At 39.2% G+C, this 140,507-nt stretch overlaps 17 protein-coding genes and 5 non-coding genes across 34 annotated transcripts in view; 19 read left to right on the forward strand and 3 right to left on the reverse strand.

The window, feature by feature from the left end:
• Positions 1–2,043: 2,043 nt before the first annotated feature.
• Positions 2,044–7,081, forward strand: LOC102701403 (importin subunit beta-1). The gene is made up of 3 exons (XM_040529284.1): positions 2,044–2,106; positions 3,369–5,795; positions 5,909–7,081. The coding sequence occupies exons 2-3, from the start codon at positions 3,376–3,378 to the stop codon at positions 6,105–6,107; spliced, it is 2,619 nt and encodes an 872-aa protein (XP_040385218.1). The 5' UTR covers positions 2,044–2,106; positions 3,369–3,375; the 3' UTR covers positions 6,108–7,081.
• Positions 7,082–8,259: 1,178 nt separating this feature from the next.
• LOC121056021 (osmotin-like protein) lies at positions 8,260–9,216 on the forward strand. Its single transcript, XM_040529689.1, has one exon. The coding sequence runs from the start codon at positions 8,281–8,283 to the stop codon at positions 8,944–8,946; it is 666 nt and encodes a 221-aa protein (XP_040385623.1). The 5' UTR covers positions 8,260–8,280; the 3' UTR covers positions 8,947–9,216.
• A 9,049-nt stretch (positions 9,217–18,265) lies between these two features.
• LOC102710838 lies at positions 18,266–19,083 on the forward strand. The gene has a single exon (XM_040529616.1). It carries the CDS (start codon positions 18,310–18,312, stop codon positions 18,799–18,801), a length of 492 nt encoding a protein of 163 aa, XP_040385550.1. The 5' UTR covers positions 18,266–18,309; the 3' UTR covers positions 18,802–19,083.
• A 10,503-nt stretch (positions 19,084–29,586) lies between these two features.
• On the forward strand, positions 29,587–30,642 carry LOC102711121 (osmotin-like protein). The gene has a single exon (XM_040529500.1). It carries the CDS (start codon positions 29,677–29,679, stop codon positions 30,379–30,381), a length of 705 nt encoding a protein of 234 aa, XP_040385434.1. The 5' UTR covers positions 29,587–29,676; the 3' UTR covers positions 30,382–30,642.
• A 5,240-nt stretch (positions 30,643–35,882) lies between these two features.
• On the forward strand, positions 35,883–40,220 carry LOC102701680 (heat shock cognate 70 kDa protein 2). Its single transcript, XM_006664054.3, has 2 exons — positions 35,883–36,188; positions 38,323–40,220. Exons 1-2 carry the CDS (start codon positions 35,975–35,977, stop codon positions 40,056–40,058), a joined length of 1,950 nt encoding a protein of 649 aa, XP_006664117.1. The 5' UTR covers positions 35,883–35,974; the 3' UTR covers positions 40,059–40,220.
• On the forward strand, positions 37,279–37,384 carry LOC121056078. The gene has a single exon (XR_005812981.1). It is a non-coding gene; the product is annotated as a small nucleolar RNA Z194 (small nucleolar RNA).
• On the forward strand, positions 37,561–37,646 carry LOC121056074. Its single transcript, XR_005812977.1, has one exon. It is a non-coding gene; the product is annotated as a small nucleolar RNA Z195/SNORD33/SNORD32 family (small nucleolar RNA).
• LOC121056082 lies at positions 37,737–37,820 on the forward strand. The gene has a single exon (XR_005812985.1). It is a non-coding gene; the product is annotated as a small nucleolar RNA Z196/R39/R59 family (small nucleolar RNA).
• LOC121056080 lies at positions 37,865–38,003 on the forward strand. Its single transcript, XR_005812983.1, has one exon. It is a non-coding gene; the product is annotated as a small nucleolar RNA F1/F2/snoR5a (small nucleolar RNA).
• A 5,868-nt stretch (positions 40,221–46,088) lies between the features above and the next one.
• Positions 46,089–48,483, forward strand: LOC102711400 (dof zinc finger protein DOF5.1-like). The gene is made up of 2 exons (XM_040529648.1): positions 46,089–46,776; positions 47,196–48,483. The coding sequence occupies exons 1-2, from the start codon at positions 46,726–46,728 to the stop codon at positions 48,192–48,194; spliced, it is 1,050 nt and encodes a 349-aa protein (XP_040385582.1). The 5' UTR covers positions 46,089–46,725; the 3' UTR covers positions 48,195–48,483.
• Positions 48,484–56,265: 7,782 nt separating this feature from the next.
• Positions 56,266–70,893, reverse strand: LOC102701961 (protein spotted leaf 11). Its single transcript, XM_040529880.1, has 5 exons — positions 70,523–70,893; positions 60,916–61,252; positions 58,504–58,620; positions 57,978–58,412; positions 56,266–57,883 (listed from the first exon to the last, which is right to left on the reverse strand). The coding sequence occupies exons 1-5, from the start codon at positions 70,891–70,893 to the stop codon at positions 56,711–56,713; spliced, it is 2,433 nt and encodes an 810-aa protein (XP_040385814.1). The 3' UTR covers positions 56,266–56,710.
• Positions 70,894–80,121: 9,228 nt separating this feature from the next.
• Positions 80,122–81,280, forward strand: LOC107305378. The gene is made up of 2 exons (XM_040529691.1): positions 80,122–80,431; positions 80,560–81,280. The coding sequence occupies exons 1-2, from the start codon at positions 80,169–80,171 to the stop codon at positions 81,038–81,040; spliced, it is 744 nt and encodes a 247-aa protein (XP_040385625.1). The 5' UTR covers positions 80,122–80,168; the 3' UTR covers positions 81,041–81,280.
• A 1,076-nt stretch (positions 81,281–82,356) lies between these two features.
• On the forward strand, positions 82,357–87,578 carry LOC102702236. Of its 3 annotated transcripts, none has more exons than XM_006664056.2 (6): positions 82,357–82,600; positions 83,507–83,662; positions 83,904–83,956; positions 84,272–85,625; positions 85,718–85,888; positions 86,393–87,578. In XM_006664056.2, the coding sequence occupies exons 2-6, from the start codon at positions 83,521–83,523 to the stop codon at positions 87,250–87,252; spliced, it is 2,580 nt and encodes an 859-aa protein (XP_006664119.1). In that variant the 5' UTR covers positions 82,357–82,600; positions 83,507–83,520; the 3' UTR covers positions 87,253–87,578. The 3 variants fall into 3 exon arrangements, with proteins under 3 accessions (XP_006664119.1, XP_015698424.1, XP_040385160.1); XM_015842938.1 differs by lacking the exon at positions 82,357–82,600 and adding an exon at positions 82,652–82,734; XM_040529226.1 differs by lacking the exon at positions 82,357–82,600 and having other exon boundaries at positions 83,617–83,667.
• An 893-nt stretch (positions 87,579–88,471) lies between these two features.
• On the forward strand, positions 88,472–88,544 carry TRNAK-CUU. The gene has a single exon. It is a non-coding gene; the product is annotated as a tRNA-Lys (tRNA).
• A 2,558-nt stretch (positions 88,545–91,102) lies between these two features.
• On the forward strand, positions 91,103–99,476 carry LOC102702802 (metallothionein-like protein 4A). Of its 3 annotated transcripts, none has more exons than XM_040529439.1 (3): positions 91,103–91,257; positions 95,321–95,398; positions 99,187–99,476. In XM_040529439.1, the coding sequence occupies exons 1-3, from the start codon at positions 91,199–91,201 to the stop codon at positions 99,284–99,286; spliced, it is 237 nt and encodes a 78-aa protein (XP_040385373.1). In that variant the 5' UTR covers positions 91,103–91,198; the 3' UTR covers positions 99,287–99,476. The 3 variants fall into 3 exon arrangements, with proteins under 3 accessions (XP_040385373.1, XP_006664120.1, XP_006664121.1); XM_006664057.1 differs by lacking the exons at positions 95,321–95,398; positions 99,187–99,476 and adding exons at positions 91,560–91,637; positions 91,732–92,123 and having other exon boundaries at positions 91,104–91,257; XM_006664058.2 differs by lacking the exons at positions 91,103–91,257; positions 95,321–95,398 and adding exons at positions 98,503–98,690; positions 98,952–99,041.
• A 2,379-nt stretch (positions 99,477–101,855) lies between these two features.
• LOC102703080 (metallothionein-like protein 4C) lies at positions 101,856–102,929 on the forward strand. The gene is made up of 3 exons (XM_006664059.3): positions 101,856–102,043; positions 102,323–102,403; positions 102,563–102,929. The coding sequence occupies exons 1-3, from the start codon at positions 101,988–101,990 to the stop codon at positions 102,657–102,659; spliced, it is 234 nt and encodes a 77-aa protein (XP_006664122.1). The 5' UTR covers positions 101,856–101,987; the 3' UTR covers positions 102,660–102,929.
• Positions 102,930–103,372: 443 nt separating this feature from the next.
• LOC102703354 (mitochondrial import inner membrane translocase subunit Tim9) lies at positions 103,373–105,025 on the forward strand. The gene is made up of 2 exons (XM_006664060.2): positions 103,373–103,549; positions 104,551–105,025. The coding sequence occupies exons 1-2, from the start codon at positions 103,455–103,457 to the stop codon at positions 104,735–104,737; spliced, it is 282 nt and encodes a 93-aa protein (XP_006664123.1). The 5' UTR covers positions 103,373–103,454; the 3' UTR covers positions 104,738–105,025.
• Positions 105,026–106,363: 1,338 nt separating this feature from the next.
• Positions 106,364–107,442, reverse strand: LOC102711666. The gene has a single exon (XM_006664592.3). It carries the CDS (start codon positions 107,364–107,366, stop codon positions 106,578–106,580), a length of 789 nt encoding a protein of 262 aa, XP_006664655.3. The 5' UTR covers positions 107,367–107,442; the 3' UTR covers positions 106,364–106,577.
• Positions 107,443–111,686: 4,244 nt separating this feature from the next.
• LOC121055984 lies at positions 111,687–112,340 on the forward strand. Its single transcript, XM_040529479.1, has one exon. The coding sequence runs from the start codon at positions 111,722–111,724 to the stop codon at positions 112,157–112,159; it is 438 nt and encodes a 145-aa protein (XP_040385413.1). The 5' UTR covers positions 111,687–111,721; the 3' UTR covers positions 112,160–112,340.
• Positions 112,341–117,510: 5,170 nt separating this feature from the next.
• On the forward strand, positions 117,511–120,147 carry LOC102711939. Of its 3 annotated transcripts, none has more exons than XR_001551555.1 (2): positions 117,511–117,632; positions 118,102–118,258. XR_001551555.1 is itself a non-coding variant. In XM_040529524.1 (2 exons), the coding sequence occupies exons 1-2, from the start codon at positions 117,603–117,605 to the stop codon at positions 120,094–120,096; spliced, it is 534 nt and encodes a 177-aa protein (XP_040385458.1). In that variant the 5' UTR covers positions 117,513–117,602; the 3' UTR covers positions 120,097–120,147. The 3 variants fall into 3 exon arrangements, 2 of the variants coding, with proteins under 2 accessions (XP_040385458.1, XP_040385459.1); XM_040529524.1 differs by lacking the exon at positions 118,102–118,258 and adding an exon at positions 119,593–120,147 and having other exon boundaries at positions 117,513–117,632; XM_040529525.1 differs by lacking the exon at positions 118,102–118,258 and adding an exon at positions 119,593–120,147 and having other exon boundaries at positions 117,516–117,611.
• A 7,480-nt stretch (positions 120,148–127,627) lies between these two features.
• Positions 127,628–136,706, forward strand: LOC102712220 (cleavage stimulation factor subunit 77). 4 transcript variants are annotated; one of them, XM_015843300.2, is made up of 23 exons: positions 127,628–127,821; positions 127,897–127,995; positions 128,148–128,210; positions 128,320–128,429; positions 128,894–128,994; positions 129,094–129,155; positions 129,249–129,389; positions 129,659–129,787; positions 130,658–130,704; positions 131,127–131,190; positions 131,347–131,467; positions 131,968–132,026; positions 132,113–132,181; positions 132,274–132,414; positions 132,540–132,604; positions 132,790–132,886; positions 133,099–133,158; positions 133,832–133,984; positions 134,448–134,514; positions 134,607–134,711; positions 135,156–135,278; positions 135,903–136,109; positions 136,201–136,706. In XM_015843300.2, the coding sequence occupies exons 2-23, from the start codon at positions 127,945–127,947 to the stop codon at positions 136,380–136,382; spliced, it is 2,217 nt and encodes a 738-aa protein (XP_015698786.1). In that variant the 5' UTR covers positions 127,628–127,821; positions 127,897–127,944; the 3' UTR covers positions 136,383–136,706. The 4 variants fall into 4 exon arrangements, with proteins under 4 accessions (XP_015698786.1, XP_015698785.1, XP_015698787.1 ...); XM_015843299.2 differs by having other exon boundaries at positions 127,629–127,821; positions 134,601–134,711; XM_015843301.2 differs by having other exon boundaries at positions 127,631–127,821; positions 135,156–135,260.
• An 867-nt stretch (positions 136,707–137,573) lies between these two features.
• The window catches only part of LOC102712493 (protein rough sheath 2 homolog), a 4,505-nt gene continuing 1,571 nt past the window's right edge, over positions 137,574–140,507 (reverse strand). For 2 of the 4 annotated variants that reach the window (XM_040529638.1, XM_040529636.1), the window contains one exon: positions 137,574–138,969. In XM_040529638.1, coding sequence (XP_040385572.1) covers positions 137,830–138,903 — 1,074 coding nt within the window. In that variant the 5' untranslated portion in view covers positions 138,904–138,969 and the 3' untranslated portion in view covers positions 137,574–137,829. Of the gene's footprint in view, positions 138,970–139,411; positions 140,493–140,507 lie in introns of those variants that run through there. The other 2 variants (XM_040529640.1, XM_040529639.1) reach the window with 2 other exon arrangements.

The following is a 140,507-nucleotide window of genomic DNA, read 5'->3' on the forward strand; positions in this document are numbered from 1 at the left end:
GTTTCAAATTATCAATGATATCATGTGAGTCTTCCTTTAGGATTGACACCATCTTTATATCCATTTAATGTATCGGATTCCGGAGTCTAATCAGTAGATACACTATCTTACAAGAGTACCATAAAAAGAGATATAAATTATATCCCTAATTTATTATATAGTAGAAAAAAAATAAAAAGTACGGACATTGTATCTATTTCCAAGTTAAAAAAAAGCCAAACAACGTATTTCCAAATAAAAATAATTTATAAATAAAATTTTTATACATGTGTTATTAGCGATCTAAAATAAATGCTGAAAAATAGACTATGATTAAATAACCCAAAATTAAATCCAAAGGTTAAAACTTAAAATATTGACTTATAAGCATAAGCAAAAGTGAGAAGATGATACCTATAGAATTTATATACATACCTATTTATTATGAATAATATGAGGTGATTTTGATGGTTCCATAAGCCACATATTGGCACTTAAAAAATCCATCTTAATTCCCCGAACTTATTTCGCTGGAGCACTTAGCTCCCTAAATTAAAAAAGGTTTACTTTACTCTTAAACGCTACATCTATTTCTTTTCTCTATATTAGTCATAATTTACACTCAAATTTTATTAGCATAACAGATGAATTTCAACTTATGTCTCGCCATTTTTTGAATTGTTAGGTTGGAAGCACCTTGGGTTGCTTTAAAAACCAGCATTTTAAAGTTCAAACAAATAATCACCAAAAAAATGAAATTATTTTGACACTTTGATGATGATGTCATCTGTGGCTTAAAGAACCAGCTTAAAATACAACTTGTATTGACATAAAGAGAAAAAGAGAAATGTTATTTAAGTAACATAGTGAACTATTTTCAATAGTTTAGGTAGTAAAATTAGCCAAAAATATACTTAAAGGGGTTAATGGTCCGATTAATTAGTTAGGGTAAAATAGACTTTTTTTATATTGCATTGTGTAACACGGCTAAAAGAGCTCTAACACAACCATTATTAATTTTTCGAAGCTACAAATCCTAAATACTAGTATCTGTTATAAGGTCTGTAATGTTAATATCATTTAACATCACTAAACTACGATGATTAGTATCACATATACCAAATTATGGGTGGTCGACTCCTGTTTGCCTCCCTTAGCTTTACCACCGAATATGCTACGTCATTTATACATTTTGTGTTATTTTTCTTTAAGGCACTTGAGATATAAACAATTTTTGTTTGTACTTTTTACTAAAGCAAGGTTTTGTTTACATGGCAACCCAAAAATATATAAAACAAAATCACTAAAGGCATGGAAAGACCATATATTAGAACAGAACTGATTTTTATAGAAACAATAAAACAAAAATCTATAATCCTCCTTGCATGTGATATATTTAAACCTTAAAACAAAATTATATAGTGTAAATAATAGAAGTGTTGTCTCTAATAGCTACAGAAAAACAATAACCAACTGTAAAGTTGTGTTCTTTTACATAGCTTATTCTCGATTTTTTTTATTTTTTTCACGTGAGTTTCCCAAACTATAGTTAAGTGATAAGTTTGTAAAAAAAATCACGTAGAAATTTATCATCAAATAGACTTTTTAACTTTGTAATATTTAATTTATTATTTATTATTAAAATATCAGATGATCTTTCCTCTTCAAGTAGAAAAAAATGCAGTTCAAATCGACCGATCAAAAAGCAAAAACTCACTCGGTGGCGTCCAAATCCAAACAAAAACCAACGGGAGAAGAAAAAACAACCGCCCACCCAATCGAAAACCCCCTCCTCCCCTCCTCCCCCGCCGTCCGATCCCCATCCGACGGCCGAAACCCCCCCCCCCCACCCCGACGTGTCCCCACCGCACCACACCAAGAGATGCCACCCTCCTTTTCCACCCTTTTCTTTTCTAATTTCCCCCTCATTATTTGATTTCCTCTCACCCCTCTCCCCCTCTCCTCTCCGCTGCTGCCGCCGCCGCCTCCCCTCCCCTCCCCTCCCCTCCCGCCGATCGGCCCCGCGCGGCCGGCCCGTCGCCGCGCGCCCCACGCCGGGAAGCGCCTGCGCCCCGCGGAACCCCCCCCACCCCCGGCGCCGGCGGAGTCGCTGTTCTCCCCGCGGACGTAAGTGAGGTCAAAACCCTAGGCGGCTGCTGCTGCTTCCTCTCTCTCTCCCTCTCCCTCTCCGTGGCTGGATCTGGGGCCCCGCCTCGATCCGATCGGGATCTCGGCGCCGATCGTGGTTACGGCCTCCCGGTTCGTTCGGCGGATGTCTGCGTGCGCGTGCGTGCGTGCGTGTGGACTGTGCGATCGGTTTCGGGGGAGTGGGGTGCTTAGATCTGGGTGGGGCTCGGGGGTGGGTTGCTCGTGTGGGTGGCGATTCCTCCGCGTAGGGAGGGGGGCTAGATTCGTGTGTGGGTGGATGGTGTCGCAGATTCGGACGCCTCCGATGAATTCGTGTTTCGGATGGTTCGGTCGTAGGGATGAAATTGATGGAATTTTTCTTCTGGATATGAACTGCTGGTGCCTAAGTTCCTGCTTTTGTTTAGCCGTACTTTGAACCGTGCGTACCTCTAGCCCCTACTAGGAGTCATTCATTCATGATATTGCCTTTTTGAGTATGAGCTAAAGCTATTTCGTAGCTTGGTCCAACCTAGTCATGCTAGTCCTGTTTTTATGTAGCTGGTTCTATTTTGGTAGGTTTGAGTTGATCTCTGGCACTATAGTTTTTAACATGAATATCACATTTTTTGTGCCCATAAGTAGTGTGTCAGACTGCATACCTTTGCTCTGTTGATTTCATTGTTCTGTGCTATATTGTGGTGTAGTAAGCTAACACTGCATACCGGCATGTAAAATGGAATCTTGTGTACAGGGATGAGCTCATATTGATGCATCTTAGACTAACTTGTGTTTTTATGATGCTATATGCGATACTTCATATGCGGTCTTGTAAAGCACTGTGGGAGTTGTGCCAATACAAGTCTTTGAAGTCGTATAGTATCGTCCTTTTTCCTATAGCATAACGTTTGGTAATTGATGTAATTTTCATTTCTTGGAAGAGTGAACTATTGGTGTATGCCTATTGTTCTGTCTAGTTATGGTTTATTGCATTCATGTTTATTGTTTTATCTGATAAATGAACTAACAACTTGCGATTGTTTTTTTTTGTGCTACCTGCTGTACCAAATGAAAATGTTTTCTTGTGCATATCAATTAAGTTATCTGCTTGCCTTGTTTACTCTACATTTTAAAGGAGCTTAGTGTCTTTTCCTTATGTACTCTTGTGTTGTTTAATTTGCATTATTGTGAAGCTACATATGTTAGATGTGCGTAATGCTTTCATGCCATGATTGTGTATCTGATGCCCAGCTATTTTTTCTTAGATTCAATATGTCACTGGATATTACTCAAGTTCTGTTGAGTGCTCAATCTCCTGATGGCACAACTAGGAAGCTTGCTGAAGAAAGCCTTAAGCAATTCCAGGAGCAAAACCTACCAGGTTTCCTGTTCTCTCTCTCAAATGAGTTAGCCAATGAGGAGAAACCTGAGGAGAGCCGCAGGTTGGCTGGCTTGATTCTCAAGAATGCACTAGATGCAAAGGAGCAGCACAGGAAGAATGAGCTTTTCCAGAGATGGCTGGCACTGGATGCTGGTGTCAAGGCACAGATTAAAGGTTTGCTGTTGCAAACTCTCTCATCCCCTGTTGCAAGCGCCAGATCTACCTCTTCTCAAGTTATTGCAAAGGTTGCTGGTATTGAGATTCCTCAAAAGCAATGGCCTGAGCTTATCGCATCGTTGCTCTCAAACATACATCAGGTCCAGCCAAATGCCAAGCAGGCAACACTTGATACACTTGGCTACTTATGTGAAGAAGTCTCTCCAGAAGCTGTTGACCAAGACCAAGTGAATAAAATTCTTACTGCTGTTGTTCAGGGTATGAATGCTTCTGAAGGGAACTCTGACGTTAGACTTGCAGCAACACGGGCACTGTATAATGCATTGGGTTTTGCTCAGGTTAACTTCTCCAACGACATGGAACGTGATTATATCATGAGAGTTGTTTGTGAAGCAACACAGTCTCCTGAGGTGAAGATAAGGCAGGCTGCCTTTGAGTGTTTAGTGGCTATCTCATCCACTTATTACGACAAACTGACAACGTACATGCAGGACATATTTAGTATTACTGCAAAGGCTGTGAGGGGAGATGAGGAGTCAGTTGCACTCCAGGCCGTTGAATTCTGGAGCTCGATATGTGATGAGGAAATTGACATTTTGGATGAGTACAGTAGTGAGTTTACCGCTGACTCTGATGTTCCTTGCTACTATTTTATCAAGCAGGCTCTTCCTGCCTTAGTGCCAATGCTGCTAGAAACCCTCCTCAAGCAGGAGGAAGACCAAGACTTGGATGAAGGTGCTTGGAATCTTGCAATGGCTGGGGGTACTTGTTTGGGCCTTGTGGCAAGAACTGTTGGGGATGATATTGTTCCTCTTGTGATGCCTTTTGTTGAGGAGAACATAACGAAGCCTGACTGGAGACATCGGGAGGCTGCAACATATGCTTTTGGTTCCATTTTGGAGGGCCCATCAGCTGATAAACTTGCCTCCCTTGTTAATGTTGCATTGAATTTTATGTTGTCTGCACTGGTGAAGGACCCAAGTAACCATGTGAAAGACACAACTGCTTGGACCCTTGGAAGAATATTTGAGTTTCTTCATGGTTCTGCACTTGAAACAGCTCCTATCATCACGGCTGAGAACTGTCAGCAAATACTCACTGTGCTTCTTCAAAGCATGAAGGATGTCCCAAATGTGGCGGAAAAGGCATGTGGAGCACTATATTTCCTTGCTCAAGGCTACGTGGATGCAGGATCTGCTTCGCCTTTAGCACCTTTCTTTCAAGATATTGTTCAGAGCCTTATCTTCGTTACTCGTAGGGAAGATGCTGGGGAATCCAGGTTGCGTACTGCGGCTTATGAGACTCTAAATGAAGTTGTCAGGTGCTCCGTTGAAGAATCAGGCACTATTGTTATGCAGTTGGTACCTGTGATCATGATGGAGCTCCATCAGACACTTGAGGCTGGAAAGTTATCAACTGATGAAAGGGAGAAGCAGAGTGAATTGCAGGGCCTTCTCTGTGGTTGTTTGCAGGTCATTATCCAGAAGTTGGGAGGGATGGAAGCAACAAAATATTCCTTCTTGCAATATGCCGATCAAATGATGGAACTGTTTTTGAGAGTTTTTGCCTGTCGAAACGCCACTGTGCATGAGGAGGCTATGCTTGCTATTGGTGCATTGGCATATGCAGCAGGTCCAAATTTTTCGAAGTACATGCCTCAATTTTATCAGTATTTGGAAATGGGACTACAGAACTTTGAGGAGTATCAGGTATGTGCCATTACCGTGGGTGTTGTGGGTGACTTGTGTAGGGCACTGGAGGACAAAATTTTGCCTTATTGTGATGGCATCATGACCCAACTCCTGAAGGATTTGTCGAGTAATCAGTTGCATAGATCTGTAAAGCCACCTATATTCTCATGCTTTGGTGACATTGCACTGGCAATTGGGGAGAACTTTGAGAAGTATTTGATATATGCCATGCCCATGCTACAAAGTGCAGCAGATTTGTCAGCGCATACTACTGCAGCTGATGATGAAATGCTTGATTACACCAATCAATTAAGGAACGGGATACTGGAAGCCTACTCTGGTATTCTTCAAGGATTTAAGAGCTCCCCTAAGACGCAATTGCTGATGCAATATGCTCCAAATATTCTTAATTTCCTTGATTCTCTTTACAATGGAAAGGACATGTAAGTTCTTAAACCTTAAATTTTGCTTCATTGCACTTCTCAATATTGACAATGAATTTTTTTAGTTTACTGCCAAAATTTAAATTGATTTCTTATGCTTTCAACTTTTTCAGGGATGATGCTGTGATGAAGACTGCGATAGGTGTATTGGGAGATCTTGCAGACACATTGGGTGTCCATGCTGGTCCTTTGATCAATCAATCTCTCTCAAGCCAGAAGTTTTTGGAGGAGTGCTTAGCATCTGATGATCCACTGGTCAAAGAGTCAGCTGATTGGGCAAGGATTGCAATCAGCCGTGCGGTTTCAGGTTGAGGTCACATCGGTCTCGAGTCTGCACATGCATCATTCCACATGTCATGTCTGGGTCTTGGTTGCATCATGTCTAGACCTTGCTCTTTGGAGAAGTCAACCCATCCTTACAGCAGAGTCAGAGGTCCTCACTAACTCATGCATCAATACATGTGTCAGCCTGTCCTTATCACTTCTGCAGAAGAGAGGGTTAAGTTGGCTGTCTGCTAACTTTGCTTAAGGCATCTAGAACCTTCATTTCTTATTGGAGGTGAGATGAGCTTCTATGGTCGCCTGGCATGCCGACGGTCCCTTGGCATAGCTTGGCATGCTTAGGGTCTGGGTGCTATCATTTTCCACTGCATTCATTGCATGCATCGAACTTTGGTAAGATGGTCACTCAATACATGGTCCAATTGCTTATGTTTCCGTTAAGCAAAAAAGAGGGATCGGATTCACAGGATTATTTTGTATAGCTCAGGGCGACAAAGTTTATTTGTCGGACTTGAGCATTTCGTCAGCCCCTTAGATGTTAGCCTTTTTTTTATTTTGATTTCCTAGCATTTTCTTCACATGCATTGTCTTGCATTCATTCTTGGTCCTTTAAGAGCTTACTTTTTATCAGAACTTCGGTCCAGTCTGGTCCGGTACAGCACGCCGTTGTACAAGTCCTCGCGTGCTTTGGTTTATTTCCTGGTGCTACTGCCTTATTGGAGCAGCAGGCATTTGTACTTTTGTTTTTTTTTTCTTGGGTTATCTATCCTGCTCCATCCGTTTCGGTTTCCTTGAAGAAGCTGGGCTACTGAAAAACAAAAACAATTATAGGTCTTGGAGTGTTTTTTTTGGGGGGAAGCAGTTGGCCGAGGTTAAATTTGTTTAAAAGAAATTGTATCATTCTATGGAGCGCTGTCTCCCTCCCCATGTGTCATATCATTTGTTTGGCATATTATGAGAATATGGTGAAATGCATTAAAATGATATGGTGTCCATTTTGCTTCCATGGATGGTAAAGTTTGATTTGGTATGAGTGTACAGTTATTACTACCTAGTGTAAAGTTTGATTTTGCAATGGTGGATTTGATTCATTTGTTCACTTGCTGTTTATTGCCCCGAGTGCTCACGGTGAGCTCACAGACGCGTTGGCTGATCTGTTGGAGTTGCATAAATGGATATGCTGCATGCGTCGTATTATTGGCTGCCACGTGCAAGTGCAGACCGGATGATTCCACTGAGATCAAATTCTGGTGGCTGGGTTTCCTATGGCAACAAATACCGGCAGGAGAAATTTGCAAGATGCCTGAAAGTGGGAATTATTTTTCTTCGGTAGCTGCTGAACTGGGTTAAACATCAACAGATGGCAAGTATACGATGCCATCTGTATTTGCGGTAAATGTTACAGTAACAAACTAGCTAAAAAGAACTTGCGGACCCAAGTATTCTTTCCTCTCTCTTTCGGTTGGTTATTATGCCTCCCGGTGCTTGCTATTTAGGACGTGGGATGTGGACGTTTTTTTTGAAATGAGTAGGATAGAGCGTCTTCGTCAGTTCGTCTATTCCATCCTTTATTATGAAAATAGAGTACGAGGGAAAAAAAATGAGCTCCAACAGTCATATATGAATAATCTGTTAGAGTGTAAAGAGATATGAATGATAAAATTGTTTTAGATATCATTTAAATAAAGATATAAATGTAAAATTGTTTTAGATGTCATTTAAATAAAGATATAAATGATAGACATACATGACCAAATTTAGATGAGCTATTGGAGTACTCTTAGTTGCCGATGCACCATACTATATAGTATATAAGCTTAATTTTAGGGGTATTTGCAACCATGTCATTATGATTTTGCAATTTTCAATGTAATTTAATTTTAACTTTTAACATGGTTCATAAATAAAACTGCCTCTAATTTGTATATCTGAGAAGAAAATTTTCAAGGGATCCTTCAAAACGCGGGAATTTTATATGATTTCCACATGAAACTGTTAGTTTCCTTCAAAACTTCCACGAAATTTATCCAAAACGAATAGGCCATAAATTAAGGGTTAAAGTTCCAATCTTCTCAAAGACGATTCAATCCTAGGATTAACCTAACTAATTTTTTTGAGCCCCCAAACTCGCCTATAAAAGCAGCCACAAGGCTCATCGCTCAGCTCACACTGCAGTCACTGCTTCACTACACAAAACCAAGCAATGGCCACCGCCCTCGCCTTCGTCGCCGTCGTCCTCGCCGCCGCCGCCGCGCCGGCGGCCGTGACGGCCGCCACGCTGACCATCCACAACCTGTGCCCGCACCCGGTGTGGCCGCTCGTCACCCCCAACGCCGGCTCCGCCTCCATCTCCGACAACCGCGCGCGGCTCGACCCCAACGGGCTCATGTCCGTCTCCTTCCCGGCCGCGCCGTGGGCCGGCCGCGTCGCCGCGCGCACCGGGTGCGACCCCGCCACGGCGTCGAGCTGCGAGACCGGCGAGTCCCCGCCGGCCACCGTGGCGCAGCTGAGCGTCCACGGCGGCGGCGACCTCGCCGCCTACAGCGTCAGCCTCGTCGACGGCTTCAACGTGCCGATGGTCGTCAGCCCGCAGGCAGTCGGCGGCGGCCAGTGCCCCGTCCTCGGCTGCACCGTCGACCTCAACTGCGACTGCCCGCCCGGCCAGCGCGTCTCCGACGGCGCCGCCTGCCGCGGCCCGCCGGAGTACTTCAAGAACCGGTGCCAGCTCACCAGGACGACGCCGACCGACGTCGAGCCCGTGCCGCAGAGCTGCCGCGCCCCCGGCGAGCTGAAGGTCGTCTTCTGCCAGGCCACCATGGCCGCCGCCGACATGCTCATCCGCACCGTCGTCGCCGCCGCCGACAGCTAGAAATCTCAATATCGTTAAAACATAATCTCAATTGCCTCTTGATTAATCTTAGTTTCTAAGCATGAATGTTATCAATTTGTAGCTGTGTAATGATCGTGTTCGTCCAGTATTGTTGATGTGCTACGCCATTAGCCGGCGAGAAGAATAATCAGTCGATCAGACGATCAGCATGCAATTCCTCGTTCAGTTTCGATTAACATGGTTGTCTTTGAGTGATTGTTATCGTATATTCGTATATTACCACAAATTATTGCCTGCAATAAACTAATGTGCTACAACTTATGTGAAATTTCTGGGTTAGTTACACCACCATGCTACCTCCGAGTAATATTACAAATTTACAAGTGTTTTCTTCACAAAACATAGGGGGCTAGTACCCGTTTCCATTCGAGAGAAACAAACGGTAATCAATTAGTACCCCCTCCGTGTTTCATAATAATTATTTTAGATAAGTACATAGTCTTCAAAATACAACTTTGACCATTATATCCTATTATAATATATAAAAAAATACATGTAAATTACACTTTGGGCTATATGTTATTATCCAGATTTTACTTTGATCCATCTTAAATCTATCTTTTCGCTTTGGACCATGCAACTGTCATTGGGCCTGTTTAGGGAGCTTTAGATTCTAAGAAGTAGCTACTTGATAGCCAGCTTCTGAAAATCTAGAAAAGCTCCTAAACCCAGCTTCTCCAGATTCTGGATTCTTAGTTCATTTTCCAGAATCTGTAACTATAGATTTTCAGAAGCTGTGGACCGTTTGGGGCAGCTTCTGGGATAAACTACAGCTGGGAGAAGCTCCCCAAACAGGCCCATTGTTGGATTTGGACCATTGTGAATATTTTTTTCATTAGGCATAAATGACCTCAAACACATCAGCTTTGGTATAGCAGCGAACTCTTATCCATGTAGCCCATATATTTGTCGAAAGGGCCATTAGATATGATGAGAAGAGTTATTTAGGGGGTTCAAACCACGACAATGCCAATTTTACTCGATCCAAAGTGAAAAGAAATATTTTGGGTGATCCAAAACGAAACATGGATAACAGGAGGTGGCCCAAACTGCAATTAGCTCTAAAAATATTAATAAATATATGATTTTATTAAAGTATCTTTCAAGATTAATCAAACATATAGTCTTCATACTTCTAAAGTAAATATATAAATAATTATTTGGAGCCAAAGTTTTAAAGTTTTGACTTTAGTCTTGTCCTAAACAATAAATACTTCCTTTTCTTTCAATTGGATAATTTTAGACAACGACATGGTCTTCAAAACATATTTTTTAACTTAGTAATATATACAATAAATAAATAAAATTTTTTGTATTAAAATATTTTTAAGTCTTATGTATACATGTTGTTTAAGTATATTTAAACTAAGTGGCCGACTCCGGTGCATATTACTTGTAGTATAATTTAATCCAGACCGTTGATCTAATTTTGTTGGACGGTTGTGATTAAATTATACTACCAATAATTTTAGGTGTAGTTGAATTCTGAGAGGGCAAATATCGTCTTTTTTACTATGATAATAAGTAGGTCTTGCTGGACTTTTTTTGATCCGTGCATAATGTGATAAAAAACAATAAATACAAATTAAATATTAATCAAAGTAAAAAATAACCTTTTAAATCAATGGATGAGATTAGTTCTACTGGCGGTATTGTACTACAAGTAATATGCACCGAAGCGTTGCCCTTAAACTAAATATTTTTAAAGTAATTAATAGTTAAATTTTAAAAGTTAGATTTTAATATTGTCCAAAACGATAAAGAACTGCCAAACTTGAGGCAGTATTACGGATCGGGGGAGTACACGAATACAAATTATGTTCGAAACTGTGAAGAGTTAAAGGATCACAAACACAAATCAAGTTCAAGGACGAGCCTCAAATTACTCCAAATTAAAGTTCATGCTCCACTCCCAAATCGAAAGCAACAAGTTCATAAATATGTGCGAATATAATCGATCAATATGCATGTATTCTTTTTGCCGATTAACATGAACATGACTTTATTCACTTTTTTACATGCATATATACCTTGCTTCCTTGCAGAGAAAAGTGCTTTTGCTAACTAAAGAAAAAGTTGAAATATGGAGGATTAGCTCGATATGTCATCATCATTAGCTGAATAATTAGCACGATATTGTCTAGGAAATCGGGCAAAGCAGGTAAAGTAAAAGCAACTCATCAAGTTGAGCATACCCGTCAAATTGAGTGTGCTTGAAATTCGAATTTGTTTCAGGAATCATGAACATTCTATAAACCACAGCTGGGCTTTCGTTTCTGTGAGTTAATTAGTTTATATTTCCTCCAAAACAATTTCTTTCACATGACAATTTTTAATAAAGTTTACTAACATTTTTTTCTAGATGCTAATAAACCATCGGATATTCTTGGTAGGCTCTGCCTTTGATTTTTTTTCTTTCAAAAATCTCTCTTGGATGGCAGCAACTTTATAGGTTTGGGGTAAAATAGCATGCATGATCACTGCACTAATCATTATTCCAGTGGTTAAAGCCGAGGAATCTGTACTACAAAGAACTCTGCAAAATAAAAAAGGTGAAAGATAATGACCAATTCCTCTGCCTTATTCTCTGCTCTTTTTTTTTTGCAGCAAGAATAAAAACGGTTTAATTTATCTTTTTCCCCCTCTTGAATAGCACCAAAGTTTCTTTATTACTACCACCAATTTTAAATATATGAATTTTTTTCTTTTGTACATGATGTTTGTTCATTTGTATTATTTATTTATTTTATGAATAACTCCAAAGTTTGTTTATTACTACTTCCAATTTTAAATATGTGACAATATTTACTTTTGGACATCATATTTGATCATTAATGGTACTTTAAACATAACATATTTTTGCTTGCTTACACTAGAAGTCTCAATAACACGATTTATATTTACATATTTGCACAAAATTTCTGAATAAGACGAATGGTAAAAAATTATGTTCAATAAATCAATCACGTTATATATTTAAAAACGGAGGGAGTATTTTTGGTAGCATAAGAATCTTGAATGCAAGCATTTTCATTAAGAGGAAAAAAAACACCTGATAGAACTGTATTGCATCAAAACTCTGTCAGCTGCTTCTATAAGACAATGAACAATAGCAACAGAAGAAGCTGTAGAAGAGGTGAAAACTTCACTGGTTAATTTTGTTGATAAAGTGGCAAAGAGAAGCTCCGGCCGGGCCATATGAGGGCCCCCAAAACTTGTTGGGCCAAATAGGGCCTCATCTGTATAGCCTTATCCAATCCTATTCATGTGCATGGGCCGAAATTATGACACACATTGATGGGCCAGTATTAAGGCCCATCCAAATGAGTCCTGATAATGTGACAAGATATTGATGATCAAAAGCCCAAAGTACAGTTGGCTTGGCCTAGAGACAGAACAGACCCAGACCCAGGGATAAATTGCCTTTTTGTAGAAATGATGTTTTGATACAATATGAGTCGATTCAATGACCAAGTAGTGCATTCATGTATGAATTAAGATAGAACAAAAGGTGCCGTATATCTCAAATCTTGATGGCAAAGTGGCCAAAATATATACTATGGTTAAACACATATTAATTTGGTGGCATTGTATCGTTGGTCGATTTGGTGTTGCTGTAATGATACAGTTTTTAACAATAGAGCGTCTATAAGCGATGTTTAAAATTGATCCCTAAACTGAATTTTAGAAACTGGACTAAGAAATATATCTCCACTGATTACCAAATACATTTCTAATATTTATACATGCCTAAAATTAACTCTCTTATATTCTAAATTTGGATGAAAATACGTGTTACTAATACAACTTATTCAGTTTTAGATTTTTGTTGGAGAAGTGTGTAATTTTTATGCCTAACATTTTTTTGGATGAACTCAATATAAATTTTTCAAAAGTAAAAGTTGTCTAATATAATTCAACCTATCTTTATGTGTTCTAGTTGTATTCACTCTTAACTTTGGATGCTACAATGGGAATAACAACATACAATACGCACAATTGTGTCATATATACTCTTAATCGGTAGCTGGTGATCTTTATTTCACATTGAATGGCGTAGTAATTACTGGATGGCGTACTAAGATATGATTTTAAAAACTTCGGAGGTGTTCTTTTCCGGATAAAAGATGAAAGTTTTTTTCTTGATTTGATGACATCGATTTAATAACATAAATGATGAAATTAACTAGACCACACTTGTTTTAGCTTATGATTATTATAATCTAGATTACAGAAATAATCTGAATCAAACAATTAGATTACTATGACATCTTATTATAATCAACAGTATAAATTACTATAATATGACAAGCTCCTCCAAGTACGCTCGTTCCGGATTATTAAGTGGCTAAAGACTCACAACACATAGTTACTTTAAATAATTACACATCTTACCCTGCATTATCTTAAAAACCCACTATACCTAGTTACTTTAAATTAATTACATATCTTACCATACATTACCTACTCCAGATTATAATAATCCAACTAATCTATCTTAACAATCTAAATTATAATAATCCTAAGTAAAAACAAGCAGAGCCTAATATAAAAACTTCATCAAGGTGAGATGATATATAGAAATCTTTTTACAAATAATACATCGTTTAGCAATTTGGGAAGTGCGCATGCAAAAGTCGAGAAATAACCCGGTTAAAAGACTACAACATTCATTTCATCTTTATTCACTCCGCTTCTACTTAAGCTTATAAGTTAAAATTTGAATTTTCAACCTTAAATTTGGTATTGATTTTTAGGTTTTTTCATCGAAATTTATTGTTCAGCATTAACTGTTAGATCACTATGAATACATATATAAAAATATTTTTTATAAATTATTGTTCGTGTGTGAACATGCAATCAAACAATCACCCCATTATTTCTAGAGGAAATTGGGGAGTTTGTCACATAACCTCATGTCTCTATTTCTTATTATCAAAACCTTGATAATAATGTGTTCAACATCGGAGAGCAGAGATGTAAACCATTTTCAGATAATGTTAATTAGAGTATATACCTGATGTCTCTAATGGGCATTGATATCCAAATTTCATCATCCGTATCATCCGTGTTGTCATTTGATAACCATTCAAAATATATTCTCTGTTTATATTATGCATCACTCCAACAGAACATCCACATTACATTATTCAAATATATTATATTAATATTTTACAACCACCTACTCTTATATTGATATTGTTATTTCTTCTTGTAATTGGATATTGAAATATGGTGGAGTTGAGAGAACATCTATATTTAGAGTTTTTTTTTATAATACGAATAATGTTTTATTTTTGGATGATGGGGTAGATGACTTGTACAAACCTTTTTTTTGTGTAATCCATTTTCAGAATGGATAATATGATAGATTATCATTTAGGTTTGTTATTAGCTCCTCCCCGAGATGAAACCGTGCTTGGAGGCTACTACCTAAGCCTTCACAAGGTACGATTTTTTTTCTCAGTAAATATAATTACCCTAGATTAGCTAAGCCGAAAGCACGCCAAAGTAGGATTATCTCAGTGCAGACATGAGCTAGGACAAGTAGAGTGCCACCAACCAAGATACAAGCAATATATATAAATATTTATACGCGTAGTTTATAGTAGTAGCATGTCCCAAACATCTCGTAGATACACACGTAGTAGATGTGTAAATTAAGGTGCATGCAGAGGAACATTCCCAAGCACGAAATGGTGGCAAGATTAGATTAAGATTAGACTAAAGCTGGAGCTGGACCCATCCAGTGATGGGTTATCCACAGTTTCCTATGCCACCCCGTGCTGCTCTGATTTGGCAGCCGGTGCTCAGATCTCCATGCATGTTTGCTAGTTCAATACTATAGCCACTACTAGCTACAATTCATCTATAATCAATCTAATAGTCAATTCATACAATAGTTACCCCAAAACATCAATATATGGTCCCATATGTCAAGCGCGTGTGCAGCTGGCTAAAAAAAGTAGCTCACCTCTCTTCTCTCTTCTCTCTTATCTCTTTAAAATATGCTTATAGCTGGTTTATAGCCTGCTATTGTATCTGCTCTTAGAGCAAGTTCAATAGTATAGCCAACTACTAGCTCCAATTCATCTATAGTCAATCTAACAGTCAATTCATACAATAGTTACCCCCAAAACATCAATATATGGTCCCACATGTCACACACATATTTTGTCTTGGAACGCGTGTGCAGCTGGCTACAAATTAGTAGCTCACCTCTCTTCTCACACCTCTCTTATCTCTTTAAAATATGCTTATAGCTGGCTTATAGCCTACTATTGTACCTGCTCTTAGAGCAAGTTCAATAGTATAGCCAACTACTAGCTCCAATTCATTTATAGTCAATCTAATAGTCAATTCATACAATAGTTACCCCAAAACATCAATATATGGTCCCACATGTCATACACATATTTTATCTTGAAGCGTGTGTGCAGCTGGCTACAAATTAGTAGCTCACCTCGTTTCTCTCTCCTCTCTTATCTTTAAAATATACTTATAGCTGGCTTATAGCCTGCTATTGTACTTGCTCTTAGAGCAAGTTCAATAGTATAGCCAACTACTAGCTCCAATTTATCTATAGTCAATCTTATAGTCAATTCATACAATAGTTACCCCAAAACATCAATATATGGTCCCACATATCATACACATATTTTGTCTTGGTGCGCGTGTGCAGCTAGCTACAAATTAGTAGCCCACCCCTTTTCTCTCTCCTCTCTTATCTCTTTAAAATATACTTATAGCTGGCTTATAGCCTGCTATTGTACCTGCTCTTAGAGCAAGTTCAATAGTATAACTAATTACTGGCTCCAATTCATCTATAGTCAATTTATACAATAGCTATCTACAAAAACATATATTATCATATCCCACCTGTCGTACACACATTGCGTCTTGAGTCTGTGCTGCAACTGACTACAAATCTATAGCTCACTGTTGTTCTCTCGCATCTCTTATCTCCTTAAAATATATTTGTAGTCGGCTATAGTCTGCTATTGCACATGTCCTTAGAGCATCTAAGCAGTACATCTATCTCATTATCCATACTAAACAAAAGAGGATGAAAGCTAAAAATTGAGTTTCAGTAGAACATCCATTCTATCATCTATTTTTAAGATGTCATCTATATTAGAAGAGAGAAACTTGATATTTAGATTTTCTCTTACCATTCTCCAAAGAGATACGAAAGATGTCGTATATGGATGATTTGCTAGAGTATAAAGAGATACGTACGATGAAACTGTTTTAGATGATAATCTATAGATGATCAAAGTTAGATAAGCTGTCGAGAAGCTCTTGCTCCTCCGAGTCATAGAACATCATCATTTCCTTGTTTAACATGATTAAAGTTGAAAAAAAGTTATGACAATAATACACATCTACGTCATAGCTAGTGCCATCCTTCTCGTGCCTCCTCCGCTCCAATGAATCAAAATAACGAAGGGTACACATTTTTGTTGGGTTTGTTTGGCCTGATTATTTTTTAAAATTTTCGTGCACGCTTTGTTGCTTCCGAAACGTATACTTTTTTTTAGAAAGTTACAATACAAAAGTTTATCATTCAGCTTTTTAAAGTAGTTTTTTTAATTTAATAATAGTTAATTTTATTATTTACACTAATAAATAGCTATAAAAGGTTATAATCTATTATTTTTATCGACTAAGAGAACCTGGCTGGCCTTATCGTGTATTATATTTGGAGTCAAATATTCTAAAAATGATGAAATTGTCCTCGGTGGCCAACCCGTTATGTCGACTGGGTCCAGTCGAACCAGACCCAGTTGATCTCGGTGCCGCACCACACCCGAACCCTAGCCTTCCAGGCAAGTGAGCAGGCGGAGATGGCGGCGACCCAGCAGCGACGAGGACGCATAACAGGTTGACCACCGGGAGTAATCTTGTCATTTTTAGAATTTTTGACTCCAAAAATAATAAAAAAGTAACCGAAGTGCCCGGTAGCTAATTACTGTACTTTTGTGGTGTCTCGTAGCAAATTCGTGATCTTACGGTATCCATCGGCTAATTACGCTTTTTTTATGCCCTGTAGCAAAATTTACCTTAATATTTAGCAAAGCTCAATAGAACTTTAGTTATCTAAAAATAGTTAAAGCCACTTTTTTTTTCTCGGACTAGTACTTAGGCTCAGGCTCTCAGCCTGCTCCTCTCAATACTTTTGTTGCAGGATTTGGTGATGTTGCAGTGGGTAAGAATGCTGTCAATGTTGGGAATAGTCCACAGTGGAAGTTAGCCTAGGAGAGCTGTATCAACGTAAAAGTGGAGTCTTTTTATCTTATGGGTTAGTTTTTCGGGTGTAGAACTTTTCTGCTGATTAGATCAACGTCTCTCGGTATTAGGCCAACGGTGAAAAGAGGAGAGGAGTGGCTGATGTATTTGTTCCACTAGCACGTACAGAGAGTTTAAATGGATAATTTGTTGAGAAGTATGAAAAGATAATTTTATGAAGAGCTAAACTTATGGAGCAGAGATGATCCAACGGCTATCCGAAAAACATTGCAAGTTGCCTCAGCTAAAAGCCACTGTGGACACTGTGAAGTAAAGTACCCCAAATAAAGTGTAGTGTAGGGACAGATTAATGTACTGTACCACTCTGTTTTTACCGCCACCAACCCAGTGGTAAAAAAAGAAAGGTGCAAATTTACACGGGATACACCCTTGTAAAACTGTTGCTGACTCATGACATCTCGAAGCTTCATTACATTTCATGCAGCTAGCTGCTCCCATTCCGAGTAGCGTTTTAAAATTTATGTTAATATGTATAATTACTTCTAATATTTAAAATATCTTATTAGTTACTTAGTATTTATCTTTTGTTTTAGCGCGCATCATAATATTTAGGACTTATTTATTTCCTTAAAAAATACACTGAGATACAGACATTTCATATAAAATTCTGGTATCTTATAATATTTTTACACCGAGAAATATAATAATGTAATATATTAGTAGAAAAATCTAATATTCATATTTTGGAAAGAGGCAAGACATGACCTCACATCTGCATCGATCCACTTCTGACATTATGCTCTTTCGATCTCATCCATCTCTCAACCTCTGAAGCATCACACTCACACTGACCAGACGGCCCCACCTGAGCACGATCGATCTATCCTGCAAGATCCAGTATGCTCCTCACATAATATTAATTAATTAACTAATCCTATCCGGTTAATTGCAGCACTGGTTCACCTAAACCCTAGTTAAGCCCTAACACGGTCAGCTCCGCTATAAATACCACCACACACCACCTCTCCATCCTCCATTCCAAACCAGCAAAACCCCAAAGCAAACTAAGACTAGAAATCCAAGGTCCAATCCATGGCGATGATCTCCAGGGCGAGGCTGGCGCTGCTGGCGGTGGCTGTGGCGGCGGCGGCGATGTCGGCGTCGGCGGCGTACACGGGGTGCGCGAAGCCGAGGAAGGTGACGGTGCAGAACCTGAGCGGGCGCGACCTGGCGCTGTCGGAGCAGCCGCTGGCGAACAGCGGGCCGCTGTTCGGCGCCGGCTTCGTGCTCCGCCACGGCACGCACGCAGAGTTCCCGACGTGCCTCTGGACGGGGCGCGTGTCGGCGCCGGGGGCGGCGCTGGTGGAGTTCCACGTCGGGCCCGACGGCGGCGCGTGGTACCAGGTGGACAACAAGCAGGCCGGCGCGCCGGTGAAGGTCACCGTGACGCCGCACGGCGCGCCGCTGCAGGGCCACTGCCCCGCCGCCGGCTGCCGCGGCGGCGGCCAGTGCTTCGCCGACGCCGTCCCCGGCGGCAACTGCCACGCCGTCGACGAGCTCAAGATCATCTACTACAGCCCCTAGATCTCGCTCGCGTCGCCATTAATTAGCTTGCTGGATTAGCCATGGATTAGGCCGTCGTCTAGTTTGATTACATTTCGTCGTTGCAAGAGTGTCAGTGTGACATACAGTGTGTGTCCACGTGACGCTTTTTGGGCTCTCGCATGCATGCGTCCGTTCGTGTCAGTGCATGCGTCCTCGTAATCTGTGCCGTGTTTTGTCCTGTTTGTCTTGTGTCCTTGTTGATTATAATTATCGCTAAATTAATATCAGGTGCCTGCATGCGCTGCAGTTGCTTTTATATTATGCTCTGGAAGACTCCGGGGCTAAACAGCGACACTAATTTAAAGTATTAACATAATTTAAAGTATTAATTATAGACTTAAAAAACTAATTTTATAAATGAGTACCCTGATCTGCGAGACGAATTTTTTAAGCTTAATTAATTCATAATTATTTTTAAACCTAATTAATCTATAATTAGAGTATGATTACGGTAGATCATATAAGCTAATTATAAATTAATTAGACTCAATGGATTTGTCTCGTGAATTAGTCTAAAATTATGGATAGGTTTTGTTAATAGTGTATGTTTACTATTTGTAATTGTAATAAGCGTCAAACATTCCGATGGAAAAAGGACTAAAACGGATGCGACGAAGGACTAAAAATAAAAGGACTAAAATTAAGTTCCTCGTCCTAAACAACGTCTCAGTCTCAGGCTGCGTTTAGTTGCTAAAAAGTTTTGGGTGAATGTCACATCGATACCATCTCAGGCTGCGTTTAGTTGCTAAAAAAGTTTGGATGAATGTCACAACGACGCATACAGGTTGCATACAGATTATATATTTGAAGTATTAAACATAATCTAATAACAAAACAAATTTCACATACTGCTTGAAAACTACAGGATGAATTTTTAAGTCTAATTAATCCGTCATTAATAAATATTGGTTACTGTAGCACGTATGGCTAATTATGTACTAATTAGGCTCAAAACATCCATCTCATGATTTCATTCATAACTGTGTAATTAGTTTTAATATTCATGTATATTTAATAATTTATTTAGATGTGCAAAAATTCGATGGGATGTTTTTAACTAAACAGGCCTCAACCGAAAAATAAAATAGACGCCCGTATAGACTCGAAAGAAGAAATATTATACTCGGATACCTCCATTTAAAAAAAATATATATTTTTTATCCATTCTAAGCATTCTAGCTAGTCCACTGTATAAAAAATCATTGCGGTGGAATTTATGAATTTAAGAATATATGAATACATTAAAAATTAATAAAATAATAAGGTAGGCGATAATTGTATTATAATTTGATAAATGAAGGATATTCTTTTTCTCTTAATCTTTATGTAGTGAGTGAAAATAAAGTTTTTGTGTGTGATTAGGGAAAAATAAAGTTATGATTGAATGGTACGATTGGTTGAGATAAAGAATATGTAAAAAGCTAAACGAGATATGATTGAGATGAGTATATAATGTTGCTAACTCGCTATAGTTTGGTATAGGTTTTCAACTGTACAAGCTGGTATTCCCACTATAATAAAAAAACTGAAATTGAATAAGATATATTGTAATTTTGGTATAGGTTTTCAACTGTACAAGCTGGTATTCCCACTATAAAAAAAACCTGAAATTGAATAAGATATATTGTAATGAATACAAACGTGGCATAGGTATGACTATATTTCACAGTATTCCTAATACTATTACTAGGATATACTGTGTCAAGAGTTTGATCATCTGTCTTATTTAAAAATATTAAAAAGTTATAAAATTAGTTGCATGTAAAATAATATTTATGTTTTATAATAAAAAAATTAATCAATAATTTTTTTAAAAAAAAGACGAAGAGTTAAAAAATTTATCAAAAAACTCAAAAAGGTTGTATCTATTTTGAGATTGAGCCAGCATAATGTGTTATACTAGCGTAGTACGTTATTAAAAAGGACAAATACGGGCAAAAATTAACACACAAACTATTGAGAAAATGGGAAGGGACCTGCTATTTTTATGGCAGAGAGACAAAACAATTTCTAGTAAAATCAGTGGTTGTTTGCATGCAGGGACTTTTTCGGAGTCTCTCGTCATATCGGATGTTTTGATGTTAATTAAGAGTATTAAATATAGACCGATAACAAAACTAATCGTATAAATAAAGACTATTTCATTAGATAAATTTTTTAAACCTAAGTAATCTATGATTAGCAAATGTTTACTGTAGCATCCTATTCGCTAATTATGGACTAATTAGGCTCAATAGATTCGTCTTGCAAAATATAAGGTGGGTTATTAATAGTGCATGGGACACCCCTCGTTAAAACGTTGTGCACTCTGTACTATCGGAATCTGATTCCAAGCTTTATACTGCTACGCGTGCGTGCTCGTCAGAAAGCCGTCAGAGCTCAGATCATCCGGCCCACGCACATCGAAAAGCTACACAAGATAAGCCACCCATTCATGTCGATCACTCATTATTTATCCTGTCCAAATACATATTTAAGTCAAATCTTTTTTTTGCGCTGTTAATAATTATATCCGTCTAAAATATAATTATTTTGCAAAAATAATCATGAAAAATCGAAGGATACAACCAATCCCTTCGCAGTGACAAAGTGTTTGATATTTCTTTTCTTACCGTTGCTTCCTTTTCTTCTAAGCGCATGCCTAATTTGAAAAGTCCAAACCAGCGGTCTCAGCCTAAAAAAGCACTAGTAGGTTACACATGAGACCACGCTCCTACGATGAGCGAAGCTATGGGAACACACATTGGCCGCGTTCGACGAAGTTAACTTAACTCTCTCGTTTTCCACGTGCATGCTTCCCAAACTACTAAACGGTGTATTTCTTGTAAAAAAATTTTATAGAAAAGTTATTTTAAAAACCATATTAATCTATTTCATTTTTTTAATAATTAATTAATTATATACTAATCTATTACTCCGTTTTCTGTGCGGGGTAAGTTAACTTACCCCATTTCCTACCAAAAGCGGCCTTGTAAGCTCCTTCATTGACTGGTCTTAAAAGAAAAAAAAATATTACTTAGGATGAAGACACACACCTAGGTGCTTCAGGTGGATTCCATCGAAAACTATTTTTTTCCCTTCTCTCTGTTCACACTCCACCCTCCTCTCTCCCCATTCTTCTCTCTAAAACTCTCCTTTCTCTCTCCCGGCAGAGCTCTCGTCTCGGCAAGCTGGCGGTCCATGGCAGCCGCATCACTGTGGTGGCGCTTCGGGGGCGCTGGAGCTCGGCGGAGCAGGATCTCGGCGGCGGCTTCCCTGTGGAGACGTAGCTCTCGGGCGGGGCGTAGCGGAGCTCGGCAGTGTGGGATCTCGGCGGTCGGGGGCACGGGATCTCGGCGCGCGGCCGCATCCCAGCGAGGGCTGATCTCAGCGGTGGAGCTCTCATCTACAGTGTCTTCCTCTCGTCAACGAGCTCGATGACGGCAAATCCAAGCCCGAGTGGCGGCAGGCCAACCTCGGCCGACGCACTCATCTCCGGCTTCTCCCTCACCTTCCTTCTACTTTTTGGGGCTTCACTAACGAGGTTCTCACAGAGCCACTTTGCAGGGCACACGCGCCACCCCCAAGGGACAGTCCATAGTCAACTATTAAGCATGCTCCGATGTGGTGGGCTAGAGCCACACGCCACGTACGACAAGCATGCTGCGAACTACGGGAGCTTCACGGGCTTCATGGGGCCTCATGAGAGCAAATACTCTATCACCTCCTCGGCCCCTATCGTCCTTACCAGGGGCGGATTTACCCCTAATTGTATGTCGCCCACCACTGAAAGCACAAAGTCGTTAGAATCCTGGAAAATTCGCTTTAACAAGGAGTCGAACTCAGGACCTTAAGTGCTACTAAGTTTTTTGTAACCACTAGGCTGCAGACCCTTTCGCATGAAACGGCTGTTAATTATGTTGAAAATATTGCTGATTGAACCAAGTGAATTAAGTGGGTTGCAAACACTGGGTGACCCTTGCATTATGCACAAGTCGGGCCCACCACGGAAAATTAGATCTGTACGGGCTTTCTGTGGGGCCCATCTTCTCCATCTCGGACCACAGCTACGGCAGGCCCACTAAGCCCATCCAATCTGTCTGGACCGTCTTTTTTTGGCCCACGACATTAATTGGGCCGTTCTTTCCCCCGTCCGGTCCATAATAGACCGTCTTCTTCTATGTTAGCATGGTATTAGTGTTTTGTTGTTATATTACCTCAGCCCCTCTAGATGTTCGACGTCGTTAATTTTTTTATACGCGTTTGATTATTTATCTTATTAAAAAATTTTACCAAATATGTAAAGCTATATATACATAAAAATATATTTAACAATACACGAAATGATATAAAAATAATTAATAATTAAGTAATTTTTTTGAATAAGACAAACAATCAAACATGTATAAAAAGATTAACGACGTCAAACATTTAGGGATAGAGGGAGTACTTCCTTTCCTTGTTTCCATAAAACCCTTGTTTGATATGGACAAATAATTGTTCACTACTACCGCCCAGTACTGTACCTGTTACTATTTTCTCTTTTCTTTTTTCTAATACTTGTCACTGTTGACTAATGCTTCAGTTACAAAATATAGCTATCTTTGTAATAGCGTTAAGTCAAAATTTTAAACTTCGACTATAGTTATAAAAATTTAAAAGATCGATCATGTATGAATGATATTACTAAATTATCATTAAATAAACTCCCATAATTTGCTGCTACTATTTTTTGCTTAGGATAAAATATTTTTTATAAATATTATTAATCATAGTAATATCTCGAAGACTGTGTCCAAACCTAAAAGTAGTTATACTTTAGAACAGGAGAATATCCCCATTTCGATTTCGATCATTAATTACTTCCAAATAAGTGGAGTATGGTGAATGGGAACTTCATGGTTCTATCTAGTATGCCATACATTTTGACTACCGTATATGCTTTAGTTTTTTTTTACCGAGCCATCCAAGTTTGAAAAAGAATAATGACAGTGTCCATATATATTAGAGCAGGTATGATAGCAAGTTATAAGTCAACTATAAACATATTTTATATAGGTAAAAGAGAAGAGAGAATGGTAGTTAGCTACCAGCTGCAGCACGGACTCGAAGACGCGGTGTGTATAATATGTGAGACCATGTATTAATATTTTATAGGTAACTATTGTATGAATTAGATATTAGGTTAACTATAGATACATTTTAGCCAATTGTTGGCTATACTATTCAACGTGCTCTTACTGCAACATATTCTTCCTCTTGGCATTGCTTCATTCAGGGTGAAAAAATGCAAAAAAAAAAAATCAAAAGTATGGATAGGCAGAGTAGATTCCAAGGCATATCCAGCATGCATTCCATCTCCACACTCCCCGTCATCGTTCTTATCCTCGAGACACTTCTACAGTTTGAAAGCTGCACGTGTGAACTTGCAACCTCCCACGTGGCCACTGCATTAATAGTGGAAGCTGCCGTATTTACAAATAAAAAATATATTTTAACAAAACTTTTAGTGATATATAAGTCAAGGTAAAAATAAATTTTGTCAAAAAAAACTCCTCAAAATTAACTTAAAATTTAGGTTAAAATTAAAATTAAAATTTATAAGTATAAATAGAAAAAAAATTAGAGTGCCAGTGCATTAAGCACCAAGTACAGCGGAGTTAAGACCAGTCTCAATATATATTTTATGCGAGTGTCATGCCCATTAAATAGAATGTCATATCAGTAAAATTGATGATTTGGCAGGATCATTAAATAAGGGAGTTTCAAGAAATAAGAGATTAGTTTTATCCCCATAAAACTTATCTGGTTTGGTTACCTAACTTAAGTAGGGTCATCAGGGTGCACATAGGATGTGGAGGGTGCCTAGGAACTTGATCTAATTTTTTAATTGTCTACTTTTATCACATGTGCATCCACTCGGTTCAAGATCATACACACACTCATGACAACCTAAACTGACTTCAAATAAAAGTAAAACAAGCAGTGACATCTCTCTCCATTTTATTCTCTAGCTATTCTCTCTGTCTTTAAACAACTAGCATTGGACGCTATTTAGTTTCAAGCTTTAACAGTTCATTTTCTTTATAAAAAGTTGAAAACGGAAGGAGTATGCAAAGTTACAAACTACTAATTATAAAATTCATGAATACATTTGAAATAAGGCCTTTTAGCTTTTGAGTATTTGATTTAGACATGTTTAGCTTGAATGCGTAGAGTAAGAGACATGCTAGTACAGAATCTCAGAAAGAGGCCTGAAAATCTGAAAAAGGTTATGCATATGCGTCTGTTCATGGTACGAAAAGAGGCTGTCTTTTTTTTTTTTTTCTGTGAGAGAGAAGGTTGCGAGAAAAGGCATATGCTTGAGCCTCACTCGAGTGGGCCCGACCGGAGGCATCATGGCTCGTCATCACATTCATGAGGTGTTTGTTTGTATGGGCTAAATTTTAGCCACTATTAATATCGAATGTTTGTATGTTTATTATAAATACTAAATATGGTTTATTAATAAAACCTATCCATATTCTTGGACTAATTTGCGAGACGAATCTAATGAGCTTAATTAATCGATAATTGCCTATGTGATACTATATTAAATATTTGCTAATTATAGATTAATTAGGCTCAAAAAATTCGTCTCGCGGATTAGCTCTCATTTATGAAATTAATTTTTTATTAGTCTATATTTAATACTTCAAATTAGTGTCTAAACATCCGATGTGACATAGGGCTAAAAAGTTTAGCCCCATCTAAACAACCCCTAAATTATGGCGCCAAATTTAAGCCCCCAATGGATTAAATTAATTAAGCAGCCTAACTACATTAGCTCGGAATTGGATCCTGGCCTGTCAATCTCTAGGCTGGGACAATATGCTCCCTGCACTTGAAATGACTATCAGCATTGGTTAACAGTAGTACTCGCTCCGTTTTATATTATAAGATTTTTTAAATTTAACTATATTCATTTATATTTTAATATACTACCTTCGTTTCATATTATAAGACTTTTTAACCTTGTCTAAATTCATCAATTGATGTATGTATATATTTTATATATATGTCTAGATTTATTAGCATCCGTACAAATCTAGGCAAGATAAGAAAGTCTTACATTATGAGACGGATGGAGTATATGTTTTATACATGTGTGTGTATATATATATATATTCATTAGCACACATATGAATATATACAAGGTTAGAAAATCTTATAATATGGTAGGAATATAATAATCTAACCGAGCGATAAAACTCCAGGTAACGAGTAATCTAATACTCTTGAAATGCTTATAATTTAAAACGGAGTTAGTACGTGCGAGGAAGAGCAAATGCTATGAGTTACTTATATTGCACTTTTACATGCATATGTACCGTCAGCTTTGATTGGTTGAGATATGGTTCATAAGTCTACAGAATAAACGAAGCAACCAACAATAAATTATGAGAACTTTCATAAATGTATTATAATCATGTCAAAAGCCAATTCTGTAAAATATATTAGGGTAAAAAGGCCTATAAAAGAAACTACTTTATCCGGTTATATAATATTTATCAATTTGTATAATGCTAAGATCAAACTTTTATAGCTTTAACTATATAAACAACTTTTAGAACATTTACTTTAGAAGCATGGAGAGTTGAAGACTATGGATGTGTTCTTTTATCGCTCGAGATAAAAGATTCTCAGTTTTTTTACAGCTACTTATTGGTGCAAATGATGAAATCAATCACTATAATTTTGAAAAACTATTTTAAAAATATGAGAGGATGAACTTCTGCATATAAACATTTTATTAAAAAAATACGCTATTTAGCGATTTAGCAAGTATGCATGTAAAATCCGAGAAAAATACTAATAATAGTTGGGAGAGAAGAACACAGATTAATCCTAAAATATAATTCAATATATAAAGTCATATGTTTGTTTTTAATTTTTATATTATAATAGAAAATAATGGTTAAAGTTTTTTTAAGACCGTGTTCTTAACGAGAGCGGTATTAGGAAACCGGAGGAGTGCAAGATTAAGCTGCAAGCTAGCACCAAGTTGACGAAGAGAGACAATCGAAGAAGATAACTCACACTGTGTCCTAGGACCACTTGAGGCATACTCGATCGTTGGTTCTTGGAAGGTTCTCGATCACGATCGAAGAGCTTACCACGTGATTAAAGTTTGCAAATTAAATACACACGAGCATGGATGCAATCACATGGGCAGCTAAGGCTTTATACATGCATGCATGAAAGAATGGAACATTGATCAACAATATAGGGCCATCTATTGATTTATAATTTCAAAGGGACAAATTCATCCATCGATTTTGCGAGACAATATTAAAAATAAAATCGAACGACAACAAATAAAGCTAAGCATGCTAGCACGAGGGCAATAGAGTTTGAAATAAATCTAATGAGAAACAGAAAAAACAGTTGATAGATTTAAAAATCTCAAACGATTGATAAATATCGAATCCGATATAACTCTGTTTTTACTACATACCCACCAGGCTGAATGTGACCGTGTAGGAATGTGACCGTGTAGGCAAATAAATAGACCTGGGGTTAACTCCGGTGTATTTTACTGATAATATAATTTAATCCATATCATTGATCTATATTTTTATCGGACGACTGCAAGCAAATTATACTACCAATAACAGTATTAGATGCATTAGAAATTTGAAAGGGTAATATTGTCCTTTTTATTGGAATCTTTATTTTAAAAAACAAAATTACAAAATACTGCTAATCAACTAATTAATAAATTATAAAAATATTATTTTTTATTGGTAGCATAATACTATCAGTAAAATCCACCGGAGATTTGCCCACTTGCCCAATAGACACTTAAACTTCAAGGTTAGCTTGGTTTACTGCTATACAAAAGATATTTTTGCTGGCGGCCAGACATCTCGCCAGCAATTAAAGTAAGTGAAAATCCGGCATCCGGCTGCCAGTGAAAAAAATGCACATTGTCTGCTCCCCTAAATATTTTTTTGGTATATTATACATGTTAAATGGCACTATCTCTATCTTTAAATATAAGTGAGTATGAGGATAAATCTAGACAGGCATGGTATTTATCTAGATTCCTCCATCTCTTACATTCTACAATGGAGGGAGTAGTACTTCATGTACTTCATTAGGTTTAGCATATATGTTCACTTTACATGAGGGTATATAGGTTTTACTTTAACACATTAACATTATGATACATCCATCAAACCTATTGAATAAAATCTCGTGTAACGTGGTATCAATTTAACAAGTTCCATAAATTGTACTCATATTTGATAAGATCTCCATGCAATTTTTGTGGAGAGTGAACTTTTTCTTTGAGAATTTGGAGAGTGAAACTTATTTCAATTCCTTCATGTGTGAGGTGAGAATAAAGTATCAAACAATGTGTAGTTTACTCAACATTATTAATATATTCGGAAACGACCAAGTTAGATACCTACATCTCCATATTTTCGTATTTGCTTATACTTATAAGACCAAATTTATTTTTTTTACGTTAAATTTAGAGTTGATTTTAGAGTTTATCATATTTTATTTTTGCTAAAAAATGTATATGAAATTTTTATTTATAAATTATTTTTTCTTTATAAATATGTCGTTGTTTTTTTTTAAAAAAAAAGATGACCCTAGATTATTATCATAGTCTTCGTAGATATGTAAATTCATTGTTTTGAACCCAGAGGATAACAAAAGAATCACGACCTATCAACATATTCAACCGAATCCTATACGGCTATACGATTCCTGTCCATGCACATCTCTGAATTCCTCAGTCCCAGTGCATGCTTTTACTACTGAAGATGCATTAATCAATACATTTAATCTAATCCACAGCATGCAGCCCAATGTTTTTGATCTCACCAGTAGCTAGCTGCATCGACCTTGCGGGTCCTCTTGGAACAAGAGCAGGTAGACTGGTTATATACATATTTAAGGAATAAGAGAGGAGAAAGAAAAATAGTGAGTTACAGATTTATAGCTAGCTGCAGCATAAACTCTAAGATATAATGTGTATGACAGATGAAACATGGTAGTATATGTTTTATAGATAATTATTGTATGAATTAATCATTAGATTGACTATAAATAAATTAGAGCTAGTAGTTAGCTATACTATTAAACTTACTCTAAGGGCAGATACAATAGCAGACTATAAGACAGCTATAACCATATTTTAAGAAGATAAGGGAGAATAACAACGGACTACAAATTTGTAGCTAACTGCAGCACGAACTCCAAGATATAGGTGTATGACAAGTGAGACCGAATACTAATTGTGTAGTATATACTTATAAATAACTATTATATAAATTGACTAGTAAGTTCGCTATATACGATTTAGGGGTTGTTTAGATGGGGCTAAACTTTTTAGCCCCATATCACATCGGATGTTTGGATACTAATTTAAAGTATTAAACATAGACTAATAAAAAAACTAATTTCATAAATGAGTGGTAATCCGCGAGACGAATTTTTTAAGCCTAATTAATCCATAATTAGAACATGTTCACTGTAGCATCACATAGGCTAATCATGGACTAATTAGGCTCAATAGATTCGTCTCACGAATTAGTCCAAGATTATAGATGTATTTTATTAATAGTCTATATTTACTATTTATAATAAACGTCCAAACATAGCAACAGAAACTCAAAATAAGTCCCTCGTCCAAACACCACACCTTAGAGTACACTATTTAACTTGCTATAATGCTCTGGAGTTGTACGCAGTAAGCATCCAAGCTACGGCAATGGCGGCCGCTACCTTTCTCCTTTATAAAAGCTTAGCTTTCACTCCACCCAAACCCATCTACCAACTCACTCTTTCGAGAGCCGTAGCCAAGAAGAAGCACCTCAAATGGCCAAGAAGCAGCAGCTCGCCGTCGCTCTCCTCGTCGTCGCCGTCGCCGTCGTGGCGGCGAGGACGGCGGCGGCGGCGGCGACTAAGCTGACTATGCACAACCTGTGCACGTACCCCGTGTGGCCGCTCGTGACGCCCAACACCGGCTTCCCTTCCATCTCTGGTAATAACGTCCGGCTCGACGGCGGCGGGCGCGGGCTGGTGTCGTACGACTTCCCGGCGAGCTTCTGGGCGGGGCGCGTCGTGGCGCGCACCGGGTGCGCCGGCGGGGCGCCGTCGCGGTGCGAGACCGGGAGCGCGCCGCCGGCGACGGTGGTGCAGCTGGTGGTGCACTCGCCGGAGGGCGGGCAGGACCTGGCGGCGTACAGCGTGAGCCTGGTGGACGGGTTCAACGTGCCGGCGGTGGTGAGCCCACAGGCCGTCGGCGGCGGGCAGTGCCCGGCGCTCGGGTGCGCCGCCGACCTGAACGACCGGTGCCCGCGGTCGCAGCGCGTGGTGGGCGCCGGCGGCGCCGTCGTGGCGTGCAGGGGCACGGCCGGGTACTTCAAGGAGCGGTGCCCGCTGACGAGGACGACGGGGAGCGACGTGGAGCCCGTGCCGCAGCGCTGCCTCGCCCCCGGCGAGCTCAAGATCGTCTTCTGCCAGCCCTCCATGGTCGCCGCCGTGCCGGGGCTCATCCGCACCGTCGTCGCCAACATCTAGCCGCGCCCGTTAATCACGACCCTCTAATTACCTCTTATAATAATAATAATTAATTAGTGGATCGAGAGCTAGTTAATTAAGCGCCCATATATGCAAATGTGGCGCATCCAGCGGTCGCCACCTGTCCGGCCGGCGCAGTACGTTGTTGGTAGGGAATAACGTTGTGTAGTTGTACACGTATGCACACCGTATCTGTGTACGTATGTATGCACCGTGTACATACGTATTAGTGGTGTACGTCTACATCGAGTAGTTGTGCTTTTATTAACGTGAAATGCCCCCTGATGTTGTTGGTTGTCACCATGATGGCATGATGCATATATGCTGTTGTGGCCTTTTCTGGACGATGACAAAAATTATTTAATATTTTGATAGTTATTTAATGATAAAAATGATCATATTAACTACTGTAAAGCTACTGCTAACTTCGTACCATAATAATCTCATTTTTCATTTTTCTGTGTCTAATATTTGACCATTCGTCTTATTGGTGTCCGAAATTCGTTTTTTTATTCACGTCCAAAAAACCCTTACGGACATCCAGTTAAACATTTGACGTGTCACTTCTTCTAAAAATTTTCTCAATCTAAACACCACCTTATATTGGCGTCAAGATTCAAACTTCGGCTTCGTCTCCGATGAGCTTTGGTGATCCCAAACTCTTGCGAAAGACGTGCGAATTAGGTTTTCGATGTTTGGGATGGGTGGAAGAGGGGGTGACCGTTCGTGCGTGAGAAAACGAAAGGATAAAAAAGAAAGATGAGGGTGATAGTTCCACTGGTTTCGGTAAGAAGATTTGGTCCAAACTGACCAGATACCAGTAATGCATGTCAACATTTGCTAATTAATCTTGCCATCTGAACATCCAAACTGACTGGTGATACCATACCATAGAAACAATATCCTGGATAATACTACACGGACATGTTAGCAAAATGATTTCTCGGGTATTTTTAAATCTCGACCATTCTATCCTAACCCTCTATTTATTTTCATTTCTCAATTCCAGCAATTTTATCATATTTGAGAATATACTAGAAATGTGTCACTGTTTTCTATGTAAAATTTGATATCTTCTAATTTTATATAGAAAACAGTAATATCTCATGATATCTTCTTAAGAATAAGAAAAAATGCCCCATTATCAAACATGCCCTATAGAAGCAAATAAGCTGGATGATGCTTCTGGCATGGAAATAATTTATTGCTTTGATCAAAATGTTTCTACCGGTTAAGAAGGACATAACACATCGGCACAGCTGAACGAGTGACGCAGCCATTCATCTCGAGATTTGGGGAGACACGGCCCAAAGAAAATCTTGAGATGGCACCAGTTCGGTTGGGCTCCTCAAGACAAAACAGGCCCGGCCCATCCTTGATTGTTCTACCGGGCCGTGGGCCCTGGCTGGTGCGGGGGCCATAAGAGTTAGGCCGGAACGGTGTTGCGGCCCAGATTAGATGGATCGGAACGTGCGGCCCAACCTATATGGGCCTCAGCTGTATGCAGGCCGCAAGGCCCGCAACTGCAAACGAGAAAAAAAAGCATGATTAAAGTATAAAAAATGATAAAAAAAGTATTTAATAATAAATAAAATGATAAAAAATAATTAGGTAGTATATATGAAGAACTAAACTTAGGTTGAAGTAAAAGCCGGATTATCTGTTATAAGAAATATGAAGAACTAAAGCATTCGTGTGTTTTGGCCAACTAATAAGGGTGCAAGCTAAGGACATTTGCAATACAAATGAAATAAGTCCTCTAGGGCATGTACAAATATTTCTATTAGCTGACTCTCTCAATCGTCACGTAAGTAAATTTGGTGGCGTGGAGGAAAGAGAGGGAATGAGAGAGAAAAGTTATTGTCATGCATAGCAACGGCTTAGAGTCGACTCTTAGCATTTATTAAAGAAAACTTTCTTGCATGTGAATATATAAAAAAGAAAATAGCTTAATAAAAATATTTTATTGCATTAATAAAGAGACCACACCTGACTCTACCTTTGTACGTATCATTTTGAAATAGACTTTTGTTGCTGATGTGGCTTGAGATAGAGCCCATAATGTGCTCTCTTGTTTAACGTGCCCTTATAACTTGGGAAGTGATCTGTGTCATTTAATTAAGGTGATGTCCAATTTTTTTATGTCATGCAAATAGCGATAACAAACTGAATAAAAGTATATTTCATCGTAAACTTGCGAGTTTAAACGTAAACTACACGAGCTAAAAAAAACCCAAACTGAACTCTTGTAGTATACTTTCACAATTTATATTTGTCTATCGACTATTTATACGGGTCAATATATATTTATATTTATAGAGTGATATATTATATATTAAATGATCTATGCTGCCAAACATTTTCATAACTAATAACATCATTTCCCCCCTTTGATTTAAAGCAATTATCTTTTCAGACTTACAACTTTGTCTATGCATAAATCTTTTTTTAAGGGTACCAAGATCCTGAATTCAAATCTTTATAGGAGCATGAATTTCAAATTGAATATTCTAGGAGGCTAAGTCCCCTACTTGTTTTGAAAGGCTAAGTTTCTTAATTAAAATAATGGCCGTATATATCCGGTTGAATATAGTGGCGGCGTAAAAATACAATTCTCTAAAAAATACACAAACCTTATTTTATGCAAAAGAAAACAAAACTTTTTTTCTCTTGTATGTGCAGTTGTGTACGTATAACTGCATAGGTACACTATACTTACACCAACAAATGCACAGTTACACTATACTTGCACCCACGAACGCACTCAAAAAGATCGGGACTGTATCAAATCCCTACCCCAAAAAAAAAAACAATTGCAAAGGCGACACCCATGCCTTTTATCGTATGATTTGCGTAATTTTAAACATGTAAAACACTTCATTTCTCACATGCTTTGATTTGATAGTAGAATCAAGCATACTAAATACAGCCATACAAGCACTTTTCATCTCCCTGTCCCATATCGATCGCTGCCAAGGTTTTGGTTTGGTAGCCTAGCGGTTACAGTGACCTGAGTAGCATCTAAGGTTCTGAGTTCAAATCTTCATAGGAGCATAAATTTTAGATTGGGTATTTAAGGGGCTAGACTCTTACTTGGGCTAAGTTCCCAGAATTTCTGAAATAAAAAAAATGGCTGCATATATCCTAGTGGATATAGAAGCCGGGTAAAATACCCTTCTGTAAAAAAAAAGTTTTGGTTTGGTATTGCAGCATGCATCCAACCTAGTACTGATCCTAGGACAATGGCCGTCACCTTATTCCCCATCACCCTCGTCTACTTGTTTCGGTTTATGTTTATAAATCAAAATTTAATTTTTCAAGTTTAAATTTAGAGTAGATTTTGGTTTTTTTTATTATAATTTATTTTTCATCGCTTGCTTTTAGGTCGCTATGAACACATATATAAAAAATTTTACTTATAAATTATTTTCTATTTACAAATATGAGATTTGCTTCGGTCCAACAAAAAATATCTCGAGTTACCGGTATCTCGAGGTATCAAATTATTTTTGATTGTTGAATCTAACGGTGCACGTTCTACTCAGCTAAATCCAATGATGAAAAACAATTTGATACCTTGAGATATTTTTTTATTGAACTAAAGCAAATCTCTACAAATATACTGTTTAGATTTTTTTTCCCATAAAAAAACGAAACAATCACCTTCTCCTTCTTCTCCTTCTGCCTATTTCAAAGCAGCGATCATGTGTTCATCGATCACACAGAGAAATGAGAACTGAGAAGAGGTAGGTACTAGGTAAGGTACGTAGGACGTGGTATTAGACATGGCCGAGAAGCAGCAGCTCGCCGTCGCGTTCGTCGCCGGAGCCATGGCAGCATCGTCGACGGCGTCGGCCGCCATGCTGACCATGCACAACCTGTGCCCGTACCCGGTGTGGCCGCTGGTGGCGGCCGACGTGGGGTCCCCGGCCATCGCCAGCGCACGTATATATATCCCGCGTACATACGTATGTACACGGTATTTTAATATGTATACGTATTTGTTGTAGTCCACCGTATTATACTCGTTTTATGTAATTTTAAGCGATCCCATTAATAATCTCGCCATCGGAATACAGAACCTCCCTTCTCTCGTATTTAACGGTGTATTATACATTTATACTTGTGTCTACATCGTATTTTTTAAATGTAATTTTAAGCAATCCCTTCAAAAAAAAAAAATCTCGCCATCGGAATACAAAATCTCTGTTATGTCGTCTTTATGACCTTTGACACCCCAACTAGGTTTTTGGATTAATGAACAAAATTTATAGGTATAAATACTCCTTTTGATTTTTTTCAACGCAGTTAACTTTTTGATTCATATTGAACGGAGTCAAAAGAAAAAAACGAAGGAAGTACATACTAACAAATTCATGAGAACACATGTGAAGCACATGTTGGAACTAGAGTTCATGTTAGGGAAAATTAGAAAGATGCCATTATAATTTTACGAAATTATAGATATGCTATCTTAGTCCACGTGTCATTGACTCATGTGAGACTTACCTGTCATTGAAATACCATTGACATATTTCTAAGTTTGTAAAATTATAAGGCCACAGTTGCAAATTTCCCTTTATGTTATCGTGGAGAACTGGAGATCTTAAAAATCGCCGTCCGGTAGAGCATTATTATCGCGTAATTGTTATACATTATTATCGCCGTCCGGTAGAAACATAGTCTGTAGTGGATTTAATGAAATTAGTTTGGTGATGTGAATTATATCTTTTATGAATTTAATCAAACTCGAAGATGGTTGACATAAGATAAAACTAAAATAACTGAGGTCCCTGACGGACCAGTCGGAGTGGTCAGAAGAGGAGGGAGGTGAAGACATTGCGACGATTGAGCGGACAGAGTGGGAACTTGTGAACCGGTGTTCATTGCAAGGGTCATGGCTCCAAGGCAGCTCGCCGGCACCACACCACGACACTCCCCTTGTAGGCAGGTGACTTTCTATGAGTTGTAGGAGTATTCAGCCATGGGCTGGCGGCTGATACTCTCTACACCCAAGAACCCTTCCCCAGTTTCACTCACTTTGGGTTTATCTTAACTATTTCAAAAAACACAAATATATTATAGAAACACAGTTAGTAGTAGATTTAACAAAATCAATTCAGTGATGTGAATTACAATTTTTTTTAAAATCGATCAAACTCGAAGATGGTTGACATAAGATAAAACTAAAATGGGGTGCTCTACACCTTGCCTTACACTATCAGCATCAGATTTCTTAATTGGACTCGTTAAGAAAGAACCTTCGTCTAACCTTTGCCTAATCCCCTCAAGAAAGAAAGAAATATAGCCGTTTGAACTCACCCCACCCAAACCGAAAGGCGCCTGCGAAAGCGACACCCCCTCGCGCGCTCTCGACCGCACGATCAGATCTGGACGGCCCAGATCCCGCCGATCCAGATCGCAGGAACGTTCTAGAAACACCGCCCTCTCGCTTATAAAAACCCCCGCCCTCCCCTCCCCTTCCTCCTCCACTCCCTCTCGAAACCCTAGTCCTCCTCCTCCGCCGCCGCCGCTGCCGCATCCACTCCTCCGCCGCCGGCGAGAAGGGGAAACCCAACCCTAGCGTGGAGGGATGGCGGGGAAGGGCGATGGGCCGGCAATCGGCATCGACCTCGGCACGACCTACTCGTGCGTCGGCGTGTGGCAGCACGACCGCGTCGAGATCATCGCCAACGACCAGGGGAACCGCACCACGCCCTCCTACGTCGGCTTCACCGACACCGAGCGCCTCATCGGCGACGCCGCCAAGAACCAGGTCGCCATGAACCCCATCAACACCGTCTTCGGTGAGCACTCCGCGCCTCCCCCCCTCCCTCTCCCAGATCTGTGTTTGGTACGGACTGATTAGTACACGCCTCGTAGCTGCGAATGCCGTGATCTAGGTTTGGTCTCTGAATTTTTATACTGTAGATTTGATTAGTCGTTTGTGCTTGGATCGGTTTGGTCAGAATGGATCTGTAGCTTACACAGTAGTTTATTAGTATGCGGAGATTTGCAAAAATGGGTCTCCAAACATGTGGTTTGTAAATTTGACACTCGGGAGTGTATGACATCTGGGCCCATCTATGTCTGCGAAATGTGGGCCTAAGGGCAAATCTGTGAAACCTATTTTTGCAATTTTTTCGTTGCTTCGGGGCAGTTCGATTTTTCTGGATCAGATCCGTTTCTGCTAATTATAAGGCTAAGAGAGAGGTCTATTAGTTTTGCATATCAGTTGTTGGAACAGATCCATCTCGGCTAGTTGAGATCCAATTTATTAAGTTGATTACAGTTGGTGTGCTTGATTAGGGTGGTTACAGATCTGTAGGTTGACTAGATGCTATCAAGAGCTTTATTATTAGGTGTACCATGTCTGCATTTGAACCCTGGAAATGTCTTATTCGTTAGCTGTACACGATTTGTCTCTGTCTACTTTACTAAATGTTACTTAAATAATTCTAAAATGCTGCTAAATCTGTTACATGAGAGGTATCACATGTTTGTTGTGATTCCTGTTCTGAATTTGTGCAATTGCTTTGAGATTTAATGGCTTGTACGATTAGTTGACCTGAATGATTTAATTTATAAATTAATTCATTTCCGTTGTTTTACCCTGTATTGCAACATCCACCATATAGTGAATTGGCTGAGTAATATTCAAATCATTGCTGTGATTGCTACTTAGGATTTTTGCAAGGGTTTTAACATGCATTATTGTAATGGTGTTGTTAAGCAGCTAACTAGTTTAGCTAGTCATTTTTCTGTTGTTCAGTGACCTATGCTGATGTCTTTTTAACTTTATATTGCCCAATTTTCTCTTTAAAATCCATTTCTCCTTTTTGATTGTAAGTGTTTTCTGGATGTTGTTGTATAGTTTTTTTATTAACACTTTGAGCTAGCAGATTGATGATGAAATAATTTCTCCAAGCGCTTTTTACACTGATGCCAATATGATGGAGGGCTATGTTACCATAGCCTTCATAGTTTTCAATCTGAACCATCTGCTGCTCAAACCTTTTCCCCAGCTTTTATGCAGTATAATTGTTTATCTGTGCATAAAGTGTTGAATTCTTTTTAGAAATTTTTATGAATTATATTAAAATTTCCTTTTTGTGAGTTTTCCTCATTTTCTTGATATATTTGTCTGTAGTCTGTACAATGCTGAGACAAAATATTAATGGGAGAAGTGATGATATTAAAACCATACCACATTTCTGCATTCATTATGATGATCATTAACTTCATGCACTACCATCTGATCTCCCATTCCATATGATAAAGTTTTATACAGTTTTATAGAGTTATGTGATTCTGGATTTGTTTTGATTTACAAGCTGAATTCATTTAGTTAAGAGTGCAATCTGTGATGCAAACAATCCCATTTGCTGAATCACTGTGATTATTCCAATAAAAATCACCATCTTTCGGCTGAGATTGCACACTATTGTTTTTAAGAACACTTGTCTTTGTATTAAGTTAAGGTTCATGCCATTTGGTATCTGACACCCAATCATTTCTCCGATTGTGTGTCTCGAAATATGGCAGAAAACAAGGGGGAACGGTTCTTGCGACACTGGTTGCTGCTATATGGGCTTCTAGTTACTATATACCCGTTTACATTTCTTTGCTTTCTAAGTTCCTGTTTGGCATTATTCATTAGCTATTAGCCTATGCGTTTTGGTGTATTAGTTAGATTAGATGTCAGCATACCACTTCATGAAATTACACTTGCAAATTAGATTGAAATTAGTAGCATATTAACCTATGGTTAAGTTTGTTTACTTGAAATTGCTCCAGGGCTTGTTTGATCGCTGAAGTTATGAACTGTATGTTTTGTTTCTGTTCACCATGTATAGTTACAGTTCTTAATGTTATTTATCACAATTTATCACATTTGAGGATTGTGTATGCATCTTCTTATTTTTGAGTGCTGTTATGCAGATGCCAAGCGTCTTATTGGCCGGAGATTTACTGATACTTCTGTCCAGAGTGATATTAAGCTCTGGCCCTTCAAGGTCATTCCTGGACCTGGTGACAAGCCAATGATTGTGGTCCAGTATAAGGGTGAGGAGAAACAGTTTGCAGCTGAGGAGATCTCTTCTATGGTCCTCATCAAGATGCGTGAGATTGCTGAAGCTTACCTTGGCACAACCATTAAGAATGCTGTTGTGACAGTTCCTGCTTACTTCAATGACTCACAGAGGCAGGCCACCAAGGATGCTGGTGTCATTGCTGGCCTCAATGTCATGCGTATCATCAACGAGCCTACTGCTGCAGCTATTGCCTATGGTCTTGATAAGAAGGCTTCCAGCGTTGGTGAGAAGAATGTTCTCATCTTTGACCTTGGTGGTGGTACCTTTGATGTCTCCCTTCTCACCATCGAGGAGGGTATCTTTGAGGTCAAGGCCACAGCTGGTGACACACATCTTGGTGGTGAGGACTTTGACAACAGAATGGTGAACCACTTTGTTCAGGAGTTTAAGAGGAAGAATAAGAAGGACATCACTGGCAACCCAAGGGCTCTCCGGAGGCTGAGGACAGCTTGTGAGAGGGCGAAGAGGACACTCTCCTCGACTGCCCAGACCACAATTGAGATCGACTCCCTGTACGAGGGCATTGATTTCTACTCAACCATCACCCGTGCCAGGTTTGAGGAGCTGAACATGGACCTCTTCAGGAAGTGCATGGAGCCTGTGGAGAAGTGTCTGAGGGATGCCAAGATGGACAAGAGCACCGTGCACGATGTCGTCCTTGTTGGTGGCTCCACTAGGATTCCCAGAGTGCAGCAGCTACTCCAGGACTTCTTCAACGGCAAGGAGCTCTGCAAGAACATCAACCCTGATGAGGCTGTCGCCTATGGCGCTGCCGTCCAGGCTGCCATCTTGAGCGGAGAGGGCAACGAGAAGGTCCAGGACCTCCTGCTGCTGGACGTCACCCCTCTCTCTCTCGGTCTGGAGACAGCCGGAGGAGTGATGACGGTCTTGATCCCCAGGAACACCACCATCCCCACCAAGAAGGAGCAGGTGTTCTCCACGTACTCCGACAACCAGCCCGGCGTGCTGATCCAGGTGTACGAGGGTGAAAGGACAAGGACCCGCGACAACAACCTCCTCGGCAAGTTCGAGCTCTCCGGCATCCCTCCTGCTCCCAGGGGCGTGCCCCAGATCACCGTCTGCTTCGACATCGACGCGAACGGCATCCTGAACGTGTCGGCGGAGGACAAGACGACGGGGCAGAAGAACAAGATCACGATCACCAACGACAAGGGGCGGCTGAGCAAGGAGGAGATCGAGAAGATGGTGCAGGACGCGGAGAAGTACAAGTCGGAGGACGAGGAGCACAAGAAGAAGGTGGAGTCGAAGAACTCGCTGGAGAACTACGCGTACAACATGCGCAACACGATCAAGGACGAGAAGATCGCGTCGAAGCTGCCGGCGGCGGACAAGAAGAAGATCGAGGACGCGGTGGAGGCGGCCATCCAATGGCTGGACGGCAACCAGCTGGCGGAGGCCGACGAGTTCGACGACAAGATGAAGGAGCTTGAGAGCCTCTGCAACCCCATCATCGCCAAGATGTACCAGGGCGCCGGAGCCGACATGGGGGCCGGCGGCATGGACGACGACGACGCCCCCTCCGGCGGCAGCGGCGCTGGCCCCAAGATCGAGGAGGTCGACTAAGCTGGTTGTGGTTCCGTGTTGCTACGAGTTATAATCTACTACTGTTACGATGGTTTTACAATTCGGTGGTTAAAATTTTGTATGACGGTTGGGACAGTTCATTGTAGCAATGGTTGCTTGCTACGTGGAAGTAATACTACCATGTTATGTTCAGTTTCGGTGATTTGTTCTTTTTGTTGGTAGTATACATCATCTAATTTAGTTACATCATCTACTTATCAATTAAAAGTTAACGTATACTCCCTTTGGTCTAGAAAAAAAAACCCTGGAGGTACAGTCTCTAATACCATTTGTAATCAATCAATTTCTCTATTTATCTATAAACTCTAGGAGTTTGTGTATAGGTTGCCCTTCATCTCTCCTCAGCAAGCAAGTTAATTTAATAGTCAATTTATACGATAATAATCTATAATAAGACAAATTTTCATGTCCTACTTATCATACATATTATGTCTTAAATGTCTTGAATATGGACTACACCTGGCTATAAATCTATAGCTCACTCCGATTATTTTTTATCTTCTTAAAATATATTTATAGCCTGTTATTGTACGCTCTAATTTTTTACAAGCTCTAATCTTACATAATTTTAGTCTTATATAAAAATAATAATATAGAACTTATATCAAAGCATGATGGCTTGGGTTAAAGGGGCTAGTACTTGCTCGTTTTCTTCCATGTGTGTTTTGTCATGCCTTGTGGTCTCTTTTGAATGGTCCGTCCTGGTCGCCTTGTTTCCTTGGTCCGGAAGCATGAGCTCGCATAGAGCAGTCTGAAGTAAAGTGAACATCATCTCTCGTCTGAAGATGAACTGGGGGCGATTCATCAGACAGGGCAGGCAGTCAGGCATGCAAAGCAAAGCAAAGCAAAGAAAGCCTTTTTCGTGGATCCGTCCCGGCAGGCGGTCTCCCGCTTTACCCTCCCCTGTATTTGCAGCTGTAAAATAAACTATAAACCTTAAAATTTAAGGTTAAAAAATTAAATTTGGCTTATAAAGAGAGGAGAAAAATAAGACAAAATTTGCTATACAAAATTTGACACTAGGCTGGTCAGCCGGTACACCCAGAAATTTTAACTTAATAATTATTAACTATATATATATATATCATTATAGATTATTTAGCATCGATAAGGTCATATAGCCTTCGTTAGTTTGTACTTTAATTAGCTAATTTTATAAACAATCGTACTAGAGTATTAAGGCCTTGTTTAGTTTCCCAAATTTTTTTCGAAAAACATAGTATCGAATTTTTGGACATCTAAATAAAGCATTAAACATAGATGAACCAAAAAACTAATTGCACAGTTATGAAAGAAATCTTGAGACGAATCTTTTGAATCTAATTAGCCCATGATTAGCCATAAGTGCTACAGTAATCAATATGCGCTAATGACGGATTAATTAGACTCAAAAGATTCGTCTCGCGGTTTCTAGGCTAGCCGTGAAATTTGTTTTTTCATTGGTGTCGTCCGAAAACCCCTTCGAACATCTAGTCAAACATTTGACGTGACATTCTCCCATCCCAGAAATTTTTTCAATCTAAATACCACCTAAGTACTGTTCAACGGTTGCAAAAAACGGAGCTTGGGCAGATAGATGCTCGTACGGTGGCCGGGCCTGCCGGAGAGAGTGGCCTCTGCCTCTGCTTCCATGCCGCCGTTACATGTATTGTATTCCCACCATCACAAAACAAATTAATTTTTTCAGCTTTTTTATATAATGTTTGACTCTTTGTTTTATTAAAAAAATTATGTTTAATATTTTTATTTTTAATAGATGATAAAACTAACGTGTAACTAATTTTTTAGAAACTTCTTAAAAAACTTTTAGATAAAATAGACGGTCAAAATACTCACACGAAATCGAAAGATTGATTTTTCATGTACGGTGGGAGTACTATTGTACTGCTGGTCCGGATTCTCATGGGCATCGCGTCACATGGGTACCTCAGCTCACCTGGAGGGGGAGACCGTCGCCTACCTCCCGACCTCGCCTGCCTGCTACCTTTGCCGCTTTTCTCCCTGCCTGCAGCCCTGCTCTGCTCTTGATTACCACATCTCTCTCTCTTTGACGGCCCATTTTATTTTCAGTTCACTACTATTACTTCCGTCTTTGTAATAATTTTATTTTTCGTTTTTCATATCTAACGTTTGACCATTCGTATTATTCGAAAAATTTATATAAAAACTTAAAAAAATTAATCACGTATAAAATACTATTCATGTTTTATCATCTAGTAAGAATAAAAATATTAATAAAAAATTTTAAGTAAGACGAAGAGTCAAAATATTGTATCAAAAAACTGAAAAATAATTTTATTTCAGGACGGAGGCAGTACTTCTATATGATTTAGTTCACTACTTTATGATTTCACGGGATATATATATTTTTTTCTCAAAACATGGTATAAACACAAACGCTCACCAGACATTTTATTTTAATTTCTGTTAGTAAACCGACCGAAGGGCAACCAATTATATTTCATTCTACTGGTTTATTCATGTGTTTATACCGTGTTTTGAGGGAAAAAATTATATACCCGGCCCGTGAATTCTTATGAAACTAAAGCCGGTTATATTTTATATTCGGATCTAAACCTTTTAGCCACGCCAATGAAGCTGACATGGTTAAATAACACTAGCACGGTTTTATGTGATAATATTATTTAGGAGGTAGCGTGTTGGTTGACTGACGTTACCAAAATGTTCAGATACGAAGAATAAACTGGGATGATTTAGTTCTAATATTAAAAAAATAAAAAAGGATTAAACAACAATAATAAAATTCCCTAATATACACAAACGCATATAATTACAACAAGCGGCATATCTTCTAGTATATCCATCCATTCCACACTATAGACTATCTAGTATTGCCTTGATTTATATATGTGCTATTGAATCTAAACATATATAAAAACATTTACATGAATGGATCTAAATAAACCTAGAAAATCTTATAATATAGAACTAAAATTGATGAATCTACTATAGATTACGTCCATTCAATGAGTACAAATACGAGTAACTTAACCAAATATAGAATCCGATTTTACGTCGACAGATCCCACCGCAAGAGATGTAGCCAACCAATTTTATAATTAGTTTGTGGGAGGGGGTCATAAGGGCACATACAAAAGGCTCTAATTGTCATCACTATCGCTGCATGCTCACTGACATCGAAGAGAGACGATATGAGAGAGAAAATTGGTTGTTTTGTATGAAGTCAGCAAAACATCAACTCTTAGCGCATAAAACGAGAAGACAAGCATAAAATCTGCTTTGCACGTGTGCTGACTCTAATCAGAGACGCTGACCAGATAGAATACAAATAAGAAATTAATTAGTCTAGAGTCAGCTTGAGAGACTATCCTTTATACGAGAAGTTTTTTATGCTAACGTAACTTGAGATAGAGCCCATAATAGACTCTACAGTTGAACATGCTCTGAGGTGATTACGAAGGAAGGAGTTGTCTTCCAGACGAAGATTTGGGTGCAGCTAAACTAGAGCCCGACAAAGTCATTGATTGGCTTTCTGCATGAAAAAAATAATCCAAGTATACAATCCAAATAATATATTTGCAAATAAGAAATAGTTTGTAAATAAAATTTTTATATACGTATTCTTAGCCATCTAAAAGCTATCAAAGCCTGAAAAATAAACTTCGGTAAAAGAATTCATTAAATAAGCTTTAAATTGAAGGTTTAAAATTTAAAATTTAAAGAAAAAAAATGAAAAGCCTCGTCTCTCCTATGGCGCCATATATATCCATGGGGACCATAGCACCAAGGAATATTTCTGATGTTGATTAGTGACCAACCATGATCGCCTGTCCTTCCCTAATCACCTACCTCCTTCCCTTTGCTTCCTTCTTAACCATGTGTCGTCGTCAAAGCCATTCCCAATTAAGCCTTTCGATTGATTCTTTCAATTAGCGATCACTGGCTTGATATCTGAACATTCTTTCAGTTAGATCACTGAATTTTTAGCGATCACTGGCTTGACTTGTTGTACTCAGTAATGGCTAAAGTTGAACTAATTCATGTTCACCGTGACTGTGTGAGGGGTCATTGAGCCAAACAACATATTTACAAATAAAAAATAATTTATGAATAAACTTTTATATACATGCTCTTAACGATCTAAAAGAAAAATCAAAGACTAAAAAATAAACTATCATAAAAACTATAAATTTAAGATTAAAAATTTAAATTTTGGCTTAGTTATAAACATAAGCGGAAGAAAAATATATGAGGGTGACAATCTCCTTGGATTTTATTTCGAAAATGAAGTATTACCACCGGCCTATGCAGTAACTAGAATTGTGCACGTGGCTATATTTATGAACATTAGAATTTAAACACCTCTCCATAGAAGAGGATGACATGAGTTGGCTCTTTTTTGTTTTGGTTCCTGGTTTCCTCTTTATCTCCTCGGTGGTTTCTATGATCCTTCTATCCAGCATCGTTAAGTTTTTTCTCTCCTGCTTAATAAAATAATACACATGTCTCCTACATGTTCTTAAAAAAACCTCTCTACCAACATCCGTTTAATTTGACCTATCTAGCTAGCTAATGATTTGGTATATATACAATATATATGCAGTGATATGATCCATGCATATGGGTGCCCATCTTCTTTTAATTAATTACTGAATGCCAAAGCAAACGTATCATTCGCTCTATGAAAGGAGGTCATGACAAGTTCTTACTCTTGTCTCCTTTCAAGAAAGAAATTAAAAGTTGATCGACCATATAAACTGCTACTCCACCTGTTCCAAAATAGCTCAACTTATGCTATTTCTGAAGGAATTGATGTTGAGGTGAGAAATGGTAATTGTGATTAATTGAGATAAGAAAGCAGATAAAAAAATAGTGGAATATTGTGATTGGTTGAGATGGATAGGTGGATGGAGAAGTAGTAGTAAATCCTAGAAATAGTATTTTGAGACGAAATGAGTAACAAATATGCATTATTTCCATTTAAATTTCTTATTCTATTTCACTAATACACACCATCACATAAATCAAGTTAATATATACATATAAATATTTATTGCAAATTAAAGCATGAATACATATATATCTAATATAATCCAAATTGATCTACCAGCTACGTCTGTCCGTACGTCTTATAGCAGCCTAGGGAGTGTTCTAATCGGCTGCGGCTGAGATGGACTGATCACGGCACATGAAACAAAACATATCATTATCACATAATTAATTAAGTATAAATTGCGAAAGGACATATAGTGCAATGGTTGCAGTGATGTGAGTACTACCCAAGGTGAAGAATTTCAGGCCCCTATACCAAAATAAGTTCTCAATTTTAAAAAAAAGTTACATATATCTGGTTGATACACATGCTAGGTAAAAAATACCCTTCTCTAAAAGCTAAAAATTAAAATAATTACTTTTTAAAATTTTAAAAAATTATAAAACATGTAATTAACAGTTCAGAAAATATATTCATGTCAAACGAGAGAGTAGTCCAGTCTATACTCTATAAGCTCACCGGATGCCTTAGTTGCTGTTTGGATTCAAAGACTTTTTTATAGTTCCTTGTCACATCGGATGTTTGGATGTTAATTAGGAGTATTAAATATATACTGATAACAAAACTAATTGCATAATAAAGGCTATTTCATTAGAATTTTTTTCTGTAGCATCACGTTCGCTAATCATAGACAAGTAGGCTCAATAGATTTGTCTCGCGAAATTGTTCAGAGTATAGGACAGATTTTATTAATAATCTATATTTAATACTTCTAATTAGTGTCTAAACATTCGATATGATAGGGAAAAAAAAGTTGGGGAAACAAGCACCCCCTTAGCTGGTAGCTTGGGACGAGAGAGAGAGAGAGAGACTATGGGCCAGAGAGAACAAACACTGGGCCATGCACAGGAGGCAGGCACCAAGAGAACCAGCTTTCCCTTTCTTTCATATGCCTAGCTTTGGAGGTGTATAAATACAGGGGCAGCAGCATGAGAGCTGATGGGCCTTCACTCTCCTCCTTCACTCATCTCATCTAGCTCCCATCTCACACTCACCATCATCTCTCCCATATTTTTTGTGCTGGAGCCCTCTCCTTGGCTGCTGTTGCCATCCATCCATCCATCCATGTTTCAATTCCATACCATGTCACCCTCTCACCACACAACACACTAGCTCCTATCTTGCCTCCCACACTCTCTCTCTTTCTCTCTCTCTAGATCTCTCCCTCTCTCTCTCTCTCCTACTGTTAGGGTTTGCCTCCTGCTTTAACCCCAGCAGCTAGCCACCTTTTGATTTCCTTCTCTCTCTCTCTCTCATGTGAGTCATTGACATATTGACATCCAACTCCACTAGCTATGGCTAGCTAGCTATAGCAAACATTGTTAGCACACACACACATACACCACTTTCTCTCTCTATCTCTTGCATAGTTGAAATACTACTGTCTCATTCTCACTTAGCTGCTAAGGAATGCCACATAAATTATAAAAGAGTACTACAGCACAAGTTGTGGTAGAGCAATTGGAAAGAGAAGTTTGTAGTTTTCCTCTTCCTAACACTCTTCTTCTTCTCCTTTTTTCACCTCTGAGAAACTAATTAAGCTAGTAGTAGTGTTCAAGAAGAGTAGAGGAAGGAGGAGACTGCAGCTTAATTGTTCATCTCATCATCACCATGGTTTTCTCCTCGCTTCCAATCTTCCTAGATCCTCCAAATTGGACTCAGGTAATTAATCTCAATCAATCATATTCATCCATCTCTCTGATCTTGTTCTCCAGCTACATGTTTCATGGATTTTTACATTGATATGATCAGACAATTCTGGTTAATTTCATTTTGTCATGTGTATATATATGATGTGTCATCTTTAATTGTTGCAGCTGGTGATATATATCCATAACATAATATTGAAGACCAATGTTTTCATTACTTCATTAACAACATGCACGATTTATTATTTGATCACGATTTTCATATTTAACAATCTCTTTTATCATGAGCATATGAATCGATCTAAGCATGTTCATGAATCATGAATATACCATGCTTTGAATTCTTTTACTTTTAACATTGAAACAAAAAGAAAATTAAAGGTTTACCCTTTTTTAGTTTTCTCCTCTGATTTGATCTGCTAGCTGATGCAGATACAGCAGCAATCACTCCAGTGTCTCATCGGCGGCGGTGGCGGCAGCGACCACCACCACCTGATGCCACCGCCGTCCGGCCTGGCACCTTTGCCGAGCGCCGGCACGGCTGACACGGCGGCAAGCGCGCCGGCGGGAGGCTCATCGGCGTCACTGCAGGCTGCGGCGGCGGCGGCTCAGCCGCGGCCGGCCGTCGTGTCGATGTCGGAGCGCGCCCGGCTCGCCCGCGTGCCGCTGCCGGAGCCCGGCACGCTCCGGTGCCCGCGCTGCGACTCGACGAACACCAAGTTCTGCTACTTCAACAACTACTCGCTGTCGCAGCCGCGCCACTTCTGCAAGGCGTGCCGCCGCTACTGGACGCGCGGCGGCGCGCTCCGGAACGTCCCCGTCGGCGGCGGGTGCCGCCGCAACACCAAGCGCTCCAGCAAGAAGTCGTCCCGCCAGGGGGGAGGCGGCGGCGGCGCGGCGGGAGGAGGAGGCGCCACGGCCGCCACGTCGTCGTCCTCGACCACCTCCACCTCCACGACGGCCACCACCTCGAGCGCCGCCGCGGCCGCGGCAGCCGACGTGATTGCCAGCATGCAGGGCGCGCTGCCGCACCACCTCGGCGTCCTCCCGTCGTCCGCCGCCGCCGCCGCCCTTGAGGCGTCGCTGGAAGGGTACCACCACCACCACCACCACGGCCACCACCTCGGCCACCTGCCACTCCTGCAGCCGCCACCTTTCTTGCAGCAAGGCCTCCATGGCTACCACTTCGCCGACGGTGACGGCGGCCTCCTGGCCGACGGGTTCCCGAGAGGCGTGGCGTCAGGGCTGCTAGCCCAACTGGCGTCCGTCAAGATGGAGGAGCACGGAACCGGCAATGGCGCCGGCGCCGGCGCCGGCGGCTTCGGCGGAGCGCATGAGCAGTACTGGCCCGGCAATGCCGGCGCCGGCGGTGGCTGGCCGGCGGAGTTCTTGTCCGGGTTCAGCTCCTCGTCGTCGGGGAATGTGTTGTGACCGTCGGGAAATCCATGGATGCATGGATGATATTGCCACAGAGTTAGGTCTCCCTTAGTTTTAGGGTTATGTGTGGCATGCATTGCATGGGTTGTGTTCTTAGATCACTTAATTAGGCTGGCTTTAATTTGTTGGGTTTTTTTACATGTTCTGTAATTTTTCTCTCTTTTTCTTTTTTACTTTGAGTTGCAAGGTCAATTAGCTGCTAAATGTGTTGTGTAATTAGCAGCTGATGATGTAGTGGGTGAAATGATGCAGGTGTTAAACTCATGGAGAGGAAGCGGGGGGGGGGGGGGGGGGTGATATGAGAGGTGTTAAGGGTTTACTTTAACTATACTATGTTTAATTGCATGAGGGACTTGGTATGAAATCCATGGTCTGTAATTTGTGGGCTATATCTTTATATATCATGTTTAATTTGAGTTTTTTATGGTGGTTTTGATCATTGTAATGTGAGTGTGTTTCTCCTTGGTTTATATTGTGAAATGTCATTTTTGTCTCATATGTTAACATTGCTCTGTGTTGTGTGAGGACTGAATTCAGTTGCAAGTTTAACTTCAGTTAATTGATCATAATGCTTGACTAAGGTGAGTTGAGTCTCAATTTCTTCCAAGATATGCATGATATAACATTTAAGATGGCAAAATTATGTAGCTAAACATGCCAATTTAATTTCCATATGTTAAGGAGCCTCTTATGTTGGTTATTTGTCCTTAATTAATTGGTTAATAAGATGATCATAGGAGTAACCAAAGTAATTAATCTAATGGTTAATCAGGCAATTAGCTGCTCATAGATATTCGTGCTCAACAACCCTACAAGATCATTGCACATTTGAACGCAGCTACTCTAGATTCTCCAGTGTGGATATGCATGCATGCATGCAGATCTTAGATAGCATTCATCTCCAATAATAATCTCTTATAGTCTCTTATTTATATATATATATATATATATATATATATATATATATATATATATATATATATATATATGTTACTACGGCCGCGTTCAGCAGAGGTGCTAAGTTAACTTAGCTTCCTTGTTTTCCTCGCCCATGCTTCCCGAACTACTAAATAATGTATTTTTTAAAAAAATTTCTATAGAAAAGTTGTTTAAAAAATCATATTAATCTATTTTATATTTTTAATAATTAATAATTAATTAATCATGTACTAATTTATTACTATGTTTTTCGTATCAGGTAAGTTAACTTATACCCCTCTTATCCGAACGCGGCCTACCTCCGTCTCCGTTTCATAACGTAAAATGTTTGACTTTTTTGGTTATAATGTTGGACCATTTGTCTTATTTAAAAAATTAGTAAAAATATAAAAAATAACAAGCCATGCTTAAAGTTCTTTTGATAATAAAGTAAGTCACAAGCAAAATAAATAATATTTCTATAATTTTTTTAAATAAGACGAATGCTCAAACATTACACGTAAAAAAGTCAAATATCTTACATTATGAAACGGAGGGAGTACCTAGCTAGCTACGTTCTGAATACTACCAGTAATTTATAATTAGATGATGTTTTTTTACTGATAAAGGAATTAAACATTCTGATTGCTGCCGATCATATATATGATTAATTATGTACCTACTTGCCCTAATGGAGCTATAAAAATATAATATCTCCTTGTCCTTCGTGATCTTCGCAATGTGGTTATATATGTCTCCTACGATCCTTTCTTGATCCTGATGCAGTGATGAACAGGGAACTGATCGATCGGATTAAACAATCTTATACAAAAATGCTGGCATGGATCGACACAAACATCAGCAAAAGAATGGCATCATGATTAAAGCTGAATGAGTGTATATGTATGTAAGCAGCTTCCTCTGACATATTTTCGTCTAGACATTCATTTCAAAACGTAAACATTTCTAGTTTATTTAGCGGAGGTTAAGATTAAGAAGAAAAATACTAAGATACCCTTTAATAAATGATGAAGTTAGGGTGGGATAGAATGGAAAGAAATTTAAATGATAAATGATTGATGAGACGAGTAGTACTGTGAATAATGTCAGAAATATTTATATTTTCGTACAAAATTTAAATATCAGAAATACTTATATTTTAGAACGAAAAGACTTTATAATTTACTTCCTCTGTCCTGGCCCCAGAAAAACTTTTTTTTTAACATATCCGCATATGTATCAATACAAAGTTACAAAGACTATACCATCTTTTATTGTTTCAATCTCTAATACATTTGCTCCACTTTATCAAATTCAACGCAATAACTACTCTAAAGATGAAATCTTTGTGTGAAAAATGTTTAGAGCTAAAAAATGAAATCTTTGCAGGATGGAGGTGTAGAAAACAGTAAGAGAGATTCTTGCGGGATATATAAAATCTTAATCTCGTATATACTTTGTCGATTTTATATTTGTTTTAGCAATCAAATCGGTTTTAGTTTGCAAAAAAACTTTCTAAATATTTGGCGATAGACATGAGTCGAGCTAAGCTAACTAGCTTGAGACATGGATGCACTTTTTATGCATGGAGAATGTACTGTGCTGACTGCCAAGATTTGCATGCATGTCTCATTGATCTTCACATATATTCAAATATGTTAATTAATAATGTATATATGTATGTACGACAATTGCTCAGATCGAAACATGATCCATGCCATGCAGCATCTAGAATGCAAAAGGGAAAAAAAGATGAAAAAACTGCAAATAAACTAATCTAAAGTACAGTCAATGACAGGCCATATGCAGCAGACGATGAACTGATCAAAAGTAGAGACGTCCTCAGAATGTGTCAAGAGAAGAGATTAGTTTATGTTTCTCTCCAGAACTCAGACGAAGAACTAATTAATGACGACATGAACAGAAGTCTGAAAAATATCTGAACCTGAAACTGAAACTGTCGATGATGCCCCAAATGATTATGAAACTGAAGCACATTAAATTCTGGGGCATGCACTTGATGAATTGAAGTGAGGATCTGCTTTTTTAGGCTCAAATGATTATGGAATCGATCGATCGATCCATCTGGACGTAGACACACGCAAAATCTGCAGGGGGTAGCTAGCTTGTCACTGATCATCTGTGTGCTTGCTAGACTGGACCTTAATTAATTAGCACTCCTAACAGAATGATCACTTTGCTTTGAGCCATGTTTGTTGTTGCCAACAAATTAATGATGTGCCACATGCATTAGCTAGCTGTTTAATTAATTAATCCCATAACATCCCGACAAATTAACCATATATAAATCTGAATTTGGCGGCTGCAATTCTCTTTCAGAGAAAAAAGAAGTATTTCTTGTTCATCAAACGTACGTGGCACATCAGGAATGAGTCGATTAATTAACTAGAGAGATTAAATCCAGAAAGCTAATTAGGGTAATGTATGGTCAGTGATGCAGCTGCAGTCAGCATCAGAGGGAATCTGGGTGTTCTTTGGCAGATCTGCTTTTGCTAACTCCAATGCACAATTCAGCAGCAGCAGCTCTAGTGTACTACCTTCGATCTATATTATAAGAGATTCGAACTATTCACTTATAATTTTTTTTACTATTCGTCTTATTTAAAAATTTAGTGTAAATATAAATATTTATAAGTAATACTTAAATTACTTTTAATAATAAAGAAAATAATAATAAAAATAAATAATACTTTTAAAATTTTTTAATAAGACGAGTAGTCAAAGATTACAAACAGAAAGTCAAAATCTCATTTAATTTAGAACGGAGGGAGTAGCTCTCTTCTCTCCTCTTCTTCTTGAGGTGAGGTGAGGGAATAAAGCAGCAAGCAGCAAGCAGCAAGCAGCAAGCAGGGCCAGGCTCCTCCTCCAGCCTATGCAAAAATATCACATCAAAGAAAGAGAAAGAGGAGCCCCTGTTCCCCTGGGCCCACACTCTATCCATCTAGACAGATCTTACACAATCATGCCATCTCTTGATACTCTCCATTGTCTTTTTTTTTTATAAATTTCTTGGAGTATATAGGGTTATAGTATATATTTTGATCAGCATCTCTCAGCAAGTGTTGGAGGAGGGACAATGTGCTGACAAAGCTGCAGAGACTGGAAGTTTGCTAGTAACTCAGATGCACATGTTTGCATGCACCTTGGGGCCTTGAATGCTTGGAATATAGGATTGCTAAGTTTTGTTTATGTCACCAAGAAGTTAACCACTATGATCAAAGAGGGGAAACAGTGGCATGGTATAAAGCACTAGACTAATTAATTTTAGAAATCACTGTTATTTTTTCAATGAGGAAGATGGTTCTGGTATGGACCAGTCTTATCCTAATACCCCTCTAACTACTTATATACTCTAACAATATCTTGGTTCCTGCATCCAGAATTCATATAGCTTATTTGAGTTTATAAAGAAGGGAATATCTATCTAAGTGAATATACACATGACATTCAGAGGAATAAGTAAATGAAAACTATGCAGTTAACCGTCAACGTTAGAGCAGGTATAATAGTAGACTATAAGCTAGCTATAAATATATTTTAAAAAGATAAAAGAGAAGAAAGATGAGAGTGGACTACTAATTTATAGCTAGCTACAACACGAGCTCTAAGACACCATGCGTGTATAACATGTAGGGCCATGTATTAATGTTTTATAGGCAACTATTGTATGAATTAGCTATTAGATTGATTATAGATGAAATAGAGCCAATCGTTGGCTATACTAGCTCTTTTATACAACCAAATCAATCTTAGTTGGAAGCAGGGTTCACAAACTCGATGAATTTTGCGAGAACACATCTAGCCATGCTCAAAACACGACCCCGAACAATTTTACTTGAAATTCGTCAAAATTTACTAGCCGGCCGAGATTGAAAATCATGGTTCAGAAGATCTTGGACTTAGATCTACCATGGTCACCAGGCAGTTCAATTACCAATCACCATGGCCTCGATCTACCAATCGAACTAAAATACAGAAGAAGCATCAAAACCAGTCAAAAAGAAGGCAAACACGAGATCAAAAAATGGAAGGCCTATGCCATCCAAGGCTGTCTGTTGGGCTAGCTGTGGCAGCACGAACACCGATGCAAAAATACACCGGCCGATTGACTGACAGATTGATGCTTGCGACAGAACAAAAAGTGCAACCAAACAATTTCTTTCTTTCCTTTTACTCCATAGATTTTTTTTTTCTCTTCTCTTCTCTTCTTTGTTCTTCTTCGTCTTCTTCTTCCTGGGTTGCATGTGCTCAATCAGTCTCCGAATCTGAATAGAATAGGCGTCCAGTCCTAAAGCAGCAGCAGCTTCAGCTTCAAGTTTTAAGCATTGCTCAGATAGATGCTGTCATGTGACAGCCGATGTGGAGTAACATCTTTGTTAGCGTGTCTGTTTGTGTCAGGAAATTCAGGGGGGTGTGACATGCATGCAATCTAGCAACTTTTGACCCTCCTTGCCCCACAGATTGATCTGACATAGAGTGAGATTCCATGTTGGGAGCCTAAGAGCATGTATAAAGGACTCTTATTGTCGTCTCTATCGCTGCATGCTCGCTGACGTGGAAGACAGATGATAGAAGAGAGAAAAGTGGTTGTTTTGCATGGAGTCAGCAAAACATCGACTCTTAGCACATAAAACGAGGAGACAACCAGAAAATTTACTTTGTACCTGTGCTGGCTCTAATCAGAGGCGCTGATCAGATGGAATGTGAACGGGAAATTAATTAGCCTGTAATTATGAAGAATCAGCTTGAAAGACTGTCCTTTATATGAGAAGTTTTTTCTGTTGACGTGGCTTAAAGATAAAGCCATTGAACATGCTCTAATAAATATTAGTACTCCTATAAACTTAATACTCTGCTAGTCCTAAAATATAATAGATTGTCATTTTTCATCTATGCCAAAGCTTTTACACTAATTTATTACCTAAATACTATAGAGATTTTGAAATCCCGAGACATAGCTTTTACACTGATTTATTACCTAAATACTATCTTTTTTTATTGTGTTACTCTCCATTATTAACTGTTGCACTACTTTATTATCCCCAAAACCACTTTCGTATCTCTATTTTCTTCTTTTTTTTTTGGCCCAAATGGCATTATTCCTTATATTTTGGAACACGGGTAGAAAAATCACATGTTTTACGATGGAAAAGCCATATGAATTTCAAAGGCTTGATACTTAACCATAACAACCTTATTATCACAAATTTAGCTATTCTTCCCGCGAGGTCTGTCTACAAGCCAACATGACTATTTCACCAAGGAAGTCACATGCATAAAAATAGCTAAAATTGCTTAAGAGTGGCGCAGATAGTTCCCACATAGAGAAACAACTTAAAATTTTTGATAGCAGTGTGGTTTGTGAAACTATAGTATTTAAGTATCATAATCTAGGCGCACACCTTGCCTCGCCCTTTGACTACTCCACCTAAGGCATCAAGGGAGTAGGTAGACAAGGGAGACGGCATGACCGGCTGTGGCAACTGGCGGAGCGTGAGAATTGAACAAGGTGGCAGGCTTGGGAGGACACTAAAAGTTTTCTAGCGCCCCTATGTCAAACAATTGAAGGACTGATGTTCTTAATGAGCGTGTGGTCTGTCTTTGACAAATTGCCTAATTTAGATGCCGGCGATGCTACAGAAGCACACTATAGAAGTTTATAAGAAATAAGCTTCATTTTAGATGCTAGCGATGCTTTAGTAGCCAGCCGACAAGGGAGAGTATTGTGGTGTGGGGATGAGATGGTCATTGCAACTTGTCACTAGGCGATGAAATTCGGTATGATGGAGGGGAGGTGTGGCAAGTGTGGTGTCGTGCTCTAATGCATCGCTGCTAGAGTGAGAGGACATTGTGGTGGTGATGGGAGGATGCTAGTTCTAGAGAAGGATAATGTGGTGCTACACCATAAGTGGAACCACCATCTTAAGCGGTAGGGAAGGCGGCACATGGAACATAGAAATCAGGATAGAGAAACTAGTGGCAAGGAAGGATACTGTGGTGCTACACCAGAATTGGAACCACCATCTTGGGTTACAGGGAAGGCTACACATGGAACTACCATATTAAATTTAAAGTAATTTTGGGATTTTTTAATCATACTTTAATTTTTTAGCTTTGGCTTTTAAATCGGTAAGAACGTATATAAAAGTTTTATTTACAAATTATTTTTTATTTGCTAAAATATCATTTTACTTTTGTTTAAAAAAGAGAGAGAGCAAACAATCACCTCTCATGAGCGAGAGGCAGTTGGACTTTTTTTTTTGTCCTGTTGGCTATTTTTGGCTATATATTATATATAGAGAGGGTAGGCGGGTAGTCTTTTGGAGATGGGCCAAAGAGAAAGAGTGAGTAAATTACAAAACCATTTGTTTTACCACATCAATATTAGCACTCATAGTATGGATTTTTACAATTTTTGTTACTCGTACATCAATGATATATAGAAAATTCCAAAGTGTTCAATATATGGATGGTGGGTTATTTGATTTTATGAAATTGTTTGAGGGTACAAATAAATGGATTAACTATTATAAAGTTGAAAAGTTATTTAAAACTATTATAAGAAACATATAATGAAAAAGCTTTTACAAAAATTAGACTTAATTGCCCACAATAATATATAACCCACAAGAGAAAAAAAATAAGAGCTTTAAGAACGACAAAATTTATTAAGGGCTCATTCGTTTTAGAAGAAAAAAAACAAATGATTTAGATTTCTAAGGAATAATTCATGTGAGAACCATTCAGTTTGTAAAAATGAAGTATAGGAAAACCATAAAATTTTCTTTTCTACAAGTTTTACAAAGAAAACAAAAGAAATTTTGTGTCCACTACAACTTGTGGGAAAAGTTCTAATTAATTGGTCTGTGCATGCATTCCTGGTCATCCATTGTTTCAGATCCTATGAGTTCAAATTCCTCCATACTGAACAGGCACAAAGAATATGATGAAGGATTCCACGTATAAGAATTAAATTTGTTAATACAGTGGTTTTCTGAAACTATAATATCGTATTTGTTCTGTTATCAGAGTTTCAAAATATCTATGGTTTTTTTCATTTTTTGACATAAAACGTGTTGTTTTGTGAAACTTATACTATAATTGAGTGTTCAACTGAAATGGCATCTGCTTACATTGCGTTAGCATCATTCTACTCTTTGAAATGGAGTACAGTTATTGACACTGTTTGGATCTGATGCATGCTATGGAACAACCATGAGCAGAAATACAAAGCTAGAAGTAAAGCCATAAGATTTGCTGCTCAAATCCGCATTTGAAACTTCTCTTTTACACATGGTATTACAGTTTGAGGGATATACATGGGAAAACCTTGCATTATGTTGTCTACATATAGTATTTGAAGCTGCATGTTTAAGAAACTGTACACATCTATCTCAACACCCTGGAGCCACTTTAACACATGCCCACAATCTGGGAGTTTCAGCACACAAGAATGGAAGACAGATTGGCCATCTTCTACCAGATAGTTCAAGATTGTGGAAAAAACCTCAGATTGATCAGCATGCTATGAATCATGAGCAGAATGCAAAGTGAGTGAACCTGGATCCTACTCAATCCAATGCTTGGTAGGATTGTGAAGCTGGGCTGTCCAATTGTTCAGGGATGTCGGTTTCCGGGGCCTGCACCGAGGCTTGCCGCTGGGACTCCTGTTCCTCCTGTTGCTGAACCAGGAATCTGCTCATCCGCTCAAGCAGCTGCACAGCCTTCCTCTTCCCCCGATCGGTGCCGTTCAGAGCCAGCTCCCTCAATGGGACCATGATGCCGCACTCCTGGGCACGCGCTAAATGCGCAAGATGGTGCTCTCCACTGCATAGATGAAGCATGACAGCTGCGGCGTTCTCTCTGTTTCTCGGGGTTCCGCTTCCGATCATCTGCACAAGCACAGGGACAGGCTCTGCTGCTCCAATTGCTGCCTTCCCCTCAGGGTGGCTGGATAGAATAGAGAGAATTGCCATAGCCTCATCCATGAGTGCTCCTGTAGGGTTGGTCACCAGCCCCATGATGAGTGGCACAAGGCCGGCCCGTATCGCTCGGCCCTTGTTCCCTTGGTATATACACAAGTTGAAGAGGGCTGCTGCTGCATCCTTCTTCCCCCGCTGGCTACCCTCGCCTAGCAGTACTACAAGGGCTGGGATAGCTCCTGTTCCCCCAATTGTTACTTTGTATTCATCAATCACTGAGAGGCTAAAGAGTGTGGCCGCAGCGTTTTCCCGTGCCTCCATGCTGCCATTCTTCAGAACATGGACTATGCTCGGCACAGCACCGGACGATATGATGCTCGCCTTATTGTCCTCATGTATGGAAAGGTTCAGAAGTGCAGTAACTGCATGTTCTTGAGTTCGTAGGTCAGATGAGGACAGCAGGCTCAACAGCAAGGGAATGGCACCTGCTTCAGCAATGCAGATCCGGTTGTTTGCATTCCGTTTTGCGAGGAGGCGAAGCTCTGCAGCGGCTGATCTCTGCTCCTCAGGGTCCAGAGAACATAACTTAGACAGTAGAGCATCAATGTTAGCGCGTTCACTTGAAGAGCATGCAGGCGTAGGCTTGTTAGGCTGGGTTGAGCGCTTCGGTGGCTCTATCCCATTGGATTCGCACCACTGGGCAATGAGACTTCTAAGGACGTAGTTGGGTGTCAATGCTGAGGTTGACATCCTCTGTTGTGTAGTTGGGCACGTATGATGACCAGATGCTATCCATTTCTCGATACATGCCCGCTCATATGTCTACAAATTGACAGATAAAAAAGTTTATGCTAAAATAACTATTTTAGTTGCATTAAGCTTTGAATCTGAAAAGTAAAGAGGTAGAAATTGGCACCTGGCCTGTAGAGACTATAACAGGATCCTTCATCAGCTCAAGAGAAATTGGGCACCGGAACTCATCAGGAATGGCTATAGGCCTTGACTCCCCATTTGAATCCAAAACCCTGGAAGCCATAGGAGGGCCCATGTCAGGGTTCTGTGTTTGCACAAAGTCCTTGATCTTCTTTAGTAGCATTGACATTTTCTCAATGTGCTCTCCTGGGTCCTGACCACCGCCGGATGCAACCATCTCGTGCAAGGCAAGTGATTCTTGTGTGAGATCGGTGATCGTCATCAAGTGCAGCTTTTCTGACAATCTTCCAAGGATAGCCAGTTCTGCACTCGGGTCATAGTTCTTGTTGTATAGAGATAGTAAGTCATTGTAGAATTCATCATCAGGCATATCAATCCGTTCTTTTGCTCTTTTGAGTTGTGCATGCACTAACTCAACCTGGACAGGATTAGGGTAATCATCTCCATTGCTGGATTTAAGTGCTTAACGACAATAGCAAAAGAAATTCTTTTCAGTGCTGTCATTTTACCTGCTCTCTAACTTCATCTGATATATCCAATTGATTGTACGGGATGTCGCACAAAGCTTGTTCCAACTGCAAAATTACTCCCTGAAACTTTTTCATTACACTGTCCCTCTCAAGAACCTGCAAACCAAAATGGAAAAAAAAGAAGAAAAGGTTTCTTAGCTAAATAAGTAGTTGTACGGAAACACAGCCACAACTATTAGTGTTTTGAAAAGCATGTTCATAAGAAATGATTTATAATAGGAACAAAACAGTTATGAACTTATAAAGCACTCAATGGTCAATAAGAGAACATGTAAAGTAAGGAAATCAAGAAGATAGAGTGACAACAACAATTGCAAGCTACATGATGGACAGTCAAAAGACTGGTTCAAGTACTGAAAAAAGACCAAGAAAACCAACCCGAATTTTAAAACAGACAGATCTAATCAAGAAAATCCTTGCTTCTGAGTTTGGGAATAAAATGAGAGAATTTTCCAAGAACATCAAAATGGGGCTAAAACATAAAGAAAACCAGACAATCAATAGCATATTTCTAACATGTGGGTTCATCCCTTCCCTATCCACAACCGTGAAAGAAATATTCAGAATCATAGAGGTAGTGTTATCATCTGGTACCCCCCCCCCTCAACCAAAAAGAGGAGAACATTACGGTGTCAGTCATTTGAAGTTTCTTGTGACAATTTTTGTTGATATGCTCTGGTTGCAGAAACTTATTGTATTTCAGTATAAAAGTTAAATGAAACCTATTGTGATCAGATTTTTTTTAGTTGATATGCTCAATGACCATTAAGTGGTACCTATAGAACCCAATATGATTACTCTTTACTAAGAACTATTGACTACAAAATGCAGATATACTTCATAACATTTGCTAGTTTATGAAAATAACTTATCATAAAAAAATTCAGAAAACCACCTGAACAATTCCAAAAAATACCCACAAGTTAGAGTTCTTAATTTAGAAAACCTCCCAATAAATAATATATGAGGGATCAAGATAGCCATCATTGTTGTATGAGCAATCAGGAAAGAAGATAATGTTCGAAGAGTATTGACACCTCTATCAAGTAAGCACTCATAAGGCAAGCCATTGATTACATGAACTCAATGAAGGGTTTGAGGCCCTGATAGTTACAACAGAAGCCAAAAACCAGATTTGACCAAACTAAAGCAAATGATAGTCCAAGTACTTTGTCCTAGTGAAAAACAGAAAAAATGAGAATATGTCTATTCTGATTAGATGTGCCACGCAGATAAACATTACAGTCATTCGCGACAAAAAGCATATTCGAATCAGTCACATTTGATGTACCATACAGATGGCAGAAAAACTGGATAGATAATGATTCAAGAGGTGAAAATTATGATCCAACAAGAGCAATTCAATTGTTCAGAACTGGAAGATCATGCCACTCCTCAAAAGAACAATTAAAAGGTATGGACACTACCCAATACAACAGACAGGAAAGTGAAAGACATGATCATATGGCTGTCCCAACTAATCCACAACAAATCATGCTTTTACCATGGAGAAAGACATGACCATATGTCTATCCGCCGCTAATCCCAACTAATCCACAACAACCCGTGCTTTTACTCGGAATAACATGTGGACTACAACCATGAAGGATGTAGGGCAAGGGCAAGTAGATATTCTTGATGTTTCAACAAGTAAAGAAACTGATGGAGGAATCAGGCCAAGCATTTGTTCTACGGCGATGAGACAGGTCCAACATAGATGTCCTGAAAAGGCATGAAGCATGTCTAGATGACAAGTTCTGCTGCAGATCCACAAAAAAACGATGGCAATGAGTTTAATCTGAAACAGCCAAATTACAGACTCCCCAAAAGACCACAACATGGAAACAAAAAACATGGAGTATGGACACTATCTACTAAGCCTAACAAAACTGCACTACAAAAAGAACAAATATATTGGTCACATTGCACAAGGAGCAATCTCAGCTGAAACAATTCAACATAGATGCAGAGTAAGCTATGGAAATCTTATTCTTTTTTTTGTAATTAATGAGGTAACAACAACTAAATCTTCCTAAAGCCCCTATGCTAAAACAAAAAGAAAACTCAGCTAAACAATCATACCCCCACACAATTTTGTTTCTGAGACAACTGCACATCAACATATTACTAATATTAATAGTCCACATGCATCAAAAATTAAGCAAGGTCACACGGTGGGCGAATCAGAATCATGTTTTTGCATCCAAGAATCTTAATTTTTTCATGAGACTAAGTCACAGGTTTAATAATAAACTTAATTAAAGTTGCGCTTTTTACCTAAGAACATGTAATTATATCAAATCGCCGATCCATAATTCCTCCAAAAGGCATCCAGGACCAGGAATCGAACAAAACCAAGAAGTAAAAAAAAAAAAGCAGCAATCACCATACCAAGGATATCCTGCTCCCCTCGCGGCCGAGCCGGAGCAGCGCGAGCGCCGCCTCCAGCGCGGCGGCGAGCGGCGCCAGCGCCCTCTCCTCCACCTCCTCCTCCTCCTCCAGCCTCGACGCCGACCCCCTCCGCTCCCGGAGCTCCTCGACGAAGGGGCCGAGCAGCCGGACCCGCCGCGACAGCGCCTGTAGCTGCCGCCTGTACGCGTTCCGGTACTCCCCGGCCGCCGCCGCCGCCGCCGCGGCCTCCACCGCGGCGGCCACCCTCTCCGCCGCGGGCACGGGAGCCTCCGGCGGCTTCCCCTCCCCTTCCCCCTCCTCCTCCACCACCACCACGACTCGGTCGCCGGCGGCGGCGGCCATGGCGGCGTAGCAAGCAGCGGGGGGAGAGGAGACGAGACGCGGCTGATGCTAGTGGCAGAATGGTAAATAGAAAGAGAGAGGGGCAAAGGTGGCGACGTGGCGCGTTGTGATTGGGCGATGGGTCGACGCTGGTCAGGTCAGCGTCTGAATGGGTCATCGATTTTTTTTTTCTCTCTTTTTTTTTCCCTGTCTTGCACGGCAGATTTGGGTGTGGGTGCACCGCCTACCAACCGGGTTTTCTTTACCGTGTGGAGAATTAGGTTAGATTATTGTTACGATTTCGCTTATAATTACGCTTAAAATTTAATTTATAAAATTATGGTATATTTCTTATCAAAGCTTTTAGATTACCAAGAATTACTTTTTAATCGTTAATATGACGTCTCGCTTATGCTTAATTTTAGTGAATGTGACTATTTAAGAGTGGTTTGATAGCAGTTGTTGGATGTTTTAGTCAAACTCGTAATAATTATGTGTTTATGAGCAAAGGAAGAGAATAAACATGTTAGTGGTTTATTTGCAGTCTGGTTGGATAGAAATAGTGGTGTGTTTTGTTACATGTTTTTAGCTCTGTATTTCTGGATTAACCACAAGAATATTTTCAAATTGTGCCATTTATTATGAACATAAGGGATGCGTGGGTTGGATGAATGGCGTATAAAAATGTTGGTTACATTACTATGATTTTTCTTGTGGCGCTCCAAACAACAATTTACGAGTTCTTTTTTCACCAAAATCCATCGTTATAAATATTTCATGTGTGTGAAAAAAAATTACAAAGATTTCAAGTAAGCCCCTCATATGAGTCTTCTGACTTCTAATAGAACCCAGATTCTTTAGCTTGCTATCTAATTCAACATGTATCTAATGTTGTATAAGAGTAATCTGCAGATGGCCAAAGCACTTATAAAACTATTATAGGGAGTTATTTGAACCAATTTGAATACTTTAAAAAATAGAATATCTAATTTCATATTTCAGGGAGTTAAGTGGACTAACCCAAATACTTCAAGGGTTAAGTACACCTTTTCCTTCTCATTATAATTGCTTTCGTGTGCTTTTGAGCATTGAACTTCTTCAAAGATAACTAATTTATGTTTTATTGTATTCAGGTAATATTATGCTTGTCTTTTAAGACTAATTTAGTAGACCACTTAAAAAAACTAGTGAACTATTTTCTTGACTTGTTTGTTGATGACTTAATATTTACTTTTTTAGCATCTAGGACACTCCCAGTGCAAGTTTAGTTCCCATTAAATTAGGACATTGTGTTAATATTTGTAGAGTAAATTATTGCCAAAGTTTCACTCTAAATTATCCTTGAAGTGTTTTTTTTTTTCACTTTGAGCTAGGAAGCGTTGCCAAATGTTACACTTGGACTGGGTGGCCCACATGTCAATGATATTAGACCACTTTGTCCAACTGCAGTTTATTCTACAAATCTTTTTATCATAGTGTTAATTACTTTTCTAATAAATCCCTGTAAAATCTTTTAGCCTAGTGTGTTGAATATGACGGCCCTTTCATCGAAACTTTTCTTCTCAGTTCCTTTTCCTTGCTTTCTTTTCCGAATCAGCAATGCCACTATCATTAATGTAAACAGGGGCGAAGCTGCATGTAGGTTCCCACAAACCTCCCTCGGAAAAAAATTTAGCTAAAGTTTATCAATTTTCACCCTATATTCATTTTCCCAATCTAAATTCAGGCACATATAACACTGGAAAATAAATTAGTGACACCAAATTCGCACTGAATATATAGTCCTTAATAAACCATCCTATTGGTCTTCTAACAAAATTAAATTATTGATGATTCCACGATGTATTGACTTGCAAGTTGACTCATGCAATAGCCTTTAACTCCCTCCATATTATTTTAATAGACGATGATGTTGACTTTTTGACATACATTTGACATTCTTCTTATTTAAAATTTTCATAATTATTATTTATTTTACTATGATTAGATTTATTGCTAAATATATTTAAATTATAACTCATATTTTGTATATTTGTATAAACCTTTTGAATAAAATGAATGATCAAAGACACATCAAAAAATTTAATGACTTCATTTATTAAAAGGTTGTACATGAAACTCTTGGAGGATGTGTTTTAATAGTTGTCTCTTCATACACTTCAAATGGTTTTTGTCGTCAACTCGTCATCTTCTTCTTGTGCACTTCTATTATTTTAAATCCATTGGAGAAGAAACACATCTAACACACAAAATTATATAAATCCTCTAGTATCATAATATTTGTTATTTTGGACAAAAACACGGTCTCCAGAACTACTTTGACTATTATTTTCTATCTATATATAGTTTTATTTACATACCTTTCAAAATTAATACATACATGTAACATTTATGTTTCTAAGATAAATATTTTACTAAACCTATAAAAGTTTGGTCTCAGTTCTGATAAAAACTACAAATACCGTGGAACCGGACGGGAGTGTGTCTAGTGTCATGGTATTCCAAGTCATGAGCCTACATGGTCGTGTCACCAAGAATCAGCTATATATTCTTTCTTTCTTTCTTTCTTTCTTTCACATCTATAGAATTTTACAATATTCCACGACGTATATTAGAGTTATGAATGACCCTGACTGACTGAGGCTGCGTTTAGTTCCAAAATTTTTTTGGGAGAGATGGCGCATCAACACGTATAGTCACATATTTAAAGTATTAAACGTAGTTTAATTATAAAACAAATTTTAGATTCTACGTGGAAACTACGAGACGAATCTTTTGAGTATAATTAATCCGTCATTAGCACATGTTGGTTACTGTAGCACTTATGGCTAATCATGTACTAATTAGGCTCAAAAGATTCGTCTCACGATTTCCCCATAGTTGTGTAATTAATTTTAATGTTTATGTATACTTTATGCTTTATTTAGATATACAGAGATTTGATGTGATGTTTTTGAGAAAAAATTTTGAAACTGAGCCGGGCCTGACCGCCAATCAATTTGCATGTGGCTTCGATCGATCTTCAGTGCTACGCAATAATAGCGCCCCATTCTACACGATTTGCATGATGAATGATGTGCATGCACCACTCTCTTCGATCTTTCCTCTTGATGTGTCACTAGTTAAGCATGGAACTAAGACATGATACAAATTAAACAAATAAAGTTTTATATATCTTTCCATGGATGGATGGTCCATCAAAAGCTTTTTCTTTGTCACTGAATTTTTTTTTTCATGCTTAGATGCACACAAATTAGTGATTACTAGTACATACACAGGATGTAATCAAATTAAAGGCATGTATTATATGGTGTCATCCATATATTTCTAAATAGCTTTTGTTTTTTTGAATCAAGCTGCCGTTGTGTAATTTACGGTCATTTGTCATGTAATCTCTCTAATAAATAGCTGTATCTTTTTTATGTAAAGGCCAAAATGAATTTCATTTTAAAAAAATAAAGACATGTATATATATTTATACATGCGCCAAAGTGCAGCATGTTTAATGAGAAAAATACAATGGTGTGCAATTAGTAATGCCTAATATGAAATACCTTAGCAGCAAGAGAAATATCAATTTGCTTATTATTGCTGGGGACATCAGGCAAGAATAACAAGTAGGCTACAAACTGCTTCTGCCTTTCACATGGTCAAACAAGGGTTGGTTGGGGTGTCATTGTGCATATATAGTGGTCACTAATCAACCCCCATTAGTGTTAGAGGACAAATAGGACAAGAAGAAAGAAAGCAACCATTTTGGCATACCAAGCTTGTGCTTTACAAGGTGGTACTAGGGGTTGGAATGGGCTAAGCCCTGTGGATTCTTTCACAACACTATTTAATTCTTAAAAAAAATTATCTCAAAACTTTATATAATTTTTAACCCGTTTTGAACCCGGTCCTTAAATTTTCTAGGCAAAATGGTTAGGCCCATTACCACCTCTAGGTGGTACGGGTCATTTGGCAACTTCCAAATCCCAGCAGTAATTGTAATAATGCTGACAATCCCCTACCATATTTGTTTCGTATTATAAGTTCTTTCAGCTATATCTGAATTTATATATTGATCAATATATATTATTTATATGCATGTCTATATTCATTAATACCAATGCTTTCTCTCAACTCATCAAGCTCCTCATTCAGCAAGAAGTTGTACGGGGTTCAAGTGCTGCACATCTTTCTGACAAATTAAGAAGAACTTCAGGGCTAAAACCATTCAAAAAGCTCACAGCTTCTACCAGGACAGTGGCCTCCTTGTTCAACATGCTGGGCTGGACAGGCAACGGCGCCGATGCAAACAAAATTAGATTGTTCTCACCTAAGGTCAGTTAAATATATACTTAATTGATGTACTGTTTGATTCCGGTGGATGAACAATCTAACATGGATGATCAGAACTCAGACCTGAGGGAACTATCTTACATTCTTGCCAGAGGTGAGCGCTGCAAATTGTATATATCTTCCCCTTGTATAGTGAAGCTGACAATTTAAGTTGCAAGTGCAATATATTATTTGGAGGTGGCTACACTAAGTTACTATTTGCATGTTCTTATATTTTTTTCTACTTTTTATACATTGCTACAGTAGACAGACATATTTTTTCCAATTTTTTTGTGCGTAAGATTGCATGTCTTAATGTTAATGCCATTTTAAGTTTATACCATACCATGACATTGAATAATTTTAACCATGCAACTTTTAAACATTTCACAACTAAGTAAAATGATGAAAACATCTTGGAAGGCCATTAACTCAAAAAAAGAAGCAACTCTAGCCAAAGTTTGTTGAATAATGTTTTTTTTTCCTAATCATTGTTGCATTGGCTCATATAGCATAGCTATTCTCAATACCGGTTCTAGAAGGAATAATGGGTGCCAGGAGGGGCAGAACTAGATATACTTATTGGCCTTAGTTTACAGATATGTAAAATCATCCCCGAAGATTTTGCCCGAGAACTAGAGCATGTTTAGATAAAGGAAATATTTGTAGAGAGGCTTGTCAATGCATTTACTACAAATATAAAACCTAGTAGTGTTCATTGACTTCCGTGCTTCACAGCCTAGAAAGACCCCGGGTTTTGATTGCCACGTGTCCAACATCCATCATCTCTAGCCCAAGTACCCAAAATCCCTCTCCTCTCCTTCTCCTTGGCTAGAGCCTCAACTCTGAGATTCGTGCGGATATGTGGCTATAGATAAGCAAAGTCTTTCCAAACGTAGGAAGGACATATGTCCTGTATAATTTTCTTTCTATCATGAGGGTGATTGTTCAATACGCCATGTATACTTGATTGAGTGGAATTCTCACCATGCAAATGGTTTCCACAAATGCTGGATGGGGGAAGCTCTGTCAATGGTAGAGGGGACACCCTCAAGGGCTGAAAACTACAGGTTGTTCTCAGGTGATGCATGACTCATGTATGGGTATTGGGCATATAGCAGCAAAAGAGCTGATGGGTCGATCCTGAATGGGTATTAATTGGGCATCATCAGTGTCATCTCACACTGTATTTAGTCTGTACTAATAAAATTTGTAAGCAAACCCACTAGAATTATTAAAAAAATTGCATCGATGATGGTCTATCAGGTGATGGTTCAACAAATTATCGATGATAGTTCAAAGCTTGAACCGTCATTGATAGTATCACCGATAGTAGGTAGCATCAGTGGCAACCAATTATGACAATCTTACGGTGTATGTGATGAACTTATGGATATATAGTACTTTATTTGAAATAATGCGACCCTGTGGTGTATTATGTATTTATCATATATGTTGTTTCAGAGGACATAGGTAGCAATTTCTAGGTCTAATTTTGTGTATAAAATTTATAAATTAAACTATTTATGAAACCGCCATTAAATTTTGATATGTAGTTTAGTTAAAGTTGTGATTAATGGTTAACTATTTTTAACTATTTTATTTCCTTCATTCCACGTTATAAGAATGTTTTTGGTCATGTCCAAATTTATTTGTGTGATAATGAATCTAGACACATATACAAAATATATTCATTAATGCATTATACATTGATGAATCTAAATAAACCTAGAAAGTCGTACCATATGGAGCGGATGGACTATATAATCCCCAATGTTTCGAATTCCCGGGGTAGGGCTTCCGCTACTCCAAGCCGGTGCGGTCACCGCTCCACTGCCTCAGGTTTCACCTATGGCTAATCCAATCCTCCAAAAAGAACTTCATAAAAGGGACCTTGACTTTGGTTCAGAGTATTTTCTAAGGCCCCTTTGATTCAAAGGAAATTTATAGGAATCTTAGAGGATTTCATTCCTATAGAAATTTTTTTTTCTATAAAGCCCTTTGAATCAAAGGAATAAACCCTATGAATGAAGTTTCTATGGAATGCCTCCTCCTATATAAGTTTTGGAGGAAATTTAACAAGAGGTTGCATCTCATGGGGAAAAAAATACTTTGATTCTTTATCTCTCCTCAAATTTCTGTGTTTTTTCCTGTGGTCCAATCAAACGGTCATTCCTATATTTTTCCTGTGTTTTGCAATTCTCTGTTTTACACTTACATTCATGTCAGAATTATATGTTTTCTCTATTTCTCTTTTTTTTTCATTTCTAGGATTCAAAGCGGCACTAAAAAGGAATTCAGAGCGATTGAATTGTTTCCTGTGAAAATACTATAAACTTCATACATTTCGAAGAGCCCCTGAGGAATTGACCATGATAAAGAAAAACAAAATCAACTTATAAAATGATGCTCCATCGGTTGCTTTTTAACTGATAAGCTGCTGTGAAATTTTGAATTTAGAATTGATTTTTGGGTTTTTTTCATCACATATTTATTTTTCAACATTTGTTTTTACATCGCTAACTAAACAAAAGTAAAAGATTTTCCTATTATAGCTTCTAATCATTTGTAAGCAAAACAATGAGTTTGTTAGAATCCAAATTATATTTTACAAAGAGTAGGGGTTTCTAGGATAAAAGCCAACGAGATGTTAGGCTGGCTGGGAGGGCCAATCTGAGACTATCCAGAATCCTTCCTTTTGTACCTCGGTACCAAATCGTTTCTCACCATTGAATCTAGCTATGTAAAATATGTACTGTTGGATCCAACGATCAGAAACGATTTGGTACCAGTACCTCGAGGTACAGAAGGAAGGATGAGAGTAAAACTCATCTTGAAAATATGTGAAGACGAAGACCTGTCAGAATTTTCTTAAAAGGTTTGGGATTTTTCTGACAAAACTGTGACACTAAAAAAAATACAGTTTACTTTAATTTCTGTCAGTGTAGTATATCTGTCAAGATTGCAAGCAGAGAAGCGACCAAACCTGTTCATGTAGAGACAAACTATAGAAGAATCCTATGAATCCCTTTTCTTTTTCTTTCTCCTAGGGCACAACAACAATGGAGAAGAGAAGAATCCAATGGGCTTCACTTGTTGTCCTGAATTGCATGAGTCTTGCTGTTCGTGGCAGTGAACAGTCGCCTTCATGGATTGTTGTCTCTACGTTGGAGTCAAGGTTGGGGTGTTCTGAGAACTTAAATTTTAGCTTGAATTTTTTTGTGCAAATTCTTCTTGGTTGAACAGCTAGATTAACCTTAAGCCAAGTTAAGTTCATCTTGATTTGCTTCTGCCATCCCGAGAATTAATTTGAACGGAAACTACAGAGAACAGCTCCTGGCCGGACGAAAGTTGACTCTACGCCATGTCGTCTCCTCGCTCACCGGCGCCACTTGATCTTTACAAATGGTGTCACCTGGTTTATGTCGGACAGGATCCTATCCTTTAGTTGGACTGAATCTAAATAAAGATAAATATATATTTACACGTCACACAGTTAAAGAAATTGAGACCCTCAAATTACTCCACTTCTATCGTTACAAGCTATAAGAAAAATTAAACTAAAGCATGCTTCCACACACGGCACTGAAGTCTCATAAACTATCATAAAAGTTGTTTGAATTTGAAATTGAAACATGAATTTTATTTTATTTTTTAAAAAACAAGACGTGTGTCTGTGCTTGTCACACGTTGGGGCGGTCGGTGAAGAGGCCGGCGTGGTGCTCGTCGGAGTACATGCGCAGTGCTCCCGGAGCCCCTCCCGCCCGCCGCCGCACTCCACCTGGCGCACGCGGCACCGCCACGGCCGCCTCGCGGGCGCCGGCGCCGGCGCGGTGAACTGGGTCAGCTAGCCCGGCGTCGGCCAGCCGCTCCACCTCCCTCCTCTGCAACGCCGCTGCTGCTGGCGCTATGTCACCGGCGAGGATGACCCGAGATACCGGCAAGCTGCGAGCGAGAGCGCGGCGAGCTTGTCCATGTCCTTTAGAAGGTATTAGGAGGCATTAAATTTTGGTCGAGCGATTCGTATTCTCCAAGTGATACGAGTAGGATTTAGTATGTACTGTTGTAGTACTTTATTTTTTTTCACAGATACTCTTATAAACCAAATAAAGTCTACTTTTTAATTAGTAGGTAATTATTGATCTATTCTTTAAGTTTATACTACCTCCGTTTCATAATATAAGATGTCTGATTTTTTTGCTTGCAAAACTATTCATCTTATTCAAAAATTTAGTACAAATATAAAAAAATGACAAGTCCTACTTATAGTTATTTTGATAATAAAGTAAGTCACAAGTAAAATAGATGATATTTTTATAATTTTTTGATTAAGATAAATGATCAAACATTACAAACAAAAAAATCAAACATCTTATATTATAAAATAGAGGGAGTAATAAATAAGTAGCAGATTCAAACGAGGGCTTAAGAGTTTTTTTTTCCCCACTGTTATTTGGGAGGGTATTGAATCCACAATTCGGGACTATCAGTGAGTACGTACAGCTGAATGATTCACAATTTTCACTTTCAAATTTCAAACTTTCAAGGCTTCAGGTCTAGCTAGCTTATTCCCATTAATATGTGAATCCGCAAAAAAGTTTCACATCTCTCCGAATTCAGAGAAAATTCGTATATTTTTTCAAAGAAAACTAATCCACGTTTAAATCGAACCAAATGTAAAATATTTGAAGTCTAGAGAACCCTGTCCTCCTCCGGCGGAAAGAGCCGCCTACGCAAGACCAACACAAGAGGCTCGACGGGGTTGACCACCGCTTGGATCCTCTTCCGCCCGCGCCCGCCCGTCGGCGGCGCCGCCGTGGGGAGCACCCGCACCGCCCTCGGCGCGCGCGCCGGCGTGGCGGGCACCCGCACCGCCCTCGGCGCCGGCGGGCACACCTGCGGCGCCGGCAGCCGGTGCCTCGGCGACGTCGGCGTCACGTACCCGTCGTCCTCCTCGCCGCCCGCGCGCGCCCTCGGCGCCGGCAAACGGTGCCTCGGCGACGTCGGCGTCACGTACGGCCCGTCGACCTCGCGGTCGCCGTCCCCGGCGCCGGAAGTGGAGGCGGCACCGGCAGCTTCCTCCGCCGCCGATGCTTCTCCGCATCCCCTATCGCCGGAGAGTGCCAGTGCCGCCGCAGGGGCAGCGTCCTGCAGCTCCTCCTCCGACGCTGCCCCGCAGCCTCCTTCCCCTGTCACGGCGGCCGGAGGAACGCATCCCTCCGCCGACGCGCCCTCGACGGCGGCTGCACCACTCGCCGCCGCTGCTTCTTCATCTTCTTGCCGTTCCTGGTCGTCGCGTTGCCGGGGATCCATGCGCGCGTATGTGTATGCACGTAGCAACTTACAGGCGCGTGTCCCTTGTTTGGCGGCGAGGAATTCGCGTGCACGGCGGCGGCGGCGAGGCGAAGATTCGATCGGCGAGGAGGGAGAAGAGGCGGTGCGGATAGGGTTTTATAAAGGCGGGAGGAAGTTAAATCAGTTAGGGCGGTTACAAATAAACATGGAGACTTGGGATTAATTTGGGTATATTCCTTATATCTATCTCTTCTAACAAATGGGCAGTTAAGATGCACATGTACAGTTGCAAGTTGTATGATTTACCTTATGCAAAAGTCACTTGCCTTTATAAGCATCACCTTTAGGCTTTAGTTAAGCTACAAGATTTTGCTCTAGCTACTATTTTTTTATGTCCTTGTAAGAAAAGGCAAAGGGATTAATTAGTTGAGATGTACATGCATGTGTTGTTGCAAGATTGCATAGCATAGACAAAGTCACTTGTCTTTCTGCTATTCATCGTATTATTGTGACAGATTTATTTCCTGCATGGTTTTAAAACTACAATTTCTCATAAAGAATTTTTTTTCTAGCATATTGTTTAGACCAGTTGCAAATTTGCAATAGACTACTTTTAGATTTATAATTTTTAATTCAGATGTAGCTATGTGTAGAAGATTCATAATCTATATATAATGTAAATTTGTTCCGATAATCAAGCACGATACTCCCCGCCATCTTTCATCCAAAAATAATCTAGTTAGAACGGTACCAAGTCAGTTTAAATTTCAGAGATATATTTAAAATCTAGAGGGAAAAAAGACCAATCTTGTATATGTTCAATATATACCACAATGCTAGCTAGATATCTCGACATTGTGGTGTTTTCATCTCGTCACATTATGGGAGAAAAAAATGTTGAGCAACAACATGACCTCGATTACCAATATTAAGATATGTAATATTTCCCTTCGTTTGATAATGTAAGATGTTTGATTTTTTGTTTGTAATGTTTGACAATTTATCTTATTCAAAAAATTATGAAAATATCATTAATTTTGCTTGTGACTTACTTATTATTATCAAAAGAACTTTAAGCAGAAAATATCATTTTTTATAATTGTATTAAATCTTTGAATAAGACGAATGATCAAACGTTATAATAAAAAAGTCAAACATCTTACATTATGAAACGGAGATAGTATGTAATATGTCGGAGCATTTAACTTTTTGCCACTCTTACAACGTTCATAACAGATTTGTCATTGGACCCACATGTCATAAACAATGAGTCACAAATTTGTTCTGACCAATCATAAGAGCAACTCTACCAGTTAGGCAAAAATAGTTTGCCAAATCTAATGTTTTAGCAACTTGGTAAGCAATATGGCAAACGAAAAATTAGTTTATCTCCAACAGTTACCCAAATTCCACTTGCCAAAAACAGATATAATCACCAAAATGGTTGGTAGTTGACGAGATCATAGATTGAATTCTCCTATAATAAATAAATACCTCCACGTGACTTGGACCCATTTATAAACCAAGTACAATATAAACGTTAGGAATAGATAAACTGTGACATACCACACCATTGGACCAAATTGAATGGAGCAAAGGGCGAAGAGGGTAGAGATCGTCGGCGCCGGCATGAGCGGCGTGGCCGCGTGCAAGCACCTCTTGGCGAGGGGCTTTCGGCTGGTGGTGTTTGAGGCTGGCGCGTCTATCGGCCCCAGTGGACGTGCACGCTCGCCTCCACCAGGCTCCAATAGCCACACATCGCCTACCGCGTCTCTGACTTCCCGTGGCCGGACTTCGTCGACCTCCACCCGCGCCACGACCAGGTCGTCGGCTACCTTGCCGCCTACGCACGCCACTTCGCCGTCGATGAGCACGTCAGATTCCGGTCCAAGGTTCTCGCCGTGGAGTACGTCGGCGCGTCCGATGACACGGGGGCCTTCGGGTGGGAGCTGTGGAATGGCGACGCGTTCGGCAATGGTTCCAGCGCGGGCGGACGCGCGGTGCTGGCTGCGAGGAGTTCGTCGGACGTCAGGGCGGCGCGGGGGCGCTGGGAGGGGTGCCGGACAGCAGGCCTCCGAGCGGCTCTAGGGGGCGCCGAGCGGCTACGGGAGTGCGTCGGCATAACAAAAAAAAGAACGATGAAATTTCCTGGTGGAGTCGCGAGTGTCGTACTCTTCTGGATGCCAAGTGAAACGCCGACGCCCATATATACGTGCAAACAGGTGGATATGATAAATTGCTAAAATTTGACAACCTGGATAGCAAGCTGTTGGAGACAGTTTTTTTACAATTTACCAAAAAAACAAAAAAACAGAGATGATAAGTTAGATGGGGAGTTGTTGGAGTTGTTCTAACAATGATAAAAAGTTAAATTTCCAGGAACATGTCTCTCTATATATAAACACCCTTAGGCCATGACAACATATATATATATCAGTGAATTAGCTGCATGGAATTCGTACGTGCATACCAATATACCATGACTCGAGGCTCTAGCTACAAAGTAAACAGATATAGACAAATTGAAAGGATGCTTTGTCAGGGTCCTCAGGGACATGAGGGTGACGTGTAATACATGCTTGCATGCCAATGGCGTGGAGGCGAGGAAATATAACGGCTTCTGTACTTTTTGCAGACGAATGATCGTTTAATTTTTATAGCTATTTAATACTATAAATATATAAATAAATAACAGTATTATTATTTTTTATAAAGTTAAAAAAAATCTACTTTAGAAACATAAGATAATAAACTTATATCTAAACTTTTATATAGATAGAAAACCAAAAATAATGTTGATGGGAGATAAACTGCAGATAGAGAAAAGAGGGTGTCCAATATTTTTTTTATAGGAGTATATTTTTGCTCGACCTCTATTTTCAACTAGATATATACAACTATTTTTTTAATTCGAGAACTTAGCTTAGGTAGGGGATTTAGGGTCTCAAATACCTGGTCTGAAATTCATATTCCTAAAGAGATTTAAACCTAAAACCTTATACGCTCAGCATGTCCTTTCAAAGGAAAGCAAATTAACAAAGCAAATATATGCGTGCAGGTGGTGTGCATATACATGTATACGGTACTGTGTGTTAGCTGCTAGCTTGTGTCGCCGTGCATGGCATCGGATCCTTCCTGTCTCTGTCTCTGTATGTACGTGTATATATGTTCCTTTGTTGTGCGTATATGGGAGATGGTGCCGTTCGCGCGTGTACGTTCATGCGTCGCCGTCGATCTCTCCAACATACGTATACTATATACTACTACGTACGGTAGCTCACACGTACGTACGTGAAAAATCCCATGTATCCTACATATGCACGTAGTTGAAAACTCAATTGTAAATCTATTTTTTTTTCATCGAAACATACTGCCAGCACATGCGCTGATATATATACGCATTGCATATCTCCCACTAACAACACGAGCAGTGCTATACATACGATTCAACAACAGCTGGCGCAGTAGCGGAGCGGCAAACAATCACACCGACGACGACGTACGGAAATCGTATGCTTCTCGTACGATTTCCTTGTACGTACGTAAAGCAATTCTCCTAACAGCACATTATTTATATGAGATTTAACTATGTCTATATTTCTATTGGAAGAGTAAAAAATGGTTATGGAAATGTTTTAATTCTGTTCCTTAGACCGATGTGGAGAGAGTAACTACCTGACCTGACAGTAGAATCTAATTATTTATATAGATTAATATGCATTTTTAAAACAACTTTCTTATAGAAAATTTTTGCAAAAAATACGTCTTTTAGCAGTTCGGGAAGCGTGCACGTGGAAAACGAGAGAGTTTAGATATCTAAACCCGACGACCGAACGCGGCCTACATCAATTATTGGTAGTAGAATATTTTTTATACCGGTAAGCTAAGTCTATCAATTATCAAGATTTTTCTACCGATGATAATAATAGAAATAGAATATTGTCAGTAAAGAGCAGTACAGTCAATCTCTTTGACGAGAATCTCGAAGGAGTGCCCCTTTGTATGCAATATCTGGACATGAATCTTCAGAGCCGTTTGTTTCTAGGGACTTATTTTTAGTCCCTAGTCACATCGGATGTTTGGATACTAATTTGAAGTATTAAACATAAACTAATAAAAAACTAATTTCATAAATGAGAGCTAATCCGTGAGACGAATTTTTTAAGCCTAATTAATCTATGATTAGTAAATATTTCATGTAGCATCACATAGGCTAATCATGTATTAATTAGGCTCAATAGATTCGTTTCGTGAATTAGTCCAAGATTATGGATGAGTTTTATTAATAGTCTATATTTAATACTTCAAATTAGTGTTCAAACATCCGATGTGATATAGGACTAAAAAGTTAGCCCCATCTAAACAACCTCTTCGATTCCAGTACCTACAACGCCGTTCAACCGGCACATCAAGACATACCGCTGCTAGATTGGTGGCGAGAAGGAACAACCGCTGCTGACAAGAACATACGGAAGGGCCTGAAGACGCTCTACATCCTGGTTGCTTTGGAATTATGGTGCGAGCGAAATAGACGAATTTTCCAAAAAGAAATCATGGAAGATGAGCGATTACTGACCAAGATCAAAGATGAATTGAAGACGTGGGTGTTCTGTGGTATGATAAATCTTGCGAGAATAGTTGCCAAAGGGCATTACTAACTCATAACACTAGACGTAGTTTCTATAAACTCCACATCATCAAGAAACTAGTACTAGACACTACTCTTCCAATGTAAACATCACTATTTCATACTTTAATTTAATGCTACTTATCTCACATGATATCTTGAATGTTGTGTAGAAATCATGTATCATGTAAGATATGGTTTCATTCTCTTTTCTCATTTATTCATTTGCCACATCATCTTTCATCCTAGATAACAACTTATTTAATGTTATGGATATCATCCTAGTCATTGGGTTGGGAATACCCTAAGTATAAAGGTCACTTGACTGTGCAGCAAGAGGCGGCTTTGTTGTTTTTAGTTTTTGTTCCTTGTTTTCCCTGGGCCCTCATAAGCCCAATCTGTAATTATTTCTCCTCTTCTTAATATAACACCAGGAATACATGGCTCCGTTTCCAAAAAATAAATCTCTTTGACGAGATGTATTTTAGTATTTTTTTTCTTACCAAAGTTTTCTAGAGGTATATATATAGGCTCAATTTATTTTGGGACCAAGAGGATAGCTGTCAAACATTGTTTAGAAAATACACCGATTTTCTAAATTTGCATGCAAATATATCGATGATACGATCAGCTCAAGGCTAAATTTTCAAGAATTAACTTACCAATGATATATCGATCGAGAGAATATGGTATATTTATTCCTCAGCTGAAAATATACTGATTTTCTGAACCTGGTCGATCGAGTTGAGTGGGCAGTGTCCATACTGTTTGTGGTGATTAATAATCTCAGCCTGAGCGAAATACATTGGGTGCTATTTTAATTTATACACGAGTAATTCCAAGTGCAGGATCTGGACACAGATCTTCCCCGTTCGATAATGCAAGCATGCACACAAGACACCTCTGGATTAAGAGCAATTTTAATATCATTAAGAAAATATCAGGAGGTACCACTGTTTTTATACCGCGAGATACTAAAATTCTTACTTGTGCTATCCACCTCACAATCAAGTTAGTACTAAAATCCCGACTGTTGGTAATGATAGATCAAATATTCACGATTACATAGTACCTCGAGGTACTAGTTTGGTCATAGGGTAGATAGCACGAGTAGAGATACTAGTACCTTATGGTACAAAAGGAATGATGTGAGTAAATCTCAATAAAATTTGGTACATAGAAAATAGTGGTACCTCATGTACTTACTTAAGGATAGAAAAAATGCTCCGAAATTAGTCAACCACATCGACAAACAGAGTATAGTACGACTTATTTTGTACTCATACATGCTAGTAGACTAGTAGTATACTTATATACGTTGTACAGTGTTAATTACTGGGAAAATTTCAGTAAAATATTATACATTGTTTTGCCATCTGTGATATAGTTTATGGCTTAAGATTGGTTCTACCTAGTTAATTAATTACCTAATGCAATTTTCTCCCTCTGCTTTCTTCGGTTTGATTGGTTGCAATCTGCCGAGTTCTTGCAAGGAAATATCAGGTGCCAAAGATGGTAGATTTGTCTGAATTTTTTTTTTCTTTTTGTCAGGTGTGGTGAGATGCTCATGAACAGTTACCCTGTCTTCCTGAAGATTAATGGCAGTGCCTGAAGAAGCTCAAAATATGTCTTTTCTTTTCTGAACATTTGATGCTACAAGATACATGTGGGCTCGTAAAAGAATACTAACCATATATTTTTTATAATGGATAATCCGACCTTGACTTTGAAAGAAGCTACAACCAATTATTGTATAAATACTAACCATATGTAAATGGATATAATGGTATTGATATAACGACAGAAACCTATAAAGTCCCTAATCAGCAGACAATTTTATGCACATATAGCTCAAGAAACATACTAGCCTTGATCATGCTTGTCTCCCTTCCCTTTGAGATGCACAGCCATTTCCTGGCATTTCTGCCACCATAACTGTGGCCTGCATGATCACGCAGGCCTCTGAATAAGAAAGAAAGCTGCAGCCTGATGGTGATTTTCAAGGAAAGCTGCGGGAAATTTCGAGACCATCGTTGGACAAGAGCTGGGGCCTGGAGCAGACATGCACAGCATTTTTTGGGCCAGGCAATGTGGCCCACAGTTTTACAAGTTTGGGCCTTTCTGGACCTGGGAGCACTAGGTGGGGCCATATAAATTGGAATTTTTTTATTTATATTTAATAATTAATCAACAAAATAGAGTTATTTGTGAGAAAAATGTGCAAAACTAACGTCCTGCTAGTGGGGGATATATATAATACGGCCACTAGCTAGATGATATATCCAGCGTAATAAACACGTGTGGCAAGTCGTGAGAGTTCGCTTGCAAAATTGCCCCAATCTGAGACATTTTTGGAGATGGCCTATGCTCCAGTAAAATCACCTAGTAGGTGGGTTGTAAGGGGCCACTTACATGGTGTGTTGTCCGTTTAGTTGACTCTAATGGACGTTTGCCATGTTAAATATATCCCCCAGCTAACGACTGTTTTCTATATATCACCCACTAGCCGGGAGCCGGGTGTTAGAGTGCAGTTTTGTAATTTTTTCAAAGAAAGCTATTTTTGTTAATTTAATAAAATATAATAAAAATATGTAAATTGTAATGGGAGATAACGTAAAAATGGTTTTTCCATATTTCCATTGATGGAAAATTGAAAAATAAAACATGTAGAATTTGGACCATTATATGTGTTTTGAGAGTCGTGTTGCGACTTGCGCGAGCACACGCGCACGTGCATCTAGCTCACCACAATGAGCTTCCTTTTTTTACGAGTATACGAGGACTGTCTTCAACGATTTGAGGTTCGTGAGTAAAATACAAATAGATGCCTTAAAATATAAATGGAGGTAAGGTACGCAGTGCGCGAGCAATCGCTAAGATACAGTGAACGGATATCAGAGCAATCGCTAAGATACAGTTATCACCGATCGATTTGGGTTAAATCATTGAAGTACTGGCCCTTATCATTTGGTTCTTTCCCCGAAAAGTCAAATGACGAGTTGCAAGTGAAAATAGTTTTTAAATAAAACTTATATATATATATATATATATATATATGTGTGTGTGTTTTTAACCATCAAAATGCAAATGTGAAAAATAAACTATGATGAAAAACCTCAAACTTTTATATACATGTTTTTAAGGTTTAAAATTTAAATTTTAGCTTATAAGCATAAGCAGAAAAAATTTGAATAAACCATCGTGATAGACTTTAGGGGCCCTCTAATTTGGAAGGCATGGCCCTTGAAGGCCTTGAGTATACGTAAGTTGCAATATTTACCGTGCAATTGCACTGTAATTCTGTTATAATTTTTTTTAAAGTTGATAATTAAGTTGAATGTTGTGTAGCTAATCCCTTACAAAAATGCATACAAGTGAATCTGCCCAAAGGGAAACTGTAAATGTTTCTGTTACACGCCCTCCAGTTGGACTAATTTGGAAGCTATTCTTTTCATATTTGTGACAAGTTAAAGCTTAAAACCATTTATTAATTACTCCCTCCTCTCGTAATAAGTGTATTTTTATACTGGTTATGTTCGACGTCGATCGTCTGTCTTATTTAAATTTTATATGATTAGTATTTCTATTGTTATTAGATGATAAAACATAAATAATATTTATGTTTTTATGTTTGACTATGTTTTTATTTTTTATAATTTTTTAAATAAAACAAACGGTCATACATTACACACAAAAATTCATAAATACATTATATTTAGGACCGAGGCAGTCTTAAGGAAACAAGCTATCCTTACTTTGAGAAACGTCGACGTCAGCACGTTATATTGGCACTATACCAATTCACTAACGAGGTAGGTCAACCTCGCATTTAATATTGTGCAAAGGCCTAATCCATCTATTTCACCTTTTTCTCTGCCCTTTGCCGAATTCCACGGCCTATGGACAATGCCCAGAAAAAACAATACTCCATCAGTTTCTTAATATTTGACAACGATAATTTATAAAATTACTCTTGATCATCTGTCTTATCCATTTTTTTTACAAAATTAGTGATTATTTTGTTATGATTTGTTTTAACATTAAAGATGACTTAATATTTTTACCTATTTGCAGAAAACTTTTAAATAAGATAAATGATCAATAATAAGTCCACAAATTAATGTCATCAAATATTTTCAAAAATAGCACTAATATAATACTATATTTGTTTCAAAAATACCTCAAATTTTCTCACCCCACACGTACCAATGCTAATATAGTGCAACCAAAATACTAAAATGCAATTCATTTTCTTAAACTCCAACTAAAGTGTCCCCACTTTCTCAAACTTCACCACAATGATTACTATAAAAATAAAGCCTTATGGGACGAACAAAGTCAGTAAAAATACGCTACATTCGTTTCATATCGTAAGACTTTCTAGTTTTGTATTCATTAATTAATAAATATATATAATTTATATATGTTTAGATTAATTAGTATCCATATGAATCTAGTAAAAGTTAAAAAGTCTTACGTTATGAAACGAGAGTAGTTATTTAGATGCGAAAGTTTTGTAATTCTCTATTGAGACTTAAAGATAAGTAATTTCTGAGAGAAAAATCAAGAAAAGGTCAGATTAGTTACAGCCTAACTAATTTTCTGTTTTGTGCCTCAGTTTCCTTTGTCTCGGCCTAATTCTGTCTGCGTGACTTTGACCAGACTGATGGAAGAGAAGAGAAATGTGCAAATCAATCAAAATCGCGCGCGAAGTGCTTTCCCACCCGCACTCCACTTACCCGCCACGCCATGGATGATCATCAGAAGCCCAATCCCGTTTAACTCCATCCGGCTCCGGTTTCTTTCAAGCCGATCCGCTCCAAGAATGAGCGGCGCTGCTGCTGCTCCGGCTGCAAGGAGCGGCGGCGGGTGGCTGCACGCGGCGTGGCTGGCGCTCACCGCCGCCGCCGCCGCCACGCCGGCCGAGCTGTGAGTTGTAGGAAGGAAGCTAGGCTAGCTTTCGATTCTGGATTCTTTTTTTTTTCTTTACCTCGATTTGGATTTTGCTTGATCTTGGAATGGAGTTGGAGCTTGGTTCTTGATTTTCTTGTCGTCAGGCTCACGGAGGAGGAGGTCGCCGGCGGCCGCGGCGGATCGTCTCTGCCTGGTGTTACTGCGAGGAGCGGCTCACGCTACGAGCTCGTCGGCGCAGAGGAGCCCGACGGCGACGAGGCGAGCTGGGGATGCTCGGAACCTGCCTCGGAAGCAGAGCTGTTCCTCCTGGCGCGCGACGAGCATCCGAAGACGACGAGGAATTCGCCGGAATCCATCTTCACGTGGGACGAACTGCGCGTGGCCAAGCCCGAGTTCTGGCGCTGGTCTTCAAAGAAGACCGTCGCCGGCGACGGCGACGGCGACTCCGAATCCATGGCGGCGGCGGCGGCGGAGTCCGAGCCGTTCCTGACGCGCCGCCGCGGAGGAGCGAAGCGGATAAACGAGGCGGAGGTGGATGACCACCATCCGTTCAGCTTCGGTCGCCATGGGAGGATGGAATCGTCGCCGTCGTCGTCGTCGTTCTTGCTGCTGTCTTCTTCATAGCCGACGAGCTATTGACTGAAGAAACGCGAGCGTCTGAAGAAGTTAAAAGATGTTTCTTTTCCATCTTATTTCTGAACATTTTGTGGCATATGGTTACATATGCAAAGTCGCAAAAATTAAAAAAGATATTCCATTAGATCGAAAGAATTGGGAATTATACATGTTTATATGTATGGTGATGATAATTTTTAGGAAATTCGTTTGCTCGCTGGATGATTCCCTTTTGTCGGTAAATGTATATCGTCAGAGCAATTTTATTATTCTTGAGGAGATATCAAGAGATACCATTGTTCATTGTTTTTTATGTAAAATTTAGTATATTTTGGTATCTTAGATACTAGAAGATACCAAATTTTACATAAAAAACAACAGTATCTCATGGTATCTTCTTAAGGATAGAAAAAAAAAGCTCATATCGTTATCACCTGAAATTAAAATAGAAAGGGATTTTGTGGTTGAAAATTTGTCCTAAAATACGAAAGGATTCCACCGTTTTCCCCACTCAGCCCCTTATTTGAGTTTCATCCAATTGTAGCTCTAAGCGATCTCCTGCTTCCAAAATGCTCCTTTAATAAAGGACATTATAGTTCTTTGCCTTTATCCTAATCGATTCTAAGATTTAAAAAAAAAAAGAGAGAAGTCATTATATTTTCGAGTAAACTTCATAAAACTGCACATATTTTGTTAAAATTATCACAAAACTACATATTTAACAATATTTTTTTATAAAACTACACATTTAAAGCACTGTATTACAAAACTATATATTTAAAATTAATTTAATTTTGGAACTATAGCTTTTATAACTTAATAAAGCTAACCCTGAAACTCTAAAACATGTAGTTCCCCGACAATTGTATCACTAAATCTAGAGTTTCGTAACATAAGATTTTAGATCTGTAGTTCTATAATACGTAATTTTAAATATGTAGTTTTATAATAATTTTATCAAGGTAATTGTGAAATTTACTCTGTTTTTTTATGGAGGTAGCCGTGTGCAAACTGCGCACATACACCGGAAAGAGATTTGAGCTTTTGCACCCTAAGTTTTTGTGTGCGCATGGTGAAAGCGACAACATGCCAACAAATTAGATGCTCGGTCGACCGAGGATTAACCATATCTATCGATTTAAGTACTGCGGCAACAAAATTTAAGTACTGTGATAACAAAAGACGGTCAGAAATAACCTAATTTTGTGCAAAAGACGCTCGGTTGGTCCGAAATTTGTGTGACCGTTTTTCACTGCCATCGGAGTACGTTCAGAAATTCAGAAACGACCTCCATTTTTCAGATTGTGGCTCGCTCAAACCAGGCGTCCCAAATCGGCCCAGAGAAACGGATATAGAGAGGGAGAGGAGGAGCGGATTTCTCTCCTCGCAGTCTCGCATGGCGTTTCGCGAGAGGGAGGAGAGAGAGAGAGAGAGGAGAGAGAGAGAGAGAGGAGAGAGGGGGTAGCCATTAATCTGCTCATGGAGGGGAGGAGCAGCAGGAGCTCCGTTTTCCCTCTTGTTCCCCCTTCTGCACATTCCAAGAAAAGAGCAATCTTTCTCTGTCCCCTGGTATGATATGATGATCCATTTCTATCGCTCCCCCCCCCCTCCCTTTTTTTCTTTCTTGGTGTACAATCTTGTTCTTTGTTCTTGGTTCTTGGTTCTTTCCATGTGATTCCTGGCTCTGAATCCTGGTGCTAATGGTTAGGGATTGTGGTGTTTCCATTGCGTTTCTGATCCTGGGCAGTTTGCAATCTGATTTATGGATTATGAATGCTAGATTCATATTGGATTATAAATCAGTATTACACATGCATTTGTTTGTTTTGCTATCCCGTGGTAATTTGTTTGCGTTCCCCCATTTCTAGCCAGAGGTCACAAATTTATTATTCCCCATAAATTATCAAATGTATATCTAAGATGAGCCCCAGAGTTCACTGCTTTTGAGAAAATCCACATGAATTCATCTAACCATCCTGTGGTAACTTGGTGCAGGCTGTGGTACTTGAATCACTTGATTTATATTGCCTGCCAATGTTAATTAAAAGTTGCCATTTAGTTCATGCGTCAAAGTTTTGGAAAATAATAAGTATTATGGTCTAAAACCGGCAAATAATGAATATCGTGGTTCTAAAACTCGATAAGTGCTATTCACTAATCACCCTCCTGTATGCAGCCTAATATACAACCTATTAAACACGTTTTGGAGCACTAACGGTTGTTGATAGAATCAGGGTTCAATATATTGGTTTCGACAATTATTTCGGGAGGCACTGATACAACTAAAATTTCAGAAATTTTAGGATATTTCGGTCCTTATTTAAAATTTTAAATGAATTTGGTCAGTGAACCCTGGATAGCATCTCTATTCCTGGAACTTTCTATGTGTGATGGGATGGGGTATCCCAATATTTTTGGGAGTTCAGAGTAGCTGCAGGGTGCATGGATCTAAATCACTATGCATTTTTTTGTCAGGTTTGGCTGGAACAATGGCAGAGGGCAAGAGGTTCGATAAACAGAGCCCAGGCTGCCTCGAAGGCCTGTTCAACTTCCTTGCCCTCAACCAGCGGCTGCAAATGCCGAAGATGATTGCGTACCGAAAACACAATGAAGGAAGTAGCAATACACTCAGTAAGGTTCTATATTCTTGTACCAGCATTTTCAGAGTGTGTCTACAGAATTTTCCTATGTTATGAATGAAGTTAGCATGTTTTTTCAAGGTTTCAGGCAGAAGCTTAGTCTGGATTTTCCTTTTCTGTTCATAATTTTATTTGTGAAAGATGATTGCAGCTACTTTTGATTATGATATTCACACTTCTATATTTGGTCATGTAAAGTTGTAATGTGTTTGATTGTTTTCATGTCTAAGCAGGAGTAAAAGTTCCAAAACCCAAAAACCGCTCGGAAAAAGATGAGTCTGTTCTGGTATGTGCTTCACTTGCATATCATTTTTAAGGCAAAATAAGAGCATCGTAGGTATCATCTGGTGATTAACTGATGTATCCCACCATATCATAATACAGTAGCACAGCATAAAAGCCATAAACATGATTCAATTGGCATTTCTCATTCTTTGTGAACCTCACAACCAGCCCTGTTGTTTTTCAACTCACCATTTTCTCAATGATAAGCACTATTGTGTTATCTTTAACAAGTTCTCAAGTACAGAAGGCTGCTATTAAACCGAGGGTTCTTCAATTATCAGTTTATCACTGACTATGACCCTGTCCTAATTCTCAGAACGGGGCTAACAATGCTTCTCCAACAGCAAAGGTGGGCACATTTATATGGAGGACACTCATGTTCAAGAAAAGAACACTCAGAAAAGATCAAAAGAAGAGCGAGTCGCCAGCCAGCTCCCCATCATCATCACGTTTGATGCGCTCCCAATCTATCCATCATTCAAAATGTTTCAATTATGTGGTTCCAGATGAGCTGGCTTCCCATTACCATAGCATGATTGAATCGAGCTCCAATGAGGTGGGTTCATGTCACAGTGCACCACCATTGTTGCAGGATAGCCCTAAAGGTCCTATTGTTCAAGAGCCGTGCAGATCTTCTAGTAGCAAACATAGTTTGCATGCAGAAGCACCCTGTGAGACCGTACCTCTGAGCAGCAATGATGAAACTGAAGCCTCCTCTAAGCAGAAGAGCCGTGATGCTGCAAGTCATCATTCAAAGGAGTTCATGGATTTCCTTGAACTGTTCAATGCACACAGGGAGCTATTTCTCAAAATTCTCCATGATCCTTCATTATTAGCACCATTGGAAAACCAAGATCAAGAAGCTTCCTCCAGCGGCGCGGTGCCACTGAATAAAGCAGAATTGTTCTCAAGGCCAGGAGGATCATCAGGGAAACGTAACCCTATATTTGATCGGAATGACAGTGAGAACAACAGAAAGTCAGAAATCCAAAAGTCACCGTCTAGGTCGAAATCTGACATTGAAACTGCTAAAGTTATTGGTACAAGAATGCCTGGTGGTGTTGATGGCTCATCAATTTCGCTCACAGAATCAAAAAGCCTGAGAAAATCTGGAAGCACATCAAATCGTTTTAAAGCTATCCGAAAGAAGATTAAAGATGCTGTAAAGGAGAACCGGAAAGAGATTGCTCGGATTACCAAGGATGGAGTTTTTCATAAACTGCCATATGGACAAAAGGTGGCTGGGTTCATGAAGAGCCCCTCCACAGAGAAGTATGTACAGGAAGATAAACGAATGCGAAGATCATATTCAATTGCAGAATCAATAGACAAGTACTCAACACTTTATGAGTCGATATCAAAGGACTCCAAAATTTCTCCAGAAAGACCAAGTACGGCGTTTGAAGGTGATGCAAGTTCAAAAGACAAGAAGCCACCACTTCCTATGAAAAGAATAACTTCTCTCCCGGAAATGAGATTATATTCACCTCAACGAGAGGTTTTACCTGAAGTTTCAGATTCCCAGATTGTGGCCACGGTTTATAATCTGGAATCTGGTTGCTTCTCTTCACATCAAACTGATTCCTTCAGCATCTGTACAGAAGGAAATTTCTACCCTGATGATATTACAGAAAGAGCAGGAGATATTTATAGTGAACATAATTATGGAGGTAAGAAGTAGATTAAATATAGTTAATATAAACTTCCACAGAAAGTTAAGCTTAAATTTGTCCACCCCTCTTTTTTTTTTTTTTTTGAGCAGAAAGTGCTTTACTTGGCTCCCTGGAAGAGGATTTACGCAGTATGCTTCGAAGTCCAAGTTTACCTTCTTTTGCTCAATCATTCTCCCATCGTCGCATCAATAGTTTACCTTCTTTCGATCGTTCATTCTTCCAAGATCGTGTCACTAGTTTTACCGAGCATTCTGTAGCAGGTGAGGGCTTACTGAAATCAAATTTTATTATACAGTGCGCAAAGTAGTAGTAAAACAATGATCTATTGCTACTTGTTTCCCATATAGGTAAGGTGCAAATTAGCTAGTTTCAAGTTGAGCTAGACTTGACATTATAGATCATCAGTTATTTTGTAAAGCATAAATATGACCCTAGAATTTTTCCTGAGGATCACCCTCTTTTTATGGAAAAGATATTTTTTTTCTCGTTGTATCTACCCTACCATGATTAATCTCAAGTTGTCAACTACTCCCTCCATTCCATATTATAAGACTTTCTGGGTTCGTCTAAATTCATCTATGTATTAATATATATGTTTTGTATATATGTCTAGATTCATTAACACACATATTAATCTAGGCAGGACCAGAAAGTCTTATAATATGAAATGGGGAGAATACCTGTAACTTGCATGTCTATGATACCACTATTGCACTTCCATTTTCTTGAGGACTTACGTCATTCTGTTCTTGCTACATCTTCAGATTCAGAGCCAACATTTGAAAATATGCAGCTTGAGGATGACGACTGGTTGGTCAAGCCACCTCATCCTCCAGGACCGTATGCTTCTAGTCTCAAGGATGATGAGTGGTTGGTTAGGCCACTGCAATCCTCAGGTGTTAACACTGCTGATCATGAGGATGAAGAGTGGTTAGTCAGTACAACGCAGCTGTCTGGTGGTAACGCTGCTGATTTCGAGGATGAAGAGTGGCTGGTCAAGCCAGTGCAGCCATCGAATACTGATGCTTTGAATTCAGAGTTCCAGTTTATACATGAGTTTGCTGAAGATTTGGGTTCCTTGCACATTTATGTCAATGACAAGAATGAGGCTGATTTCCAGTATGTGAAGGACATACTTAAAAAATCTGGATTCGGCTGCGGGGAGGCTGACTGGTATGCTGCCAACCAACCTGTCAGCCCAGTGATATTCGAGGAGGCAGAGTTTTCATGTCAGGAAATAGACATGGCCAACGATGAACCCCACAGTGTTGTCAGGCGCATGCTTCTGTTTGATCTCATCAACGAAGTCCTGATGGGCATCTATGATTCTTCCCTAGTCACCGGTCCATGGCACTCGCGCTTCGACTCGCGCACAAGGCCGATACCGATGGGCTCCCATGTCCTTGAGGAGGTGTGGGCAAATGTGAGCTCCTACCTGAGCCTGCAATGGAAGCCAGGCCTGACAGTGGAGGACATTGTGGCACATGATGTCATGATGAAGGACAGTTGGATGAACCTTGTCTATGATGCTGAATGTCTTGCTCTGGACCTGGAGGACATGGTGGTGGATGACCTTCTGGATGACATTGTTCTTCAGATAGTCTTGATTTCTATTGACGCGTAATGCAGATCGGTACCATGATCCTGAAATTTTATTTTTATTTTTCCCCTTATCAGAGAGATAGCACTGTGTGAATCAGTGAGTGCACTTCTTGTGCAGATCATTATACTAGAAATGTAGTCATGGCAAATGTAGCACAACATAGATATTAGCAGAATATAGGTATTGCTAGACATAGAAAGTAGAAGAGACAGGAAGTAGCTAGCAGATCCCTGATGAGTGTAACATTTGACAGGCAAATCTTTCCAGTATGCTTAATTTGGTGTACTGCTTCTATTATATACCTTCAATATGTGAAAAAGAAAACATAATAATTTCTCTATAGTCAATATTGATATGGTCTCTAACTGTCCTGGTATTATCATGTTCCTTTCTGAAATCTAAATATGTGAAGTCCTCGTTTGTGAAACTGAAACTCTGAAAGATGTTCGTCTAAACATGCATGTCTAAATATTTGCACATTTTTATGATTAATTATCTATATTCTGGATTTTTTTTCTTTAGTATGAATGTGCCACATGTTTATTTTAGATAAAATTTTCTTCAACGGAGGATATGTGAAATTTGAAACGCAGAATCACAATGGTTTTTTTTAAAATCATTAATGTATGATGAGCTGGATTGGGAACATGCAAAGTTGCAGGAATATAAGGACACGTTCGATGATAGACTCTATTATGGACTTTATCTCAAGTCACGTCATCAGAAAAAACTTCTCGTATAAAGGATAGTCTCTTAAGCTGACTTTTTATAATTATAGACTAATTAATTCTCCGTTCACATTTCATCTGGTTGACGCCTCTAATTAGAGTCAGCACATGTACAAAGCAGATTGTTTGATTGTCTTCTCGTCTTATGCGCTAAGAGTCGATGTTTTTCTGACTCCATGCAAAACAACTCATTTTCTCTCTCCTATTGTCTCTCTCGTCTATGTCAACGAGCATGCAGCGACAGAAACGATAATGAGAGCCCTTTGTACGTGCCCTAATGGATCATATATCGTTTAGCGAAGTTTAAGGCAGAGAAAAATAACTTTGATGCCCTTAGTAGTGGTTGATGAATTGGGAAAGTAGTACTTCAGAATTCGTTTTATTTTCATGGATACAATTTGAACCCAAAATACACTATATATTTGATGAGATTAGCATGTGGTTTTGTCTTTGTTTTACTGATAGAAAAAATATTTAAAGATGTATTTTAAATTTTTGAGAGAACAGCCAAAGCCCGTCTAGCTCAGTCGGTAGAGCGCAAGGCTCTTAACCTTGTGGTCGTGGGTTCGAGCCCCACGGTGGGCGATGCTAAATTCTAATTTTTATTTTCTTTTGCAGATTATGAAGATTCAAATTTCAGTGTTCAAAAACATTTCAAATTTTCAAGTAAGCCCCCTTTTTTGTTCCCTCAATATCAGCGTGCACTTGTGTGCACCTAGAAGCTATCAAAGTCAATTATGAGCTTTTCAATTTGCTCTATGTTGTTTGGTTTTTCAAAGAAGCTTCATGAAACTTTCAATGAAATATATACAAGTGTAGAGCACTTTAAAAGGCAGTTTTGAAATTGCTGCCCATATCTTGTCAAGAAGGCCGTAGAAGCAAAGTTGAGTTTGAACTGAAAGCAACCATTCTTTTTGTTTGCGTGTGTTTGAATTCAACCATGACAAGCACATATTTAAATTCTAGCCAAACCCGGGAGAGAAAGGAACTTAAATTTCTCTCCGAATCAATCGATGTTTGATTTTTGTAATCTGATAGGAACAATGCTTTTGTCACGAGCCCACAGATTTTTATTGTTTCTTCTAGCGATTTCTGCAAGAATCTGTGCCTAACTTTGACAAAATCTATCCGAAACTTTTGAATTTTGTGCACAGCCATACGGCAGGCTGTGGAAGCAACATTTAAATTGAAAGCAACCGTGTTTTAAATTTGTGTAGGGAATAATTCCGTGAAGAACAAGTTACTCCTTTTTTTTAAAAAAAAACCAAACTGTTTGTTTTTTTTACATAGACAATGCTCTTGTCACAATAATTCAAATATTGGCTCTTGCTTTTGTTGCCCACGTGATGTGATCTCTGGAAAGTACGCTCAACTTTGGACAAAATCCATCCAAACTTTGACATTTGCAATTTTTTCTGTCCATAACCACACAAGAAACCATGGCCACATTTTTGGCGCAATATCATGGCCACAGCTTCTTGTTTTCTGAGAAATCAGATTTTTGTTGCTGTACAAAATATCTTAATACAAATGATGCGTACTTCTTATGCGTATTCCTAAGAAACACAAGAAATCATGGGACAAATTCCGTCCAAATTGACATTATTCGTATTTAAGTGGGTTAATTGGATCCATGTCATTATAAATTAGTCTGTTTAAAAAAATCATTACTATTCAACTAATTGGAATGATGTCATTATAATTTTCCAACTATTTGGGATATACCACGGGGTACTCCTTTGGTGCATTTAGAATTTTTTTTGAACCAAATTGTCCTATACACTTACAATGGTCTTTCGAAAAGAGCAAAGAATAGCAAAGAGGGCAATATGGTCCAAAATTTTTACGCACTAACATATCTTGAATAGCTCTGAAATTGTAATGATATTCTTCTAAAGTAATGACACTTTTCAAAACAAACAAATTTATAATGGCATAAATCCAATTAACCCTATTTAAGTTTGCATGTTGCTTAGTTAAATCATCAAAACTTTGGACAAATTCTGACCTCTCTTGGAATGTTTAACATAACTGGTTTGAACAGGCCGTTCATTGTATACACAGGAAGTTATAACTGAAAATACATTCTTTTTGTTTGTACAATCTTCTATTTGCCTTGAACCATGATTCTTGCTTGCCCTGTGAAGACAAATGAGGCACACCACCAATAATCCCATTGCAGTCTAATTTTGTCTTTAAAAAAGAAATCTTGTTGTGTTCTCTGTCTCTTTCTTAAGGGAACAGCTGCAATTAATCCAAATAAAAAGGTACTGGGATTATATTATATTCTAAAACTAAAATAGAGGATAAGACAACAGGTGTACTCTGTCTCTGAAAATTCAATCAGTCCAAAAGTACCTTAGTTCTTTGTGGTTGTCACGAATTCGGTACGGTAGGTTAACAATTGCTAGTAAATGTACAATCTGAGAATATTTGAAATACTGCTGAATTTTATGTCCAGTAACTTAGACGAACCACATGGATGTTTTTCCCTTCTAGAGTAATTTCTCTAAGGTAGCAATATCTAGTTTGAGTCAAATAATGATCAAATTGAAGTAGAAAGTTCCATTTTCTGCTGGCTGCAACAATTTATATATCAGAACTATATATATAAATAATTTGAAAGTTGTAGGAAGCGAATTCAACATGTCATATTACTATCTGTTGCACAATCATCATCTCAGCCATCAAGTTTGAAGAAAACAACCAATGACACTTGAAAATTCAACAATTTTTCACATTTTAGCCTTTTTTGCAAAGAATTTCATAAATAGACCCATTTTGAAACATTATCCAAAAATGGACCTATTGTGTAAGACAGTTCGGCGCCACGATGCGTGGCGGCGAGGTAGGGTTGATTGGGATCCAAAAAGCACTAAAATGGGGTTGGCGCGGTCACACGGGGTTAGACCAGTCAACCCCACCTCGGCGCCACATTACGTGGGGATGAGAAATAGATCCATTTTTAAATAATGTTTCAAAATCGGTCCGTTTGTGAAATTTCTTTATAAAAAGGGCTAGATTATGAAAAATTCAGTGAAAATTCACAGCCAGTCTATAGGGTCATGAAGTATGCTTCAGCAGTTGCTGACTTTTTGCTCAACCTTATCTCTTGACTCTCTTGAGTCCCTATAAATGGAGGCATTGTCCTGAACAAATGCATTGCACTCATCTCAGCCTTCTTCTCTCTCTCTTTGCACTAGAGTTCTTCAGTTCACAGCCTACAAGAATCCAAGAAGATGTCTTGTGGAGGAAACTGCAACTGTGGCTCGAGCTGCAAGTGCGGCAGCGGTTGCGGGTATGATTTTAGTGTTCCATTTTCTATTCAGATTCTTTTTGTTTTACATTCCACATCATAAATAAAGCCGGTCAGTATGCAAAAATATTGCATCTATTTAGATATATATGAATTTTCAGAGAGACCTAAGTTAACTACTGTGTCATTATCAAAATCAGAACTTGGATAAAGATTCCTAGTGAAGTGTCATGCCTAATCCATGAACTTGTGAAATAAACGTTTGTCTTTTTCAATCTTTACTTCAACTCTTAGCCTTATAGATACTGAACTTAACACTCTGCTGCTTCTTTTTTTTGTTTCAGAAACATGTACCCTGGCCTGGCAGAGAAGACCACAACCACCTCAGCAACTGTAGTTCTCGGCGTCTCACCTGCAAAGGAGTAAAACCTCTCACCATTGATCAACATATACACAGAAAGATTTCATAAAAATCTTCAAATTTCATGCTGGATTTGCTTTGTGTTTCTTTTGCAGGCAATTTGAGGGAGTTGGCAAGGCAGCTGAGTCAGGTGAGGCTGGCCATGGCTGCAGCTGTGGCTCCAGCTGCAAGTGCAGCCCCTGCAACTGCTGAAGGAGAAGATCATCTGCTGCAACTATGATATGTGTACAAGTAAATAATGAGCCATTTGGTGAAATGGCTCCAGTGTGTGTGTGTGTGAGTCAGCTTGTTTTCATCCTGATGTAGTAATGTGGTCTGTGAATCTTGTTAGGTGTCTCCTTTAATCTCCTGTCAGAATGTAATTAGAGGCTACTATATGTCATGGCCTTATGATTGGAGCACCTGACGTTTTCAGGCTATACTATTACCATGTTTGTGTCAGTGTATGAGTGTTTGGTTGTGAAATATAATATGGTTTACTTGGACATGTCTATGTTAGTTACATTTACTGATGCAATCAATCACATTGTTCATGCTTAACGCCTAATTTGACTAATGGCGCACTTATCAGAAGTAGTATACAAGTTTAACTAGTGTAAATGGTAGCAAAATAGTACCTGACAAGATTATGGGCATAATAAATCTGATTGGACATTTGGACAAGGCTCCTGTTATTTCGCTTGTGTTTATACTCGGAAGCTAAAATTTAAATTTTTAAACTCAATTTGAAGTTAATTTCATGGTTTTTCTCTTTATTTTACAGTATCTCTTTTTAAATCACTAAGGATATGTATATAAAAATTTTAACCATAAATTATTTTTTGATTGCTAATTAGTTGCACCGTTTGTGGCACTGTCAGTGGTTTCTTAACAAAGGATGGATGAAACTGAGTTAATGACCATTATTCAATGACAAAAACGAATTAATTAGATATTAAAATGTTGGTAAGTTCGGTTTTTTAAGAAACGGCGATGAAGAAAATTATGGCAAAAAATAGTGTTTAGGAACTTAAAAAGCGTGCCCGTGATAATCTATAATCCGCAAGCTGTTGAATGCTAGAGTAGAGAAATTTCAGTTCCCAGAGAGAGTTGTTATAAGGAGGAACAAGAATTGTTATTTATCTTTTAAACCTTTTTTATTTTAAAACTAAACAATCTTAAAATCGGACCTTATAGCTATGTCAGCTACACTGATATGGTAGAAGAATATTGTCAAATCAGACAGTGTTATTTGATTATATTAGGTGGTGTGTCGTGACCTAAAATGTTTGGATTTAAAAATAAGTTTTACGATGATTTAGTTTTAAAATTAAAAAAGCTCAAAAAAATAATAAAAATTCGATGACCAAAGGGTATCCATGGAGATGTATCTCGGTCTCCCCTCGCTCTGCGTAAGGAACCGCCGTACTGGCCGCCGGAGACAATCCGCCGTCGCCGCCGGCCACCGCGTGAAGGCACGAACTGCAACGTGTCAGTAAGATTAAAGGTGTGCACAATATTTTGTTTTTCTCTGCCGGTGCAGCACCATTGATTGCCTAGGTTCTTCAATTCAATATTTTTTATTTTTAAAATATTTTAGAAATAATTTTATTGCTAAACCTCATATAAATATTTTCATCGTCCTAACCTTTTTTTTACCGTGTCGTCCGGCCTAGCGTTACACAATAACACTGGCTGAGCAGTTGGCATGGTAGCACTTGGTACATGGCGTGACGGTCTTTTTGTCGTGGCAGGAGTAATGGCATGGCCAAAAAGATTTAGATAGTGAAAATATTTCACAGGTACTTTACCGACGCGTTCGTGGAAAAGATGACCCAAGTACCTATGTCAAACCACTTCCTCGAGGTAGGCTTAATGATTTGGTTAGAGGCAACAAATTTAAAATTTCAGTTGATAACTTGGTACCTGAACATGATGAAAATTCAATCTTCAACGGTTGATCAAGTTCTAAATGTTCTTAAAATTATGCGAGTTGTTCAAATTTGATGTGTGCAGGATATGTTTAAGTATGCGGATGGTGTAGCTGGCGTAGTGGGTTGGAAGGAAGAATGATCTAAGCCAGTAGCTTAAGCGATTTGAATTCTGGTGAATTGGATCAGTTCTATATTTCTTGAGTTCAGAAAGTACGTACCAGATAGATCAGTTTTATATTTCAATTCGTGTAAACCCATTCAATTCAATTCGTGCAAGAAACCAGAATTCGTATATTTCAATTCATGCTGATAGCTCATTCAAATTGACATTCGCACGATGATGAGTGTGCTTTTGGGTTGTGGAACTGGTATAGGTTTGACTTTTAGGGGGAACTTAAATCAAATCCAGCATGATTCATGCAAGCGATTCGAATTCAACTCATGCAAGAAACGTATTCCATTTCAAGCTGTGCAATAATGCATCTATTTAAGAAAAAACTGCATCGCAGTACTGATGAAATATTGAAACAGCTAAGAAACCGATCAAATTCAACGGTTTTTTGGGATGGAATTTCAAATCCAGTTCATACAACAAACGTATTCAAACAGTTTGATTTAAATATGAGCAATAATGCGTCCACTTTAAGAAAAGGGTTGACATCATGGTATGAAAGCAAATTTGAACCAAGTAATAAAAACTTGGAGCACATTTGTCTAGAAGGGGGTGATTGGAAAAAAAATCAAACGACATATTTACAAATGAAAAATAATTTATAAATAAAACTTTCATATATATATTCTAGCAATCTAAAAGCTAAAGCTGGAAAATAAACTCTGGTGACACCCCCCTCCAAAAAAAAAAGAAAAAACTCTAAATTGAAGGTTTAAAATTTAAATTTTGGCTTATAAGCATAAGGTAGAAGCCAAAAGATAGGGGTGGAAACTTGGTTCAGATTAATAGTAATTATAATATTGCAACCTTTGTGCGTAAGCAACTACAAAAAGATTGCCCCTATACAAACACAAGTGAAGCAAATTGAATTCTTTTTACTCTGAGAAATACATACAGAAAACTGATGTCAACGAACGATAGTGATTTTTCAAGGCTATTTCAACCAGCTACACATCTTTCTGGCAACATAATGCTTGGCATACTGTGCAGTTTCTTCTCAAGCATACCACTATAAATAGAGGGGCATATTATCTGCACTAAGTTCATATCAAGCTCTAATCTCTCATTTCATACAACTAAACAAGTTTTCTTGAAGAGTTTGCAAGAGACCCAAAAGGATCAAGATCATGTCGTGCGGTGGAAGTTGCAGCTGCGGTTCCTGCGGATGCGGCGGTGGCTGCGGGTACGCACGCTTTTCAGATACTGATTTGTCGAAAATAAACTTGAGATAAGCTTTTCAGAGATAGCAGCCACTGCTTCGTGTGATTTCAAAGTATTTTCCATGATAAAAAGATCATGCTATTTCCATTCGCTTCAAAGTTATATGGGAAATTTATAACCGTGCCATTATATTTTGTAAAGTTGGAGATATGTCATTGGTATCTCAATGACGCGTGGGGTCCACGTAAGTCAATAACACATGGGTCAGGATGACATATCTCTAATTTTGTAAAATTATAATGGTAGCATTGCAATTTTTCCAAGTTATATTTGTTCAGATAAAGTTACATGTAAGAATGAGAAGAGCCGAAGAGGTAATCACTGTCAGTTACTCCAATATGTACTAATGTTACTGCTTTTTTGTCTTTCATTGTTCAGAAAGATGTACCCTGATCTGGCAGAGAAGAACACCACCACCTCAGTGACCATGGTCCTTGGTGCTGCACCTGAGAAGGGGTATAGCTAGCAAACATTTCACTTTCAAAACATGAAAAACAAAAAAGCTGAATTGAAAAAGAAAATTTGTCAGTCTTAGGCTAGCTGAGCTTCAGATTTGTGCCAAATTCCAGGATCCTTTCCATGCCTGAACTTGTCTTCTGCTTCTTTCTTTCGCAGGCGCGGCGAGGCGGCTGCCGGCTCCGGTGAGGCTGCCGAAGGCTGCGGCTGCGGCTCCGGCTGCAAGTGCAACCCCTGCAACTGCTAAGATCAATGGGACAGTGACTGTCATCATGCACCACCATGCCCTATCTGTGATGAACAAATAAAAGAGGCATCCCCTGTGATGTCTTGAACCCTGTATTATATTTGGCTGTGTGAATTCAGCATTGTGTGTGTGTGTGTGTGTGAACAATCTGCTTCCATCAAGTGTCAGAGGTGCTGGTCATCATGTTGCCAGTGTGCCCTGCATTGTTCAGTGAAATATATAAGATGGTTTATTTATGAATTTAACTCTCTCATTATCTCTTGTTCTTACCATTCTATGATTATATAGTGAGCTTTTTATAACATCTTTAAAAAAATAGCTCAATCTACCATATTTTTCAGCGTAAAAATATAGTATCTTAAAGATACAATGTACCTTGAGATACCAAAATTTTGTATTAAAATTTTTGGTATATCAAATTACTTTTCAAAGAGGTAAAAAAACTCTTAAATAATATATAGATCGGCTTAGGGAGTGTACAACAGAGATGTAAAGAGGGAAAAAAATTTATATTAAAATTTTTGGTACCTTAAAAAACTTTTTAAGGATGGTAAAAAAAATCCTTTAAATAATATATAGATCAAGTTTATGAACACTTATTGTATATATGGGCTTACGGAGTGTACAACAAAGATGGAAAGAGGGAAAAAGTCACCTGTTTCCATTAACACGCTTCACGAATCGTTAAACTGAATGTTTTTTAAAAAAATCTATAAAAAAGTTTTTTTAAAATTATATTAATCTATATTTTAAGTTTAAATTTTGTGCTAATGACTCACCTCAATACATATCTCTCTTCTTCGTTCCCTCCCTCTCAAACTCTCTGGGGCATTTAACTATTTGCCACACTTAAGATAGGATAATAGATTTGCCACTCATTGTCAATGATATGTGGATCCTTATGTATCTATGACATATGGGTCCAGTGGTAAATTTATTATCACCACTCGTAAAAGTGGTAGAAAGTTAATTATTCCAAACTCTCTTCACCCTTAATCTGTTCTTAGCCTATTACTCCTACTGTTGTAGTGTGATTTGTGTGTGTTGATAAATTTGAGAAGTGTGGCTGGTGACTCTTAATCGTTTGCACATTGAAGAATTAGATCAAAGGCTAAAACATGCAGATAACATGAGATTACCATCTGTGATTTCACACTTGTTACTAACAACTATTATCAGATATTTCTCAGAAAGAAAAACTACGAAATAAACCCTGTCACCCCCTCTTTTCGCTTATGCTTATAATTATAAGTCAAAATTTAAATTTTTAACCTTAAATTTTGAGTTTATTTTGAAAAAAAACACCGAAGTTTATTTTTTAGCATTGGTTTTAGATCGCTAAGAATACATATATAAACTTTTTATTCATAAATTATTTTTGTTTGCAAATATGCCATTTGGTTTTTTCATAAAACACCCAAATAATCAGCTACGTGAGTCTCAGAATAGAAAAGAAGCCATTGATGTCATCAACTCAGCTTAACTCCCTTTCCACAAGAAAGGTTAAATCATCTCTGCAAAGATGGTAATAAGAGAAAAAAAATGTAAGGTATCTGCAAAAATAGCACTCCTGCCTGCTTCCATTTTGAACCATGAAAAGTCGAAAACGGATCAGACAGAGACAGCAGGTAGATTTGTTGGCCTGATTTTCCTTTTTTTTCCTCTCTCTCTCTAGCGAAAAGATTTAATGGTTCGATTCAAAGGCAACGCGTTTCCAATTCAGTTGATACATGAAATGCTCATAATTCAATTAATCCTGGCGACAGAGTAACGTGTGTATGAGCAGGTTTGATTTGGTCAAAGAATCACCAAGCTCAAATCCGGCCCAGTTCATGCAAGAAAATATAAATTGAATTTGAACAGCAAGTTGCTCAAATTCAGTGTGCACAAGCTTTGCATTTGTTTAAATATGTGGTGGGTTAAGCTAGCGACGTGGGTTTAAAGCAAGAAAGACTTGGTCAGTAGTTTAAGGAATTTAAGTTCTTGTGGTACAACAAACTTGAATTCAAAACAATACAAGAAATTTTCCAGCAAAACAATACAAGAAATTAATATCAGTTTTATATTTCAATTCGTGTAAACTATTAGATCCAATTGGTACAAGAAACCAGAATTCGTATATTTCAATTCATACTCTTAGCTCATTCAAATTGACATTTGCACGATGATGAGTGCTCTTTTGGTTGTGGAACTGGTATAGGTTTGACTTTTTGGAGGAACATAATCAAATCCATCATGAACCGTGCAAGAAATTTGAATTCAACTCATGTTAGAAGCTTATTAAAATTTCAAGATGTGCAGTAATGCGTGTCTCTTAAGCAAACAGTCTGCATCACAGTACTGATGGAAGATTGAAAAAGCAAAGAACTCAATCAAATTCAGTGGTTTTTTGTGATGGAAGTTTACATCCAGTTCACACAAGAAACGTATTCAAATTGTTCAATTGAAATCAAGCAATAATGCGTCTACTTTAAGCAAAGGTTTGACATCAAGGTGTGAAAGCAAATTTGAACCATGCAGAAACTTGGATCACATTTGTCCACAAACTTGGTTCAGCATTATCTAAAGAAAGAACCTTGGTTCAGATTAATACTAATTAGAATATTGCAACCTTTGTGTGTAAGCAACCATATGAAAATTGTCACTAGTATTATATATTTCTTGGGTACTTGTCATTCTGTAGTACTAAGATTCAACTAGGATGATGCAAATGCAGACCAAAGAAATTTCATTATTTTTTAACTCAGAGAAATGCGTACAGAAAACTGACGTCAATGAATGACAATGATGTTTCATGGCTATTTCAACCATCTGCATCTTTCTGTCAAGATAATGATGCTTGGCACAATTGTGCAGTTTCTTCTCAGGCATACTAACTATAAATAGGGAGGCACATATGCACTGAGTTCATATCAAGCTTCAATATCTCATTTCATACAACTAAGCAAGTTCCTCAAGATTTCACAAGAGACCTAGAAGATCAAGGATCATGTCGTGCGGTGGAAGTTGCAGCTGCGGTTCTTGCGGATGCGGCGGCGGCTGCGGGTATGTACTATCTTCAGCAACTGATTCTGAATATGTTGGCTATGTGTTTCTGAAGCTAAGCTGACATAAGGTTCAGACATAGCACCAGTTAGTTTGGATGATATTGATGTATTTTCCATGATAGAAGAATACTATTCCAGCTCCTGGTTTCCTGCTTCTCATTGATCTAAAGTTATACTGAAATGAAACCATCCATAAGAAGGGAAGAGTTGATCATTTCTGGTTACTGAATTTTATGTTCTACTTTGTTTCTTGGTTCAGAAAGATGTACCCTGATCTGTCAGAGAAGAACACCACCACCACCACTACCACCTCAGTGACCATGGTCCTCGGTGTTGCAGCTGAAAAGGGGTATGGCTAGCAAACATTTCCACTTTCAAGAAGTGAAAAAGCTAAATTGATTTTTTTTTTCAGTCCTAGCAAGTTAAGCTTCAGAGTTGCACCAAATTCCAGTGTTCTTTCCATGCCTGAACTTGTCTGCTTCGTTCTTTCGCAGGCGCGGCGAGGCGGCGTTCGAGGCGGCTGCCAGCTCCGGTGAGGCTGCCGAAGGCTGCGGCTGCGGCTCCGGCTGCAAGTGCAGCCCCTGCAACTGCTAAGGCCAATGCCATCTGTGACTATCAGCATGCCTATCTGTGATGAACAAATAAAAGAGGGCATCCAGCTATGAAGTAGTACTGTTCATCATCTTGCCAGCGTTTGGCTGTGTGAAGTAGTACTGTTCATCATCTTGCCAGTGTGCCCTGTGTAATGTTGTTTCAGTGAAATATAAGATGGCTTGTTTATGAATTTTTCCTCTTTTATTATCTCCTGCTTTTACAATTCAATGAGAGAAGGACGTGGGGTTGTTTGCAGTACTGCTCGTTGATATATAGGCTCTACATGCTTTTGGGTCCATCTGTTAGCGAGCAACCGTACTGCAGTGGATCTCATTCTATGAAAAAAAACATATTAATTTTTTTAGGCAAAAACCACATATTAATTAAACTTGTCTCACAATTCTTTATTGGATGGCTGCCTTACGTGATCTTAGCCGGTTACTACATTAATGTGGTCTGCTCTGTGTATTTCTTTAAATACCGATCAGTTTAATGCTAATAATTATAAACCTTAAAAACAATGAAATGTTTCTCATGGAACAAAAAAAAAAGAGAAGTCAATTTTACTCCACCAAACTATTTCGTAGGATCATTGAGCTCCTTAAACTATTTTTCAACTTATTTTACACACCAAACTATTAAAAATGGTTCAATTTACATGAGCGGTAGTTCTCTATGTTTTTTACTATCCATATAGGTTGTATTGTGCACCAAAATTTTGGTAGTATGACAGATGCATTACAACTTACGAATACATATATTTTTAGATTTTTTAATGACTATTTACATTTGTTGGAATCACCTAAATGATACTAATTTAAAGATCAAGGTTTTAAAATTAAAGCAAATAGTTCTGGAGAAAAATTGAAAATACTTTTGAACTTTAATAATGGTGTCATCTGTAACTCTAAAAAATTCAACATAAAAAATACAGCTTATATTTAGAGGAAAAAGAGAAAATAGTTACTAACAAGTAAAGTGAACCACTTTCAATAGTTTAGGTAATATGAGGCAAATAATAATTTAATGGGTTAAGTCACTCAACAAAATAGTAGTAGCTAGAAAATAAAATGGACCTTAGGATAATATGAACCAAAAAAAACCAATTTAGTGGGTTAATTGATCCTATAAAATATTTAGAATGTAAAGTCAACTTTGTTTTTTTTAAAAGAAATAACATTCTGGTCCTTTATTGGCAATCTGAAAAGTGGACCAAAAGTTAAAGCTATTCACGATTCAAGGGGTCTTTTGCAAAAAGAAAAAGAAATACTTCCACGCGGCTTCCCACGGCGGCAACACGGGCCTTCCGATACATCGATCAGACGGCTCACGTATTTGTTAAAATGCTTTGATATATTTGAATTTACGTTAGATCATTCGTCTTATTTAAAATATATATAATTATTATTTATTTGTTATGATTTGATTTACTATATGAACTTTAAAAATATAATTTTATATATTTACATAAATATTTTAAATCAGGTGGACGAGTAGTTTGATAAACCAACCCGCGCTTTAAAGTGAATCTAGAGCAGTTTCATGTTTGATCAGGTCGTGATAGAATTTTATCAAACTCAAATGCCGCCCACCTCATGCTAGAAATCGTATTTGCAAGTGTTCGTATTCGATGTGTGCAAGATATGTTTAAGTATGCGGCTGGTCTGGTGTAGCTAGCGCCGTGGGTTTAAATTAAGGAAGAATGATTTGGTCAGTAGCTTAAGGGATTTGAATTCTTGTGGCACGATAAACTTGAGTTGAACGAAAAACAAGGCACGTCAGTTTTATATTTCAATTTGCGTATGAAATTTGAATCCTATTCGTGCCAGAAATCTGAATTGTATATTTCAATCCATACTCTTAGATCATTCAAATTGACATTTGCACGATGATGAGTGCTTTTTCGTGTGTGGGATAGGTACAGGTTTGACTTTTGGGAACTTAATCAAATCCAGCGTGATTCATGAAAGAAATTTGAATTCAACTCTTGAAAGAAGCCTATTCAATTTTAAGCTGTGCAATAATGCATCTATCTTAAACAAACAGTCTGCATCACAGTACCGATGCGATATTGAAACAGCTAAGAACTCAATCAAATTCAACGGTTTTTTTTGAGATGGAAGTTTAAATCCAGTTCATACAAGAAACGTATTCAAATTGTTTGATTTAAATACGAGCAATAATGCGTCCACTTTAAGCAAAGGGTTGACATCATGGTATGGAAGCAAATTTGAACCAGTCACAAAATTGAATCACATTTGTCCACAAACTTGGTTCAGAGTTATCTCAAAAAAGAAGCTTGGTTGTCGGTTCAGATTAATAGTAATTAGAATATCTCAACCATTGTGTGCAAGCAACTATATGAAAATCGTCACTATCATATATTTCTTGGGTACTCGTCATTCTCTAGTACTCAGATTCATCTACGAATGATACAAATTAAGGCCAAAGAAATTGCATTTTCTTTCAGACAAATACGTACAGAAAACTGACGTCGATGAATGATAGTGATTTTTTTTTTAATTTCAACCAGCTGCATCTTTCTGGCAAGATAATGCTTGACACATTGTGCAGCTTCTTCAGTATAAATAGGGCCTCATATATGCAGTGAGTTGAGTTCATATCAAAGCTTCAGCCTCTCATTCCATACAACTAAACAAGTTCCTGGAGAGTTTGCAAGAGACCTAAAAAGATCAGGATCATGTCGTGCGGTGGAAGTTGCAGCTGCGGTTCATGTGGATGCGGCGGTGGCTGCGGGTACGTACATGCTATCTTCAGTTACTGAATCTGAATATATTTTCTCTGTATATTTGTCAAGCTAATTAAACTGACATAAAATTTCAGAATTCAGTGGTAGAACCCAGTTAGTTTGGGTGATATTGATGCAGACCATGCACTATTTTCCATGATAAAAAGCATGCTGCTGCAACCATTATGTTTGTGTCTCCTATTGACTATGAAGCCTCATATAAGATGAGACAAGATCATCATTTCCGTAAACTGAATTTTCATGTTCTACTCTTTTTCTTGGTTCAGAAAGATGTACCCTGATCTGGTTGAGAAGACCACCACAACCACAGCAGCCACCACTGTCCTCGGTGTTGCGCCTGAGAAGGGGTATGAAATATCTCTGAATCTTTTGCTCTGATCAAAAAACTAAACTGAAGAAGAAAACACACCTACTCTGAATTTTTCACACTTTTACCAGATGCTATGGTATGCATCTTTTCCATGCCTGAAACTGTTCATGCCTGAATCTGATTTGTTCCATTGCAGGCACTTTGAGGGAGCTGGCAAGGCAGCTGAGTCTGGTGAGACTGCCCATGGCTGCAGCTGTGGCTCCAGCTGCAAGTGCAGCCCCTGCAACTGCTAAGGCCATGGCGATCTGTCACTGCACTACTACCCATGCACCAGCCTGCCTAGCTATGTATGTGTGAATTGTGATGAACAAATAAAGAGCCTGTCCAGTGTGCATGTGTGATGATGGCTCATGCTGTGACTCTGAATCCAGCAGTGTGTTTGTGTGTGTGTGAATGTGACAACCATGTGTGAATCAATTGTTGAAATTGTGGTTGGAAATCCATGTGGGTTTCTGACTGTATGTGAAATATAAAGATGGTTTGTCTGTAAATTTTCCTTCTTATTATCACCGTTCTATGATAGAAAATACTTATAAAATAAAATTATTTGTTAATTATTAATAAGCCGTTTTGCTTGTGCTTATAAAATGCAAAAGGATGAGGTTGGAAATAGACTACGATGAAAAAATAGTCTCAAAATCAACTCAAAATTTAAGTTTTAAAATTCAATTTCGGCTTATAAGTATAAGCATAAACGAAAATATGTGTTCTATTAATCCCAACTGTTTTGTTTTCATCATACTCCACCTTTTTTGTTTGAGTTGATGATGAAAATTCACCGAGTTATACAGAAACTTGATGAATTCCAACTCCAATGGGCCTCAAACCCGTAAAAAAAGCCCATCACAGCGCTTGAAGCCCATGCAGCCCGGCCCAAATAAAGCCCATTATCGCGTTTGGCCTTCATATATATAATAAAAAGAAAAAATAAATTCCCTGAGGTTTTAGATCTCGCCTCCTCTCCTCCCGAAGCCCAAAACCCTAGCCCTGCTCCTCCTCCTCCGGCGGCGGCGGCGGCGGCGGCGGCCATGGACAAGAGCATGCTCGGGGACCTGGACGGCCTCCCGGAGGAGGACAAGCTGCGGATGGCGGCCATGGTCGACCAGCTCCAGATCCGCGACAGGTCCCTTCTCTCGGCGCCAAGATTTGGATCACTCTCTGTTTCCTTTTTCGATTTCGCTGCTGCTCGTGCGGTCTCCGCCGTCCCGCGTGTCGGGATTCGGCGGCGGTGCTCGGTTTTTCCGGGGGACCTTGATTGGAGCGATCGCGATGAGGCCAGTTTGTGGCCACTTACTTGCTTTTACGTGCGACGATGCGGCGGAGCTGTGGGATCTTGAAGCACTTGCTCTGCTCTCCGAATCATGGGGGGGTTTTATTCCTAGGATGATAATCTTTCGGCTGCGCTGCGTCTCGATTTGATAATTCTAGTGAGGAGATTCGGTAGGCGTGGATGGAGTTGATTACTGTAGTGCAGCTGAAAGATGGATGCTTTTTTTTGTGTGTTCAGTCTTCAGTGGTATAGTTTTCTTTATTTTCTTGTTGCTTAGTATTTGCTTGCATTAATCGTTATGTGTAGTGAGAGTTTTCTTTTCAGCTGGTGTGGTAGCATCATTTGGTTGCTAGTCATTGCCAGGTTAGTTTTGTTCATGGTTTAGATGCCATTGCCAGAAATGCAAGTTTAGATTTTTTTTCCGGGGGTTTTTGCTTGTTCTTGCAGAGATTGCAAAGTATACGTTGAAGGCTAGTGATCAAATGGTCCCATTAAGTTCATGTAAGAGTTGATTAACAATTTATGCTATCTAAACCATATAGATTACAAGATTCATCTTTTTGGCTGGTTTGTGTCACTGGGTTTCACATTGCCAAAACAAATGGAGTCAGAATAACATAACCCATTGAAACAATCTTTGTAGCATGATGTTTTATTCTTTTTTGTGGCTTTAACCAGCTTCTCTTTATCATGCAATTTTCTTTGTTTTCTCCTGCATTCATGCAAGTTATATTATTTCATTTATTCCTGACGTATAAATGCCAATCATAGCTTTTATGTGCTCATATATATGCCTTTCTCTCTCAAATTTCCAACTGAAGGAAGATGAAAATTTCTTTTTTGTCATCTCACAGTTTGAGAATGTACAACTCCCTAGTGGAGCGGTGCTTTACGGACTGCGTGGACACTTTCCGTCGGAAGACCCTCGACAAACAAGAGGAGTCCTGCGTCAAGCGCTGTGCTGAGAAGTTTCTGAAGCATTCCATGAGAGTTGGCATGAGATTTGCCGAGCTTAACCAGGGCGTTGCCACACCTGACTAATTCATTGGATTTGGTTTCTACCGTTGGCAATTCTGTCAACATAAAATCTGTAAGCCTTAAATATTTGACTTTTTGAGGATATGAGAGACATCAATATTTTTCTCTTAAACCGACTGGGGACTGCTGGGTATCAAGTTGAATAAAATTACATCGAATTCCCATATTGCTAGCTGTTGCAAAGAGTCATTCTGAATCTTTTTACAGTCCTGTGTAATATACTTCTGTTATGTTTAGTTTCATATCCTGAGGATGCAGGAACCTTTAGTACACTACTATTGCTCTGTTCAATGGTGTTGATTCTACCAAGTGTGTATGATAATATCCAACATCTGTAAAGGCACCTTTTCCTCTCTCTAGAGTCTAGACACATCTACTTTGGTTGAGAGCAAAGAATATAGAACCATGCACATGAGTTCATCATGCCATCAGCACCACCAAACCGCAAGATCTTTCCTGTTCTTTCTGTTCAGATTATTAAGTAATCAACCATCATGGCATGTACTTTTCATCAGTAAAATCAATATTGGTCAGTGAATTGCTGCACATGTAACCTCCTTTATAGAGCACAACTGCTTGATGCCGTATTTTCAATCTTCCATCAACCCTCTTCACCTTCTCAATGGGCTAGCCCTGCTTCAATATTAAGCACAACACAGTCGACTCGCTTTGGGTCGTCGGATCATCAAATTGACATTCCAGATTGAGCTACTACATAACCCTGATCATTGGATGTTTCCAATGGTTAGGACATCATCACCTTCCCCTTTGGCATCTCATGGTTTGGAGCATGGCCCTTGGCAGTGGTGCCAGTGTTGGCAGGTTGGTCACCTTCTGCCCACTACCTGCTGTTCTTTCTCCAAGCTGGTTGTGCAATTGTTTTACATGTGAGGGCAGCAGGCAGCAGTGACAGATTGGAATTTTGTGGCATGTCGGTGGTGTGGCAATGTGAACCTGCTTGCTCTGAAATGTGGTTTTCACAAGTGGCATCATCATTGTGTAAGTAGTTAGTTATGTTGGCATCAAGATTGGTGTGATGCTTTCCTGATCCTTTTGAGCTTGCCTGTCTGAACTTTCTGCACTTCTGATTTGGTTGTTGATCAATTCATTTTTCTTCCTCTGCCTTTGGATGGACAGGCTGTCATTCTTGATGTTTGCATCTGTTACAAAGCATCAATGGACCTCACTGCATGACTAGTTCAGCTCTGCATCCCAAGTTTTCAACACATTTTACTATAGGTTGCAATCTTGCACATAACATTGGTAACACAAATCATTTATGGTGAGTGCATAAGTTGTGGAACAAAGTGTGGCCTAGAACCAGAATCTCATTGCTGTAAAGTACTACAGCTCAGCCTGAAGCAATCATGGTTGGTGTTCAGTTCAATTCAACATGGATGCTCTCCTAACCTAAAGCATATCTCTGTTGGAGATTTAATTCACAATACAAAAATCAGCTGAGCACTCTGAACCATGCTTGCACATTCAGATTTGCAAAATTACACAGATATGAATCCCATGCAAGAATTGAACTGTGAGAAAGTTATACAGCTCAAATACATATGCCATCACAGCATGAAACTACACAAAAGGAGTCAAAAGTAAAGCCAATATTCTACCTGAAAAAATTCTAAATTTAATTGTCTTTCTTACCAGCTTAGGAGCTATAATTACTTGACATAATTATCATGCCAATGAAGCAACTGACAAAGCCATAATTAATAATTTTCTCAATATCTCAACAACAACAAAAAACTCACATTAAGAAATTAATTAATACACACAGAAAGAAAATAAAATAAACGCTCTATTCACATTTCGTCATGAACGCGGCCTAAATGCATCAATGCACGACGCTCACCGGCGCCGCCGCCGTGGCCGCGGCGGCGCCGTCAATGCTCCTCTGCCCCGGGAGCGCGAGCATGGCGGTGTGGTCGAGGAAGTCCTTGAGCTTGGCGACGGCCTCGATGACGGCCCTGAGCTCGTCGGCGCGGGCGAAGCCGCGGGCCCCGGCGGTCCGGACGGCGTAGACGTAGAAGGTGACGCAGCCCTTGCGGAACTTGAACCGCGCCATCTCCGGCGACCGGGGGGCGGCGCGGATGAGGCGCCGCCCGACGTCCCCGAGCGGGACGACCTGCGGCCAGGCGGCGTCGGCGGCGGCCTTCGTTGCGGCGGACTCGAAGACGAACACGGCGGCCTTGGAGTTCTTGGTGCCGAGGCCCAGCGTGAGGGTGTGCCACGCGTGGTGCGCCAGGATGGCGAAGTTGGTCGGGATGTACGCCGTCGTCGTCGGCGCGAACGACAGCGGCTCGCGCTCCTCCCGCTTCTCGCCGCCGCCGGCGGCGCCGGAGGGGACGACGCGGAGGAGGTGCGGGAGCTCGAGCGGCGCGGCGCGGCGCACGGTGAGCGCGCGGGTGACGAGCTGTGCGCCGAAGCGGAGCCCCTTCACGTCGGCGCACGGCTTGAACAGCGCATCGAGCGACGTCGCCGGCGCTGCCGCCGCGGCGTTGCCCTTGGTCTTGCTCTTGCCGCCAGCGCTCGACTTCTTGGATGACGCCGCCGCCGCCGCCGCGTCATGGCCGTGGCTGCTCTTTGACCTGGACTTGCTCTTCGCCGCCTTGGGCTCCGCCATTGTCGACAACACCTCGCCAAGCCCTAGCTCCTTCGCCTCCGAACCTCACAGCACAGAGAGAGGAAGAGATCGAGAGGTTTAAGGAGCTGGAGGTGGAGAGGAGGAAGAAGAAGAGGAAGTAACTTGAAGAAGGCCACTGGTCAGAGAGGAGTTAAAAGATAACATATATATATATATATATATCTTTTTTTTCTTTTACTACCCTCTTTGTACTAAAATATAACATCATCTGGCATTCAAACTCATTCACAAATTATAACTTGTCTTATCTACTCCCTCGTTTCGACAAATCAGAATCATTTCTCATTTAATTTTCCAACTAATTCCTTATCCAAACTAATTATAACCATTCTCATTTAATTTCGCCTCACTCTTTACTCCGCGTGAAAAACATCAGATGTACTTATATTTTGAGACGAGGGAATATATCTTCTCTCTCTTTGTTTTCTCGGTATTGTGGTGTGATTTATGATATTCTCTTTATGGACACCTTCTTTTAAATTTGTGATGCTCGACTTTTTTCAGGGGATCATATTTTGAGTGTGCACTGAAAAAGGATTGCTGACAGATTTTTCCTCCTTTGGGTTTTCTGAAGAATCTGAATCTGTTATGTCTGCATGTATATGCTGGATCATACTAACTATTGAACTTATTAAAGTTTCCTGTCCTTACATCCAACTAATGAACTTTTCCCTATCCTTTGGTTGTAGAACATCAGCTATTAATCACAGTTACACCTAAATGATCAACCTAATTACCAAATTCATAACCCTGCAACTGGAATGTATCATGTGAGAGCTACACCAAACAGTTGCTGTCTCTTGTCTCTTTCCTTTTGTTAATCCCCCTGAGACTCATGTCCATCTCCATCTACACTAAAATTACATTAGTATGACCAAACTAAACCAATTATCATGCCATGCAGCTGCAACTCTGATGAAACCTACATGGCCTGAACTGAACCTGCAAATTTTCAGTTACTGTACCCAGATCTGAGGGGATGTAGATTGCAGATTCCCAGTATCAGGACACACCAAAAAATATATATATACACATTTCTTTTTTCTTTGGTTCCTTGGAAGAACAAGTATAATACTAACAAAAATTAACTTCATGAATAGTATAGTATACCAATGGCTGCATTGCGTCGAGTTGATCAGTGAGGCTTCATGTGCGGCGAGACCTGTGTCCATGTGCTGCTGCTTGCCTGCAGCCATGGCTGCATGTGAGGTACCATGATAGCTTACTAACTACAGCTAGGATGGTCACCAGGGTATTGTTAGGAACTGTTAACTTTGCCATAACTAAATGTGATTTCTGTAATTTGATTATTATGGACTGCTTGAATTGATACCCTGCCAACTCAAGATTGCATATGGACAAATTTGGTTTGCTACCAACATATAGCCAAAATATGAAATTTAGTGAAGAATATATTAGCTTCAGTGCAAACCAGATATAGGTATTATTTAAGGTACCAAAAATATATTACTAGAAGCTAAGGACTTTTTTTTTTGCCCAGAGAGAACTCTAAAAGGCTAGAGGGCTCCCAGAATTTATAATTGAATAAGAAAAGAGTTGAATTGGTTTATAGGGAAACGGCAAAACCCGGCACCGAGAGCCCTAGATAACTGCAACCTGTCAGAATCTTGATCGACAATGGTGTGTTCTGTGTGTTGTGTCCCTGTTCATCATTCTAATAAAGGGGATTAGCATTACATACGATTGAGATTGGAGAGTGCAGGTGCAGCCGAGAAGATCAGGATGAACTTTCATTTCTTTCTTTTGTTTTGTTTGTTTTGGTTTTCTAAATTTTGGTTTTTTTTGTTTGAGATGAAGACATGGTGCATGCCATGGTGATTGAGCTGGACATCTGTGTTTGTCCTTGGAAGGCTAACGAGCACATGTTGTCAGCTAGGGTCCAGGAAAGTATGAACAAAGGCCGGCCCTCTGATGAAAAAGAAGCCCGGTATGTGAACGGTGAACTGATCATATTTTGTTTGAAACTTTTGTGTTTTGTTTTCTTTTTTGAACTGAACAACCGAGGACATTGTATGTTATAATTAAAGGGGTACCCTTTAATTGATTGTGCAGTGATGCTCCAATAAGGCAATAGCTGAAGATACAGGGAACTGCAATTATGCTGCAGGTGTTTTGCTCCCACTGATAGGTAAGCTGCACATCAATCAAGCTCCCGTTAATTATTCAATAATTATGTTTGATGTGGCTTTAGACCTAAAATTCGATTGCCCTAATACCCTAATAACTGCTAAAGCCCAATTCAGCTGATCCTACTGGTTATCGATGAATCTAAAATTTTAGCTAAGTGTATGCCCGCCCGAAAAATATGGTATACAATTCGATTAGTCTATTTTAGCAAATAGATAATAATTATAAAATTCACGACATGATTCAATGTATATGCAACACCTTTTTATATTCATGTGAGTTTTTTAGAAATACGTATATATCGATATATACCGAGTATATAGTGCAGTGTATGCCAGTTCATACTTGTCGTACCCTGTAGCTCCGCCCCTAACTGCTCTGCTACTGGTAGCTCCCCCTCTTTTGAGTTTGTTGTTTTTCTTAGTTTTCCTATAGCTTCTGTGTTGGCTTGTACATTATCCTCTTATTGCCCACTGCTGTTAGCAGATGGCTGGTTTGTAATCTGTTTTTCTTCCTTCTTTATTTGTTATGAAAAGAAAATCAGATTGAGCACTGATCCTGTAGCCTTTTGCGTGTTCGCAAAAGAAAATTAAGCATGTTTGTTGTTGTTTTTCTTATATAGCTTCTGTATGTGCAAAGTCTTACATCAAGCATATGTCAGGTCTCAGGTATGCATGGTTTTTAGGAAAATCAGATTGAGCAGGCTGAGCTTAATTTCTGACTGATTCAATTCGTGATGTGTCCTGAATTTTAATCATGGCTAGCTGAAGATTTTGGTACAAGTCTGGATGAAAAAAGTTTGAGGTTCCAGCATGTACCAATTATACGTTGTCTAATGGTCTTGGCTCAAATTGAAGTATATTCTCCCTCTAGCCATCAAATATTGTAGTTTCGGATTTTTTTTAGAAGTCCATATATAATTCAATTGCACAACAATTTGATACTCCATCTGTTTCTTAACAAATAATTTTGACCTTTTATTTAAACTTTGGCGATTTTAAACTAACTAAGGTGAAAAAAAAAAGTTTGATATGTACCGTACCCCAGTCGAACTTTGGTTATTCGACAAGTGCTAAACTTGTGATTTCGTGAACCAACCTCTATTTTTATATTTTTCTTTAAAATCGTATTATTTCTAAAAAATCAATAATGTGCGACCAGTTAGACCGCGTTCGGCTTAAGTAAAAGGAAGATAAGATTAATGCATAATTAATTAATTTATTTATCATTAAAAATATAAAATAGATTAATCTAAATTTTTAAAACAACTTTCGTATAAAAATTCTTTTATAAAAATATACCGTTAGCAGTTCAGAAAATATACATGCGAAAAACTTGTAAATCTGAGATTGAGATAAGTTAGTGAGCAGCCGAAACACGGCCTTATAACAAACAGTACGATACCTGACTCCGATCCATTCAGCCATCCATTCATCAATCTAGCTGTAGATAACACTGTACCCGACTCCGGAGCCATCCAAATACCAAGGAGTATGCATGTACTGCGCACGGCTAGCAAGCTAGCTACCCGCCGCCTACCACTGCACACGCTCACTTCCTTATTTTTTCGATTCGGTTTATGCTATAAGCCAAAATTTAAAATTTTAATTTTAATATAGATTTTAAGATTTTTTTTATTTTTTATGTTTTACCTTAACTTTTAGATAGCTAAGAATATATATATATATATATATATATATATATATATATATATATATAAGTTTTAAGAGTTTTATGAGAAAAATCTAACAAATGTCATTGACACACTTAATTTTAAGAATGATATTCGTGTGTGAGTTTTATGAAATATCATCGTATAAATAAATTTGTCTAAGAAATATCATTGCCGTTAGGGTTCTGTCGGTATTTCTCCATTAAGTTCTATAGTGTGAACCGTGCATTTAACGGTAAAGATATACGGAAACCTAATGACAATAATATTTCTCAGACAAATTCGTTTGTACGATGGCATCTTATAGAACTCGCACACATTAATAATGTTTCTAAGAGTTAGACGTTTACCATCAACATTTTTTAGTTTTTCCTAAGTTTTAATTAAAATATATTTTTAATTACAAATGTATAATTTGTCCTTTTCTAATCATCACCCCCACCGAAGCAGCTAGCTGGCTACTAGTACCATATCGAACTATGGGTAGGAAGGAGCTAGCTTAGCAGTTAGCACGATGCGTCGCCGCCACATTGCTGTCCCGGCCGCCGCCGCCGCCGTCTCCATTCTGGCCGCCCCCATGCTCCTCCTCCTCCTCCACGCCGTCGCCGGCGGCGGGGTGGACGTCGGCAGCAGCAGCAGGTACGCGTCGGCCGCAGGAGGCGGCGCGAGCTGGCGGTGGTGGGGGCACGGGCACGCCACCGCCGTGCTCCCGCCGACGCCGCTGCAGCAGCGCCAGCTGCTGGAGGACGAGATGGCGCCGGAGGTCCTCCCGGTGTTCGCCGCCGCCGCCGGCGCCAGCCTCGCCGTCACAGCGGGGCGAAACGGCTACGCCTCCGTCGGGAGCCTCGACGGGGGCCGCGCGGTGTGCCCGAGGAGCGGCGGCTGCGCCGGCGGCCCGGGGAGGCCCTACACCCGGCCGTGCACGTACATGAACATGTGCCGGCGGCCGTGATGACCAAGGTCGCGTTCTTTCTCTGTATTATTTTTAGTTTTCGCTCGGTTTCTTACGAATAATTTTCTTTAAGAAAGTTCACCGTCTTAAATTTTCAATTTTGGAACACCTCTGTCCTAAAAAAAATAGTGCACACCCTAGATAACACTGCGCTAGACTCCGGAGCCCGTCCAAATTAGTACTCCCTCTGTTTCGTAATTGACTTTTTTTTTTATGTTTGATCATTTATCTTATTAAAAAGTTATGAAAATATTATTTATTTTGTACTTACTTTTTGATATCAAAAGAACTTTAATTTGTAACACCTCTGTCCTAAAAAATAGTTTATTTTTAAGTTCTCTTATTTATCGCATAAAGATTTCATTTTGTAGTAATTATTGTCAGGGCCGGTCCTCACATTTAAGGGGCCTAGGGGCAATGGAGGACCTCCCAAACAAAAAAAATCACCGTTGAACTCAATTTGACAATATCTATTATATTATTGAAAAGCATGAATACCTCATTCCTCAAATTTTGTTCTCTGAAAAAAACACCTAAAAATATATCATTTTAGAACCGTTGTGAAATAACAGAAATAACATAGTTCTACATATGTAATATATTATAGGCTTAGCAACCAAGAACATCATGCGTCGTCGCGTCCGAAGCTGACAGAAGCGCAGAATGACGTTTCACGTTTGCGGCCAGAACTTAAGGGGCGTTTATGGCAGAAATTTTTGGTAGAAATATCACATCGGATATTTGATCGGATATCGGTAAGGGGTTTTTGGACACGAATAAAAAAACGAATTTTACAACTCACCTGGAAACCGCGAGACGAATTTTTTGAGACTAATTATGCCATCATTAGCACATATTGGTTACTGTAGCACTTATGGCTAATCATGGACTAATTAGTCTTAAAAATTCGTCTCACAATTTCTCTCATAACTATGCAATTAGTTTTTTGATTCATCTATGTTTAATGCTTCATTTAGATGTTCAAAAATTCGATGTGATGTTTTTGAAAAAAATTTTGGGAATTAAACCGGGCCTTAGCATAACGATATATATTTCAATCCTTTGGATCAGATTGGGCCATACTACTATTTGTTAATCGGGCCAAATCTAATTATGTTTCTAATCATGTTTAATTTATACATACATATGTATATATATGGGCTGGGGGCCAGGGCGGTCTCCCCGACTGACCTGCCTCAGGGCCCGGCCCTGATTATTGTATCGAAGTTCGATAAAATTGGAAATAAATACATTAAGATTTGAAAAGATAGGAGACATTTGTATTGGAGTTTAGAAAAGTGAAGAACAATTTAGTATTTGTGTATATATATCGGAGTCAACTCAAGCTATAATAACTTAAAGAAAGACTAAATATACCCATTTTTTTCTTGTTGCTATCTGGGCATAAGTGGCCGAATTTAAGGCTGCAGATTATCAGATAGGAGTATATCAGTGTGATGCCCGAAATGATAGGAGGAAAAGGAGGAGAGCCCAGTAGTTGCATCAGCGAGCAGGCCGGCTACCTACCAAGAGTGCACCAGCAGCACTAGGCCGTGGGCATAAGCAAACAGGAGCTGCAGTTGTATTTTCTCCAAAGAAAAAAAAAACAGCACCAACAGCAACAGCAATGCACCATGCCGCTGCAAGGTGTGTAGCTTTAGAGCAATGGACTGATGGATCGAGGGGAGCAGTTTCCTATGTCATTTAGATAGTTATCAAAAATATAAAAAAAATTAACAAGATAGATTTATATGAGTTATATCACTCTCTCCCTTCTGGACGATGCCTCTGAAAGCTTACCACTGCCTAAATAGGATCTTCCTAGCAACTTATCGTCATGTAACAGGCTATTCTACATGATAAGTAGGCTCACATCACGTAGTGCCCCATTTATCATTTTTTTCTCACTTTATGTAAAAGAATTAATTCTGAGATTTATACCTGGAGTAAACTGAGTATACAAGCCGGCTCAAACCTATCTAAACCAAACACTTAAGCCTAACATGTCGAACTAGAATAAAAACACACACAGACCAAAACACTACCAATGAGGTAGGGTATTCACATGTAATTATAAGAAATGACATCGACGAGTATAAATTCACGAAATACAATGAAGTCATCGTTAGCATTATGCTAGCATCCCTTCGTTAAATGCTATCGGGTGAATAATGTATTAATAGTATAAGCTAGATACAACCTTAAGAGCAAGTATAATAATAGACTATAAGTTGACTATAAGCTGATGTAGAGGAAATAGGTAATAAAAAAGGAGTAGGGTTGGCTCACATGCAAGAGCCAGCTATACACCAACTCTAAAAAAATACATTAAATGCAAAGGTAAGAGAAAGAGATAAGAGATAAAAATTATAGCGAATCTTAGCTAGTAAGTTGGTTTTACTATTAAACTTGCTCTAACAGCGATGATTTTCATAAATAAAACTGTTTTTACGATATCATTTTGTATACGGTTGAAAAAAAACACTGCGTGTATGCATATGCACCGCCGTTTGATCTGTACAATGAATTTGCCACGTGGTGGAGTGGCAGCAAATAGTGCTGCGTTTCGGTGTTTGCTTCATACTCCATCCATCGTCTTTGTGTTCTGCGATGATCGATCTCGTGTCCCCCCGTGATCGATCGATCGTTGTTCGTTTCTGCTGTACTACACCTAAGTCGCAATGCAATGCAAGTAATGGAGTATAATTGTATGAATATGTATGGAAAATATAAGAAATCACATTGACATACGGCTAAGTATAGAAAATGATATCTGTGCACGAGAGTTCATCGAAATACAATCATACAGATAACTTTGTCTAATAAATATCATCCTAGTTTGGTTCTTATCCATCTCATGCCATTAAATATATTATTTATCTTATAACACTTAAACAGAGGATGGCTGATGGAATCATAATAGCGAGTGATATAGCTCATTAGACAATATTTGATAGACTCGTAATTTATTAGAATTATAGCCAGTGACGAATCTAGATGTTATTATATTGTATACAATTTGATAAATCATTTAGTAAATCAGTGATAATGGTAAAATTGACAACATAATTCAATATACATACACTAATTAGAGTAATTTTATAGTACTTGAGTAGGTATTAAGAGATATCAAAATTTTAGTGTAAAATTTAATACCTTACAGTATGATACCTCATGGTACCTTCTCAAGTACGTAAAATTGCTCACTAATTAACACATATTTATATTCATGAGTTTTTTAGAATTATATGTACCTATGTCGAGTATGAGGGCAGGTATGCCAGTACTCCATACATCCTATCGACGATGCAGTACCCGCACCGGCCGGCCGCCGGTGTCTTGCTCCTCCTCCTCCTCCTCGTTTTCCTCCTCTGCCTCGGGGCACCCGGGGTGGTCACCGCCGGCGCCAGGAACGAAGCTGCCCACGGTGACCGCGGCAGCGCCGTCGTCGGCGACGTGGCTCCAGCAGTACTACCGGCAGTGCGGCGGCTGGAGGATGCGGTGGTGGAGCCGGAGCGGCCGGCGGCGGCTGGTGGCGGCGTCCTCGCCGTACGGCGGGCAGGGCGATACGGCGGCCGCCACATCTCCTACCGCGCCATTGATCCGAGCAGCGTGGCGTGCCCGCGCGGCCGCTGCGCCGCCAGAGGGAGTTCCTACACGCGGCCGTGCACGTACTGCGGCAAGCGACGGTGATCACTGACGTCACGTGTACGTACGTGTGGGTTCCAACAAATTAATCGATCGTCATGGTGTCTCAGAAATAAACGTTGCCCTTTTGCATCTAGTGTTCTTAATTTGTAGGTGAAAGCTGGATAATCTTATCGATTCAGTGTTCCTTTTTAGATGAATTCATCGATGTTTATTAATTGCTTACTCTGTTTCGTAATGTGATTTTTTTAACTTTGTCTAAATAAATATGGATATGAATGAATTATATAAAACCATATATATTGATCGATTAATAAATCTAAATATAACCAGAAAATCTGATAGTATAGTATAGAACGGACTGATTGAACTCGTGCTTACGCCGGAGGAACCTGCTACTACTGTTGAGCTCCTTAATTTGTCATTCACCAGGGGTTATTGCTGCCACAAGGAGCAGAATTTGGGGAATTGAACTCTGCATACATTCAGTTGTCCCGTAAGCTAATGTGTTGTCCCGTAGGCTAGGCCTGGGCCTACTTCTTCTGTCCTAAAAAAACTAATTCTTCAGGTTTCCGTGTCCAACTTTTGACCATCTGTCTTATTTAAATTTTTTTAGAAAATTAGAGAAAAATTAGTTACACGTAAAGTACTATTCGTGATTTATTATCTAATAAAAACAAAAATATCAATCGCAAAAAAAATTTAAATAAGATGAAGAGTCAAAAATTAAAGATAAAAAGTGAAAAATTGGTTATTTTAGAACGGAGAGAGTAGATATTGAAGCCCTAAAGCTTAAAAAAGTTCGAAATTTATTAAAAACCCAAAAGAGCCTGGTTTGGCCTAAGAAAACCCAGGGGTCAGGCTAGGCCTAAGCTTTGTTTTTCTCTTCATAGTTGAGCTCGGACATAGGTTTTCTAGCCAGGCTTTTTCTAGGTCTGCCCGACCCAAGATTTGAACATACATAGAGAGGAAGGTGCGGTGGTGCAGAGTACTCTAGCATAAATCAATGACATGTTAAAAAACGAACCTGTTATATATGATGTCTCCATGTTCTTAGCGTGTTATATTTATACCCATCACAGACTTATTCCGTGATGGGTCATAACTATAACCCGTCAGATATGAATAAATGCCTATGACAGGTTATAACTCATAGCAAGCGAGTATTATTTATACCTGTCATACATAAGCTTATTTGCGACGGGATAATTTTATCGGTTAAAGATGTAGAGTCACCCAAATGGGATCAGTACTGTTTCTGCAATGCTGCTTACTAACATGTGGCTCCATATATAAATGAGCAGTACCGCAGAGGATCTGGACTAAAGTCACCGATGCGAGGTTCTCTAGTAGTGTAATTGCAAATTTCGTTCTCCATTTAGGCCGCGTTCGGCAGACCCCCCTTAGTTAACTTATCTCTCTTGTTTTCCGTACGCACGCTTCCTGAACTGCAAAACGGTGTAATTTTTTACAAAAATTTTCTATAGGAAAGTTGTTTTAAAAAATCATATTAATCTATTTTATATTTTTAATAATTAATAAATAATAAATCATATATTAATCTATTAATACGTTTACCGTGCCAGGGCATAAGTTAACTCAGCACTAGCATTTTGAGGACTAAAGTACATTCATGGCCTGAGGCCACTACTGCTGTAGCTAGCCGAGTGGCTATCTATAAAAATGGTACTGCACGCGAGGCCACTGGCCAGTGCTCTCCTGTGTGCCGATGGGGTCCAATTCAGAAGCTAAGATCAAGCTTGTTAAAGGGAGGTTAAGATGACACTGAGGACTCATGTGTCAGGTTTGCATCATGCATAAGTCAGTAAGTATTTTATTATGTTTTAATACGTATAACCCGATGTTTTTTGGGTTGGCTTAGAATGTTTCACTGGATTTTTTTCTTATGTTGTTTAATTCACGGCCACTACAGATGCGTAATAACTAGATCTGAAATAGTACTCTTGTGATTTTTCGATGTTTCGTTGAATATATTTTCAATGTTCATGTATGTTAAATCAAAAGGGTGCAGTGACTTCTTTATTATGTTTCTTTTTTGGCTTTGGTTGGATAGATAATACAATTTTCAATAGATAAAACTTAATGTTTCATACTACTCCATACAAGAAAAAATGTTTTAGAGTATGATTCGATTGTGTTTCATCAGTTAAATAACTAAAACATTTTTAGTGAATAATGAAATATTTCTTCATATGTGATGAAACCATGGTTCGAAGCTAGAACAACATATAGGTGTCACATGCTTATTTTTTAGTGTTTTGAATCAATTTTAGATTGTTGCAGGTGCTTGAGTTTGAACCAAGAGGGGTGCGTATATGATGAAAATGGATAAATTCTATCTACAAAAATCTTCTGAACTTGGTTCTTAGAAACCACCTTCTCTATCACAGCTTCACCCTAGATGAGACAAAAATCTGACGGGAAAATACAGTTATGTGAGATCTTGTTGTAAAGAATAAATTGCAACAAATATAACAATTCAATCAAATTGTAAATCAGATAAATATTTTAAAAACTATTATGATTTAAAGCTTTCTTGAAGTAGTATTGTCACTCCAACGATGGAGATAGGCGCCAGATTTTTTTTTTCTGGCCTGATTTGGCTTTACCCTTTTCAGCCGAATTCAGTTAGCAAACCTTACAGATTAAATTGGATTGTGATGGTGAGCATGCATGGAATTCAGTTAGCAAACCTTACACATGTTTAAGTATCTGAGATTTTGACTTTCTGTTTGTAATGTTTAACTACTCGTCCTATTAAAAAATTTGAAAGTATTATTTATTTTGTTTATATTTTCTTTATTATTAAAAGTATTTTAAGTATTACTTATATATTTTTATATTTACACTAAATTTTTGAATAAGACGAATTGTCAAAAATTATAAGTGAATAGTCAGAATCCCTATATATTATGGGACATTGGTAGTATATATGAAGCGTGCATATAGCCCATATATAACAGTGGCTCTAGCTTAATTAACACCATAACTAAAGCTTGTATGCGCCAGGCTTGTGTCATGCATAAGTCAGCCAAATCGCAATCATTGGGTAATTAAGCATAGTATCAACATTAGCCTGGTAATTTCCCTAAAAATTTCGGGTTTTGTGTGAATTTAGCGAAATATAATTTCACATTTTCCGATGCCCCCGACAGAAATTAAGAGGTTCTTAACCGGCACTATCTCTGTCATGTACTACCTCCTGTTTACTGTTGTAGATTTTATAAGCAGGGAGTAAGGTTGAATGGTTGATGCCACTTAATTATTCGGACATGAGTGAAAGGCTAGATGGGAGGAAGATTGAAAGAATATTAGATAAGGAGTAATTGAAATGATAAATAATATTTTAAATAATGATAGTATAAAATTGAAAGCATGGAAATAGTTATATATATTCTAGAATCTACTAGCAGCAAGTGCAGCAGGTTCTACATTATTGTCGTGCTGGATTTTAATTAATATAATATTGTACGCCCTGGAGGGGCTGGGTCAAGGCCTATTATCTTCGGCCGTTGGAACTGAGTAACTGACCAATTAGCAGCACACGTAAAAGTAATTAAGATAGTATTGATTGAGTACTAATTATTAAAATCTAAAAATTGGTCATTTAACTTTTTAAAGTTGATCCTACCCAAAGAGTTTTAGCACGAAAGACATGTTTCACGGTTTTAAAAAAAACATGCTAACGAAAAACGAGACCGCATCACCAGCAGAAAAATGAATATAAGTATCTCAGGCTCGCTATATATATGTGTATCAAGCAGGGTGTGCAGACAGGTGGTCGTTTTCCGTCCTGCTCGCTCATGGTCATGGGCGTACGCCTGCTGCCGCCCCGCCATGTCCCGGCGGCCGCCGCCGTCGTGATCCTCACGGCCCTCGCCGCCTCCGCGGCCGGCGGCGTGGAAGACAGTATGGGTAGCAAGTACTTGTACGACGACGGCGGGGCGGTCGTAGGCGCGACGACGGTACTGAACTCCACCGCCGACACCACCGTGGTGCCGGTGGCGCCACGGCTGACCGCAGCGGCCACGACACGCCGCCGCCGCTGTCTGCAGGAAGCAGCGGTGGTGGAGGACGAGGTGCCGCCGGAATTCCCGGTGGCCCTCGTCGGCGTCGGTGGTGGGCGGGAGGACGACAAGGTCCGTCGGTCGCTTGACAAGGACAAACTCTACTGCAAGCCGGACGAGTGCGTCGGCGGCTCTTCGTACATCTACCACGGCCACGGCTGCATTTACGAAAATCATTGCCAGAGCGGTCCTCCGCAGTGACCACCATGACATGTGTCACGATATTTCATATATATAAATCCATATATACCACCTCTCTCTCTCTCTATCTATATATATATATATATATATATATATATGACGCTTTGAGCGCTACGTAACACAGCGCGTGATTCAGCATCAGTACCCCCGACCCCACAAACTGTCCATCGTCCATATCCCACCTCCATGTGATACCAGTTAAATTCTAACTTTCGGAGCAACATACCATACTGTCCATCGCTCCTATCCCACCTCTATGTGGTACTAGTTAAATTTTAACTTTTGGAGCACCAGACCGCATGTAGCGATTCAAGTTAAAAATTTACCGCGTGATTTAGCACACTCTACTTTCAAGTTTTCGTTAATTAATTTTTAACTACGCAAACCTTTCATGGGGACTAAAAGCCATGGGGTCATCAGTTAACTTTTAACTCCTCAACAGTAAACGCACACATTTCTTTTACGTTGTCATCAGTTAAATTTTAACTCCACATCATATTCCAATAAACACCTCACGCATATATAAGTTATTTTTTAACTCAATACTCGTATCTGTCAGTTATTTTTTTTAACTCCACTAGCTTTGTTCGGTGGTGGTGGTGAGAGGGGGTGGGCTGATATGGAAGTTGGTTGGTTGATCGTTGTGTGATGCGCTACGTTGCTTCGTAGTGCGCAGCGTTTTTATGGCGCGCTGTGTAGCGCCACGGTACGCGCGTGCGTGTGTATATATATATATGAACATATTATATCTAATATAGTGTACACATCTTAAGAATACATGTAAGGTTAAGATTGTACGGGTACATGAAATCTTTTGAGTTGGTACCATGGGACTGCTTAATTAGTACTACTTCTATTTTATATTATAAGATTTTCTAGTCTCTTGTAAATTCATTTATCGATGAATATATATAATCCATATATATGTCTAGATTTATTAACATTCATATGAATCTATTTAATGCTAGAAAGTCTTAAATTGCGATAGAAATCTCTTCGATAGTCGCCATATAATTCCCATTAATTTACAGATGACTGGATTGCGTTAAGTTTTTTCCTAATGATCTGACCGCCAGTAGTACTGCATTTTGGTGCTATCGGCAGGTGCAGACCTACCCATTGGATAGGGTGGCCACACCTCTAGACCCATTTCTATTGAAGATTCCAAAACTTATCATGTTCTTGGTAGTTTGGCCTTGAGTATGGTCAAAACATAATAGCATAGTGCCTTTTCAAGTGTTACATAGCCTTATTGCTTCTATCAGTGGCAACAAAGTTTGTTGAAAGAGCATTCTTACCTGTGGATATAATAAAAATCGATTTGTGCAGTAGGATAAATGGTAAATATCTCAATAACTTAATATTGTGCTAGAGATTTTCATACGACTTAATTTTAATAAAGTTAAGGAGGTGGCAAGTCATAGGTGATCGAATAATAGATTTGCCTTAGCCTCTTAGCCAGAGAACCTGGACATGTTTAGTGATTTATTAACAATATGGCTTTCTCTTATACTGACCAAAAATTTAAATATAGTTGATTAGTTAATAATTACACATGTTTCGTAAATTGACTTATTCTTGAAACTGACAAGTCTACAATTATCTTTCGGTGTGTGATAAATTATATGTGGAGTAAAAGTTATTGACTTATTTTTAAATGATAGTTACTCCATCCGTTTCATAATATAAGATGTTTGACTTTTTTGGTTGCAATGTTTGATCGTTTGTCTTATTCAAAAAATTATGGAAATATCATTTATTTTGCTTGTGACTTACTTTATTATCAAACGAAATTTAAGCATGATTTATCATTTTTTTTATATTTGTACTAAATTTTTGAATACATAAATGGTCAAAAGTTATAACTTAAAAAAGTCAAACATCACATAAACGGAGGTAGTACATCTTAGATGTCCTTTCCTATCTTTATTTATTTATTTATTCTACTCTAGTTTCATGTGATTACAATATAAACAGGGTACATTATATATGTTGCATTCACTTTGTCTCTCAAGCATGCATCCCCATTCTATCTTTACTTTAATTTTAGGGGTGTGTCCGCCACTAATGATCGTGGGTCGCACTGACAGCTGAAGTGGTCTTAACTTTCGTACCAATTGGCTTCGGTAGTTCAAGTGTAGCACTTGGGCCCCTGGCACTGCTGATCAGCAGCATGCTGATGCATTGCTTAGCTCATTATGAAGCATATTACTCTGATTTTTTTTTTGTGTGTGCGCGCGCTGTGGATGTTTCGGTATATATCTGATCATTCAATAATATGTATTAAAATCGAGGCCATACATGAAAAACCTTTAACGTCCCGTGACTCTAAAATATAAGCACTTCTACATATTTCTCAAAATAATTTTGAAAATGCGAAAATTGCTAGAGAACACGGTGACTCCATGGTTTTAGTTTATAACGTTTGACGTCGTTAAACATTATAAATTGAAGGGATATTACTCAGTCATAAAATATACGGGGATAGTGTTGAGACAAGAAAGCATGCGGGAATGATATTTTAAAACAAGTTGGATGCCGTAAGTTGCTTTAGAACGGCCGGACGAAGTACTTAATTACCGAGTAATTAATTTTGTTTGTGTGTATAAGCGGCGGCGGAATCAGGAATGAAAAATAGATAGGATGGACTCGATCATAACAAACGAACATAATTAAAAATATAGAAGATGAAATTTTAAATGACATAAACAGCTAGCTACTTGTTGCTCGTTCTATCAAACAGACTAAAAATAAATTCAAAGCCTACGAACTTACCATATCTCGATTTTTGAACTTCTTACTGACGTACGATGCATTTTTCCATTAGAAATGGCATTTAGACTCATCAACCTTTCATGCCCTCGTCCACCCAATATAGTATAAGAGAGGAGGGGTGTAAACTGGCCAGTCCGCAACCCCGGGCTACCTACAAGCGAGTTGCCAAGGTTCCCGGACGAATTAACCAGGCCACCGGCAAGATGATCGGAGTCGACGACGACGTACGTACGTACGATACGATGCACGGGAACGACCGGCGGCGGCCAGCAGCGGGAGCCGCGCCGCTCGTCGTCCTCCTCCTCCTAGTCCCCGTGGCTATGGCGGCGGCCGGCGGTGGGTACAGCGCCCGGGCGGTTGGCGGCGAAGACTACGCCGGCATGATGGCGGCGCTCATGGTGAGAGGACGGCAGCGCCTGGAGGACGTCGTGGCGGCGGAGCTGGAGGCCGGCAACATCGGCTACAACACCGTCCTACACCGCGGCCAGCCGGCGTGCCTCCCGACGTGCGCCGGCGGGGGCGGGTCCTACACCCGTCCCTGCACGTACTGCGGCGCCACCAGAGGCGCCTAGCCTCCATGCATGGGATAAGTGTTGAGGTTGTCGTCGTTGCAGAATAAGTGTTTCACTTGTTTACACAGAAATGATATATTGTGCCTTCACACAAGTGGATGGTTATGCTTCCTCTGAGTAAATTGTATTTTCGACCGCAATTTATTCTAAGTTTCTCTTCGAAGCATCATTAATCATATCTTTTTTACTTTAGACCTGTACATTTACCACTATTGTTGTTTGGACCGTCTCGAATTTTATCCGAGATTTGCTCCAGTTCAACAAAAAGTATCTTGAGATACCGGTATTTCGAGGTACCAAATCGTTTTTCATCATTGGATCTAGCTAAGTACGATGTGCACCGTTAGATCCAACGATCAGAAACGATTTGGTACCACAAGGTACCAGTACCTCGAGTTACTTTTTGTTGGACTGAAGCAAACCTCATCTTTTTTTATTGCACTTCAATGACTTTAAACACATAAGCTTCGGTACACTGTAAGCACCTATCTATGTACCATCCATATATTTACTACTACCTCCATTTTATAATGTAAAATGTTTGACTTTTTGGATTACAACGTTTGATCATTCGTCTTATTCAAAAATTTAGTATAAATATAAAAAATGACAAATCGTGCTTAAAATTCTTTTGATAATAAAGTAAGTCACAGGGAAAATAAATGATATTTCATAATTTTTTAAATAAGACAAAGAATCAAACATTGCCACTAAAAAAGTCAAACATCTTACATTATGAAACGGAGGGAGTAAAAAGGTACAAATACTCCCTTAACTATTGCGGCCATTTGAATTATCTCCACAATTCAAAAATCAAACATCTTTTACCTCAACTTTCTAATTTCCATAGTAGACGGATTGCCTCCGTCCTCCTTACTCGCTTCGAAGTGGTTTTGATCGCACACATGTGAAAATTCTTCCCCTCGTCATCTTACTTTCCTCTTCTTCTGATCTCGATTCCCTAGAATAGAGGTGGTATATGGGTCGTGCTTTCATGGGTTGGTCCAACACACGATGGCTCGGTATGATACGAAGCACGCACGACCCGAGATAGTTAGTGGGTTGTGCTTGAGCCGGCACAGCCCAGGAAAGATACGAAACTGCCCGATGGCATGAATTTCCCCGATAGACCTTACATAGTAGGCTGCAGGCCCGACAGCACGAATCACCAGTCATTGAGCAACCGTACCGCTGTTGCCACAATCATCCCCAAGTATTGTTCTTCTTGCCTACATTTCTCCCATTTTTCATGTTATGCTGATGCTTGTATTCTATGAATGAATGGATGGATGGATCTGAATGTTCATGTTGCGTTGATGTTTGCAGTAGTCTCTAATCTAAGAACATTGAATCAACATTTGGGATTTGTGACTTGTGCAATCATGTGAATATGTGATTTCTGGTCGTTTTTTTTTCCATTTTCTTTGCCCAAAATATATTTTCACAGGACCCGCATGTGAAAAGAACTTATTTTCGCAAGTGGCTTACTTAACTTGACTATGTGAAATTTCACATTTAGTCGCAGGGGTGCGGGCGTGGCCTCCTGCGAAATCCCTTTTTCTTATATTAGTGGTGAATAATACTTAAAAAATACTTATACTGTGAAAACAAAATCTTGACTGAACGGTACTCAAGTCTTCGTCGCATAGACCACTTTTTATTCAAAATTGTTCCTACTTTATTCCCAGCTAATCTCACATCTATATCCATTTCCCATTACTGAATGGCACTGAAGTCTTTTCTTCACGACTATCTCTGCTAACCAATCTAAAATAATTATATAGTAATTAATTTGATCGGTAGTTGGAGTTACTGTAGTTTCGTCTGCTCATTCCAAATTACAACACCACTCGAGTCAAGACACTGTACTTGGCGTGAAAAAGCACCATCAGTCAGTGATTAATTTAAACAGAAAATGTCCAGCTCGACTATATAAACCTACGAAACAGAGTCCATATGCAAAATCAACGATCATTTAAGTACACGAGTGTATATACAGATTGTTTAAACCGAATCTGAATTGAATATTTGGATTAACGGGAGATTTGTAGATGTGTTCTTGCCAACTTATATATAATTTTGGAATAAACAGAAACCATCTAATCAATCGCATAAACCATTGACACTCCATATATTGCTTCAACAACATGTACCTCCAATTAAATTGCTATCAATTTTTATAGGGACATAAAAAAAGGTATTGTTTGATCCATTGATAAATAGGCTTGATAAATATTAGTTTTTTTTTCATGTTTTACTTTTATCGCTCTAAATACATGAGCACAACCTCAACCTCAAACAATTTATGAACAAATATGAAACGCATATCCTCATCACTTCATCAGCCAAGATTTGCATCAGGCCACTCTAGCAATTGAGACAATTTTAACTCCAATAAACTCCACCTTACACATGACAATATCGGAGACAATTATCATAATATTAGTCTTTCCATGAAAACTAACAAAACTAATATGAGTTGGCTACACTCTAGTGAGAACTTCAACTAGATAACACCTGAGTGCATGGACATCCATCGTTGCTAATATACAAGACCAAGTAGATAATGATATTTCAAGGTATATTTTTGATAAAAAAAATGCGCAAAATGCCAATGGGCATGAGTTTGATCTGCGCCAGGGGCGACCGCAACGCCCATCCTTCCCTATTTGTCTCATTCACTCATGTGGTTGTCTCTCCTATGTTTAAGCAACAATAAAATGTGATCTTTCTCACCTCTCCCTAACTTTGAGTAGCAGTAGCCATGGTGGTTGGGACGATACCAAGGCTACCACCACTTCTAACAGCAATTGGCGCGCGCGGGGGGGGAGGGGTGGAAGGGCAAGGGGCTTGACGATCGATCATTGGAAAGAAGAGGGGCACAAATTGGGAAGAAGAAGCCAAATGGTTATCTCCTTCTTCTCTGACAACAACGATGAGGATGCATGCTAAGGGTTGAGGGGCATGGGATGTATGGGGCGAGATCTCAGAAGTGAGGTGTGACTATCATTATAATGGAAGGACATGGCGGCTACTCGTGCATCTATGACGACCGAGGACAAGGGACATATGTTGTGTGTATCTAGTGGTCCTTGCATTCACTCCTCCAAGGAGGTGGAAATTCATCTATAGTATGCCTATCTATGGAAAAGTTCTTTTGAAAAATTTCCATTTTCTTTCTTCTCTACACTTATCCGAATAGGTTGGTGTGCCAGCTTCTTCTCCTGCCTTCTCCTTCGCATCACCCCATTGTCCTAGCTTTGGTTTCAAAGTCCCCTTCTTTTAGTATTAGGTAGTACTTGTCATATTATAGATGAGTAAGAAACTAGATCTAGGCAGACACATTTTATAATTCTTTTAATGTTTCTTGATGTTTCACGCGTGATTGAAGAATGTTTAAAGTGGGTTAGGCGACATTGTATATGTTTAAAATAAATATGTTTTATGGCTTCCCGATGTTCACTAATGTATCTCGATGGTTCATGTGTGGTACAAAAATGTTTCAACTAGGGTTATGTGTATAACAATATTCATATGTTTAAATCATGGATATATTTTATGATTCCTCGATGTTTTAACCAATATATCTTTGATGTCTTGCACATTGTAATAAATGTTTCAACGAGGTATAAAGTGATAGATGGTGTTGCATTTATTTCAAATATTTTCAAACTAGTGATGACAAATTTCTCTACGAGTGATTTTCGAGTGATTTTAAGGGCTCGATTTATAGTAATGTGAAATGAAACTCATATATCTTAGAACTCGTCGAAAACACCTTTAAAATAAAGCACTTTTACAATAAATTATATAATTTCTCAGTATTTAATGGCAAAATAGCCGCTATCCAGTCCTACGAATAACATACGATGTTACGGTTCGATTTTCTTTAATGCAAAATCTAATGCCACCCATCCTAGGAAAAACAAACGAACAAGAATCAGCTTGAATCAAATTTGATTCTAATAAAAAAACAAAATTGAAACCAAATTCCAGAAACACCAATTTAAATTCCTGGCAACCAAAAAAGGTGCTATAATATAATCCACCTATCCTACACTTCTTTGAAATCGATCCGATTGTCCCTATGTGCTGCGCGAAATTGTTTTCAAAAAAATACAAAATATTCAACAAATTTATCTAAATTTTATTCAAACACGTCACCTCCGCGTTTCCCGACGCCCCCCTGATTTTCTCCGTTCGCTCGCGCCGCCGTCGAACTCGCCTCCTCGCCGGAGGGAGCTCTCCGCCGCCGCGAGCTCGCCTCCGTCTTCCCGCCGCCGACGTCGCCGTCCTCCTCCTCCTTCGCCTTCCCCTATAGTGGACTGGCGCGGGGTGGAGATCCCCCCCTCCCATCCGGGCTGACCCCTTCCCGCACGTAAGGAACCCTAGCTCGCTTCGAATTTCGCCCTTCCAAACTGCTCCGGTGACCTCCTCTTCGCCGCGAATCCAGATTTCTCTGCGGGTGAACAGAAATCCGCCGGCGGCGGGGGTTGGAGTCATGGATATCTACAACGTGGAGGCGGCCGAGATCCTCGCCAACGAGGCCCAGGTGAGCTCTCCCCCCCCCCCCCCCCCCCCCCCCCCCCAAACAAATTCTCCCCCTCACGCCTCTTTTCCATGCGTGTGTTTTCCCCTTCCAGTTCGTGTTGACTTGAATTGGGGTTGCACTGGTGAGCTCACTGATTCGCTCACTCTGTCCAGCTGCTTCCCATCGCCGAGGCTGCCCCAATCTACGAGAAGCTGCTGGCCACCTTCCCCACTGCGGTGAGTTGTTTGATCGCAGACTAGATGTGTTGTTTTACTTTCGGGGTTCATCTTATCCGTCATCTAGGGATGACATTTTCACTTTGCATCACTGGTTACGCATGCGCAGGCGAAGTACTGGAAGCAGTATGTTGAAGCTTACATAGCGGCGAAGGATGACGAGGCCACCAAACAGATATTCAGCAGATGCTTGCTCAGTTGCCTTCAGATTAATCTCTGGTGAGCAGAGGCTAAATTTCAATGACTGTATTTAGGGCTCACATTATAGTATGACTATGCATACTTGTGGTGATTCGTTAAAAAAAAGGATATGACTATGCATATGCTGGATAGTGAATGAATTGCTTTAGTGTCAGTCAGTGAATTATTGTCGTTGCTAGTTCTACCACTGTGCTATATCCTTGTCTTGATGTGTGTTTTGGGACTGAAATATACCTGCTATCAAATCATGCACCCATGTAGTCAAATTGTTAAGCAGTATCTGGTCATTTTTACCTGATGGTCTCATCAGTCACCAGCTCCCTGTTCTGTGATCCAGTTTTTGTGATAAAGGTGATCATTTTGTGATTGTCTGCATTTTTTATTGCTCTTAGTTTTGGCAATTCTCTTGGCTTTAATATCTAGTGTGCTTTCAAGTGCATTATTAACATTTCCCAATTTGGTTGGGTTTATGTAACTTGCAGGCGTTGTTACATCAACTTTATCAGGAGAGTGAATGATAAAAGGGGTTCTGAGGGTCTGGAAGAGACCAAAAAGGCTTTTGATTTCATGCTGAACTATGTTGGTAAGTTGGCATTTATAATTTGAAGTAGTGCCTGATGATGATGTGAACATGTGATTTCCCAGGTATAGTTTTTAAACTTTGGACGCTTAAAATTTCCAGGCAATGATGTTGCTTCTGGCCCTGTATGGATGGATTATATTGCTTTCTTGAAGTCAATGCCGGTTTGTTGTCTTCCTTCTTGCTTCCTATCCTTGTCCTATGTTAATGTTTATTCCTTCTATTACTCTGTAAATATTCATTTGCATATTCTTCAGTCTATGACACCCCAGGAAGAATCGCATCGCATGACTACTGTACGAAAAGTATATCAGAAGGCAATTTTAGTTCCAACTAATCATGTGGAGCAGCTATGGAAGGATTATGAAAACTTTGAGAATTCTGTTAGCCGCACCTTGGTAATTGTAGTTCGCATTTGATTCTTTGTTCTCTATCAAAGTTAGCTTGCTAAAAGCTCTAATAGCTGTACTGGTAAAATAAATGGTTTTATAGTTCTTCACGAATGCATATTGAATGCATTCTAATTGTATCAATAGTTTTAGTATTTCTTTTAGCAGGCTTCATCAAATATTTTGTTTTGAAAATTATAATTATCAAATATAAAACAACAAGAACGTGAGTTGCATTTGATTTATATGGAGGTGTTTATTACCTATCTGTATTCCAGGCAAAAGGTTTGTTATCAGAGTACCAGCCCAAGTTTAACAGTGCTAAAGCTGTATATAGAGAGCGTAAGAAGTACATTGATGATATTGATTGGAACATGCTGGCAGTTCCACCCATAGGCTCCTACAAGGTAAACAGCAGTCAGTTTCTAATATTTCTTTACACTAGGCATTGATTGAATCACTCCTTTCTTTTTAGTTTTCTGCATACTTATTTTCCATGCATTCCTTGTATTTTTGTAACAGCATAAATTACAATTGTCATAAATTTTTCATCCTTTCTCATTGTCATTCACTGGTGTGATGGTTGAAACAGAACAATTGATTACTATAGAAAAACATGATAACATAGCTTTTACTTAAATACATTCTCGATACTTATTGCTGCTTCTTTCCGAATGTTGAGGATTCTATATTTCCTCTGAACCATATAGCTGCTGAAGTAACCAATCAGCCCCTTTGTCTTAGTCCCCATTCATTTGAAATTATCCACCAGATTATTGCCACATATTATTTGCTCCACCTTCTAAAAATACATTTTCTCAAAAAAGCTTTCTTCTACTCTGTTGCTTAGTTTAAAAATATAATAGTTAATTTATCCCTATAATCAAGTATATCATCCATCAACTTTCGTCCTCCAATCCTCCAAAAAGAACACTGCCTTAGCAACAGAAGTTATTTGCTGTATATTTCAAAAGATACGTGCTTAAATATTAAAAAGAAATGGTAAATTGTGAATTTTGTCCGTAGTCTGTTCTAGTTTTGAGCACAGATTATTAGCATAGTGGACTTTTCTGTTGATTTTACAATAACGTCCTTCCCTAGAGGCCTGGACACTGTTTTGTTGTTTATTTACTGGTCAAGCTTTAGACATATTGGATAGTTTCCTGTCATGTGTCCAACATTAGAATTTAAAATTTTATGGTTATTTTGTTGTGAACTCTGGTAGATGCAAATGACCAGCATTTAACTGGCAGGAAACTCATTAAGTTGTTTCACAGGAAGAGCAACAGTGTATGGCATGGAAAAGACTTTTGGCATTTGAAAAGTGAGTAAACGTATTCATGATCTAATTCATCAAGGGTCAGTGTCTCTTTTTGTCGATATATATAAGCTAATATTTTTCGTGTTCTTTTTTTCTAACACCCCTACCCAACTAAATAAAATTGTGTGTGCATCTTAAAATTTAGTCAATAGCTTGAGCCTTACTGGTCACTACCTGGTGCAATTGGCCAATTGAGCATATGAGTTTTTCGCCGATCTTCAGGCCCTAGGAATTCTTGTTTTCTGCTTATTTTAGAACTTGCTTATATGCTCAGAAACTATCATCTTTCTCTCTTGCATACTTAACTAGTGGGAGGAAAATCATGTATTACACTGTTTCTTCTAACTAGCTGTATCAGTTTGTCATCTTATGTCACTCCTAAAATATATTTCCCCCCTTCTAACTCAAAATATGTGCCATTGCAGGGGGAACCCTCAAAGGATTGATGCCACAACTGCTAATAGGCGAGTTACCTTTACATATGAACAAGTAAGCCATTTCCTTCCTGTACGTTTGGATGCACAGAGGTTTTTTTGGCTTTATAATTCTTGTGATCTTATTCGTAGTTTATGCCTTACTGTAAGTGCCATTATGTTTTGGAGATGAACACAGTATTCTGTTTGGTTACTTTGTTTTTATTTTCAGTGCTTGATGTATCTTTACCATCATCCTGATATATGGTATGATTATGCTACATGGCATGCCAAGAATGGTTCTATGGATTCTGCAATAAAAATATTTCAGCGTGCTGTAAAAGCTCTCCCTGGTAATAAATTATTCTCTGAAGTTCCATTCAATTCTTCAATTCAGTTATGAACATATGATGTACCTTCCAGTTGTCAACTATCCTTTTGGGAGTAAGTCTCTGGCAATAAGACTCAACATTTTATTCGTAGCATGTTACCTTATCAATTTTCTCTCATATTTGCTAGTCATTTGTTGTATGTAAATTTTTTCCTAATTTCAATCATATTGACCATGCAACAGATTTACAATAAGTTGCTAGTAGGGGGTGTCAATCAAATAAAAATTAATCGAATAGTTTTGTACAAATCAAATAATTGCGTGTGGTTGCCAGATAAAATCGATAATCAAGACATGTTGATATTTTTATCCAGATACTCTGGATATGGATGCATGATAAACATACAATCCAGATTTAAAAAATGACTTTACTTGCTAGTCTGTGTTACTTGATCTTTAAAGCTACAATAGCATTTCCTGGTCATGACTTCAACTCAATTCCTCCACCTTTTCTCTTCATAGATTCAGAAGTACTAAAGTATGCCTTTGCCGAACTGGAAGAATCTAGAGGGGCAATTCAGGTCAGATAGCCCCCTTTTCAGTGCTGCTAAAACTACATTAGAGACGATTTTGTTTTCTTCTTTTCTCTCATACCCTTCAATTGCAGCCTGCTAAAGCAATATATGACTCTCTTATAGCTGAGAATGTGGGGAAGACTTCACTCGCACATATTCAGGTGAGTTTCTAACTCGTCGCTATTACTTTTAGTGTACTTAGATTATTACTGCACTGTATGTGAGAGCTTTAGCATCTGGTTTTCTGTTGTAGTATATTCGATTTCTAAGGAGAACCGAAGGCATTGAGGCAGCTCGTAAGTACTTTCTGGATGCTCGGAAATTGCCAAGCTGCACCTATCATGTCTATGTTGCTTATGCTACAATGGCATTTTGCCTTGACAAGGATGCAAAGGTTGTGAAAGGAATTATATATGCTGAATTTTTTATTTACGAAATGCCAATCATGTTTCTTGAGTTATTTATCTGTTTTCTTTTTCTTTTTTGCATTAATTCATCTATTGTGTAATATTATTACAGGTGGCCCAAAGTGTTTTTGAAGCTGGCTTAAAGCGTTTTATGCATGAGCCAGGATATATCCTTGAGTACGTACTCATTTCCAGGCTTGGATATTGCCTTTTGGTTTTCTGTCTACATATCTTTTTTGCATTTCCATTTTAGCTTCATACATTAACAGGTGGAAAGGGTTTCTTGCACTTTTTCTTATATAGTTAAGAGATGTGAATGGTAAATTTGTGTTGCTGAGAGTTGAGATTGGTGCAATGTACAGATATGCAGACTTCCTGTGTCGTTTAAATGATGACAGAAATGTGCGTGCTTTGTTTGAGAGAGCTCTAAGCTTACTTCCTCCTGAAGAATCCATAGAGGTAGAGTTTCCATTTCGTTCTCTAACTAAAGGCTCTCAACAACATTGATATACATCAAAACTCATGAGAATATACCCTTTACCATTGCAATGCATTTTCTGATAGTGGTATTTTGGCATCGGAGCTTTTTCAGCAGTAGCAAATTTGCACCTATAAGGAATATAGACTCTTTTTATGTTGTCTGATTAATGCATATTGCTATTATCTTGTAGGTGTGGAAACGGTTTGCTCAATTTGAGCAGACATACGGGGATTTGTCAAGCATGTTAAAGGTATGAAGCTCTAATAATTATACTTCTATTCATCTAGGCAAAACTTATATATAAGTTATGATTGCAGGATAGAATAATCCTTTCTGTGAAGGAATACTTGTGTTAAACTTATGTGCTCCTTGCTGGTGACTTGGACTTGCCAGTTGCCATCTGCGCCATAATTTACAACACTGTTTAAAAAACTTCATTAAGTATAGTGGCAGGACAATGTCAGATATGGTAGAAATACTAAGCTGCCACTTTGTTTGGCCGGTTTTGGGGCCACAATTACACATTGGCATTGCAAAATCTTGAAACTACATTTGGGGCATGCAATATTTTTTAAATTTTCTATCATGTTCTCGTATTGATCTCTTCTTATCCAATTTACCATATTCCATTGCACCCTGTAATAACTTCATATTGTGCTTGTTGCAAAGGAATTTGTGTATTTCATACTTTCTTAATAAACATTTCTCATTTTCTTTTCTTTGCAACTTCTGCAATTTTTCTCCATATTCCTGACCTCTCTCTCTCTCTCTCTCTCTCTCTCTCTCTCTCTCTGTATGTGTATGTGTGGATGCACAATTGGATGAGGATGTGTATGTCTTATGTATTCGAGTTTTCTTTATTTCTTAGGAGAAAACAAAATGTTTTTTCACATATTCCTTATTTGTAAATCATGTTTCCTTAGGTGGAACAAAGAAGGAAGGAGGCTTTATCTAGGACATCCGAAGATGCCTTATCTGCCTTGGAAAACACACTTTATGATGTTGTTTCTCGATACAGCTATATGGATCTTTGGCCATGCTCAACAAAAGAATTGGATTATCTATCAAGACATGAGGTTTGCACTATCTCAAGTACACATCATATTTTAAAAAGCAAATGTGTCCAGTTCATATTTGGAACTCACTGTCAAGCTCAACTTTAATGCATGTATTCACAAAGCCTGAGTGTGCCGTCTTGGTTTCCCTAGTCTCATGATGCAGTAATTCCGCTGGCTGTTGGACACTTGGACATAGGACTCAAGATAAACTAGATCAAGTAGTTGCCTATAAAGATATGCTCATTTATCTTTTGGCACTGATTATGCAAGAATACAGGAACATTCATAAATAAAAAGTTGGAATCTATTTTATTGCAATAGTATGATGCCTCACTTGTCCTTAATCATTTCACCTGAAAAAACCATTATTATTTTCTACGTAATGTTTCTGTTAGGTTTTACAATGTGCCACTTCAGAATTCATGTTTGATTTCCATTGAAAAGTCTCACCTGTAATGCTTTCTTGATGTCAATACCATAGTGGCTTGCAAAGAACATTGCTAATAGGGGTGAAAAATCAGTTGTGCTAAGTAGTGGTGCGACTTTAGGTAAGTTACTTTTTTTTTCTACCAGCAATCATGTCAATGTAATACTACTGAAGTTGCTAATTATGTTTGCTGGTTGGTTGGGTAAGATAAAGGTACTGGCCAAGTTGGTTCCAATACAAAATCTTTGCCACAATCATCAAAGGTGGTTCGTCCTGAAATTTCTCGAATGGTTATCTATGATCCTAGACAGATGAAAGGTATTTATACAAATCAGTTATGTATTCTAAATATTTCCATATTCTTCATCTGTCCTCTGTACTTCTGTATTGGTTATCCTAGATTTCTTAGATCATGATATAAGTTCCGTTAAATGATGAAAAGTAATGACACACATGTATTTACCAACATGAGGGAGTATCAATTATCTTGATCAGAGACTCCATTTTGTATACATAATTTCAGATAATCATGATTCAATTCATAATCGTGTTTACCTATAGCAGCCAGCTAACACCACATCATTCCTGGACAAAAAAAAAATGATTGCAACTTGGTATTTCATTTAATTGATATTATGAACATCTAGTGATGGGATCAACAACTATTCTTTTCATAGTTCTGGTTGTAAATGCTTCCAGCCATGCAACTACAATTGTCTTTCTCACATATGAATTATCATTGTTTGATTTTGTCTTGTCCAGACTTCTCAACCACATCCAGTGGGTATACAAAAGAGATCGATGAAATATTGAAGAGACTTTCTCCACAGATGATGTCTTTCATCACAAATTTGCCTGCTATTGAAGGTATGCCCATGGATGCAAGTGAGTGGACCCATATGTACCTATCGACCCACTCTATCCAGCTAAGAATGCATATTCGATAATTTCTAGTTCATGTGGTGTATGAAATTATAGACCGAAATGAACTAGGGTGGGTTAATGGGTTCCCACGGGCTGACCCACTTGCATTCATATGACGCTATAAGTACTCACTGTCTGATTTGTAACCTCCTAGCTCTGTGCCAGATGGTACTGCAATCATTAGGAGAAAAACATGGGAATCTATATAAAACTAGATGCTGTTGTATACCTTGTACCTAAAGTTCATTGGTTGAGAAATTTTTGACAGCTTAAAGGTAGTCATTGTGACAATGCTGCTTCTCAAAAAAAATTTGTGAAAATTGTGATGTGTTACCATCAAAGTTGCCAACTGATTGAAAATACTGAAACTCTTGAAAGTTTCAGTCCTTTCAGAAAAGTTGTTTTGATATGTATATTAGCATATAATTAGTCCTTTTTTACTGTTCAGGGCTTCCATTTGCATGACATGAACAGCTGCATATACACAATTGATTGTTTTGAGTACCTGATCTTTTTATTGCTGCTTAAAGTCTTGAATTTGAGTTGCTGAAGTGTCACTACGGTCTTTTTTTTTTCATTTGGTAGGGCCATCACCAGATATGGATATTGTGCTAAGCGTGCTGCTGCAGAGTACATTGCCAGTGGGACACAATGTTGACAAATCAGGTTTGCAAGTTCCCGGTCCTGCCACAAGTGACCTCTCAGGTCCTGGCAAATCAGGATTGAACCAGAATGGATCTGTCCATAGACCTCCAAGAGACGGGCAATCCACGAAGAGGAAGAACTCTGAAAGTACAAAAGAAATTATGATTTAGATTGGATTGATCAATACAAAAAAAATGAAACAATTTGATCAACTATATGACCATCGATTTCAATGCAGGGGCGCGAGGTCAAGAGGAGGACGATACAACGACGACAGTGCAGAGCCGTGCAATGCCGCGGGACATATTCAGGCTTAGGCAGATCCAGAGGAGCCGCGGCTTGGGCTCTTCCCAGTCTGGATCGGCGGCACCGTCCAGTGGAAGTGTGTTCTCTGGGGACCAGTCAGCCAGCTCAGGCTAGTTCAAGCTGCTGTAAACACTGAGTAGCTCTCTTGTAGTAGCTTCTTACATTGTGACAGGGTTCTACAATTCAATGTAGTTCTAGAGTACCATTCATACGGTGTCCTAGGTAGGGTCTAGTTTAGTTAGGTCCCCCCCAATTGAAAGATGTATGCGTAATTGCTTGGTTGAATGTTGTTGCTTCAGTGTATGTTTGACTGAAAAGGGAACTGTTGCGATGGCCACACACAAGTGGCAGTCAATATCATCTTAAACGTCATAGCGTGTATGATAATGAGCATCACCGTACCAGTTTAAAGTTGTTTTATGCTTTTGTTCTACAGATGTCCCATTTTCTATTTTTTCCTGTCTTGCAGGTTACTTGTTCTGTTACCATTGTAAAACATGCAGGAGTGGCATTTGTTAGTTGTAACACCTTGTTGCTATTTTGCCGTACATATTGCTCCCTCCCATTATGTTGTGCATGTAAGCAAAGCAGAAGGCATCCTTTGGACAGAGGAACTCTGCAAGGATTTTTACTGGAACTGAACTAATTTCTAATAAAATTTGTACGTTCTGAAAGAGCTCTAACAACAGTCATATGGTCCGATTTCATTGTCTCTTAAACAGTTAAACTAGTTGCAAATATTGTCGAAGGAAAATAGATTTTTTTAATTATTTTTTGTTTACAGAACCAGCCCACTGTGATGTACTGATGTGACCCCATTTGACCTATAAGAGTAAAAGGTGGTTGCTTGTCTTGTAAAGAAAAAAGTCAAATAACATATTTATAAATAAAAAATAATACATAAATAAAACTTTTATATACATTTTCTTACTGAAAAATAAACAATAATAAAAAAACTCAAAATCTACTTCAAATATAGCTTATAAACATAAGCAAAACCAATAAAACTAGAAATCTCACATTTTGTGTTAAGATATCTTTGAGCTGAGACAAGGACAGATCTACATGGAGGTGGCTGGGGCTCCAAGCCTCCACTGCCCCGTTAAAACCATGAATGCCCCTATTAAAACTCTCCTAAAGTTTTATGGTAAAAATCAATGGAAAAAAGAGTTAAAACTCTATCAAACTTATTCAGATCTCTCTAAATTTATTGACTAATCCACCATGAGTTGAGATGTCCTTCGTACTGCTTAGTGCTTACTAAGCAAGCCATTTTGCAATTTTTGTCAATTTTGTTGTGAGCCATTTTGGTTTGCAATTTTGGTCCATTTATTATTGAATAGAGCTAGGGAACTTGGAATGATCAAAAGAGACTCAAGATTACATTTTTTTTCTAGAGAAGTGAACTCAAAGATTCCAACAGTTTCAAAAAGGACAAGAGAAGAAGCAAAGAAAGCGAAGTCCAACGAGCAACTAAGCATGCAAAAGGACATGGCGTCGGCGGCGTGCAGAGGTTTTACAAAGTTCGTCACGTCCAAGAAACGCGGCGGCGGCGGCGGCATCACCGGGCGCCGCCGCCGTTCATCTCGACGGGAGGCCAGCGGCGGCAGGTGGCGACCTGGTCGAGGAACTTGGCGAGGCGGGCGTGCTTGGCGGCCCACTGCTCGGCCATCTTCTGCTCCTTGAGCTCGGCGTCGCGGCGGAGGCCGGCCATCTTGTCGCGGTACTCCGCCTCCACGCGCTCCACGGCGGCGGCCTGCTCCTCCCGCAGCGCCCGCATCTTCGCCTCGAACTCCTCCGCCGCCTCCCGCCGCCGGCACGCGCGCTCCGACTCTAGCTGCAGCTCCACGCGCTTCAGCCGCCACGCCGCCTCCTTCCGGTGCGCCGCCCACGCCCGGTGCCCCTCCTCCAGCTCCCGGCAGCACTCCACCAGCTCCGCCACCGCCTCGCCGCCGGCTGGCCCCACCGCCGCAAACTCCGGCTGCGGCGGAGGCTGCTGCACTTGCATCCACGGCGCCGCAGCCGCAGCCGCAGCCGGACCAGGCGTGGGCGCCGCCGCCGCGGTGACCGCGGACGACGCGAGGCTGAGCGTGACCGACGGCGACGAGGGCGGCGGCGGCGCCGCCGCCACCGACGACGACGACATCCACGGCGGGAGCATCGGGGCGGCCATGAGCAGCGGCGCGACGGCGACGGGCCTCTCCTTGACAAGCTTCTCCGCGAAGTTCTCCAGCAACCAGTCGTACCTCCCCCGCTCGTCGGGGCTAGGCTCCGGCGGCGGGCGGCGGCTGTCCCTCAGCTCCCGCTGCTGCTTCTCCTTGAACACCTCCCACCACTTCCCCAGCCGCTTCGCCGTCCGCCCGGGCACCTCGGCGGCGATCTTCTTCCACTTGTTCCCGTGCTTCGCCTGCAGCCGGATGACCAGCCGCTGCTCGTCGTCGGTGAGCGACCCCTTCTTGATGCCCGGCCGGAGGTAGTTCTTCCACCGCTCGAGGCAGGACTTGGCGTCGCGGTCGAGGGCGGCGTTCATCCGCTGCCCGACGAGGTTCCACTCCCGGGGCCCATACTGCCGGACGTACGCGCGGAGGATGGCGTCTTCCTCAGGCCGCCACCGCTGTCTCTCCCTCATCTGCATTCCCTTCCGCCATCGCCCATCCCTCCTCCTCCTCCTCCTCCCTCCTCCTCGTACTCATGCTGCACTCTGCTTCCATCGCCGCCATTGTTGTCGCCATCCACCATGCACGCATGCCACAAAAGAAGAAAGAAAAAGATCGCATCTTTCATCAGCACATTTGCATCTCGCGGCAACACTTATCTGTATGAAATATCAAATCTTCACCCCAATGCAGCTACTCAATCTTATACAAAGGGTAAACAAGCATGGATTCCACAAGGAAGAAGATCACATCTTTAGCTAATAAAGTAGTTCATGCGGCAAAATGCACATTTTTCATCTTGCAACTGACAAGAAAGATCAAACTTTCAGTTCAGATGAAAGAACTACACACTTCACATTAATTGTATTTGTGCTAATCTAGTCAACCTAAGGGCATTTCCACTTTTCAGCCAGTCAACCACAGCCTGTTTAAATGCATTGTTGATGCAGAGAAAAATGCTTGGCCTGGAACAGCGCAAGTGATTACCATCTAGAGGAGAAAGAAGCTGACCAGAGAAGCAGATGCTAGGGCTGTGAATCTGTGATAGTGTAAAGTTACCTGCTTTATTCATTGCAGCATTTATATGTTTCGGTTTGGGGTGTCAAAAGCAGGGGGAGTTATTTGTTCAGGGATCCATAACTCTGGCCTTCACTCCACACATCTTATACATACAGCTTATTATGTGCCTCTACATACAGCTTATACATGCTCCTCTACAAGAAACATTGATTAGGACTAGTAAATCTGTGCACGATTATTCTTTGGACATCACACAATTAACTACCTGTAGCAGCCAGGTGGCAGTATTAACCAGCAGCTTCTTCAGATAACAGTTAAAGCAATGAAAATGACATAGAAAAAGAGAAGATGGATTGCTTCCACGGTTCTTTGGTTTCTTTTTTGCAAGTTGCAAAGGCCAACCGACCATAAACACTATTGCTAAGTAGGCGCATTGTTAAGCACTCCATGATTCATCCAGCTATTACTATCAGCATAGAGACAAATCCACCGGTGTCAGGACAAGTTGTGGGCACCATTTTTTTGTGAGAGGAAATAATATTCATAATAAGCTACCACTGTTTTCTCGCAAGCTTGTCTTGCATCTTCAGCAGTGTCACCATCTGGCATTGATTGGGGAGGTGATCAATGAGGAGCTAAATCCGCCAAAATCACCCTACCTAATGACCCAAGGAAGGCTACAAAATAAGAGAATGTGCAAAGAGGCAGGAGCAAATCCAAAGTAAAGTGATGATGCTTGGACCATTTTGGAGCCCCCACTGGTAGCCTACTAATGACGCATTAAAGCTATGGCCGGGGCTAATTGCGCACGAGATGGAATTTTTGATTTGGACATGGAGAAAAAAAATTAGTTGGTTAGGTGTCTCGAGCAAATTTGACAAATGGAAAACCAACTCTGCAATAAATTCAGTCTGTTTTGGCATCTGTTCACCTAGGAGTAATGAAGGATCCAGGAGAGAAAAAATACACACGCACAAAAAGAAACTGCTAGAATTTCACCTTGATCACTTTCTGAATTTTTCAAAACAAGATGATTTTGATAATTTTATTAAAAATATTCAGG

The sequence above is a fragment of the Oryza brachyantha genome, chromosome 12 (genome assembly GCF_000231095.2).
Source record: "Oryza brachyantha chromosome 12, ObraRS2, whole genome shotgun sequence".
NCBI lineage: Eukaryota > Viridiplantae > Streptophyta > Magnoliopsida > Poales > Poaceae > Oryza > Oryza brachyantha.

Excerpts from the sequence above, each read along its gene's own strand:
- LOC102701403 (XM_040529284.1), top strand. The coding sequence starts at position 3,376 with ATGTCACTGGATATTACTCAAGTTCTGTTGAGTGCTCAATCTCCTGAT. Across the intron at positions 5,796-5,908 it reads CTTTACAATGGAAAGGACAT|GGATGATGCTGTGATGAAGA; the intron begins GTAAGTTCTTAA and ends CAACTTTTTCAG.
- LOC121056021 (XM_040529689.1), top strand. The coding sequence starts at position 8,281 with ATGGCCACCGCCCTCGCCTTCGTCGCCGTCGTCCTCGCCGCCGCCGCC.
- LOC102710838 (XM_040529616.1), top strand. The coding sequence starts at position 18,310 with ATGGCGATGATCTCCAGGGCGAGGCTGGCGCTGCTGGCGGTGGCTGTG.
- LOC102711121 (XM_040529500.1), top strand. The coding sequence starts at position 29,677 with ATGGCCAAGAAGCAGCAGCTCGCCGTCGCTCTCCTCGTCGTCGCCGTC.
- LOC102701680 (XM_006664054.3), top strand. The coding sequence starts at position 35,975 with ATGGCGGGGAAGGGCGATGGGCCGGCAATCGGCATCGACCTCGGCACG. Across the intron at positions 36,189-38,322 it reads CCCCATCAACACCGTCTTCG|ATGCCAAGCGTCTTATTGGC; the intron begins GTGAGCACTCCG and ends GCTGTTATGCAG.
- LOC102711400 (XM_040529648.1), top strand. The coding sequence starts at position 46,726 with ATGGTTTTCTCCTCGCTTCCAATCTTCCTAGATCCTCCAAATTGGACT. Across the intron at positions 46,777-47,195 it reads ATCCTCCAAATTGGACTCAG|ATACAGCAGCAATCACTCCA; the intron begins GTAATTAATCTC and ends TAGCTGATGCAG.
- LOC102701961 (XM_040529880.1), bottom strand. The coding sequence starts at position 70,893 with ATGGATCCCCGGCAACGCGACGACCAGGAACGGCAAGAAGATGAAGAA. Across the intron at positions 61,253-70,522 it reads GGCGGCGAGGAGGACGACGG|CGTGGTGGTGGTGGAGGAGG; the intron begins GTACGTGACGCC and ends CGGCGACCGAGT. Across the intron at positions 58,621-60,915 it reads AGGGGAGCAGGATATCCTTG|GTTCTTGAGAGGGACAGTGT; the intron begins GTATGGTGATTG and ends TTTGGTTTGCAG.
- LOC107305378 (XM_040529691.1), top strand. The coding sequence starts at position 80,169 with ATGGAAGAGAAGAGAAATGTGCAAATCAATCAAAATCGCGCGCGAAGT. Across the intron at positions 80,432-80,559 it reads GCCGCCACGCCGGCCGAGCT|GCTCACGGAGGAGGAGGTCG; the intron begins GTGAGTTGTAGG and ends TCTTGTCGTCAG.
- LOC102702236 (XM_006664056.2), top strand. The coding sequence starts at position 83,521 with ATGGCAGAGGGCAAGAGGTTCGATAAACAGAGCCCAGGCTGCCTCGAA. Across the intron at positions 83,663-83,903 it reads AGGAAGTAGCAATACACTCA|GAGTAAAAGTTCCAAAACCC; the intron begins GTAAGGTTCTAT and ends ATGTCTAAGCAG. Across the intron at positions 85,889-86,392 it reads TACCGAGCATTCTGTAGCAG|ATTCAGAGCCAACATTTGAA; the intron begins GTGAGGGCTTAC and ends CTACATCTTCAG.
- LOC102702802 (XM_006664058.2), top strand. The coding sequence starts at position 98,635 with ATGTCGTGCGGTGGAAGTTGCAGCTGCGGTTCTTGCGGATGCGGCGGC. Across the intron at positions 98,691-98,951 it reads GGATGCGGCGGCGGCTGCGG|AAAGATGTACCCTGATCTGT; the intron begins GTATGTACTATC and ends TTCTTGGTTCAG. Across the intron at positions 99,042-99,186 it reads GGTGTTGCAGCTGAAAAGGG|GCGCGGCGAGGCGGCGTTCG; the intron begins GTATGGCTAGCA and ends GTTCTTTCGCAG.
- LOC102703080 (XM_006664059.3), top strand. The coding sequence starts at position 101,988 with ATGTCGTGCGGTGGAAGTTGCAGCTGCGGTTCATGTGGATGCGGCGGT. Across the intron at positions 102,044-102,322 it reads GGATGCGGCGGTGGCTGCGG|AAAGATGTACCCTGATCTGG; the intron begins GTACGTACATGC and ends TTCTTGGTTCAG. Across the intron at positions 102,404-102,562 it reads GGTGTTGCGCCTGAGAAGGG|GCACTTTGAGGGAGCTGGCA; the intron begins GTATGAAATATC and ends GTTCCATTGCAG.
- LOC102703354 (XM_006664060.2), top strand. The coding sequence starts at position 103,455 with ATGGACAAGAGCATGCTCGGGGACCTGGACGGCCTCCCGGAGGAGGAC. Across the intron at positions 103,550-104,550 it reads CAGCTCCAGATCCGCGACAG|TTTGAGAATGTACAACTCCC; the intron begins GTCCCTTCTCTC and ends GTCATCTCACAG.
- LOC102711666 (XM_006664592.3), bottom strand. The coding sequence starts at position 107,366 with ATGGCGGAGCCCAAGGCGGCGAAGAGCAAGTCCAGGTCAAAGAGCAGC.
- LOC121055984 (XM_040529479.1), top strand. The coding sequence starts at position 111,722 with ATGCGTCGCCGCCACATTGCTGTCCCGGCCGCCGCCGCCGCCGTCTCC.
- LOC102711939 (XM_040529524.1), top strand. The coding sequence starts at position 117,603 with ATGTGTCAGGTTTGCATCATGCATAAGTCA. Across the intron at positions 117,633-119,592 it reads TTTGCATCATGCATAAGTCA|GGTGTGCAGACAGGTGGTCG; the intron begins GTAAGTATTTTA and ends TGTATCAAGCAG.
- LOC102712220 (XM_015843299.2), top strand. The coding sequence starts at position 127,945 with ATGGATATCTACAACGTGGAGGCGGCCGAGATCCTCGCCAACGAGGCC. Across the intron at positions 129,156-129,248 it reads CTTTCTTGAAGTCAATGCCG|TCTATGACACCCCAGGAAGA; the intron begins GTTTGTTGTCTT and ends CATATTCTTCAG. Across the intron at positions 129,390-129,658 it reads ATTCTGTTAGCCGCACCTTG|GCAAAAGGTTTGTTATCAGA; the intron begins GTAATTGTAGTT and ends TCTGTATTCCAG.